Raw genomic sequence first — 137,833 nt, forward strand, 5'->3', positions numbered from 1 at the left:
ATTTCTTGATCATAGCCAGATGCCTTTTTCCATTTTTATGGCTTTGCATGATAATTTCTGAGGCAGTTTGAACTTTACAAAATGCACAGTAAAATTTAAACTTCTTCCTTTTTGTCAATGCATTTGTTTCACCTGTTTCTTTGCTAGTAGCTATTTCATTTTCATTATCCAGACCACCTAAACCTTGACTGTTTTGCACAACTTGATCCTCCTTTCTAGGTTCCAGTATGCCTATGTTTGTGGAGGTTATGCCACGTTGAAGTTTTTGACCATCTAGTCTTGCATCCAACCCTGAATTCACGGTAACAATAGCCTCAATAGATTTCACAGTCTACTTTTTTTTTTCTAAGACAATGATGTTTTGGTTCTCTTACCTATCTTTTTAGTTCTCAGTGATGCTTTTGCCTTGTGCTTCTTTCCCTCAAGATGATTATTCAACCCTTTCTCATTTGTGGTAGTAATTTGACATAATCCACAACTCCACTCCCGCTTAGGTTTCTTCTCCACACTAAATCCAGAATGATGATTGTCATCAATTGTAGGAGGTTTCCCTGCTTTGCGTTTTGCACCATAAGGATCAACATCTGGCTTAGCCTGCAATAGTATTAAAAAAAGATATATGCTCATTGGCTAATTAAGAACTTCAATATTCCCAATATATTAACTCCATCTCAATTGACAAATAAGTTATGGTAATGCAAGTATACAACTAAGAAAATGTATTGCTGATAATCTTCAGCCAAACAAATAAGATGAAAAATATATTTTTTATTTTTTTTCTCTTACAGATACTTATTATAAAAAAATTATCCAAACAAACTCATTTAATTATTCTTCAAAATCTAGATGTAGTCTAGTGAGACCTTTGCCCACATGGGTTCTTTACAGGATGTACGTTTCAACCACACATGACAGAACTTTTTCTTTTCTAGCAATCATACACAAAATTTATTTATTTAAACATTCATTTATTTTGAACGTATCATCAACACTTTTAATTTTTATTTTATTTTTCTACCTATTACATCGTAAATTTTACGATACTTATATATTTTAATTTTCTCTAAGTGATTTATAATATAATGGTTATCTATGAAACATTTTTCTTTTTTTTCAGAAAAAAAAAAAATAAATGTATCATTAATAGGAAGAGGTCACGGGTACAAGGGTACCCAGCCCTTACTTTACCAGTCCCAAAAAAGAAAAACCTGTCCTCTGGTAAACAACAGATATTTTCTTTCTTACCTATAAACCAATTGTTCCTAAAACCAAATAAATTCCTAAACTGATAAAAGTATACCCCTAAACCCCCAACAGAAAATCCCCCTCCTATTCCTATCCCAACATATTCACATATATATGTGCATGTCACCTAATCCACCAGTCAACTCGTCATAGACATTAGCAGTTCCGTGACTGCATCAAAAGGCTAGACAAGTTCCAAGGCATGCTGCCCATGGCAGACCTTGTGCTTCTGATTAAATCTGTTTTTGCTGATTAAAAAAAAATAAAAAATATCCTCCAACAGCATGTGTGAGTGTGACTAAGGACCCTCAAATGATACTTTAAATTTCTCTCTATCAAAAATAAATCTGTTTGAGTATTTTCCTTTGAAAAATAGGATACTTTAATTTCTTTTTTCTCATCTCCAAAACTGGTAATTAATACTACATTACATACAAAACATGGTTTTTTCCTCATCCTATCCTGAAAAAAAAACATTTCTTCAATCAAAACACACTAACTACCCTCAGAAGTTTTACAAAATACTTTCAAAATAGAAACTCAAAACACAGTCAAAACAAGTCCTTACACCTCACTTCCTTGAGACATGTTCAAATTACACTATTCTCTCCACTCTCAAAGAGATTATTATGTGTCACATTTTAGTCATTTAGTTCATTGTAATGTGAACTAGCTTCTTCTGTTGTAAACAAGGAGACAGTTGTTTGAATCAGAAACGAAAAGAGAAAACATAAAGCCCACTAAAGAAAAGGGAATAAATAAAATTAAAAACAAAGACAAAAACAGAATGAGTTAAGCAAAGCATTGTACACCGGCCAGTATGATCACTTTATCTTTGTTACTCTGTTTGATATCAATTTGAGGGGGAAGTCGAGGTTGTGAACCACCAAATATGTTGTTATTGATCGGCTTGTTCATTCTATGATTCTGATTCAAAGACATCGAAACTTGTTCTCGAAATGAGATTCCAAGTACTCTCTCGACTGTTATTTCCCTCATGACTTCCTCCTCCAGTTCTCGCCGTTGTGCCATCTCGCGGGCAAGTATCTCTCTCCTAATTTCTTCCTTCTCCAGCTCCCGCAGTATTTGCTTTTTCTCCAATTCTCGCCGGAACGCTTCTCCAACATTGACTGGCACCGGAGTTAGGAAAACTCTAGGCGCCGAAACATTGCTGGGATAACCACCTGATGAAAACTCATACCCTGGACAGTGTATGGTTAGTAAAACGAACTCATTGGGACAGAACAACAAATGGGTCTCTTGGTGAAAGGAACGCGAAGATTAGAAAAAGAAAAAAAAAAAAAGTGTTACCTCGTAATGGGCTGTCGAAGACGTAGGTGCCGGTGGAAAGAGGGTGCGGCGGCGGCGGCGGCGGCGGTGTCCTTCGATCTTGGACGGCACGATATTTGAATTCCATGGAAAAATGTTGAAGCGTGAAACTAACGTAAAAGATGGGAGAAAGAAAAAAGAGAGGCAAGGAAATGAAAGACAGTGAGCGTTTTTGTGTTGGATTTGAAAGAGTGCGTTAAATAGGTGTGAGTGTCTGTCGTCTGAAGGGGGTGTTGGCTCAAAGTGTTCTGTGGGGTGCCATGGATTCTGCTCAAATATTCAGAATTCACCGACTCTATCTTTCTGAAAAAGGAAGAAAAGGGAGAAAGATAAAAATAAATAAAAAGATTTGTTCTAATTTTGAATGGGACCACTGGGATTTGATGGGAATTTTCTTACTTTTTCTCAACAGATTTCATCAAATAGTTTGTTAGAATCGGATTTTAAAAAATCGATTAAATATGTTAAAGATTGAGGTTGCTTACCACTTACCAGTAATTAAAGCACTAATTAAGAAAATTAATAAATAAGAAAATCAAACTATTTATAATAAATAATTAAAATACTGCTTGTGGATAATCAAATGCTTTTCACCTGAATCTCTGAAGATTAATTAAATAATTGATAACAAAATATTTTATTAGAAATAAATTAATTAATTAATAATTTTTAATGTTTTGCATTTATTTTTTATTTTTCTACTCAATCAACTTATTAGCATATTTTTATTATTTTTAATTAACTAAACATATTTAATATATAATATTGAATATAAATCTGGACAAATTCTTAATATTAAATATTGAATATGACTTTGAATACGTCAATTTTCTCTGTGTTTATTTTCTTTAAATTGAAGGTAAATCTATTAAATATGATTTCAAAAATAGTGATAAGAAATTTATAATAACTCATGCATTATTATCTAAGGTCCAAAGTATTATAAGTATTTTTCCTATATTTTTATATTTTAGTGTAGATATTTTGTATATAATATAATTTATAAAATTATCTTAAATGATAGCCTCTCTAGGAGTTTTTTTTTCCAATAATTATTTTAAGAACTTTTTCTAATCTCTTATCTATTTTAATATGTTTTTATTTCTAAATTCCATTTTAATATTTTTTCCCAAAAAAGAAATTACCAATCATGAAAACTAACCTTCTTATCACAATAAATTGTTATCATTAATCTAAAATATAATTTTATATATTAAAAATGTTATTTATTAAAATATTAATTATATCTTTGTTTACTTCCCTAAAATATATTAGTTTAATTACAAAGGTTTTCATGTCCAATAGGGTTATTCAAAACAAACACAATGTTTAATGTACCGGCAAGGTTTGGAAATTCAAGTTGTGCATAACAACATAAACGATTTGAGATCTCCCCCATAAATGAACTGGGTACAATGTGTTTTTTAGAAGTGGCGATCGAATCTTATGTGAAAAAAGAGAGTTTACCATATAGTTTTTTAAATTAGGAGATTATTACATTTTCTTTAGGATATGTTTGATTTTACAAATAAATAAATAAATGCACAGTGGGTGTTTGATGTTGCTAATGAAGTAAGCTTACTATTTCTCCACATACATACGCAACATCAAATGATTGTCTTTTACGTAAAATAAAATGAAACTAAGATTGGTGGAATTAAGAGAAAGAAATAGATTTTAATTTACCAATCTAATTTGCAATGTTTTTCTTCATTTGGAGTCATTTTAGACAGCAAAAATTATAAAGGCATATATCCTTTATTTCAATTAATTCACAATTCATCCAAATGATTAGTAGTAAAGAAATTGATTTTTTTTAAAATATAATAAAATGAATTTCATAATATATTTTAATAAAATATAAAAATATATTTATTTTTTAATCCATTAATTTCAATTCAATTCACAATCCATTCATTCTTTCCCATGAAAAACTAATACAAAACCTTTTTATGGTATTGAAGAAGACAAAAAAAGGGTCACATCACCACTCTCCGTCTTTCAATGGTAATTAACTCTCTGTGTGGGCAGTCAAATTCGTCTCTCTCGTCTGCTGCTACATTCAGGAGCAAAACCAGGAAATTTTATTACGAGGTCCAAAATTTAATACATGGTAAAACAAATCAACAATGACCATTTTTTACTATTAATAACTATATAAAATTAAATTAACAAAAAATTATGATATATGACATTTTATGAATGTAAATATAATAATAAATCATAATCATTATTCTCTTTTTTTTAAAAGGTCATTCATCGAGTTTATAAGATTGTGGTGAAAATTTTTAAAGTTTGTGACATAAGAATATGATGATGAGATAGATTAAAATCATTGACTTCTTTCTTTTTGAAGAATGGAGAAAGACTTCTTTGAATTGTCATATTTCAACTACATTATAAGTTAGTTTACTATAGCTTGCTTAACAAATATATATAATGAGAAAAAGAAACTAAAATAAAATATATATATATATATATATATATATATATAATTAACTAAAAGCAATATTAAATATTAAAAATAAAATATATATTATGCAATTTATTCGAGAATAAATTGCATAATGTATATTTTATTTCTTATTAACAACTATTGTTATAAAAAAATTATAAAATAATATAAAAGCAAAACTAAATTTTAATATAAGAAGAATAATATAATATTATTTTGAAAGAAAAAAAAAACTCCCTTGCAAAGTGCAAACACCAACTAGAAAACACGTTTACATAACTAATATTGTTTTCGGCTTCTTAAAATGTTTAAAGTGGGCCGCTGTAGAAAAGTGACGGAGAATAAAAGAAAAGAGGTCTGCAGAACACGAGCTGGAGAAGGCGAGATGAAGTTTTAGGAGGAAAATATAGTTTAAGTGCGTGTTTGCTTTAATTTTTTTAATGTGATTAATCACTTAAAAATAGAAGCAACAAATACTTATTTATTTATGCATAATGAGAACAATGGACGTGGAGAGAAAATCTCCAATTCAAAGTTACATATAAGTTGTTCCAAACATTCTGTATAAATGTACTGTTCTAAATATTTAGAATATTTTATTTTAGCATTCCTTGTTTAAATAGTGTCGACATATATAGTAGAATATACTATCGAAAGCAAAGTGTGATGTAACAATTCCATTGTTTGGGTCTTTTATTTGGACTCTTATTTTGTTTTTTTGTTAGCTTTTGCTTTGTCATTGACATGCGCGTATATTTGCACGGTATAAAGAAGCATAATTTTTTTTCTTCTGTTTTTTTGACTGAGAAAAGTTCATGCGCGTGATATGTTCTCATGACATCGATCGATCTCCTATATTCTACTTACATTATTTCAATTATTAGTTTTTGACTATTTTTATTATTTTTCGTTTTGTTTTTGTTCTTTTTATTTCATTTTTTGTTTTCATTGAAATTAATTAGGTTATTTTTTCACCTTATCCACTTCCTGTGCTTTCACATGCAATTTCACGGGTTCACTATTGTCGTAATAACGTGGCAAAGGATGTGTGAAGACTGAAGACAGTGTCAGACTGCGTAAAGGTGCATGCGGGTTAATGGGCGCGTGAAATCCACTCCAGAAAGTACTGTTTGGTAGATGACCATGTTTGATAAGATAACATGATTTTTGTTTGGATAACAAATATGAAAAAATTGATTTTTTTTATGGGATGGTATTTGAATACTTCGAATTAAAATTGATTTTGAGTATGTAATTAGTAAAATAAGTTTTAAATATTTGTATGTATCTTATGTATTCTTATTTATTATATTATATGTCGATTAGTAATTTAAAATAAGTATGTAGGTTTATAATAAGTTTTTTATATAAAATAATAATAATTAAAATATTAACTTGTGAAATAAAATGCATCTCCTAAAGATTATTATTGATATTGATATATAGATTATTATTGTTTTTAAAAAACTAGGTTTTTAAAAATTACAACAAAATTAATAATGTTGGATTATGAAAACTAGTTTTTGCAAGATTAGATTATGAAAAATAATTTATGGTATATTAAAACATACTAAAACTAATTTCTATAAAAGTATTTTTACTACAAATTTTTGTTTTAAAAAAAAAGTGAGATAGTATAGACCAAAACACCAACTTAGGTGGACATTTATTCTTACGGGTTTTCCCCCACACAACTTTTGGAGTTTTGATTATGAAATCTGAAGTTTTTTGCAATGCTTCCCATGTCTTCCGCAGTTTATTGTTCGTACTATTTTCTATTAGATGTGTGAGTGTGTTTATGCTGTACTCCTCATTTCCACTAAAAAATGATTTTATCGGATCCATAAGCTACACAGAGTAGTGTTAAAGGGGACATAAGTATCTTAAGTAAAATCACAAACTAAATTACTCAAACATCTCCTTCAACAACATAATTGTGTTTGACTGAGATGAACACCCGCTCAATGGATAGTAACGTGAAACCAAACATACATCTCAAGTGAATGGATTGAATTCTATAGAGTGTAGGCTCAGGTAAAGAAAGAAATGGAAGAAAGAGGGTAATTAAACAAATTAAAGATGTTAAAAAGGTATTAAAGATATTATTCATTGAATGAGACAACTTGTTTTGAGCGTGTGTTTAGATGAAATTTAGTAAAATTGATTTTAAATGATATTGATTTTATAAAATTGATTTTGCTTAAAATTAAATTTCAAGTAATGTAGTTTATATATGGACCTTTTATTATAAAATTAAATTAGAAGAAAAATTAGTGTGTAAAGTTTTAGATCCAATGTAAAAGCTATTTAAAGTTGTTTAACTCAATAATTAATTCTTAATTTTTCTCCAACACGAAACCAAATATATAAAAATGCATCCAAGATCGATTCTAAATTCAGAACCAATTCCCAACCCCAAATTAAGATATGCTTGATTTGTCTGTCTCGGGTTTTATTTGGATTAAAAGTAAAACAAAAAAATAAAGAAAGAAAGAAATATGATAGAAGTAAAAAAAATACATATTATTTAAAAAGATAAAATAAGAAAAAAAATCCGAATATTTTTCTCCATTATTTGAATGAGTGGAAAAAATTATAAAAAAAGTATAATAACTAAAAATATTTGTACTTATTAAAAATAATATTTTTTTTCTTGATTATTTTTAACATGTAGTAATTATTATTATTATTATTATTAAAATTTCTATTTAATTTTAAAGAAATTAAAAAATAAAGAAGAAAAATCATTCTCCCCCACCTCCCATTTTATGTATATTTCGCGCAATTTTATTTTTTTTGGTAAATCTCCCCAGAAAACCTCGTATCTTTCCTATTTTTCTTTTCAAACAAAACAATGAAAAAAAATATTTTTAACCCATTCCCCTCCTTTCCATTTCCTTCAATTTCATTTTCATATAAACAATGCTTTATTTTTGGGAGGGGGGGGGGGGGTTATTACTTATGGTTTTACTCATTGCCATGAAAAATGATGGTTATGTATCACTTTTGATATATTATATTTGTAGTTGTTTCACTTTAATAAATTAAATTTTAAAAGTTTTATTTTAATTCTAAATGTATCATTTTGGTTATTTTTTCAATTTTCTGTTAAAATGTTAATGTTATATTAAATTTTAAAATAGGATAATGTCATTTTTTGTCCATTATATTTTATAGTTGTTTTGCTTTGATATATTATGTTTTATAAGTTTTATTTTGGTCATTTATGTTTCTGAAATGTATTGTTTTAATCATTTTTTCAATTTTTTGTTAGAAACATTAATGTCCGTTTTGATCCAATGAAACGCACCTTTCGACCCTTCTTTGTACAACTCGCCTTTGCTCATCTCAAGGAAAATTCTTTACTTATCCGCCCCAACCATGTATGACAATGAATGTATTATTTGCAGACCTCACAAAGAGTTATATTGTGACTTTCTGGTTCATATATGGGTTATTTAGTGAGTTAGAATTATGTTTTTGTCTTTCATGAAAGATAACTCTTGTTTCAATCTTCCTTGTCTTGGTTTCCAAAATAGCATTGTTGCGTAAATGGTTTTGGTTTTCCATGAAGACTATAAGAATTTTTTGTGATTCTAATAAAATCAGGTGTTGAGGTCATTTGATCTATGTGGTATTTCATTTATTACGTTTTCAGATTTGGAAGAGTTGGAGGAGATAAGGAGATGATGATTTTTTTAATTGTTTACTTCTTAAAAAATAAAACAAAAATAGTGATAGTTTTTAGCCACTATTATGTAAAACTAATTATTTAAAAGGTTTAATGTTATTTTTTATATATTATGTTTCCTGATTATTTTGTTTTAGTATAATAAGTTTTATTATGATCATTTATATTTTTGAAATATATTGTTTTAATATTTTTTAAAATTTAAAAGTTAATAAAACATTAATATTTTTAATAAAAAAATTAAAATAATACATTTAAAAAAAAATTAAAATCAAACTTTTAAAACTTAATATATTAAAACAAATCAACTACGAAATACAATAAACCAAAAGTTATATTTAAGTATATATTACGAAAACCTTTTTGCATAGTAGGTATTAGCATGTACACTGTACAGGATGATATGGTTTTGTGTCCCGTGAAAACATTATTTTCAATATAACCCAGAAGCGTAGATTAACACGTTAAAAACTCACTTAAATAGCAATGCCTTTTTTATACTGGGTTCCAAAGCTTCTGCATTCGTAATTCCCAAAGAATTCTCTTGTTGGGAAATACTAGTTTAATAAACAACCTAAGAGCTTGAACTAGAGTCTAGAATGCTCTTGTGCGTTTATCAAATATGAATATTGACGTTTAATCACATCCTGTTATAATGTGTTTGGATGAAGTAATTTAATAGGAGAATTCATTTTTTTAAGTAATTTAAAATGATTTGTGATAAAATAACTTACTTGAATAGAGTATTTAAAATGAAATTTAATTTTTGATATTTTTATGAATCATTTTGATTGACTAAAACAATGAGATTTCAAATTCTCTAAAAAATATGAAATTTGAAATTCTTTTTTCGGAGATGTTCACTCTAACTCACGTTCTTGCTCGCGACTCTTTCTCGCTTAACACTCACAACTACGGGTGACCAAAGTTTTTACGGTCGATATCGACATAAGTTATTTTTCACTGATGTTGATCGAGGTTTTTTCGGTCAAAATTTTTTTGTATAATGTCAACCAAAGCTATTTTTTGTCGATATCGGTTAAGAATTTTTTTAGATGATGTTAGGGTTATTTGCTCATTGACATCAGTCATGAGAAATTTTTGCTACCGTCGGTCAATGATTTTTTGACCGTTGTCATCTAGATTTTTTCAGTTGATGTTGACCAATGATTTTTTTTGCCGACATTGGCTAGATTTTTTCTACTAACATCGGTCATGACTAACTTTTGAGTAGAAACATGTTAGGGTTTTTCAACTGACGTTAGCTACATTTTTCCAGCAAACATCAATCAAAGCTATTTTTTAGCCAATATCGGCTAGGGTTATTTTTTAGTCGATGTTAGCTAGGGTGTTTTGGCTGATATCAACTAGATTTTCTTAGCCGACATCGGTTAAGATTTTTTTGTTTACATCAACTAGGGTTTTCTGACTGACATCAGCCAGAGTTATTTCTTAATCACATTAGCTATGCTAACACCATTTAGGTATTTTTGACCAACATCGAGCATGAATATTTTTAGTCGACATCGACTAGGTTCTTATAAGTAACATCCACTAGAGTTTTTTCGGTCATAACTATTTTTTAGCCAACATCAGCCAATACTATTTTATAGCTGATGTTGGGTAGGGTTTTTTGCCCGACATTGTTAGGGCTATTTTTTAGCCAACTTCGACTAAGGATTTTTCGGCCAACGTTGACCAATGATGTTTTTCAGCCGACATCGGGTAGATTTTATTGGTCGGTATTGACCAAGCTATTTTTTAGTCGATATTGGGTAGATTTTTTTGTCAATGCCTCCTATGATTTTTTAGGTCGATATTGGCTAAAAATGTCGTTTAAAAAGACCCTAGTCGGTGTCGGCCAAACAAACTCTAGCCGACGTTGATAAAAAAATTTAGCTAACATCGACTGAAAAATAGACTCAACTAACGTTAGCCAAAAAATAGCTCCAACTGACGTCAGTTGACAAATATTTATGGCATACATTGACAAAAAAAATCATATTTGATGTCGACCGAAAAATAGCCTTAGTTAATGTCGGTTTAAAAACATCATTGATTATGATCAGACAAAACAATCCTTGTTAAAATTATCAATATTTTGTATTTATAAATTATTAAAAATTGAAAATGTTTTTTAATTAATATTTTAAAATTAGATTGTGTTTATTTCCTATAAAGTTTTAATAATAAAATTTCATCTATTTAAAATATAAAATTAAAATTTTGCATATGAAAAAGATTGAATTGCCCTATTCAAATAAAAAATTTAAAATGAAAAAAATTTAAATTGATTTATCCAAATAAAGTATTTAAAAAATGAAAAAAAATAAAATTAAATCAATTCAAATTTGTTGAAATTTTAAAATTTCTGATTCAAACACGAAGGTAAGGCTTCAATATCTTCCCTACAATTACGTTTCTACAACCATAATACTACCAATACACTACACGATGATAGTTTTGCTGTATCTCTACATTTTCTTTTAAATCCGTGAGTGAGACGTAAGTTTCTTTTTTCCTATTTTAAAAAAACCATATAAAGAAATTGGCCAATGCTGAAGGAATTTGTACCGAAACATACATAAAAAAATAATTAAATACTCAAACAAACATGCATATCCCTCTTTTATTTAGACAAGCATATAAATTTACTATTCACACTATAAATTCATGTTTAAAGAACCCGAATTTACACTATGTTTTTCAAATTTTACGTAAGTTTCTTTTTTCCTATTTTAAAAAAACCATATAAAGAAATTGGCCAATGCTGGAGAAATTTGTATCGAAATATACATTAAAAACGACCTCTTTTATTTAGACAAGCATACAAGTTTACTATTTACACTATAAATTCAAGTTAAAAGGAACCGAATTTACACTATGTTTTTCAAAAAAATTTGCCAAATAAAGTTGAGAATTGAGGTTTCCAAACCCGAATTCTCAACTTCTTCTTTTACAATTTTTTTAAAGATTAAAAAATAAAACATGATAAATTCTCAACTTCGTTTTTACAAATAAATTTGTGGATGAAATCTATTACCGACAATCATCCATTAATGCAAGTCAATAGTATTTTTTTCAATCTCTATGATTAAAAAAAGATGATGATTGTTCTTTCGACAATCCAACCATGCAAAATATTCAAAAAATATAATCAAATATGAAATAACAAAGTTGAAAAATGATAAAGATGTGTTAAAGACAGTAACAGAATCCAACTACAAGAAACATTTTTGTTCAATAGAAATTTTAATTATTTTTAACAAACCAGTAATACAAATGGAATACATCTTTTAAAGATTAGTTTCATTATTTTCGTGTTTTAATTGTTATTATTATTATTACGTTTCGTTATTTTTGTTTATTATGTATGTCTCTCGGTCTCTCATCATAGTTATCGTGATGTTTTAATTTCTTAGTATAGTATAACTAAGATTTAGTAACTATCTTTTTATGCACTGTGTTGTTAATCTATTTAATTTGTTAAAATCATTTCCCCTTTCATTTATTTATTTTAAGACTACTAATTAATTTTTATCATTTTTAATTAATGTACATAATAAAAAAAACCATCAATAAAATAAAAATTGAATTTTACCAAAATTTATAACATGTTCAAGTGTCTTAAGTTTGTAATTTATACAAGTGCCTACATGATTATTAAAAAATTATATCATAATTTAATCTGATTATATTTATGGCAAGGAATCCAACGAAACAAGAATCATAGCTTAAAAAATTCCACAACATCTTTATAATTATAGTAGGAAAAAAATGATTTTAACCACTAAAATAAAAGTTCAATTGCGTTAATTTTACAAATTATTTAAGTACCATTGTGAGAATAAAAAAATTGTATGATATCTTAAACAAATATAAATATTAATTTATACTATATTATAATTTTTTACGTTATAAATTTAATAAAAATCTTCAAAAATGGTATAAAAGAAAAATAAAACATTTTTTTATTATTGTGCAATTACACATGTTAAAATATTACTTAGAATTAATTTATCCTTATTTATATTATTTAATTTTATTATTTTGAATTAATTTCCTTTATTTATATTATTTTTGATATTTTAAAAAAATTATTTTTTTCATAAAAATAAAACACATTGAGAATTGGAATTGAACGTTATTTGGTAAAATTTTCAGAAAATTACGGCGTAAATTTGGATCTTCTAACCTGAATTTATATCGTGAATAATAAACTTGCATGTATGTTGATGTAAATAAAAGAAGAATGAGAATGTTTGTGTATTTAATTGCTTTTTATGTGTGTTTCTGAAAAAATTTCCAATGCTGGCTGATGAGAATAATGTTAAAAAAAAACACATAAAAGCATACACAAGACCCTAGAACCTTTTCTTGCAGAATGCAGCAAAAAATGTCAACGTGTTACACAGGACTCGAAGCCATATGCAAAGTGAATTAATTGTTACACATTGCTCATTTTTTTTCTTTTAATTTTTAAATATTATAATGACAATTAAAATACTATAATAACTAACAAATATAAAATAATTTTATATTATTATTTACATACTATCACATATTATTTATTAATTTTTATCATAATTATCTAAAAAAATCATACTAACAAATTGTTAGTGACTGAATCATGACCGTTAAAACTCAGCATTTATTACGTGAATATAAAAAAGAAACTCAAACAAGATATATTATTTTAGTAACTGAAGGAAACAGGGAGCTCCACGTTGGTTGTTTGATATCGATTATTGAACAAGCGGAAGAAAGAAACGCAGTGTGGAAGATGCCGACACGTTGTGAAATATGCTGCGAGATAATGATCGCGATCTTGATCCCTCCTCTCGGAGTTTGCTTTCGCCACGGTTGTTGCAGCGTATGCTTCCTTTCTCCCTTTCACACACACACTCTCTCTCTTCGCGAGATCTGAGACTGTGATTTCATTTATGCAGGTCGAATTCATCATCTGCTTGCTCCTCACAATTCTAGGTTATATTCCTGGTATAATCTATGCTCTCTATGCTATTATCTTCGTCGATCGTGACCAGTACTTTGATGAATACAGGCGTCCTCTCTATGCACAATACTGATGATAATTTTAGTTTGTATGCCTATGAGTGATGCTCATGTTGATCGTGTGCTTAATTACTGACAATTTAAGCTCGTGTGCTTGTTGAAATTGATGGTTTGTAGAATTTATTGTTTACGCTCTCGAAGCTTCAATGACTTTTATGCCATAAGGATTCTTCTATGTGTGCCTTTTGATTTTGCATAGATCTATGTCTCCAGTAATATATTAATATCGAGATTCTTCAGTTTTGAGGGGTTTGAACTTATTAAATCAAAACCGTGCGTGGCAGCTGAAAGTGAATCCAGCGGGTAAAAAGAATGTACGTTTTTTAGCTGTTTACAAACTGTCAAAGTGATAACTAATACTGTAGTCGGTTAATTAATTAGTTAATTTCTTTTTAAGTCTCTCAGTCTCTGTACTGCTGTTAATTCGGGTAGTCAGTTAATTACTGTTTCTATTTCTATTGAGTAATGAGAGGAAACCCTTTCTTCTTCCATTCATGCCTTGTGCATTTCTCAGAAAGCAAGTTCCGAAAGAGTTTCTTTCTTAGGGAGCTCTGCTACTGTTGCATAAGATTGTTTGTATCTGATTCTCGGTGTTTTTCTCTGCTGTTTGATTATTGTACTCTTCATAATCAAGTAATCATGGTGAAAAAAAAATCTGATTCTGATCCTTCAAGCCCTTTCTACATGCATCTAAACGAAAATCCCAGAGCATTACTGGTATCTGCTCCACTTGTAGGAGATAAATACCATTCCTCTTGGTCAATATAGCCTTGACTGTGGATTTGAAATCAAAGAACAAGCTGCCTTTTGTTGATGGAACCCTTCCTTCATAGGCGGTTTCAAGGCCCGGCTACCCTGGGCAATTGCCCAGGCTCTGGCCCAAAATGGGTTGGGGTGAAGTGCAACCCTAGATCCAATAGAGTGGTGGAGGTTAACCTTGATGGGTTCTCGCTCTCTGGGAGAATAGGTAGAGGGTTGCAAAGGTTGCAGTTTCTAAGAAAGCTTTCACTGGCGAATAATAACCTCACTGGTGGGATAAACTCCAACATTGCTCGGATTGATAACCTTAGGGTCATTGACTTGAGTGGGAATAGTCTCTCAGGGGAGGTTTCTGATGATGTTTTCCGACAATGTGGGTCTCTCAGGACTGTTTCCTTGGCCAGGAACAGGTTTTCTGGGAGCATTCCCTCTACTTTGGGGGCATGTTCTGCTCTTGCTTCTATCGACTTTTCTAATAACCAGTTTTCTGGTTCTGTTCCCTCCGGGGTTTGGTCCTTGAGTGCTCTCAGGTCTCTGGATTTGTCTGATAACTTGTTGGAGGGTGAGATTCCTAAGGGGGTGGAGGCGATGAAGAATTTGAGGAGTGTTAGTATTTAACCCGCTATTGTAAGATTATGTTTATCTCTTTTATTTTAAACTATATTTTTGTTGACAAAATGACGAGTCTCTTTTATTTTGATTGAATACTATTTACATATTATATACAATGTGAATTTGCTATCTTTAAATTTTTGCCCAGGCTTTATAATTTTTCTAGCTCCGCCACTGCCTTCCTTCCAAGAGGAAGAAATTGGACCTTAGAACTAGAAAATTCATTTTTCTGGTTTTCAAGTCAGGCACCAAAGGGTATGTTTTGTTTCATCTCAAATTAGAGAAAATTTTCTTTCAAGGGATGGGAAGTTCTATGAGAATAAGTTTCCATTCATCTCCACCAATGATACTAATTTTAATTCCCAAACACCAAATTCACCCCAAGGTCAGCCTGCTGATTAGATCTTTAAACCATTCTATTCACACCCGCACCGCAGATGCAACGAATAATGAAAATGTGATAAGTCAACAACAAATAATGCCAACCCTTCAACAATTGGTCCTCCAGATTCAACACCATCTTCATCAAAACATTCAGCAACTTCACCCCTATGTTTAGAGTCACATGTCAGGTATCTAACTCACAGATTATTTTCTTTTCTTTATCCATTTCTTCTTCTCCCAAGCTTACCTCTTGTGCTGAAGCTATGAAGATTAGAATATCGCTATCAAGGCTGAACTATTGGATTTGGATAAGTACTAAACCTGGACACTCACTCCTCTCCCACTTGAGAAGGCAATAGGATGTAAGTAGGCTTTCAAGCTGAAGCACAATGCATATGGCTTAATAGAAAGGTAATAAAGCTTGATTGGTTGCTAAGGGAAATACTTAGACTTGTGTAATTGATTATCTAAAGACTTTTAGTCCCGCTGTCAAGATGATCATTTGGAGTCCTTCTGTCTCTTGCTTTCACATTCGATCGGCATTTCCACCAATTAAATGTCAATACAACTTTCCTTCATGGGGATCCTCACACAGAATTATACATGCCACCTCCTCTAGGCTTTAGAGACATTTGATCCGAGGCTAGTGTCCAAACTGCAGAAATCCCTTTATGGGTTAAAGCAGGCTAGTTGTCAATGGAATGACAAGCTATCCTAGTCTCTCATTGGTTCTAGTTATTCCTAGTTCAAGACAGATTATTTCCCATTCACTAAGTTGAAACTCTAAAGGGTCGAGCTTCGCTGCAATTCTTTACTATGTGGATGATTTGGTGCTAGTAGGAAATAAGTAAATAACCTTGAAATCAGTCATATGAAGGATTTGTTGGATGTAAAATTTAGCCTCAATGGTCTTTTCCAACTCAAGCTTTTCCTTGGCTTTGAAATTGCCCGGTCTCAACAATCTTTATCAAAGAAAATATGCTCTTCATCTTCTACAAGATATAATAAGGCTGCCTGCTGTCAAGTCAATTTTCATTCCAATGAATTGCAGTTAGACAGTATCTCATATGCAGTGAGTCTTTTGAGCCAATTTTTACTGTCTCCTACTATCCTTCATCATCAACCAGCTTTGTTGGTTCTCAGATATGTGAAGGGTGCACATGGAAAAAGGTTTATTATTCCTTGCAAGCTCAACTCCTCAACTTTAAGGATTTAGTGACTCTGATTTAGGCACATGTCTAGACACTTACAGTTCTATTACCGGTTTTTTGCTTTTTCTTGGGGTCATCTCGTCTTGTGGGAAAGCAACAAAGCACTGTATCTTAGGCCGACAATCAATCCCCTTTGCATATAGCTCCCGGTCCTCTGTTTCGTGAGTGCACAAAACAAATTGACATCGATTGCTGCATTGTGCAAGAAAAGGTTCAATCTACGGTCTTGTGTCTGCTTTTTATGTTTTTTTTAATTATTCTCATCAGTCCAGCATTGCTCAATTTCTTTATATGTTTTTTTAAAATAGGAAGGAAAAAAAAAACTCACGTCTCACTCACGGATTTAAAAGAAAATGTAGAGATACAGCAAAACTATCATCGTGTAGTGTTTTGGTTATGGAAGGTAATTGTAGGAAAGCTATTGAAGCCTGACAGGATATTGATTAAACGTCTAAAAAGCTAATCCATTACTTTGAAATATTCAAATTTGATAAACGCACAAGAGCCTTCTAGTTCAAGCTCTTGTGTTGTTTATCAACCAGTATTTCACAACAGAGCTCTTTATGAAGTAAGAAGGCAGAAGCGGAACCCAGTAAAAAAAAAATAAATGTATTGCTATTTAAGTGTGTTTTTAACTTGTTAATCTACGCTTCGGGGTTATATGAAAATAATGTTTTCACGTGTCACAGATTAGAATTGGAAGATAAGTTGTAGGTTTAAAATAATTAAAATGATAAGCAGAAACATTTTAAAGACAAACCATATCATCCTGTACATGTTAATATCCCTATTATGCAAACTAGTTTAGATAAGTTGTAGGTTTAAAATAATTAAAACGATAAGCAGAAACATTTTAAAGACAAACCCTATCATCCTGTACATTTTAATATCCCTATTATGCAAACTAGTTGTCGAAGTATATTAGTGTTTGTTCAGTTATATGTAAAATTTGACTAAGTTATGAAAGTCTTATTTTGATATATTTTTTCGAGATGAGTAGAATGATCTCTTCAAAAGTGATTAGAATATGAGTAAAAGTTTGATAAATTTCATTGTGTAATCGAAGGGAATTATTTGGATTGAGATTGCTAATTTCGATAATTTCATTTATGCATGTGTGATTGAAAATCACTCGAAAGTAAAGTATTTTTCAACAAATTGAAGTATTAGTTGACACAGGAGTTAAAACACAATCACTTAATTCCTCAAAACATCAATACATCTACCATCGAAATTGACTAAAAATTCATCAGATCATCGTGTATGTATTTGATTATAATCTTTTATGAATTCATGTATGTTTATTTTATTGCACATTTTTTAAACCCTTAACTTTTTTAAATCTCCATCTCTTCTCAAAGTTTTACTCTTTCCAATTTTTATTTTTTATTATTATCAAAATTATTCAGAAATTAATTATTAAATCAAAAATACTTTTATCAAAGTTATTCTATTATATTATGAATTACAATATTATTATAACTCAAATGTATAATCATGATTTGGAACAATTTTCTATTAATTTAAAAATTATGAATTTACTTGTTTTAAAAAAAAGAATTCATAATAAAAAATAAATTTTATATCTTATATTTAAATATTTATTTATTAATAAAATCATTTAATAAAAATTTCTTTACTATTTTAAAAATTTTAAAAATAGATACAACTTTCATAATTAATAATTACACATCCTGACAAGGTTTGAACAGGATTTGATATGGACTCGTTAACACCTAGAAAGTAGAAACATAACTTAATGTCGTAAAGATGTCTTCTTTTCCCCTTGATCTTTTTCTAAAATCAATTTTAAAATGCTTTGTTCGTGGGTATCCTCGAATAATAAAAAATATCCTTCATCAACTGCTACCCCATCGTCGTATAAAAATTCCAATGTATCTTCACCATCAAAATCTCCCTCTGGTATAACTAAGTAGTTATCTTGAAAAATAATTTCTTGAAAATTCTGTCTATTTTCTCATCTATCTCCATGTTTGGGTTAACAAAATTTTCTAAGAATATTGATATCCCATTCTTCAACAGAGCTATCTTGTGCCTAAGTATAAAGATAATTGTTGTGGAACACAATGTCACAATAAGAACGTTCAATCTGTTAGATAACAAGCTATTTTAAGCTCTTTTTTTTTATTTTTTATTCAGTTTATAGATAGTTCAATCTTATTACTTATTGTGTTTATATTTTTTTCCTTTCACTATTGTATATTCAAATTTGCAACATTGGAATAGAGCTCTAGCTCTTCATCTCTCTTTGTTTTTCCTCTTTCCTTTTTCTTTATATTTCCATTGTTAACATGGTATCAAGAGTAAGTTTGATTCGAAATGAGAAAAAAGAAATGTAGAGGTGTTGATAAAAAAAATGAAAAGAAAGAAATAAAAGAGAAAGAGGATGAAAAGATGTTGATATGAGACTAAAGCATAAAAATTTGTTCCTATAAGAATAAAACATAAAGCATAAACTAGCTAATGCACATTAACACTGTCAATGCACCGTTAATGACATTAAATTGTTTTTAAAACAAAACAAAAAATCTCTTTAGATACCAAACTCTTGACTATACAATTAACTAAATAAATAATTAAACTTTTTTTTAAAAGAATGATATATGTTATCTTTCTTCCAAAAAAACAAGAATATAATAGAAAATGTATTTTTTATACAAAATTATTATTGTTTTAGTGTTGTAAAAAAATTTAAAAATATAAACTTCTTAAAATTTAGAAAACAAAATAATGTTGGAAAAAATTACCTTGTTTTTTTTAGAATTATGCACTCTTAAAATAATAATCATATTTTTCTTGATTTTTTTTTTCATACAATTATTTATTACATTTTTATTTTTTATTTATGTCTACCATCCACTTGTACACCTAATTTTTTTTTATATTTATCTCTACCATCCACTTGTACACCTAAAAAATAGGGTGTAAATTGGAAACACTGGTGTGAGAAACAGAGAGGACTGAGTTCTGAGTCTAATATCCAATCTGAATCCGAACATAACATTCAGAAGGAAGAAGAAGAAGGTGTGTTGGAGAATGAAAACTGAAACAGAGCCAAATGAAACCGAGTCAGATTGGAGCGAGTTGACTCGCGAGTGCCTCATCAACATCCTCTCTCGACTCAGCGTCGAGGATCGATGGCGCGGCACCATGCTCGTTTGCAAGTCATGGTTCAGCGTCTTCAAGGAACCCTCTCTTCACTTCGTCTTCAACCTCGACCCTCAATTCGACTCGCCCACCGAATCAACTCGCTGGTGGACCCCCGAGTTCGAGGCCAAGATCGATAACATGCTTCGATCTGTCGTCGAATGGGCCCAATCCTCTCTCACCCATATACGCATTCGCCACTGTTCTGATCGTTCTCTCGCCCTCGTCGCCCAAAGGTTCCAACTTTCTCCCAAATTCCAATACCCTTTTGTTTTTCCTTCGCTAATCGATGGTGGCCCCAATTGGGTCTCAAAACTTTGGTCCTTTAAGTGTGTGTTTGTGTTATCATTTGCAAAACTGATTTTGCAAATTTAATTTTGGTTAAAATTGATTTTGAAGTAAAGTGATATATGTTTGAATATTTTTATTCTAAAAGCATGTTAGTATCAAAAAGTTGTTTCAACTCAAAATCAATTTTGGACGAGAATCAATTCTTCAACTTGGAACTAAATGTTACCTATACCTAAAATTACATTAGCTGATATTTTCATGTAATATTGAATCATTTAAGGTGAATCCAAACATGCCATAATTCGTTCTGATTGCTTTTGAGATTTCAAGAGTATGCTATGATTTTTCTTTTATATTAGGACTTTGATTCTGAAATTCCAATATTTTAATTTGTCTGTTAAATGCGGGGTTTGTGCCTTCCATTGTGAATAAAACATAGCATTGGAGCATTTAGCTTCTTTTTGTAAACTTGTCTCTGCATTTCAGTTGCCCAAACCTTGAGGTGTTGTTTATCAGAAGCTGTCCTCGTGTTACCGATGATTCTATCTCTAGGATAGCTTTGAGTTGTCCGAAGCTTAGGGAATTGGATATCAGCTATTGTTATGAGATAACCCATGAATCGTTGGTGCTGATTGGAAGAAATTGTCCCAACCTTAAGGTTCTCAAAAGAAATCTCATGAATTGGCTTGATCCTTCCCAACACCGAGGGATTGTTCCTGACGATTATCTAAATGCTTGTCCGCAAGATGGAGACGATGAGGCTGCTGCAATTGCTAATTCCATGCCTGGTCTAGAGCAGCTTGAGATTAGGTTCTCCAAGTTAACAGCTAAGGGCCTCAATTCCATATGTCAGGGATGTACCAACCTTGAGTTCTTGGATTTGTCTGGGTGTGCTAACTTGACTAGTCGAGACATTGCAAATGCATCTTCTAGTTTGGTGCACTTGAAAGAAATTAAAAAGCCTAATTTCTATATCCCCAGGTCTGTCTTCCACACTGAAAGGTATGGTCATTGGAGTTTGTATGATGAGAGATTTCAAACGGATATTTTCCAAATCTGAGCAGTGATGGGAAGATCGATCTAAGATGTAAACACTGAGTTCATCACTTAATCTTCTTTCCGCTGCTTTTTGGATATCTTTGCAGGGTCTCTATGGTTATTTTCACAGTCAAATATGTATAGTAGAAATTTTAATCTCTGTCTATGTAGTTGTATGTTGTTTTCCTTCCATCAGTTCGATATATTTGCAATGTATTTGTGTTGTCTCAAGTTCTCATAATAGATTTACCTCGTAATATTCTAATTATTTCTTTTTCCTTTTGGATGCTGCATTACTTGTATCTTTCTCCTAGCAACCTTCCATAAAATGTCTCAGGAATCGATGTTCTTAAATGCATTATTTTTCTTACTTGCCTTAAATAAAGTACCCCACCATTGCGATATACATGCTTATATGACTTCTATCTAGAGCTAGAATTTAAATTGGTTGCCAAGTTATAGTAGCTAGGTTCATTGGGGTGAGTTGTGTTTCTGATGTTTGAGATATTCAGTTCACTCTTTTTATTCACATTGCTACCCGCTCTAGACATTGAAAGGATATAAAGTATCGAGTCAACTAAGAAATCCAACCTTAAGTTATTGTTTTTATACACCACGGAAAATTTACCCACATGATCCAAAGTTTACAAACGCAGTTGTATGATAAATCTATAATATATTAAAGCTAAGATCAGCAGTGCTCGTGTCTATAATAATACAAATCAAAATACAGAAGTGCACTGCTAACACAATGCAAAATTCTTGATTTGACTCGTTAAGGAGTAGGATAGATTTCAGACATGTGTAGGCAATCTGGGTGTCATGGTAATGTACCATTGTGTACCTTGTGTTTTGGGTGTACTAATAATAAGTGGTAGTAGCGAGAAAATTATATTATCTTTTGGGTGCCATGGTAATGGTAACAAGATGAAGATTCAGGTCTAAGTAATTCGATAGAAGCAAGGAACTAAAAGCAGTCCAAAAACCAGATGCCCAAGTGCCGCCATGAATAAGGATGGAGGTTTGATTGAATTGGAGTTTGATGCATTCCGAACATTGCGGGGCCTTAAGTTGCTTGGTCCTCTATAAACTGCTTTTCCTAACCGAGAAATCCTTGTATATCTGGCAGCATGCAATTCTGGAAATTTTCTTTGACTGCAAGGTTTGCTTGATCCCATGATCATACCGTGCATTGCTGCATGTAAAGAGAGAAATGGTTTATGATCGAAATGCCCAATTTCAACATTATTTTGATGCAAGAAATAAGATGAAAAACTGTAAGGTGGAGAAAGAAAAATTAGCAGATGGGAAGTTCAAAATTGGTTACGTTTAGGCTCCTTTTGTTCTGGCTTGGAGGTTCTAAAATCTCCAGTATCTTCAGTGCATGTGCTTCCGTAAGCTGAATACGTGAGAATGCTGAACAACAGAAAGAACCATATAGCTAGTGTTTTGCTCATGTCTTGTACTTGATTGAATGTAAATTGTCAAGTGATTGGTGGTGTTAATAATCAAGTTTGTGGCAATGCACTTGTGTTGGATTAATAATCAAGTTCATTATTTATAGAGTTTCGGGTCTGTAAAAACACGGAAAAGCGTACAGCTGAGTTAGGAAGCTTTATTTTTGTGAACAGAATCAATTTCATTGATGTAAGAAGTGATCAAAGAGAAAGTTCATTACCAGATTACTCTTCAAATGATTCTTTTCCGGAAGAGACACGTGCAGTTGAGACGCTTTATTTAATTTATCTAATAATATTGCAAACTTATCTAGTTTATAGCATTCTTTCGGTTAAATAAAACGACTAAGTACTGCGTATTTATTCTCTTTTTTTGTCAAAAAAAATGGATTACACCGAATTTTGAAAAACTGGTAGAGAATTTATTCTTTTAGAACAGTGGTGACGCAAAAATAAAGGAAAAAAGAGATCATTTGGAATTGGGATTGTTTAATTTATTCTTTGAGACAATTAAAATTAAAATTTACTTTAAATTGTTTAATAATAAATATATGTTTATTTGTTCATTTTGTAGACAGGTTCATTTTAGCCTTTTGCTTTTTAAGTTTTGGACACATCTCATGAAAAACATTGCCGTATTTTTTACCTCTGCCTTCCAAGTTCCAAGAGACAGTGGGGGGATTCTTTGCTGACTGCTCTATTGGTGTGGCCATTCCTAGGCCTTATCAAAATCAAAATCTAGTACAAGAGAAAAGATTATAAGGAGACCCTTTCGGCTCAGCGGAGATTCATGTCATCCTGTTAAATTAGGCCAACATTTGGCCGGTTGAAATCAAGATTTGTTTTTTTTGTCGGCAAAATGATGCCCTTTGTCAAAGTGAATTATATTATGCTATGAGTAAATGTAGTTGAATTTGGCTCGTGAGTTAATCGAGTTATACAAATGTTATTCAATTTTTTAGTGTTGATTTTGTTCAGGTCAGTTAACCTACTGATTGACATGGGTTAACTGGAGTGAGTCAGACTAATATGTCAACTCGAAAAAGGGATATATATATATTTGTGTGTAAATTATTACATTGTTCGAACGAATAAAAAATACATTTAAGAAAATGAATATTTAATGAAAGATAACTTTTTTTGACAGTGAAAAGATAACTTTATAAAAAAAGTAAATTGAGGATTACTTTGACTTATAATTTTTTTCTTCAGTTTGGAAAACATTTATTAGATAAAAAGCTTGAGATTTGCTGTCGTCTCTTGGCTTCCTAATAATTTTGTCACCAAATAAGTGAGTCTCAATTATTTTTTTCCCTATTTTTCTCCTCTAAATTAACAAGTTAAAGCTTGTGATGATGTTTGAAATACTCAATTTCTTTCAACAAAAAAAAAATCAACCCAAACAAATAAGATTAAGGATACATTTGGATTATAATTTCCAAATATGATTTAGTCTAATTAAAAAGTAACATTTTTTTTACTCAAACCATAAATTGGAACTAAAATATTATGTTCAAATAATTTTGTGAAATATGTTATTCAGGCACGATGTTGTGTTAGGTGAAGGGGTTATGTTATAGCTCCGCAAATTTTTAATTCTCTTGATTTTATAAGTAACTTTGTTTAAGAAAGAAGTATTATATTTTTACCTTAATTATCTAATCGATAGTATTTTTCTGGGTAGTCACTCCAATTAAAAAATTATTTGACCTCTCAAATTTGTTGATTTTCTTCATTTGATAGTATTTGTTGATTTTTTATAGACGAAATTAAATTTACACTCAACCATTGTTTGAGATGCACAAATTATAATCCAAACTCCAAGAGCAAATGCTACTCACCAAGCAGACGTGAATGACCATGAGCAGGTTCTAGCTTACAGAAGTTCCATTACCAGCACCACATTCGTTTTTTCATTTTTCTCAGTAACAGTTTTTCCTATATGGACCAATCATGTTTAGCGAAAGAGACAATTAATAATATCCGGTTTAAGCTTCAGAAACGATGAGACACCGCCAAGTTGTTTTGCCAATTCACCTGTGACTCGGTCCATATAGAGAGCATAAAGTCCATTTCTGCTTTCCAGAAGTTTTAATGCTTTTCTTAACTGGACAATTGATGTCACCCAATCTTCAAGGAGCACTGTAATTGTAACCACTCAGTTCAAATTTTTAAACTCGGTTCATTTCTATTACATAACTACAGTCAGTTAGCAAGAATAATTGATTGGTATGACAGAAATTGAACAAAAATATACAGTAAAAACGTAATATCCGGTTTGTTAAGAACAATAGTTGAGAAAAATACTAAATGTGGCACACTTAAATTTGTTTTGGCTAATAGAAATCAAAACTCAAGATGTCAACAAATTACTTTAGTTCGGAAAGAAAATTGTAGAGTAAACATCAGTAGAAAGTATGAAGCATACAGTTGTCAAAATCTTCAGCTTTTGACCACTCTGATAAGTAATCCGTCACCAAGAACTCGATAAGCTGGATCCTGACATCCCCACAAATAAAAATTAGATCCATGTTATGTCTTCAAAACCATTATTCCTTTCCACAAAACCTGTATTGAGGTACTCGTTATGATTTATGAATCTGGAGATTATACTGATGTGTTTTTGCAAAGAACTTACATTATGAACATACTTTCATGCATGTTAGGAAAGCCATCATCAAAAGGATCAGAGAAAAGCAAACGTTCAGCTAGTACCAAAATTCTTTGACAAACTGAAAGTATTGCCCGCTGACCAATATAAGGCTCACTTCCAAGTTTACGGATCAAATGTTGAATACAAAATTGAGCATTGGTTCCCGTGTGTTGAGACCCTTCAAGATTAGAATTTGAAAAGGGAACGGCAAAGAAAAAAGACAGTAAGCCAATGATTAAGAAATAAACGATTATAAAGTGGTGAAGGCGCGAAGCTACATAAAAGTCACAAATGCGACAATTTTACACTCGTTTACGGTCTCACGTTCACATACAAAAAGTCATAAATGCGACAATTTTACACTCGTTTACGGTCTCACACATTAACATACAAAGTAATATACATTTTGTCATAATCAATCTCAAACTAAGCATACCAGTTTCTGACAAGGACGAGCACATCTGCCTAATCAAACGTGTAACTAGGCTGTTGATAATTCCTTCAACAAGTTCCAGGTTCCTTCCCATAGATAAAAAATTCTTCAATGTAACTTCAGAAAAGGCATACAAATTAATCTTCAGTGTGGATAACAAAGAAATATGATGGTGGTTTACTGTGTAATTCATATAATGGTGATCCATAACGAAACCATAAAAATCAAACATAGTATAGCTCAAGAAGTAAAATTTTATGTAAATCACACGCAACTCAAATTACTGTAATAAGTTACCGTACAGGATGCGGCTCATTAAAAGCTTTAAGATGAGAGTGGGAGATTGCCCATGAGCTTGCATGTTATTGTTTACAACATAAATTACTATGAAGTACAGTTAGAATGATCATATCTGGCGTATAAGCCCATAGCCATAATTCATTTAGCAGCTGACCTATGTTAAGCACTAAGAAGCTAGTTTCACAGAATTCTGAGGATGAAAAGTTAACAGATATACGATTTCAATTATTTAATTAGGAGGAAAAAAAAATAAAGGTAGGAAAAGCTCTTCACTTGGTGAAAAGAACAGAATACCCAATATAAAGTCTACAGCTTGATGTGCCAGATTTGCAAACTTGGAATCATCCACCTGCAAAATACATCGAGTACACCACACGATGAAAAAATACATTAACACAGCATAGCAAAAAGAATTAATTGTTCACATCTTATTCAATAACACCAGTATTTGTAGGACCTCTACTACGAACTGCATCATTTAAATGTTAAACGGATAGTGAAGCATCCTGACCGGTGATACAGAGTCACAGATTTCCAAGATAAAATCAACGGAGGCCCTAAGCTGCTCTGTGTCATCCTCCTCAATTAAGCCTGCAGTTTTAGTTTTAAATTAGAAAACAGATTCGGTACAATTCCATTCACTTCACATCAAAATTCCCAAAAGTAGCCACTTCATCTTGACCTAATTTAAAAAAACCACAGTTCTTATCACAAAGTATGGAATACAGTACACTAATACTCATTCGTTTATAACTAAAATGCTATTAATTATATGTACCTAAAGAAAGCCGACTTGAAGAGGAAGAAGAAGAACCTACTCTTTTCCTCCTTTCCTTAAATCGCACTACAGAAGGCAAATTTTCAACGTCAGTTCAAAAGCATAGTGTCGTAACAAAGAAGAAGATAATGATGATGATGATGATGACGACGACGATGATTAAAACCTTGTCTTAGAAATCTGCGTCGAAGGACGTCGCTGAATCTGCTGTCAAAACCAGTTCCATGATGCATAGGGCTTAATTCTCCGAAATTGTCGAAGAAATAACACTTGCAAGCAGCACTCTCAGGGAAGAGATCGCAGTGCGAAGCATCTACATCCAGAAAATAAGAATCAATTCGTCATTGCACGTGAACACGAGTTAATAGGAGAGAGGAATGAGGTCGAAACCTTGAGCGTCTTTGAGATCTTCTCGAAGCCTCAGGATCTCTTGCTTTCTTTCCTTGGCCTGAGAATCCGAAGGTGAAACGATAGCGAAGAGTAGAAAGCATTAGATTGAGAAGAAAACGAAGGAAGCGTTTCGAACCTTTCGCTTCCAACGGAGAAGAGCGTCAGATTGTGAAGGAGATAGCGCATTGGACTCCTTTACACTTTTCAAAACCTTTGATCTCAGAAGCGATATCGCCACCGCAAGCTTCATCGATTCATCGCTCCTTCTTGCATCTTCGTTCTCTGCCATTTACTTCTTCAGTTCAGATGAAAAAGGCGCGAAACCTATGAGGGCTTTTATATTAAAAAGAATCGGAAAAAAAAAGTTACCAAAGGACTCCAACAAAATTAAGGACCGATTAATATGGCATTTTTACCCTTTTTGGAGTAATTTTTTTTCGAAATTAACATATTGGAGCATTTTTTAAATTAATTCTCCTTTAACCTTAAATCATAATAGTAGTTATCACTTGTAAACAGAACGGATAAATCTTTATATAACTTCATTCGTATAATGATTTATGACTTCTTTATAAAGTATTAGTTACTTTTACAACTTATTCCTAAATGTGAATTAATTTAAAAATACTCTCACTTGATAATTTTGAAAAAAAAAATAACCGATCAAATTAGCATCACTTATTATTTTTCTTTTTTTAACACATCCTATTACCTATCATACAATGCATTTATTGTTTTTATATTTTTTTTTCCTTCTCTAAGTCTTGAATAGAGTTTGATATCCATCAAACTTTTCTAAACCAGAGGGCTTCTCAAAGAGGTGCCACTCTTTTCATTAGATTAACTTTTTTCGCAAATATCTAATTTGATTATAAAGATAAACCGTGGTCTGATTTTAATCTAATTGTATTCAATCTTTTACTATTTGAATTGAATAATTATATAGTTTTTCGAAATTACACTCAAAATTGGATCACTTTATGAACTATTTCAATTTTCATGTGCTTCAGCTTTTTCAGAAGTACATGCAAGCATCACGAGTTCACCTAACTTATGAACATGTCATGTTTGGAGTTTGGTCTTAAAAATAAGTATCCCTTTTGAATAACAATTGGAATATCGACAGGGGCATGTAAATTGCCTTTTTACATTACATTTTTTTTTACAGCGCAAAAACATTACATTTGTTGTTTGAGTAAAGTATCAAATTAGTCCCTCATTTTTTAAGGCGCTATCAGTTTGGTCCTTCAGATTTAAAAAATATCAAAATGATCTTTGACTTTACATTTCGTTTACCATGTTAGTTCTTGTCGTTAATAGTCTTCTAACACCGTTAGTAAATGTGTAATGTTAAGTGCCACCTAGACACACACGTAGCGAGCGTAATTGAAAAATAAGCAATGTCACGTCATTGGGACTAATATGACATAATTTTAAATGTTATATTGGAAAATGAAGAGTCAATTTTTGTATATAGTGTCAAATTGATTTCTAATAATTTTCAGTCTAATTGAAAACGTGATGAATTCTCTCTCACCATTTTCTCCCTCTTATGGTTGAAGGATAGCGTTCCTGTGCTAGGTCCACGTCGATCATCGCTCTCCCAATGGTGGTGGTTGTCATTCTTAGTTACCCTTCACTATTCATTGACACAATCAATGTTTTTGTGTGTTCCACGTCGATCATCATCACCCTCCAGTGTTGATTGACGCAATCCGTGTTTTCCAGTTGAGGTAAGGGTTTTGTTTTTCACTGCATTTGGTCTTCTCATGTTGAACCAGCGTAATTGAATCGGCACTATATCATTCAAACGTGTTGTTGTTTGTGTTTAAACTGTTGGAGTAATTTTTGAGAGTGAAGGGTTTGGGATTTTGCTTTAAGAGATTATTCAGAACAGCGTAGTGATGTAGTGTGATGTGAAGCTTTTGAGAGAAGGAAGTGTTTTCTGTTTGAGATGCATGTGTTCCAATAATGAATGAGAGGGATTTTTAGGGTGAATGAGTTGATTTGTTGAGGCGTTATTCTTCCTTGACAAACTTGCATTCATGATTTGTAACTTTATTTTTCCTATGTTTGTTTCCTATGTTAAAGTAGCCGTTAGAGTTTTAATATTTTTGAAAAAAAGATGATCATCTAAATTATGTCATTTTAGCTCCTTTAATGTCAATTTAATCCCTCATTTGTGAAAGTTTCACATGTGCGTCCAGGTGACACTTAACGTGACACATAACACATTTACTAACAGTGTTAAGAGACTACTAACGACAATGACTAACGTGACAAACAGAATGTAAAGTCGATGATCATTTTGACATTTTTTAAATCTCAAGGACCAAATTGACAACGCTTCCAAAAGTGAGGGACTAATTTGATATTTTACTCTTTGTTGTTTTCATAAGTTTTTTTAAAAAATTAAATTTAAAGTGAATATAATTGATTTTGGGAGAAGTAAAAAAAATTATTTATTGTTTTCCATTGTCAATGTCATTTGCAAAATGAAAGATGGCACTACACCTGTGAACATTGCAACTCATACAAATCTCAAAAGTGTGCCATGATATTATATCTCATGGATAAAAAATTTAACATTTCAGTTAAAAAATGATTGAATGTGAGATCCCTAAATTTATATTTACATTTCAAAAATAATTCTAATTTAATATTCAATCAAAACCAATTCATTTTAACTTTCAAAATATCATTGTCAAACATGAATAAAAAACTTTTTATCTTTTTAAATCACTTTCAATTTTTTATTTTCAAAACTAATTTTGACAAATAAAACAATCAAGTTTAGCATCTCTAATATTAATTCTTTCAAATTTAATTTCAACAAATCTAAAACAAACCACTTTTAAATAGATTAAAGAAAATATAATTTTTGCATTAAATCAAAAGTCCTATACTAAATCTTACCATGAACTTAGCTTTCGAAAAGAAAAAAAAAACCATAAACCACTTCATTCCAAATTCAATTTTTAATTAAAATCAATTTTACAATAAGGTAATTCAAAATTAAATATAAAAACACTACCAAACACAATATTATGATAATATGGTATTTGACACTTCAAAATTAAGTTTAATAATCCCCTCAGATATTGTTGGGACTTGAGACGTTCCTACTATCTAGAGGAATGAAATAATAGATGACAGTATACATGCACCCACACAAAGCAAAAATCTAAACCTTGAAAAAAACACATGTAAAAGTAACGACAACAATATTTATGAACTGACCAGTTTAACAATTACTGTCAAGAAAATAAAGGGAAAAAAATGAAAGAAATGAAGTACAAAAAACATTTGGACCCCCGGGTGGATGGGCCACTCTCTTGGCACATGGATTAGCCAACTGGAAAACAAAATCCGTAGCTTTATGGTTTTGACTTTTCCCTCATTAAACAAACTCTACGACATCAAAACAAAACAAAAAAATTATACAACTCGAGAAAATACCTGATACTGGAAGCTCCCACTTTTATAACATACTGTAATACAAAATGCTCTAAAAAGTGGGAGCGTAAAGGGAAGGGAACTTGAAAGTAGAGAAACAAGGCAGAGATGTTCTTTTACAGAGATCAGTATTCTCATGCAAACTCATCTGATTCAGTTGAACAGGCTCTGGCAGGCCTCAATATCAGATGCTTGTGAATCCAACACAGCTTGCCCAGATACAGAGCTAATTACCTGCAACGCAGAAGAAAATATTGCTTTCTGGAATCGGTCATCCTCCACCTTCTTAAGGATTTCTACCACCACCTTAAAATCCAAACCCCCAGCCAAAACTAGTTTACCTATTATCTCACCAAAATTATTTGGTGCTTTAGGTAAATCTATGCCGATATCATCCAGCAGAGAAGCAAATAACATGCACCCGGTCCCTATGTCTCTGGCTGAAAGAATCTTCTTAATTAGCAGGTACTCAAAAAGATTTGCAACAGGTTCAACGCATGGTGGACTCTTATCTAGTGCAAGGGAAATGGCTTCCTTGACAAACTCAGGGTAATAAGCTGGAGCTTTTAGTTCCTCCACACACTGTAATGCCTCGTCCAAAAGCCTGACACTGAAATATTCTTCCAGTAGAGAAACAGTTTTACGCTGAAGTTCATCAATATTCAATTTTGCAGCTGGAGGTTGTGGCTTCTCAGAGGGTATGGCAGAAACAGCTTTAACAGGTGAAGGGATTTGAGGTGTGGGCTCAGCACTAAAACCAAGGTTTGGCGAACGAACAGGAGCACCAGCTCCATGCACCAGGGCACTGCTTCTACCACTTATAATACCACCACTACCTTGAGGTAGTAACTTTGAGTTCACAGTGGATGTCTTGGAAAGGAAAGGAGACTGGCCACGTCCTCCAGTTGGCATGCCTGATATGTCTCCTCTCGGCATTGATCTTGTCCTAGGCATCTCCCAGTTGTCATTATCAATTCCAGGCATCCCAGGCATCCTCCTGGTCCCCGGCATCCCAGGCATCAAACCACCTGTACCAGGTCGGGCAATTGGGAATCCTCCTGGACCGGTATTTCCTTGAGCGCCAGAAACTACACGGTTACTTCTCATACTTGCAGTGGCACCTGGACGCAATCCAAGATTTTTTTCTGCCTCTGAATGAATTTCAGTGATGGTTTTGGCTTTCACCTACATGAGTAAACATTAGTACTTAACTAAGAAAAACAAGTACCTTCCAAAATTTGAGGCATAGCTTATTCACAAAATAAATTGTGTGAATTTACCTCTTCACGTCTTGGAATCCAGTTATTAGAACGCAAATCTAGAACATCACGAACCATAAACCGCAGCCGTGGTGCAAGTTGGGGGTTGGTGCTCAATTCTTTCAACCGGATAAAGTACATATCATTTATACGCCGTGATTTTGGGCTTTCATCAAGCTGCTTACCAATTGTGTTGAAAAACTGACATATGGCTTCAACATTTTCCTCAGCTGGACAGACCTTGATATCTGGAGGTCCTAAAAGCTCCTGTACCAAGAATCAGTCAACCATGCAGATAAGTGCATACTCCCAAACCAACAGGAAATTATATAACAGTCAAGTCTCAAGTCCTGATAGAACCTGAACAATGTGATGAACAATCTTTTCAGGAACCATTTTTTGCTTCAACAGCTCACCAATTAAACGGATATTTCCAAGGGTTCGAATCTTGAGAAGTCTTTCCTTGTCCCGTCGCTCCATCTCCTGGTCAGGGGCATTCATCTGTCTCAGTTCTCCTCTCAGTTTATCTGCACCTTCAAAAGCCTCCTGGCAGATATTCAAGAGTACTCGCTTAAAAGTGATTTCTTTCCCACCAGGCTCATCAGATGGGAATGGAGGCAGCTTTTCATTAAGATCAGAACACAGCTGAGCATACATGGGGCAAAATGTTGGTTCTAGCACTGCCTTATCAAATATCAGCGAAATAACTCCCTGCATTTCCAACCAAGTCAATAAAGATTTAAGGACAAGGAAGTGAACAGAAAAATATTTTAAAAAGAAAATAAAATGAACCTTCAATATGTCGGCTGATGTAATGCCAGAATCGATCAACTGACCCTTCAGGAGATCAAATTTCTCCGGAGTCAACTTATTTAGTATTCTGCGTATAAATGTTTAACAATGCCTGGTGTATCAGTATTAGGAACCATGTAATTTTGAAGAATCTTGACAGAGTTACATGAGTGAAGAAGGAAATACAAAATGTTCAAAAAATACTTTAATCTCAGTTTATAAAGGAAAAAGAATAAATACATCAATCTTGTCACAACTCACAAGTATTGGATTATGGTTATTTTTCACAGATTTAACTCCTCTAAAATGAGTAAATATGTGAAGTGAGAAATTTTAAGGATGTATCTACTCTTGATTTAAGAGGTTTAGGTTTATGAAGTGCTTTAATTCAAATCTAATTCAGACCAACAGTAGACACACCTTATATACTTATTTAGAGGAGCCAAATCCATTTTTCACATATATAAATACATCAATCTTGTCACAACTCACAAATACTGAATTATGGTTATTTTTCACAGATTTAACTCCTTTAAAATGAGTAAATATGTGGAGTGAGAAATTTTAAGGATGTATCTACTCTTGATTTAAGAGGTTTAGGTTTATGAAGTGTTTTAATTCAAATCTAATTCATACCAACAGTAGACACACCTTACTTTCTCACCTTATATACTTTATCAATTTAGAGGAGCCAAATCCATTCACATATTATATAGCACACTCTATGTTATATTTACTTGTCAACATACTCTTTTTAATGCACTCTTTATTATTGGGTGAAATTCATGAGACCTGCCTAAATCAAATGGGCATCACTCCCTATTTAGCAGGACCCATATGAAATTCACCAAATAAAAAAGGGCATGTTGAAATATGTTGCTTGCATTTCTCATTTAGCCATTAAGAATACAGCAATGAATGTTAAGACCTAGGAATGCATGACCATCCAGGAATCTACAAGAGATTAAAGTCAAGAGAATATCCCCATTAAACTATTAACAACTAACAAGTACTCGAACATAAATATATATTACCCTTTAACTGTCTTTAAGACGCGATCCTTGTCAGAGAGAGTTCCCCTTCTAGCTGACCATGGCACCTCAGCCTTGACTAGTGTCGGAGTAGGTCCTCCCTGAATTAATAGAGATAGAAGAATTATAAATTAAAAATAAGATAAAACATTTATCCATTGTACACTATGAGAGAACCATTCAGTGACACCAATTAAAAGCTCATAAAACTTTTACTTCAAGGAAATCCTTAGTTATTATAATGGTGTATCACTTTCTTGTTTAATCACTTTAATGATAATGCAAAGAGTTTTACACTAACACTGGACCAAATTTAAAGATATAAAACATTAACTACAAAATGGATATCATGCATTTCTGCCAATTATTAGTACCCCTTGGTTAGAAGAGATTTGTGCCCTTGCAAACTGAGAGTTCAGTTGGTCTTGACGGTTATTAGTATTGCCAAACTCCCTGTTCTCCTTGAGATTATCCCAAGATCTCTCATCTGCATTACCGGAAAGTTGACCAGATCGTCCACGCCAGTCACGATTATCTGGCTCAGAATACCGAAATTGCTGTGAGGGCTGCAGAATATTGTATACACATCATTACACAAAATTTGAATAGTTGAACTTATTATTTTGATAATGATCACAAATAAATTCATGAAAATTAACTAATCAAAATAATAAAAATAGCAGCAACTCGTACAAACATTAGACTATTTCCATCCACTAATCAGTGATGAATTCCTGTAAGATACCAGTATGTTCACCGCCAAAAATAAATCAACTCTAATAAACTTCATCAATCACTTTACCAACAGGATGGAGAAGGAATAGGGTCTTAGTTAACAACATAAACAGAAGACTTAGTTAAAAACATAAACAGAAGACAGAAAATGCACTCACGTTGTTTTCTGAGCGGGCCCAGCTTTGATCTTCACCAAAAAGTTCAGCTTCAATATCTTGTTTGATCTTTAAAACATCATCAAGGATCTCAACACCCTAAGAGTAAAAAGGTTCAACAGTCAGACAAATGATGATGAAGCATAAATATCAGCTTAGATGTCAAAGGAAGTATTCATCACAAAAACTGGAACACATGGTTTTTCAAAAGATGTTGCCTAGAGAGAAAAGAGAAAAGATATTTAAAAAAAAATGTAATCAAGAGGCAAAGGGAATAACATAGGTAGTCTTAAATAAAGGAGAGAGTTCAATAGAAAATTTGACACCCTCTATTTAAGTAATGTAAGTAAATAAAATAATACACACACAGGCAAAATGTTGATTAGTCACAATTCCCAAATTAACAGGAAAAGAATCACATGTAAGCAGCAGATGGAATTAAAAAAATCTCCTTCAGAATAAGTATAATTAATTAACAATAACATTTAAGCAACAATAACAAAAAAAAAATACCTCTCTAAGCAGTAAAAGCTGTTCCCTTGTATATCGCACACGCTCACGACCCTCAAACCGAGCATCTCCAGCCTATAAAGCCATAAGTTTTTAGATACAAATACTTTGACATATATAGAGTTAAACCATCACCATTCAAGCAGATAACTTCAAAAGTACAAGATGAGTCATAGGTAGATGCATAAGATCATAAGTAGTGCTACAAGAAAGGTAGAATTCAATGAAACTAAGTTCTACACACAAACATCACAGTTAAAATAGTTATACATAATTGTTTTTCAGCCATGTACTTCATTAACTACAATGATAATACAACATTATACATGCACTTTGCTCTATAGGCAACCAGTGGATCCAACAAACTCATTTATAAATATATTGTTATGTCAACAAATTTACAACACAACCCAAAAAACAGAACTGAACAGATTTGTTGTCTTTGAAACATTGCCTTTAGTATAAGAAAAGCATAAGACTTATCACAACCACTCAAGCACCGGATCCAGGAGGTGGAAACACAGTGCCAAACAATACTAGTCAAACACAGTGCCAAACAATACTAGTCACTGTAAAATGTGGATGAATGGCCCATTAAGAAAAACGCATAGAGACCAGTGTACTAAGGAAATGATATCAGACCCTGTGCCACAAAGAAGTTGCCAGATCCACCAGAATAGTGAAATAAAGTTCAATGTATGTGGGACCTTTATGGGTAACTTGAAATTTAGTCAATCCCACCTAAAGCCCACATATTGCTTTTTGTCCATATTTACAGCAGGTACACATACTTAGTGCCCAACCAAGAATTAGGACATTCGAATTCAGTTTGGCCTTAACTTGAATCCTTATAGACAGTGAAATAAAAAGACAGTAACAGCGAGAAATGCATCTTCCTTTGTTTAAGTTTCTGTTGGTTGATTCTCCTGAAGGTTTCTCTTTATGTTTTAGCTCCCCAAAATGGTGCCAAACAAATCCGTTAAGTACTTAAATTCCAAAATACACCACCACCAAATCCAGACACATTCAAATCTACGTATTGGACAAACAGACACACGGAAAAAAGAAACCCCCGAGTGCCAATGAACTCCAAAAACGGATTATTTCCGAATCCAAACTTCAGCACAATACCTCACACCTCAAATTTTAAACTTTTAAAAGGAAAAACAAAAAAAAACAAAAAAACGTCGTATAGAGCCTCGGTGATATTCATCAAGTCGATTAAGAGATCCAAAAATATACACAAGAAAAGATTTTGCAAACACACTTAACAAGCTATTAACAAATCCATATAAAAAAATAAGAACAAACAAATCGCATATTCGTGAAACAGAATCCTTCCGCGGCCTCAATATGAAATTAAAAATATAAAGCAAACAATAAACATAAAAAAAGGTGAATTAAAGAGGTTAAAAGGCAGATCCAGAGAAAAGAGATTGATACCTTGATAGAGAAGGGTGAGGGAGCTCCACCGTGGGGACGCAGGAGAGGAAGATCAGCGGGAAAGGAGCCAAAAGCAGGGGAAGCGGATGAAGAGGAGGAGTCGAATCGAGGAGCGAGGAGCCTGCTGCCTCTTCCACCACCGGGCCTCAAGCTCAACACCGTTTGATCACTCTGCTGCATAATACCTCGCGATGCAATCTTCGCCGTCCGATTCGACACAAACAACAACGTGACGGATTCAGCGACGCCGAACCACAACGATGAAGAGAAAAAGCGGAGGGAGAGGGAATAGAAGAAGAAGAAGAAAAGAAGGGATAGAGAGAGAGAGGGGATTGGGATTGGGAGAGTACGCTAACGCTAACGCTAGGTATTGGATATTTCTCTCTCTTCTGCGGAGTGAGAAGAGAAGAGAGAACTGCGTGCGTGAGGTGAGTGAGAAACAACGGAAGGGTGACAAAAAACCCTTCTTAGACGAGTTGTGTTATGTCGTAGCCTACCGTATCTATACGTATTTCCAATATTTATACTATTTTAATTTATTTATTTTTGATAAATTAGGTATACGAGATCACAACCCCCAACAGAAACAAGAAATTGGCATTTGCCCTTGGTCGGTGTGAGTGAGTGAGGTACTACTCGGTTGTTATTACCTTATATCTTCGACAGTACTTGGGATTATTGAGGGCATAATTTCCTTCTACTTTCTACTGTAATGAAATCTAATCACCGAATCATATAATAGAAAAATATATTTTTGCCTGTCTTTGCCTCTTTGTATACTAAATAGTATAGTATATAGTACTATATAGTGTTTTTGTTAAAAATATAGAGGGATATGCACGCTTAAATGCGTGTGGGATGGAATATTTATGTGTATGGCTCATTTGTGGATACCTAAATTGATCCAATCAAATTATTTAGATTGGATCATTTATGTATTTAAGTCAAAACTAAATCGAATGGATCAAAATCATTCATATACGAGTTGGGTTATGAGTTTAAATTTATAGATCTGAGCAAAATTAAACTGAACCCATCAAAATTGATCCAAATTTGTAGTGTTGTTTAATTTAGCTTTAAACACTACTAATATTGAAACTTCAAGTGTTAGAAACTTTTAAGATATTACTTTCAAATATATTATTATTTGTTTCATTTTTTTCATATTTATTTTTTTCTGTCATGTTTATAATATTAATTTATCATATTTGTTCATTTATTTCAGCAAATTTGACTGCAACAAATCTGGTTATAGCAAATCTAATTGCAACAAAACTTATTACAAGAAATTAGTTTGTAAGAAAATTATAATTCAGACCATTATAGTAAATCTCTTTAAAGAATTTTTTGTTTAAACTTGTATTAGTCTATCTTAGAATATTGTGTTGAAACATTTGATAATATTATGTTAATTGTATCAGATATTTGGATGAATCATGATATAAAATAATAGTTCTAAGAACAAAAGATTAAATTTAAATGAATAACCCGTTAGTTCGAATTGAACCAAACTATTAATGAATGAATGAGTTGGACTGGGTTGGATTAAAAAAAATTATGAAAATTCAACCGAAGTAAATCGATTAAATTTGATTAAATTAGGTCCTAGATTTAACTAAAATTTATCCTAACTGAGTTGCAAACACCTATAAAAAGATTATTCTTTTTGGGTTACAAGAAGATTGCTCTTTTTGCTTAACATGTATATTTTGTATTTTTAAAATTTAATAAAAAAAACGTAACTCAATTAGATTTTTTTAAGGAATAAATAAATCATTTCATGATTTAAAAAAAAATCATTCCATCCTTTAATTACACAACACAATCAAGCATTTCATCCTTAAATAGATAGATATGGACAGAGAAAAGTAATATCTATTTTGTTGTCTTCTAACACAATTTTTTTTCTTTCAAATAAAATATACAATAGATCAATAGAATAAGATGAGGTTATTATATCTTATTTGTGCAACAAATAGCTCATACTATCAGGATAAAATAGTTATCTTATTATCATATCATGATTACCAATTACACCTTTAATTTTATCTTTAAATTATTATTATTCCATCTCCTAAATAATCTCTAAATTAAAAAAAAAATCATATAACTATTCAGTCAAATATCTTTAAATTATTATTATTCCATCTCCTAAATAATCTCTAAATTAAAAAAAATCATATAACTATTCAGTCAAATATTTTAAATATGCTAAGTAATTCCTTTGAAATAGTGTGCAAGTATGAGTAGGATATATTAATTAAATTGATAGATATTCAATATTTTAGTAATTATTTATAGAATTTTATTACTTTAAATACCACGTGGGAGAAAGATAAATACTTGAATGACCAAATTGATAATTTATTATCTAGTTTAATATCTGTCCTTTTACCTATATGAACTTTGTGTTCTACTCCTTACACAAAATTGTATGGATTAAAATGAATTAAAAGTGTATGTATTATGAATGAAACAAATAGGTTATGGATTAAAATGAATTAAAAGTGTATGTATAATGAATGAAACAAATAGGTTATGGATTAAAATGAATTAAAAGTGTATGTATAATGAATGAAACAAATAGGTTTTAGATGTAAAGAATAAAATGTAAAAATTGTATAACTTCACATAAGTAAATCTTATTTTTTTTTTTAAAGTGAGAAAAGTGTACTTAATACAGATAAAGAATAAGGTATCATGACTAACCTGAAATTTGAATGAATTTTTTAATATTAATATTTACTAGTCAATTTACCCGTGCGATTGCACAGGTTTTTTTTTATATAATTTATATTTAATATCAATTAAATTGAAAACATCAGTTTATAATCAATTCAAAATTCAATATGCTAAAAAATAATTTAATCAATATGTTGATAAATTTAAGAATTATAAAAGTTTGATGAGAGAGAACTTAGAAAATGAGAAGACAATGCTATACTATTAATTAAATTGCATAAAAATTGAAAAAACATTTACTCATCATTCAACACCTGCATCCTAATTAAACAAACATCGTGCAAATCAAATGTCATTAAATAAGGCTTATTAGTTTGACAATAAATGACCAATAAAAAATGTTTAATTAAGTTTTTTAAACATTTAATTAAATTATGACTAAAGAATGTTAATAAATCATGGCTAATTATGACTAATTTAATTAAAATAATTTAATTTCATCAACATGGTTGGCATAAATATTTAATTAATTTTTCTAAATGTTTAATTAAATTATGGCTAAAAAGTTAGTAAATAATGACTAATTTAATTAAAGAATTAAATTTCATGTAAAAACAATTTTGTTGATGTAGTATATTAACAATATCGAGAATTTTAAGGGAAAGATGTAGATTGTAGACTTATATATATATATATATATATATATATATATATATATATATATATATATATATATTTATTTATTATAGATAAACTATATATAACAGATTATTATGGATCCAGGTTACAAAAAGAGAAACAACAATAGAAGTGTAAAATCTAAAACTTTTAATATATTTTTTGTGCTAGATATTTAAAATCTCCAATTGTATATATTAAAACCAATTATAAATTCAAGAATCCACTAGAGATAAATAATTAACACATTAATTTTGGATGACTAACTAAATATATATATTTTTCTACAAAATAAACATTATATTTTTTCAACTCAAGACAAATGTTGTATATACATTGACACAAATAGAGAATAGATAAATATAAAAGGAAAAATTACAAAGAAAATTAAATAATTATTTCTTTGCTTTATTCAATATATTACTTTTTTCTCTTTTTATTTTGGAGTAATTTTTAACTTACCAAATCCTTCACAATTTAATGCATTAAATTTGTAACATTTTATTGGAGAAAACACTCAACAAATATTTAATCTCACCTCCCTTGACGTGATAGCATCCCTCAGAGATAAAACGCAATGACATACGTCATCAATTTCAAATGTACATGTGTGTCTTAACAATGATAACAACTTTATCAGACTAGTAAATCATATAGTAAAATATAAAGTTATACCTTATATTATATTTCGTCCACCATGACAACAAATATGGTTGTTTGATGCTTATTTTATAAGTTGTTATGTTATCATTTTTCCATTTATCAAGATACAAACTACATGTCTTAGGACACATGATTATTACCACAAAATAATAAACTTGAAGATTACTTCGTGATAGAAAAAAATGATAAACAATGTAATATTAAAGGAGGAAAGCATCCTCTTCCTCTATCTTTTGATAAAAAAATGTCTCTTGATATTTCCATGTCCAATTTACAATTAATGCAAAATGAGAATGAGGAGTTGCACATTTACAGAAAACTAGAAAGAGATTAAGATTCTAATAATCCATTATCAATAAAAAATAAATAAAAAAGCAAGAATTGCATATTTGCCAAGGATTGTGGTAATTAATTGTTTCAATGGCAGTTTAAAGTGTCAATATGAAAAGGTATTGTTCTCATTTGTTAAGGAGTTCAATGTTATCATTAGCTTTTATTTATTTATTTCATTTTTAGGTTCAATTAATTATCAAACCTGATAGGTAATTTATAATTATACCCTCAATTTGGTGAAAAAACAAAGATTGTAGAAGTAAGAACTTCTATATATATATATATATATATATATATATATATATATATATACATATATATATATATATATAATAGATTTTTTCTTATTTACGATAATTTAATCATTCACAAAAGTACTCTCTAAGTGTTTGATTGAGTTTTATGGCCAAGTTTGAGATTAAGCTTCAAATTATGCTTGCTTGGGTCAATTTGTTGGATAAAGTTATGAGACTGACTTAATTGAGACCTCGACCAAATAAAGTTGGACCTTTTAGCTTAACCTGTGATTGATCAAACTAACCGTTATTGTATGCCTTGAAAGATAAGTGCCAAGCTAAAGGCCACAAACATAAAGATATATAGTCTCTTACCATTTGGATAACCACCAACTAACTTAAGTCTAAATTATTTTAGCATTTAAAAAGAAAGACATAACTCACTTGAATGAGTCATAAAATGTCTTTGGACAATCGCTAAGAATTTTCTCTTAGTATAATAATATGGCGCTCAACACGAGACATGATAAAATTCTTTGAGGCATATTTGTTTCTTATGTATATAGTTGAGCTTACATCATGATGCATAGTTAAAATTATTCTATGGGTTTTGGATGATTAGTTTGGTGAAAATCCTTTGTTACAATGCTAAAATTGAAAGAACAAACTTGAAGATTGTGAGAACCAAATACATAAAAGATATTTAGCCCATCAAAAGTCTCATGACTATGAAGATAAAAAAAGATATTAAAATTTGAGAAAATAATGATTTTTGAATGAGTCGTCATGCAATAAAAACATACATCCGATGCGGTTTTAAACCTTCTAATCTGAAATGCCAAATTTATTATAATTGAACTTTGTCCAATACTTTATAAATTACATAATATCCAACGCGCTAGCTAAAAGAATTGTGGCCAAAGCTTCATATTTTCCAATTTAGTACCTATAATTTAAAACATGCTAATTTGGTCCTGATAGTTGTCTTTTTTTTTTTTTTTAATCTAACCTGGTCCTTGCCATGAAATCATTTTAATGTTGTTTGTTTATTTAACCATGACATATTATTGTTCTTTATATTGGAGTTCTCTCTTCTGCCCCCCGGCGACATATTATTATTCACTCTATTGTTTGTTGACCACAACCTTCTGCCACTGCAATCCACTACCACCCAAAATAGATGTCGTCACAAACTAAATAGAAGAACCACAACTCCACCAATATCATTCATGGTTTGCAGATGAAGATTCACACTTCTCTAAATAACTCCTTTCTCAATGTCATTGACACAAAACTCGTGCTATAAAAAGTCACGTTTACAAAAATCCATAGTTAAAAGTCACGTTCGAACGAACGATATTAATTGTAATTCTACAACAAAAATGAATTTAAAAAAAAAATGTAATTATAAGAACTAAATTGACATATTTTAAACTATAAATACCAATTCCTCTCAAAAGAAAAATTACAAGTACCAAATAAAAAATAAGTGTAACTGTATGGTTAAATGCATTTAAACCAGCATAATTTTTTTGATGTAAGAGGATCAATTTCACATATAGCTCATAAGTAAATCCTTGTTCTACTCTTGCTATTGTCCTTCATTTTGCAATCCTCATCCTTTCAACAAGTGTTTTAAAACCGTCATCGACAGCCCACGCACCGCCCCTCTTCACTCTCTATTCTCTCCACGTGGACTGCTCAATCCAGCTTCCCTCCAAAACTCTTCAATTGCTTACATCAGCTCCAGTATCAATTTTTTACCCCAAACATCAAACAAGTTAAAAATTGAAAAACATACCATATAATGGGAAAGGATCTATGCCTAATCTTGATATGCATCTTTTATTTATTTATAGAAATCTACTTAGTTAATGTCTACCAAACATATAGATTCATGATTTGTATAAAGAAAACTTATTTATTATCTTTTATCTGATAAATTTCACCAGAATTGTTAATTAAAAGTTTTAGCGCGCACTTTTACACTATAAAATTCATTCAAACTTTACTAAAATTATATATTAAGAATGAGTTTTCTTAATATACACGTCTTTGTTTTTTATTTTATTTTTAGTGTATTAATAAATTATAACAACAAAATATCTTAAAATATATAAATATAACTTGTTAACATACTCATTAAATAAAATAAAGATATATATGTTAATAAATATTGTGAAATTTGCTGCACACTCTTTCTTAGCATGTTTTACTTCTGGAACATAATCAAACACTCCAGAAGTCTCTAGCCAGCTCTGATACTTTCTTTCGTAAATTCTCGAACTCACTCTGAAATTTCTAACGGTGACAATAAATTGCGTTCCCGGTTCTCTCTCTCCTCGCTCATAGTTACTGCACATACGAAACTACTCTACAAACACAACAAAACTCTCCAATTCTGAAGATTTTCTTATCTCTTGTCTTTGAAACTAGAAGCTCCGTGATTGATCAATGGCGACAAAAGAAGGCAAAGCCATAGGCATAGACCTCGGCACGACCTACAGCTGCGTGGGCGTGTGGCAAAACGACCGCGTTGAGATCATCCCCAACGACCAAGGCAACAGAACCACCCCCTCCTATGTCGCCTTCACCGACACCGAGAGGCTCATCGGAGACGCCGCGAAGAACCAAGTCGCGATGAACCCGCAGAACACCGTCTTCGACGCCAAGCGTTTAATCGGTCGCAGATTCTCAGACTCTCCTGTTCAAAACGACATGAAGCTGTGGCCGTTTAAGGTCGTGGCGGGACCGGGCGACAAGCCCATGATCGTGGTCAATTACAAAGGCGAGGAGAAGAAATTCTCTGCGGAGGAGATATCTTCAATGGTGTTGGTGAAGATGAGAGAAGTAGCAGAGGCGTTTCTCGGACACGCGGTGAATAACGCGGTTATCACTGTCCCTGCTTACTTCAACGACTCTCAGAGGCAGGCGACGAAGGACGCAGGGGCAATTTCGGGTTTGAATGTGTTGAGGATTATCAATGAACCTACCGCTGCTGCCATCGCGTATGGATTGGATAAGAAGGCTTCGAGAAAAGGTGAACAGAACGTGCTTATTTTCGACCTTGGTGGTGGCACTTTTGATGTTTCGATATTGACCATCGAGGAGGGGATTTTCGAAGTGAAGGCCACTGCTGGTGATACTCATCTTGGAGGTGAAGATTTTGATAACAGAATGGTGAATCACTTTGTTTCTGAATTCAGAAGGAAGAACAAGAAGGACATTAGTGGGAATGCTAGAGCGTTGAGAAGGTTGAGGACAGCGTGTGAGAGAGCAAAGAGAACACTCTCTTCTACCGCGCAGACAACTATTGAAATCGATTCTTTATACGAAGGGATTGATTTCTATGCTACAATCACGAGGGCGAGGTTTGAGGAAATGAACATGGATTTGTTCAGGAAGTGCATGGAGCCGGTGGAGAAGTGTTTGCGTGATGCCAAGATAGACAAGAGTCATGTTCATGAGGTTGTGCTTGTTGGAGGGTCCACTAGGATCCCCAAGGTTCAGCAACTCTTGCAGGATTTCTTCAATGGGAAAGAGCTTTGCAAGAGCATTAACCCCGATGAAGCTGTTGCATACGGTGCTTCAGTTCAAGCTGCCATCTTGAGCGGTGAAGGAGACGAGAAGGTTCAGGATTTGTTGCTGCTGGATGTTACACCTCTCAGTCTCGGGCTCGAAACTGCGGGTGGTGTTATGACTGTACTAATTCCGCGGAACACTACAATTCCCACCAAGAAGGAGCAGATTTTCTCAACCTATTCCGATAACCAACCCGGGGTGTTGATCCAAGTGTTCGAAGGAGAACGAGCTAGAACAAAGGACAACAATCTTCTTGGGAAGTTTGAGCTTACTGGGATCCCTCCAGCACCAAGAGGAGTGCCTCAGATCAATGTCTGCTTCGACATCGACGCTAACGGGATTCTGAATGTCTCTGCAGAGGACAAGACTGCTGGTGTGAAGAACAAGATCACGATCACCAACGACAAGGGTAGGCTGAGCAAGGAGGAGATTGAGAAGATGTTGAAGGATGCAGAGAGGTACAAGGCGGAGGATGAAGAGTTGAAGAAGAAGGTGGAGGCGAAAAACTCGCTTGAGAACTACGCGTATAATATGAGAAACACAATAAAGGATGAGAAGATTGGAGAGAAGTTGAGCCCGGATGAGAAGGAGAAGATTGAGAAGGCTGTGGAGGATGCGATACAGTGGTTGGAGGGGAACCAGTTGGCGGAAGTGGATGAGTTTGAGGACAAGCAGAAGGAGTTGGAAGGGATCTGCAACCCCATCATTGCGAAAATGTACCAGGGTGCTGCTGCTAGACCTGGTGGAGATGTTCCTACGGGTGATGATGACATGCCTGGTGCTGGTGGTGCTGGTTCTGGCGCGGGACCTAAGATTGAAGAAGTTGACTAAGCTTGTGCATGTGACTAACTCAAAAACTTTGGTTAGGTTCTTGTTATTTGGTCTAATAATGTAAGTTTTAGTGATGATGTAAGGTTTCAGGAATCGTGAATAAGGTCTTTTTTGCTTCATGTGATGAGTGTAATATCAGAGATGGAGTTGAGATTAATGTAATTTTTTATACAGTTTGGGCTTTTAATGTATGTTTTGATTCATAAAAACTTTGTTCCTTTCTACTTGATCGATTCCCCGGAGAAAATTATGTCCCTTTCTTTTCATTGCATCCAACACATGCTTATGTTGCCTATGTTTTTCGAAAACATTTGAATTAGCAAAATCACGATAGAGTATTTGTCATTCAAAACATAAATTAGGTTGGCATTGTCGCATTGCTCATAAGGACTCGATGAAAAACAAAAAGGAAAAAGTTTAATGGACTCAGTGAATGGGAAGGAGATTTGATCTTGAAAGTCGATAAAGTTAGATTAAAAAATTGATCTGTTGTTTTTTCTCTCATTGAATTCAAGGACTTAAGTGATAACACTTGCTCTATTTTCTCTATTTAGGAACTAAGTTAAGTTGAGAGTGACTCTAAATGATTTTACATCTATAATGTTAGTTTTCTCTTAAACTCTTATTACTAGCAAAAAAAAAATCATTTTTCTTTCTGTTCAAGATCCAACACTTATGTGTATTTTTATTGTGTTTATATTTAGCAATTTATATTATTATCCTCATATTAATTCTATATTGATAGAAATGTTATATTCTTTTATAATATTTTTATTATCTAATAGTAATTTATAAACAATTTTTTTAATGTCATTATGAAATGTGTTTCTATTTAATATTTATAGAAACAAAGATACTAGCAACATATCTTTTATTATTGACTAAAATTAGTAAAAAAATTATAATTGTAAATATCATTTTTGTATTTAATTTAGATTTTATAGTTTTTAATATATGTTAAAAGAAGTGTATTAAATTATAATAGTCAAGTTTGTTGTTTTTTAAGAATATTTAAGAAGATACACTTATACTTAAAAGATGTTCTAACTTAATCAATAGTTTTAAATTTGAGTAATGAGTATTCAGTTACATTAAATATATAAAAAAACATTTTTTATAGTTTAGTTGTATTTAATTTAAACATGATTATTTTTGGCAAAAGATACCTATTGGCTAAAAAAGATTTATATATTGTTAAAAAAAAATTTACCAAAAGAAACATACTTATACATTAGACTTCTATGTTTGACTTATATTATTTTAAACACTGAGAGGTTATCAACTTGTTAGTTTGAATCTCAAATAAGGTTTAGAATTTAAGGCTTTTTGGAGTGGTTTTAGGTTTTAAGTTTTAAAATGATCAAAAACTAAATTCAATTTCAGTTTTGAGTTTTGATATTTTTTTAAAACTAAATTCAAATTTGGGTTTTAGTTTAATTTTTCCATTTTTAAAATTTTAAAATTTTCTAATACAATTGCATTTCACTTCTCTTTCATAAACCTCATTGGAGCAGGAGAAACCCGTCGCCGTCGCCTCTCCAGCGTGCTCGACGTCGTTGTTGGCAAGAGAGGTCGTCATCTCCGAATCGCAGAGTCATCGTGGACGCGAAGGGAGCGCTCCACCTCCACCCTCACGAGATCCCTTTTGAATCGCACAACCAAATTGCACACAAAATCCCCCTTGAGAAACCAGCACTCTATCGACATTGTGATATTACGAGCGCCGCGGCTGTGGTCCTCTCCGGCTCTTCTTCACCTGCGTTTGTTGGGGAGTGATCCCCTGCTCCGACAGAGCACCAACCTTTGACGAGAAATTCAACCATGTTGGCAAGGTGCCCGATTCGGCCACCAGAAAGAATTGGATGGTGCGAACAAAGGATTCTCTGGTGGTGGCGAGCGGAAGTCCATCGGAGATGACGGCATCGTTGATGGCAGCGCTGGTGTGGGAGTTGACGATGACGAAGTTGTGTGCGACAACGTAGGGATGAGAAGCATCCACATAGATAGAAAACTTAAACAGAAGCATAAAACCTTTTTGTTTTTGTTTTGGAAATTAGTTCAAAAAGTGTTTTAAAAATAACAAAAAAATAAACTCAATCCCAATTTTATCAAACATATTTCTGTTTCAAAAATGCATTTTGTAACTGAAAACTGAAAACTGTAAACTTACAATCACTACTAACAGAGCCTAAGTTTTTTTGGATAAAAACTACATGATTGAGAGGATAGTGTACATCAAAAGAGGTGAGTGAAGTTACATATTAGTCAGGAGTAAAACTTATTTGTTATGGTGAAAAAAAAAAAGAAACATAAAAATATTTATTTATTTAAAGATAAAGTGGGCATCTCTTTGAATTTGAAAGGACTCCTGACACTAAACTAATAATAGGTGTGTCTCACAGTGAGAGTTTAGGATAAGAGAAAAGATATGCGGCATAGTTGATAGTTGGTTGAAGCGTGAAGGAAGGGTCCGCGCGCCATGGCTGGCATCACAACCTTCCCCTTCAAACTCTCTCACTGTCCTCTCTTCTCTACTTTCGATTCCAAACTCTTCGGCCTTCCCCTCTCCAATCCCTATTCCATCAAATTCGACCCTTCTTCTCTCTCCAGTACCTCTCTCCCCTACGTCACCGCCCGCTACTACGGCGGCGGCGGCGGCGCCTCTCCCCGCTCCCCCAACGACCCCCGCTCCCGCAAGTCCTCCGATTCTGACGACGACGATAAAGCTCTCGACCTCTCCACTCTCAGGTACTCTACTCCTTCCTCCTCCTCCTCCTCCTCCTCCTCTCTCTCTCTTATGCTTCCGTTCGAATTTCGTCATTAAGATTGCTTTGGATTTGAAATAGGTCAGATACCGTGAGGCTTATTGATCAGAGCCAGAATATGGTTTGTTCTTTTTTCCTTTCTCGTGCAATTTATTCGCCATAGAAGCACGTATGAACAGAGCTACTACTTTTACAAGTTCTAATTCAGTCTGCAGCTGGCGGAGGGTGCTGAAGTTGTTATGTTTTTGTAGGTTGGAGTAGTGTCAATCGATGACGCCATTCAAATGGCTGAAGATGTCGAACTTGACTTGGTATGATGTCTTTTCCTTGTCATTGCTGCATCAATATTTTAATATTCCTTCTATTTGTTGGCTACAATGCCATGGTTTTCTCATTTTCCCCTCCTTTTGTGTGCGCGTGCGTGTCTGAGTTCCGAAGTACAATATTTTGTTGTCTATGTTCTGCTGTTGAATTTCAGCTCAATTGGTATAAGTTATCTACAATCATGATGTGTCATTTTGACTTCTTAGGGTAGCTATTTATTATCTTATGGTCACACTTATTTAGTTACACACTAACACTATGTTTCATAGTTTATGCATGATAAAAAGGATAATAAATAAATAAAAAGAGGAAGTGCTTCCTATAATTTCACTTAGACAGATATCGCAACTAAAAGTGATTGAAAGTCATTTTACTATGGTGTTGAAATACTAAGGGAGTAAGGGGGCGCTTACTTGTGCTTTTATTTTCTGTTTTCACTATTTAATTATAAAAATGTCATATTGTTTTCAATTTGTTTTCTGTTTCAAAGATTTGTACAGGAAACATTGAAAACAACTTTTTTTTTTGTTCTCTGTTTCCTTTACAGATCTTTGGAAACAGGCAACAGATTGAAAATAAGGTGTCAATTTTGTAATTAAAAAAAGAAAACCGGAAATAAATACACAAGTAAATGCCCCCTAACTGTCAGTTCACAGTAGATTCAGTGGCTAGTTTCTTTTGCACCTAAATTGGAACATACTTGTGACAGGAATGTACAAACTTATTTTCTCTACTTTGTTTGGTCAGGTAATATTATCCCCAGATGCAGATCCTCCTGTTGTTAGAATAATGGATTACAGGTTTGAACTTTGTACATCGTCAAAAAAAAACTGTGCTTTTTTAGTTTCCTCTCTTACATTGAATTATTTGGTTATTTATTTATGCTCATTAAATCCAGTATTAATATACTGATGGCTTATGGCTGGCTGTAAAAAGTGGTCAAACAAGGGCGTGATTATATCTGTGTCAAACAGTCATTTTTGGGCATCCATTGATAATTAGTTGACCTGCCTACGTACATGTTCAACAATAATTGACATTAAGTAATTTGAATTGGGTTGATAGACAAATAAAAAAAAAATTGGTATCCAGTAATTTCTTGCTTCTGGCCTTGTGCAACTACTTTTGGTCCAATTTTTATGAGGTAGGGGATAGTGGTGGCAAAGGTGGGAGTATTGTTTGCATTCAGTGGTCTATAAATGGATGCTTTGTTTCTATATTTATTTGGGATGGGGTGTTGTGAAGACATGATTGAGCAATAAGTAATGTAATGGGGGAATCAACTGGGAGATTAATTCACATACATGTAGTTGTTCATGATAGACATTTGCACTTGACTTTTGCTTGACAATATTAAATGAATCTTTGTCAAAGGCCATACCTAGTTCTACTTCCATTTGACATGATTGGGCACTTGCATACTTATGCTTTGAGCATGGTTGGACCTTGTAAATAAGTGATAAATAAGTGATTCTTATATTTCCTTCTTTACAGCAAATATAGATATGAACAGCAAAAGAAGAAAAGAGAACAGCAGAAGAAAAGTGCTGGTTAGCATTGATATTTTCTTCTAAATCATTTACAGAACTCAGAACAAACAATAAATTACTGACCAAGTTGTCTTTTAAATGCAGCTAATCGAATGGATTTGAAGGAGCTCAAAATGGGGTAATGTCTTAAGCTAGTTCTGGACTCTTGTTTTTTTGGATTTCTTAATTATGGATCAAAATATTACTTTTATCAATATTTTAATATTTTTAATTGGTAAAGGGTTAGAAATCTGAAAAAGTATATTATGTTATTGCCATGCAATCTAGTTTGGTTGAGTGAAGGGACTGTCGAACCTGAGACCAATAATGGTATTGCAATAAGCAAACCATTAGACCAGGTTGTTGACAGACCCATGCTATCTAGTTTGCCTTAGGTTAACTATAGGTTTTCCTGAAAGGCATTATATGCATTTGTACAAGTTAACTATTTTTGTTACTTTCAAGAAACTAGAAGAACAATAACAACAACCAAGCCTTTTTCTACTAGGCGAGGTTGATTACATGGATCAAATGATGTCGTAATGTTTTGTTTTATGTCTATGGACAAACTATTGATTTCTAAATCATTTTTAATGGTTTTACATAAATTTTTTCACTCTTCCTCTGTCTCTATTGAGAGGACTACCTTTCTACATGTCTTTTCTACACACGTCCAAAGTACCTAAGGCAAGTTTCTACCGTTTCTTCTACAATAGAAGCTTGCTTAACTTTTTCTCTAATGGATTCTTTCCTAATCTTATCTTGTCTACTTGTCTGTCAACTTTTTCATTTCTATTACATTGAGTTTATTCTCTTAGCTTTTTACCTCTCAACATTCAGTTACATACAGCATTGCAGATCTTATAGTTGTGTAATAAAATCTTTCTTCAAGTCTGATTGGTACCTTTTTGTCACAAAATGATACTCAAAGCTCTCCATTTTCTGCATCCCACTTAAATCCCGTGGTTTACATCTCCCTCTATTCTGTTGTTCTATATGATGGACCCTAGATACTAAAACATGCGATTTGTGGTGAAGTTACTCTCCAAGTTTTACTGCTATGCTAGGGTTGTTGCATCTCTTGCTAACTTTCATTCCATACACTCTGTCTTCTACTAAAGCAAAAACCATGAGCTTTCAAAGTTCATCTTTGCATCTCTAACTTTATTGATAAGGGTTCAAACTTGACCTTTAGTGCAGTCCTAAAGTGATAGGAAAATTTGATGCGACCCCTGCTTTGTGTTCTTACACTAGTTGTGATCCTTGATTGCTCAAATATATATATATATATATATATATATTAACACAAACTGCTTTATTCCCTATGGCCTTCCACAATACCTCTCTTAGTCTCTTGGCACTCTTTGCCAAGGCCATATCTAGATATATTTTTTTTATTTCTTTAATCTCTCTCCATTAAATGTTGTAGCAAGTATATTACTTTCATGTTTGATCAACCAGGCATAAAACCAAATTGATTTTTAGTCCTGCGAGTCTCTTGTCTTAGTCTCCATTCTCCACTTAATTACCCTTTTCATAACTTCATAGTATGACTCATGAGCTTATCCCCTTATAATTTGGGCAATTTTGTATATATCTTTCTTGTTCTTATAAACAAGGAATAGAGACTCCTCCTCCACCAAAATTTTCTTAGTTGTCACTGACCAACTTTGTGAGTCAACTAATACCTTCCTTAGAGTATTGCCATTTTTTTATGCTTATTTTATCTTGGGTTTTCAAATTCTGTGGTGAATTTATAATTTTAGTTCTCCCTTGTGTTTAGCCTATTTGGAAGCAAACATATGCTTTTCTATAAATAGCTTGTTAAAGTAATTTTTTCTTTCTTTCATTTACATCTTGTTTTGTAACCAAGATTTTACCCTGTTCATCTTTTAAGCATTTTGCTTGACCAAAGTCTCTTGACTTTCTTTTCCTTCTTTTGACAATCTTGTTAGTCCCTCTTACTATCTTTAGCGTCAGGATTGCTATAACCCTTCAAGAGCTCTAACTTTCACTTCACTCATCACTTTTTTGGTTTCTTTCCCAGCAAACACTCAGTTTCCCAATTTTTAGCATTCTTACACAAGGACTATGGTTTGTAACATACCATTTTAACCTTAAGGCCCTTAACTTTATTTTGCATACTTTCATTGCACCACCAAGATTTTTTATTGTTAGATCCCCAACCTCTTAACTCTCTAAGAGTCTTTTTTGCTATTTTCCTAATCCCCCCAGCCATCTTGTTCTACATATCATTTACACTTCAATGTTCCTCCTTACTCCCTTCTTTGATTAACTACTTATTTGTTTAGCAAGGTTACATGGCCATCCCAGGTGACACCTAATAATGCGTATGTGGTGTCATTCATGTCAACATGTGACTCCCAAGATTTCTTCTATCCCTAAAATGCATGCTACTTATTTGTCCTAAAATGAATGTTGGTGGACTAAAAACAATGATTTCAAAATTTGAAGGGATTAAAACCAATGGAAAAAAATAGAAACCACAACCAAAATTCACTTATTTTATAAAGACCAAAAACAATGATATCAAATTTTAGAAGGATGAAAATCAAAGGAGAAAAAATAGGGATTAAAACCAAAATTCACTCATTTAATAGGTACCGAAAGTATATTTAACCCTTGCAAATTTTAGAGCTATGTTCCTATCTCCTAACCTTTGTACATCCACAACAGAATCTCTCAATATTTATACACTGCCCATTTCTTGATTTAATTTTGCCAGCATACCACAACTTAAAACTTTGGTATCTCTAATTCACGTTTTCTTCAACTCACTTTTTTTCTTGTATACACTACTGATTCTGCTCCTTATCATGATGTCTACTATTTTAGGAAACCTGATGAAAGTAATATAGAAAAGAAATTGCATATGCTGGGCATTTTATCATTAATATCTTGTGCTTTGGTTGTGATCTTGGGGATCAATTAGGCCAGGATGCATTAAGAGGAGTTTGTTTAGTCATGCTTTCTCAAAAATAAACAGAGGAAGTTTTATGTGATGCTTCACACTATAAAGATATATAAAACTACCGTTGTAGTATCATTTAAATGCATAAAAAATTATGCTGTAATTTACTTTTTTTCCTCCATTGATAACATATACATAAATACTTAATTAAAGCAGTTGCAGCTATTGTTTTTTCATGAGCTGTGTTTTAGTTATGCTCGGTTATTTTACTAGAACAATCATGTGATTATGCCTTCTTTTACTAATTTTTGGTACCTTATTTTAACAGATACAACATAGATGAACATGATTATTCAGTGCGTTTGAAAGCTGCACAGAAATTTTTGAAAGACGGCGACAAGGTTTCATGAATTATATTGTTATGTAATATTAAGCACATGCACGTGCACCTCCACCTGCACATATGCTAATGTATTGAAATCATTGGGATCAATTCCTGCAGGTTAAGGTCATAGTAAACCTTAAGGGTCGTGAAAATGAATTCAGGAATATGGCTATTGGACTTATTACACGTTTTCAGAATGATGTTGGGGAGGTATGCCATGTCACTTTGCTGTGTTATGATTATCATATTTCTTAGGCATTAAAAACCTGACTATTTTCCAACAAAAAAAAAGAATTTGACTATAAGTAGCCAAGTAGGTCCTGGGATGTTATGTTGGTAATACTCCTTTGCTTGTTACACTTCAATAATTCTCAGTCACCATTTTATTTGTTATTTCCATTTTGATTTCATTTGTGCGTTGGATTTACTTTGTATGGTCATTGGAGACATTTCTTATTACCTGCTTGAATTTTATAACCAAACCACACTTGGTTGATGTGCAGCTTGGAATAGAGGAGACAAAAAACTTCCGTGACAGAAACATCTTCATAATTTTGGTTCCAAATAAAGTTGCTGTGCAGAAAACTCAAGAACCACCAAAGAAAAGAGACAAATCAGCTGCAGATGAAGTCACCATTAGTGCCCAAGCATAACCGAAAACTTCCACGCTAGTTTCTAATTGTAGAATGGATTGAGTAACTTGGATTGGTCCGAGTTGGAAAATTTTCCGAGCATTGTATAATCGTATAATTCATGTGCAATGATAGCATATAAGTTCACGAGAATTTTAATTATAGAGGCAGCCTTGGCTTTTCCAACACAAGTTACTCAAGGTATACATCATACATACCACTAACAACTCTTCAGAAGAGACTAATCATAAAAGAACAATCGCACGTGGATAATTTTATGCTCATTTAATTTTTGAAGTTGACAGAAATATTTGCATACTTCTATTTCAATCCAATGCATGTCAAGTTGGTGACTGGTCGAAGGGTCCATTATCCATACCTTGATCAAGACAGGAAGCACATGTTCCTAACAAATGTTTTGGAAGGAAACCCGTCAATTTTCTTGATTATGGCTTGCCTAATAATATGGTTAGGGGAACAAGTAGTACCTCTTTCTGGGTGCTGCTTATGTGTAGCTTGAGCTCAAACGCTAGTTATTGTAACCTAAAGATGTAGAGGCTACAACTTACGGACCTAACGATTTGAAGGTAGCTTAGTTTTGAAGTGCTTACGTTCCAAGAAAACTAACGTGTTTTTACTCAGCATGAGTGAACAGAACGTAGTCCTGAAAGCAACACGTTATGTGTACCTTATTTTATTTTATAATTTAAATATGTTTTTAGTTTAGGTAACTACAGTTTTAGTGTTTCGAAATTTCTTTGGTTGTTTTTCATCTTTACAATTTTTATTTTTTGAAACGGAAATAGTTTTTGTTATAGCTTAATGGTGATGTGATATGTATTTAGTTATATTATGCTAATAATTTTCGAGGAAGCATTTGAGAAATATAATTAGATGTATGCCATCTTATTACCAAGTGATGATAAAGATTATTTTTAAAAAATTAAAATTTATTAGAACTAAAGCTAATGAATATTTCTTAAATGATTGAAATTAAATTTAACTGTATTTATAAGAACTAAAAACATTTTTTCTTTATTTTGGGTGAACATATGTTTTTCTGGTTTAATACAGGACTAACGTTTTCAACAACAACAACAATAAAAAAAATTCTGCCGAATCTAGAAAATGTCAATAGATAAGTAGATAAATATCCTCTGATAAGCATATAATTGCATTTTCCTGCAGAAGATGTAAACATTTTCTAGGTATGATGTTAGCTGCACCTTTTTCGGTCTAATGCATGCCTAATCTTCAGGAGATATTCATATATTTTCTTATAGAGAATGTCAATAATAAGTAGATAATTCGCAGGCATTATTATCTAACTAGCAAAACCTGATGAGTTAGACGAGGATGTATGTAAAAAAGGGCTAATGTTTACTTGAAAGATAAAAAAGGGCCAATGTTATAACGTACACATAAAAGGAGGGGTTTACTTTATAAATAATGATTAAAAATTAATAAATAAGAAGTTTTTCATTAGAAATCACAATAAAATATAATACTAAAATATGGTGAAAATATATTAATAGTAACTTTAGATTTAATGTCTCTGTATGTGTATATATGGGATTACTAATGTACTCATATTTTCTTTTAATACATGTATTAGCAACCAACACAAAAAAGTGTAGACAAAAAAAATCACTAATTTCATATTTTAATTAATTTATTTTAAGGATGTTACTGTAATTTAACATTTAATCTAATTTTAAAAAATAAAAAATGTCTGATTTCTCTCTCGTTTCAATGCATTTTATCTTTCTTGTTATGTTTTGCATCTAGTACATGCCACAGCCCACAGTTGTAACAGCAGGCCAACAACGGCTCCAACTCATTGAATTACATCGTCGCTAGCTATGTGTTCCGTGCAGGAGCCAAACACCAATGAGACAGAGGTGGTCGATCCATTTAGAAGCGTGTTTGTTGACGGAGGTGGCTCTAGTGAAGACATATTTTGCATTACAACTTAAGGTTTTATTTTTGGAATTTGGATTCAATGTGGCATATCACGGTGGTCATTGATGACGTGAGATACCACATAAGGGAGGGAAACGAAGATTTTTATTTTTTTTTAAACAAATATTAAATGTTTAATTACGGTAACATTCTTAAAATAAATAAATCAAAATATAAAATTAGTGATTTTTTTATCCTACATTCGTGGCTAATGCAAACACTAGAAGAAAGGTGTCAGTGCATCAGCAAATCCTCCCATATATATATATATAATCCTTTAGAAATAAGTAGGAACTAGTATATGTTAATAAACCCATATGCATTTACATTAAAATAAAATTATAAATTCATAATAAAAGTATAGAACAACGGATGCAATGATATCAAGCATCTTGGAAAATAAGAAGGAAAAAACGCAAGATACACACCTCACCAACGTGTTGTCATTGTTGATGATGATTGCATGAAGGAGACGGTGGTTGAAAAAAACAAAAGGAAGAAGCTTAACTTCAAGGCAATGAAGACCTTGCAACCAACAGCATGCAGCAGTCCTTATATGGACACATTAATTAGGTGAACACACCAAAACCTACAAGCCTCAGTGTTCCTTCATAAAACATAAACTTGGTCTCAAGTCTCAACCTCACCACTCCACTATTGTTGTGCCACATTGTCCCATTCACCAGTCACCACCAAGATGGAAGCCAGCGCTGGACTGGTCGCTGGTTCTCACAATCGCAACGAGCTCGTTGTTATTCATGGCCATGAAGAGGTAATATTATTTGTAATAACCATGCATGAAAGCTACTAGAAAAAAAAATCAGAAAAAGGATATTTAGTTGTACTTGTTTTCATCGATGAATATATCAAGAGAGTCTAGTTCAATTGACTGAGTAGAGTGTGTGATAAGTTATTGTAGATCTACTATACGGATAAAAAATAAATAAAAGTTGATTAATATATATTGGGTTGTTTTGGTGCAGCACAAGCCTTTGAAGAACTTGGATGGGCAGGTGTGTGAGATATGTGGCGATGATGTGGGACTCACCGTGGATGGAGACTTGTTTGTGGCCTGCAATGAGTGTGGTTTTCCGGCATGCCGACCATGCTATGAGTATGAAAGAAGAGAAGGGAGACAAGTTTGTCCACAGTGCAAGACCAGATACAAGCGTCTCAAAGGTACAAATCTTTTAAGCAACTTTCAAAAGCCTTAACGTGTTTGGAAGAATATATATTCACTTAGTCAGACTTATAGCATAAATATTTGTGTAACTATTTTGGAGAATTTACGAAAATAGCTTTTGGAACTTATATGAATACAATTTAACTATATTTCCTCGTCGATTATAGAAGCAACTTATACATAATTAGTGCTTACATAATGAACGTTTATTCAATAAGCATTTAATTAAGTTGTTTATTAAAATGCGCCCTTCTCATGCATTAATTTCAATGGATTTAGTTGTTACAACATGTAGTTAGGTAATAGTGAGAAGGGTTTAGTTGGTTTGAGGGACTTGTTAATTCATTGTGTTCTGATTTTGATAAGGGAGCCCGCGGGTTGAGGGAGATGATGACGAGGAGGATGTGGATGATATTGAACATGAATTTAACATCGAGGAGCAGAACAAGCATAACCATTCTGCTGAAGCCATGCTGCATGGGAAGATGAGTTACGGAAGAGGTCCTGAAGATGATGAGAATGCTCAATTCCCAGCTGTTATTGCTGGTGGTCGCTCTCGGCCTGTAAGATTTGCAAAACATTACCACTCTATAAAACTTCCTATATTCAATAGACACTTATAACAAGTTTTCATGGATGCAGGTTAGTGGGGAGTTACCAATAGCATCTCATTATGGGGATCAAATGTTAGCTTCTTCACTGCAAAATCGATCGCACCCATATCTGGTGTCAGATCCTCGTAAGAAGTAGTTTATAGCCTTAACTCTTAAACATTGATGTACAATTGCAAAACGGATTATGCTGATGTTTAGTTTCAGGCTGCTAGCTATAGACATTTTCACTTCTGGCACTAATTTAAGTACAACTTGAAATGTTTAATTTTCTTGTCTACTTCAATATGGCGAAATTTAGTTACAATATGTGGCATGCTGTGATCAAAGCAGGAAATGGAAAATTGGATGAAGCCAAAGAGGATAGAATGGATGACTGGAAGTTGCAACAAGGCAATTTGGGGCATGAACCTGATGAAGATCCAGATGCAGCCATGTATGTTTACAGTACTACAATTAGGAAACTGTGATGCAGTGTCTGCAAATTAAATTTAATTGATAGCAATGATGGGAAAAAATTAACTGCTCTATATGATGTAAATTGGCGCAGGTTAGATGAAGCAAGGCAACCGCTGTCAAGGAAGGTACCAATAGCATCCAGCAAAGTGAATCCATATAGGATGGTGATCGTGGCACGACTTGTTATCCTTGCATTCTTCCTCAGATATAGACTTATGAATCCTGTACATGATGCACTGGGGCTGTGGCTAACTTCTATTATATGCGAAATCTGGTTTGCTTTTTCATGGATCCTTGATCAGTTTCCCAAGTGGTTTCCCATTGACCGAGAGACATACCTTGATCGTCTTTCAATCAGGTAAAAGGAACCTGAACTCTTGCTATAGTAACATTGTTCTGTTAACTTGAAATCCTACAGTTTGAAATTTCATTGCTGACCAAAAAGTTGTTTATTAGGTATGAGCGTGAAGGTGAACCCAACATGCTTGCTCCTGTGGATGTCTTTGTTAGTACTGTGGATCCCATGAAGGAACCTCCTTTGGTTACAGCAAACACTGTTCTTTCAATCTTGGCCATGGATTACCCAGTTGATAAGATATCCTGTTACATTTCTGATGATGGAGCTTCAATGTGTACATTTGAAGCCCTGTCAGAAACTGCAGAGTTTGCTAGGAAGTGGGTGCCATTCTGCAAGAAATTTTCTATAGAACCTAGAGCACCAGAGATGTACTTCAGTGAGAAAGTTGATTACCTCAAGGACAAGGTGCAGCCCACCTTTGTTAAGGATCGTCGAGCTATGAAGGTCTGTATCATATCTATCAGACTAGTACTTGAACACATGGGAGTTTAAAAGTTAGTTTAAAGCTTATTCAGTGTTAATTGGGTGTTTGACAGAGAGAATATGAAGAGTTTAAGGTTAGGATCAATGCACTTGTGGCAAAAGCTCAGAAGGTTCCTCAAGGAGGATGGATTATGCAGGATGGGACACCATGGCCTGGAAATAATACTAAGGATCATCCTGGTATGATTCAAGTCTTTCTTGGTCACAGTGGAGGTCATGATACTGAAGGAAACGAGCTTCCTCGTCTTGTTTATGTTTCCCGAGAGAAAAGGCCTGGATTCCAACACCACAAGAAAGCTGGTGCTATGAATGCTTTGGTAGATTTTTTTGAGCAGTTTTTGTTGTTCCTATGATGTCCATTCACCTTTATATGAGACACAATTCCTTGACACTTCCAATTATTGCTGTGATTTGCAGATTCGGGTTTCCGCTGTGCTCACAAATGCTCCTTTCATGCTGAACTTGGATTGTGATCATTATGTCAATAACAGCAAGGCTGCTCGAGAGGCCATGTGCTTTTTAATGGACCCCCAAACTGGGAAGAAGGTCTGCTATGTCCAATTTCCTCAAAGATTTGATGGCATTGATAGGCATGATCGTTATGCTAATAGAAACACGGTTTTCTTTGATGTAAGTCACTGCAAGAAACACAGCATCAGCATAGCATGGCCTTTTCTTTGAAGCATTTGACTATTTTTTTTTGGTAGTGTAAGCTAATACTAACTATTTCTTCTTCTTTGTCTCTGCAGATTAACATGAAGGGCCTAGATGGTATTCAGGGTCCTGCATATGTTGGCACAGGGTGCGTATTTAGGAGGCAAGCTTTATATGGCTACAATCCTCCCAAGGGTCCCAAGCGTCCAAAAATGGTAAGCTGTGACTGCTGCCCATGTTTTGGAAAGCGCAAGAAGGTTAAGTATGAAGGGAATGATGCAAATGGAGAGGCAGCAAGCCTCAGAGGTTCTCATATTCCTAATCACTAATGTTGACAGCAACTTGAATACAAATATATTTCAATTTAACCTTTTCTAACCCATGTGACATGTCTAAATAGGAATGGATGATGACAAAGAAGTGCTGATGTCCCAGATGAATTTTGAAAAGAAATTTGGACAGTCATCTATTTTTGTGACTTCAACCTTGATGGAAGAGGGTGGTGTGCCTCCTTCCGCAAGTCCAGCAAGCCAACTTAAAGAAGCCATTCATGTAATCAGCTGTGGATATGAAGATAAAACTGAATGGGGAATAGAGGTAACACCAGCAACGACAGCCTAGAGACTCCTTGATATCTTACCATATTTTATTCACACTATGAAAATCAGCTCATCCATGCTATTTTGCTTTCCAAATATGCAGCTAGGTTGGATTTACGGGTCTATTACAGAGGATATTCTAACAGGTTTTAAGATGCATTGCCGTGGTTGGAGGTCCATTTATTGCATGCCAAAGAGAGCAGCATTCAAGGGTACTGCTCCCATCAATTTGTCAGATAGGCTTAACCAGGTGCTTCGTTGGGCACTAGGCTCCATAGAGATCTTCTTCAGTCGTCATTGCCCTTTATGGTATGGTTATAAGGAAGGGAAGTTGAAGTGGCTTGAGAGATTTGCCTACGCAAACACAACTGTCTACCCCTTCACCTCCATACCTCTAGTTGCCTACTGTGTTCTTCCTGCTGTTTGTTTACTCACTGATAAATTCATCATGCCGCCGGTAACAACATTGTTCTATTCCCTTCATGTTACTAAATGGGTTAGACATGACATACTTTTGAAATTATAACATGCCAGATTTTCATAATATTACCTTCAAAAGCACAAGATTATGAATGTTCATGATTTACTTATGTTATGTAGTAGAACACTAGGACTTAAATCCATAATTATTTATAGAATGGATGCCTTGTTTGTTTTTTTTTTTTTGCTTATAAAAATAATTGTTGATTGATGATGATCCAGATAAGCACTTTTGCTGGTTTGTACTTCGTTGCTCTATTCTCTTCAATCATTGCAACTGGTCTTCTTGAGTTGAAATGGAGTGGAGTGAGCATTGAGGAATGGTGGAGAAATGAGCAATTCTGGGTCATTGGTGGTGTGTCAGCACATCTCTTTGCTGTCATACAAGGTCTTCTGAAGGTTTTGGCTGGAATTGACACCAACTTCACTGTTACATCCAAGGCAGCAGATGATGAAGAATTTGGAGAATTATACACCTTTAAGTGGACTACTCTCCTGATTCCTCCAACCACCATCTTAATAATCAACATTGTTGGGGTTGTTGCTGGAATCTCAGATGCCATAAACAACGGGTACCAATCTTGGGGACCTCTATTTGGAAAACTATTCTTTTCATTTTGGGTGATTGTCCATCTATATCCATTCCTTAAAGGTTTGATGGGTCGCCAAAACCGCACACCCACCATAGTTGTTATATGGTCAGTTCTATTGGCTTCCATTTTCTCCTTGCTTTGGGTAAGAATTGACCCGTTTGTATTAAAAACTAAGGGACCTGATACCAAGCTATGTGGAATCAACTGTTGAAAGACTGGTTTTCCAATAGTATCCATTTGTGAGCATCTTTTAAAGATGCAAGTAAATGTAAATTCTTGATTGTGCTGTATGATGCGCGAGCTACAAAGTTTAGATGTACAAGGATGAAAAAAAAAAGAGTGAAAACTGGGAAGTGCAAATGCAGTTTTCTCATCTTTGTAAATGTGCTGGATGATGTATTGGTTAGCAATTGTTTTGGCTCAAACTGCCCAAGGATTGGAAAGTAAATCAAAGTTATAAATTGTTGCAAGTTAGTATATATTGTTAATGTTCTCTCATAGGCGTCTAGCTTATTACGTTTAATCCAAAAACATGGATAAAAATTGTATAATTGCTGTCGAACGATGATATGCAAGCTAATATCAATCACTGATAGTCTTTCAGTTTCAGGTTAAAAGAATTTGGACTTTTACAAGTTACCTTCTTTTGCTTTTTTTTTTTTCTTTTAATTTGGAATTCGAAGTAATGAATCTTTGAATCAGGAAGCAACACCATTCTCTTCTTGCTACAAGAAGTAAATAACAAGAAAAAAAGAGAGAGAAATATAAGAGCACTTGCTTATTATGTGTAGCATATCTTCCATGAAATAGGCATTGTAAAATTGGAAAAAAAGGACTGGAATTGCACCGAGGCACTCTGCTGCATGAAACTGATCCCTCAGTTGATCCTGATTAGGCCATGTTTCTAATGGAAGAACCATGTAATGCTATTCTAATAACCTTGTGTCTTGAACTCGAGGCAAATCATAAACTAATTAATGCTGGACACTACAAACTGATGCAGAAGTGAAGTAGCTAGACAGCCACTCTTCAGGAAAATACAAATACTGTCAGGCAGATTCAGTCCTTAAAAAAAATTCTGGTAGTCCAGCTTTCATTCTTACACTATTCCTTCAGTACAGAATCTTGCATCCAGTGACTGATGCTACTGCACTCTGGCTAACAGTAATCTGTGAAATCGGGCTTACATTATCCAGTGATAAGGTAAAGAATATGAAACAAAAAGGATGGATGATGCATCTGTCTCATATAACTTGTGAACAATTATTTGTTCAGCTTCACCAATAATCACCACAAGAACAGATCCCATCTTTGAAATGGTGGAATCTGTTAGCATCCCTCACTACAATTACTGATACGATATCAGGAGAAGAAGAAGACCAAAATGCAAACTCAGAGGTGGAAATCGCAAAACAGGAGGTGCAGCAAGAAGTCAAGCCCAAACGCAAGATAAAGAGGCCCACTTACCTGGATGAATTCGTTTGAAGAATCCTGCCAAAACAGAAGCTTCTGCAGATCTTTTCCCGGATCGCCTTGCTTGGAATTGTGATCCTGCTGAGCAATTCTTATCAATAAAACGGTTATTGTAATATTCCTAGGATTATTCCATATTAGGAATTCTATAAAAACCATGTAATAACAAGCAAAGGCAATAAGAATGATTACAGCTTCTTCCTCCTTCTGTGTGCTCTGCTTCGTCCTTAAATTCTGGAGGTGCTAGACCTCTTCTTCTAGCTTGATATTGGTTCCCTAACAATTTTGGTGCTCTCGTTGTCTTTTTTCGTTATGGCCGATTCTCATTCCCACAACGCATCCCCGCGTTCCCTGGAGGACATTCTCCTTCGCCTGGGCGACACCATGAACACCGTGACCCTTAAACTTGACGAAATCCTTCATCATCTATCTCCACCCTCTCCTTCCCCAAATCCGCAACCAAACCCCATTCCGCCTCCACCTAACCCTGTACCTGCAACAATCCACAAAATGAAATTGGAAGTTCTGCGATTCGATGGCACGGAACCCCTTGGGTGGATATTCAAAATCAATCAATATTTTGAATATCATGGCACCCCGGAACGCGATCGTCTCACAATCGCTTCGTTTTACATGGAGGGACGAGCACTTGCATGGTTCCAATGGATGACCAGCAATGCTCAGTTCACCTCTTGGCCGGGCTTTCTGCAGGCTTTGCAAACCCGCTTTGCCCCCTCACAATACGAAGATCCTACAGGTGCGCTTTTCAAGTTAACTCAGAAGGGTTCAGTAGGGCAATACCTGACCGAGTTCGAGGATTTGGCCAATCGTATTATCGGCCTTCCCCCTCCCTTCATTCTGAGCTGCTTCATCTCCGGCCTCTCCCTGGAAATACGACGTGAGGTCCAAGCCTTACAACCGCTCACACTGGTGCAAGCCGCAGGGCTAGCACGGTTGCAGGAAGAGAAATTGGCTGATATCCGTCCTTCCCCTCGACCAAGACCCCCACCTCCACCACAAATTCTCCCTCACACGAACCCTAATTCCCAACCCTCTCGCGCCGCCTCCCTCCCACCCTTATTACCAGCGCCACCACGTCAGCCTCCCCCTGTGATGAAACGCTTGTCACCGGAGGAGATAACCTCACGCCGTGAGCGTGGGTTATGCTTCAACTGTGACGAGCGTTACCACCGGGGCCATCGCTGCGCTTCTCGTGTCTTCTTACTCATCACTGAGGAAGAGGACCCTCCCTCAGCTAATATAGACCCTAATAACCCACAACCCGAACCCATAACCGACCCATCTGACTTACCCGACCCGTACCCGGCCCATATAAGTCTCCACTCCTTATCAGGCCATCTTGCTCCAGAAACGCTGCGTTTTGAAGGTACCATACGAGCTCATCCTCTGGTGCTCCTCGTTGATGGAGGGAGCACCCATAACTTCGTGCAGCAGCAACTGGTCTCTCAATTGGGACTTCCTTGCCGGCCCACACCACCACTGTGAGTCTTGGTAGGCAACGGTCATCACCTGGAATGCACTACAATCTGTGAAGCTGTTCCTATTTCCATTCAGAACATTGAATTCTTAGTGGATCTCTATGTTCTTCCCATCGCCGGTGCCAACATCGTGTTGGGTGTCCAATGGCTCAAAACATTGGGCCCCATTCTCACGGACTATAATTCCTTAAGCATGCAATTTTTCTATCAGCACCGCTTGGTCCAATTAAAAGGGGAAAGTGCAGCTCAATTGGGCCTTTTGAACCATCATCAGCTTCGTCGTCTTCATCAGACACACGAACCAGTCACTTACTTTCATATAGCCGTCCTCCCTGAAACCTCTTCCACCACGAGCTCCACCCCACTACCCCCCACCCATACAACACTTATTAGCCCAGTTCTCCACCTTGTTCCAAGACCCTCAGGGACTTCCCCCAGCTCGAGAGACCGATCATCACATCCACTTACTACCCCAATCAGAACCGGTGAATGTGCGCCCGTACCGATATCCCCATTTTCAGAAAAATGAAATAGAACACCAGGTCCACCTTATGCTCCAAAAGGGCTTGATCCAACCCAGTACCAGCCCTTTCTCATCACCCGTCCTCCTCGTAAAGAAACATGATGGAAGCTGGAGGTTCTGTGTAGACTACAGAGCCCTCAATGCTGTCACGGTCCGAGACCGATTCCCGATTCCCACAATAGATGAGCTCTTAGATGAACTCGGAGGCGCCCAATATTTCTCCAAACTCGACCTATTGCAAGGTTATCACCAAATACGGATGCATGGTCCAGATATTCCAAAAACAGCGTTCAGAACCCACCACGGCCATTACGAATTCAAAGTAATGCCGTTTGGTCTTTGTAACGACCCATCGTCGTTCCAAGCAACAATGAATAGCATTTTCCGGCAACATCTCCGTCACTTCATCATAGTGTTCTTCGATGACATATTAATTTACAGCAATTCGTTTGAGGCCCATATCCAACACCTAACCACAGCGTTCCAGGTCCTCCTTGATAACCACTTTGTTTTGAAATTATCAAAATGCTTCTTTGCGCAGCTGCAGGTTGAATATTTGGGCCATATGGTTTCGAAGAGGGGGGTAGAACCAGTAGCTTCGAAGGTGGAGGCCGTTCTGCATTGGCCCACACCTCACTCTTCCAGGGCCGTTCGTGGCTTTTTGGGCCTTGCCGGATTCTATCGGCGTTTCATAAGGGGCTACGCTACCATTGCTGCTCCCTTAGTAAAGCTCACCACTAAAGACCCCTTCCAGTGGACTCCTCAGGCCCAATCAGCTTTTGAAGCCCTCAAAGCAGCTTTATCCTCAGCTCCGGTACTCACTCTTCCAAATTTTCAGATACCATTCACGGTGGAGACAGACGCCTCCGGTGTCGGAATGGGAGCAGTGCTTTCTCAGGGCAGCCACCCGATTGCATATTTCAGCAAGCCCTTCAGCCCCAAGCTTCTCAGGGCCTCCGCTTACATTCGTGAGCTGTTTGCTATCACCGCCGCAATTAAAAAATGGCGGCAATATCTCCTCGGTCAACGTTTCACGATTTTGACTGATCACCGCAGCCTCAAGGAACTCCTCACGCAGGTGATACAAACACCGGAACAGCACATGTATTTAGCTCGCCTTATGGGCTACGATTACACAATTCAATATCGGGCCGGTAATCACAACCAAGCTGCAGATGCATTGTCACGACTACCAGAACAGGGGCCTTCCCTTCTGATGATTCTTTCCGTGCCTTCATTAACATTTCTCGAGGAGCTTCGTCGACAACTCCATAACCACCCAGAATACATACAGCGCCGACAAGAACTCCAGCAGAATCCATCTAATTTTCCCACCTTCACGATTTCACAAGACTTAATTTTGCAGAAGGGCCGCATATGGCTGCCTCGGGAATTACCCATCACCTCCACACTCCTTTTGGAATATCACAACACACCAACAGGGGGACACGCCGGCATCGCGAAAACACTAGCAAGGATATCGGAGAACTTCACCTGGTCCGGCCTTCGTGAGGATGTCAGAAGGGTTGTCACTAATTGCTTGGATTGCTAGATGACCAAGTACGAAACCTGGAAGGCAGCTGGGTTGCTGTGTCCTCTTCCGATTCCTTGCCGGCCATGGGAGGACCTCTCCCTTGATTTTATTATCGGATTACCACCATGCCAGGGCCACACCACCATTCTCGTCGTGGTGGATCGTTTCTCGAAGGGCATACACTTGGGTACGCTTCCGACAGCTCACACCGCTTACATGGTAGCCACACTTTTCATCAATATGGTGGTTAAAATTCACGGCGTTCCAAGGAGCCTCGTTTCTGACCGAGATCCTCTCTTCCTCAGCCACTTTTGGCAAGAATTATTCCGGGCCAGCGGGACTCACCTGAAGATGAGCTCTGCTTACCATCCCCAAAGTGATGGACAAACAGAGGTCATCAATAGAATCGTAGAGCAATACCTGCGTGCCTTCGTGCACCGACGCCCGCAGCGATGGGGTAAGCTTCTTCCCTGGGTAGAGTGGTCCCACAATACCTCGTGGACTGCAGGAACCGGGTCAACCCCTTACGAAGTGACGTTTGGCCGGAAACCATTCAATTTTCCGGAATACCTCTCAGGCACGACAAACATTGAAGCTGTTGAGGATTTGTTAACCGACCGAGACGCTACTTTTCAGGTCATTCGTAAGAAACTATTGAAGGCCCAGGACCAGATGAAGCAACAAGCTGACCAGAAAAGAAGAGAGGTCAATTACCAGGTGGGCGATTGGGTTCTTCTCCGGTTACGCCCTTACCGGCAATCTTCGACCAAGGGGAACTCTTCAGTTTCCGCCAAGCTAGCAAAACGCTTCTACGGTCCGTTCCAAGTCATTGAACGCATTGGCCCTGTTGCTTATAAGCTCAAACTACCTGATGAGGCAAAAATACACCCGGTATTCCATTGTTCGAAGCTTAAACCCTTTCGAGGAACACCGACATCACCATTCCCTGAGTCATTTCCACAAACTTTCATCAATGACCAGCCCCTGATTTCACCCTTGGCTATATTAAATCACCGACGAACCTCTCCGGAAGCTCCTTGGGAAGTCTTAGTTCAATGGCGCGGACTATCTCCGGACGAGACCTCATGGGAAAATTGGAACGAACTGCAAGAAGAATATCACCTTGAGGGCAAGGTGATTTTACAAGGGCCCAGGGATGATACGATATCAGGAGAAGAAGAAGACCAAAATGCAAACTCAGAGGTGGAAATCGCAAAACAGGAGGTGCAGCAAGAAGTCAAGCCCAAATGCAAGATAAAGAGGCCCACTTACCTGGATGAATTCGTTTGAAGAATCCTGCCAAAACAGAAGCTTCTGCAGATCTTTTCCCGGATCGCCTTGCTTGGAATTGTGATCCTGCTGAGCAATTCTTATCAATAAAACGGTTATTGTAATATTCCTAGGATTATTCCATATTAGGAATTCTATAAAAACCATGTAATAACAAGCAAAGGCAATAAGAATGATTACAGCTTCTTCCTCCTTCTGTGTGCTCTGCTTCGTCCTTAAATTCTGGAGGTGCTAGACCTCTTCTTCTAGCTTGATATTGGTTCCCTAACAATTACCCTTTCTGTGATCTTTGAAATAAACTTAGTTGCAGCGTGACAATCTAAACAAACTCAAAGATTCTTGATGATCCTGATCTCTGTACCAGGTTCAGTTGTAATAAGGCCAAAAGCAATAGCTAACTTCTCACTATGAACATTAAACATGAGTTCCTTTTCTTCTTCTTCCACATCATGCAAGGCAGTGACTGTCTCTGACTGATACCCCATCTCCCTCATCTTGCCCGTTAACTCCTCCAGCTTTGCATAGATAGCTGTTGTTTGAGAATGAGAACGATCACCACATACAAAGATGTTTGGGGTCCCATTAACCTCAATTACAGTGCACCCCGGAGTCTTTGACAAATTTATTTTCTTAACTACTTCTCGTACTGAGGCAGCCTTTCGGAAGTTTCTCTCCACAGAGTATATATTAGAAAGTAAGACATAGTATCCTACATTCCCTGGATCCAGTTCAAATAGCCTTTCTGAAGCCACCCGGGCCAAGTTTGTGTCTTTGTGAATCATGCAAGCGCCAAGCAATGTACCCCACACTGCAGGACCTGGCTCAACAGGCATTCTCCTTATAAATTCCAATGCCTTTTCTAATTGCCCAGCTCGTCCCAGAATATCCACCATGCACGCATAATGCTCAGCTAAGGGCTCAATCTTGTATTTATTAACCATAGCATGGAAAATTTCATCTCTTTCTCTTACTAAGCCAGCATGATTGCAAGCATATAAAACTGAAAGAAAAGTAACACTAGATGGTTGAAACCCCAAATGCAACATCTCATTGAAAAGCTTAAGTGCTTCATGCCCATATCCATGGAGCCCATAACCAAAAATCCTAGTATTCCAAGTGACAGTATTCTTTTCACTCGTCAAGTCAAATAACTGCCAAGCCTCCGAAATATTCCCACACTTGGCATACATGTCAATCAGAGCAGTCAAGACATAAATGTTTTGCTCAAGATTTTTGCTTTTAATCAACTGATGAACCGTTTTACCAAAACTCAGCGCTCCTAGTTGAGCAGAAGCTGAAAGAATACTCGTGATCATAACTGGATTCAGAGTAAATTCAGTCGCCATCATTTCCTGAAAAAGAGAGATAGCCATCTCCGTTAAACCATTCTGCGTGTAACCTGAAATCAGAGCATTCCAAGCAGCTACAGGTTTCTCCAACGATTCATCAAATAACTGCCTTGCCAAATCAATTTCATTGAGCCTGCTGTAAATAGTCGTGAGTGCAGTTGAAACAGAGGGATGCAAAACAGTACCAGACTTCACACAAAACCCCTGAATACAGCAAGCCAAATGCAAATGCCCAAATGGAGAAGACACTGGAATCAACCCAACCATTGTGCTAGAACTCACTCTCTGCCCAGAAACAAGTAATTCTCTAAAAAAATTCACCGCGCACTCAGTCTCACCATTACAACTAAGCCCAGAAATCATGGCATTGTAAGAAACCAAATCCAGCTTCCTAATCATCCCAAACAACAACCTCGCCGTGTCAACATCCCCACATTTCAAAAAAACTGAAATCAAACCCGTCAAAACATAGTCATCAAAATGAAATCCCAATTTCAAAGCCAAACACTGAATCCCCATCCCAACTTTCACCTCTTGCATCTCCGCAACCGCGGGAAGCACCGTCGCCAACGTGATGGATTCCAACCGCACCCCTCGCGCAACCATGTCCTTAAACCCTTGAACAGAATCATCATAACTACAGTTCCTCACCAACCCGGTAATCAAGGTGTTCCACAAAACGGTATCTCTCTCGGGTATTTTATCAAAAACCTTCCTAGCATACCCCACGGCGAAAACTTACAGTACAAGTCAACGAGTGCGGACGCGACAAAGAGGTTGGAGTCAAACCCGTCGACGACAGCGTGCGCATGCAGACACATGCCGAGGTTGTCGTCGGGGGAAGCGTTGATGGCGAATGCATAGGTGAAGTTGTCGGGGGAGAGGGTGGTGTTTTTGCGGAGATGGGTGTAGAGGGAAATGGAGGAGGCGTCGGGGGAGAAGGAGAAGCCTTTGATGAGGACGTTGAAGAGGAAGATGTCGGGTTTGGGAACGGAGAAGAAGAGGGCACGTGCGTGGCGCGTGGCGCCGACGTCGAAGAGCTTCTGGGCGAGCTTAGTGACGGTGGCGAGGCCGTGCTGGTAACCGTTGCGGATGAGCTGCGCGTGGGTTTCGGCAAGGTGAGGGAAGGTGCACGCTTTGCTGATGCGGCTAATGTCCCCTCGAATCATTGCATGCACCTCAACACCTTAGTTAGGTATTCACTTCAGAGACTTATTGTTTGTTACCTTTGGACTTTGGTGTTGAAAATGATATGATATGTCAGGGTTGGTAACCTTACAATTCAATGTAATTATCTGCTTATTGGTAACCTTATTTTATAATGGTACCCCAGTAAAGGTGGATCTGTAAGTATCATACTTATATTTTACCAGAATGTAGGTTTAGATTAATCTGCCAGACTTTTGTTTGAGGATGATATATAAGTACATGTTTAGTTTCCATGTGAAATTGTTTTAACATGTGTTTTAATACATATCCAACAAATAATTTTGATGTGTATTTCAATACAAATCCAACAAATAAAAACAAAATAAAGCTAAAATGAAGGGTTTTAATCATTTTACAAAAATACTTTTGTCTCAAAAGAAAAACACCTCACAAAAGTTAGGAAAACTTAAATCTATGGTCAATGCCTTGATTTCCGGATAAATATAATTTTCCTTTTTATTTAATTGTTAACCAATGAAAAATAAGACAAGAGTATTTTATATACTTTTCATGTACAATAACATCCTATCATATAATATTACTTTTTTTAAACATGTTCTACGTATATCCGTAAGCAAACATTCTTCAAATCTTAAGACATGTTTTAACTCCAGTAAACTCCTAAATCTCATTAATTAGTTGTCTTGAATTTGAACCTTAACTTTATAATTTAAATATATAATTATGTTAAATATTAAAAAATATAATTTTATCCATCTTAGAACAAGATTGTCTTCTTGAAAGAAAAAAAAAATACATGTTGTCTTTAAAAAAATAATTAAAAATCACCTTTTGCTTGTACAGCCTATCATGGTACTTGTGAGATGAATGCAAATCGTAAATGTGGAAGTAATACTTTGCTCCTTTCGTTTGCATTTTCTTTTCATTTGCCTGATTCAAAAATTACAAGTGGAAAACTTGGGCCACCGGCATTGACTAGAAAGAAAAAAGTGGGATAATAATTGCAACATATTTGAGGAGGGGGGGGGGAAGAAGCCTATTACCGAAAATTTACAATGGGTAAAGAATCTTGGGTGTTGATTCTTTGAAGTTTCAGCCGTACATTCCCAAGAATCTTTTAAATATATTAGTAAATCATTTGTAACGTCTTAGAAATTGCAGTTTCCACTTTCCAGGAATTTGGCTGCAGCAAGCTGCAAAAGACTTCTTGTTAGCGTAGAAGCAGGTCAGGGTCATGCGTGTTTGAATTTCCGAGATTGGTTACTTATTTGCTTGATCTGCATGAGATGCGTCCGAAGGCTATATTCCTCAACCTGTTTACGCCAAAATAACATTGAAAATTAGAAACTGACACAAGGATCATGATGAAGCGCATTCCATGCAACTACTTCAACTTACACAACCTAAATTTGTCACAGATTAGCATTTTTTTCCACTACTCTATTCTGATGGAAAAAACAAGCATAACACATGTCATACTTGTGGCAATATTCAACTGAAGATCATGACCTGGTTCTCTAATAAAAACATCTACTGATAATGTAACCCCAGCATTTATACTACTGGCAAACTAGGATTGTTTAAGCCACATATGTTGGTTGATTAGTAGTACACGTATTTTCGTTGATAAGACATTCATTAACTGGTCGCAAATTTTGCGCTTACACCTCCAGACATTCATCACCAACAACTTTTATGAGATAGTTTAATTAACTTCAATGATTGTCAGATATTAAACGGCAGTACAGCAATGAGCTATAAAATTTCACTTTACATGTCAGAAGAAAAATGTTCCTCAGGAATTTTACGAAAATAGAAAAGAGGTGTAAACTTTTGACCCTCAGAAGTCAGAAGCATTTTGACATAATGACATGCCCAACTTTCTTCAACGACTTATTCATTACTTCAGTGAATAATAGGGACTGCAGCTCAAAACAGGAGAACTCTATGGCCGCAAGACAAGATAGACCAAAGAGGAAGGACCCGGCATATTAAAAGCAGTGACAAAGTAGGAAAATTGCACTCATTTACGATCAACCCAGGTTCTTGTAGATCTAGAGTACTAGTAAGGTTCTCTAATCACTTATGGCTCTTAATGTTGAATAGCCAGAAGTGATAAAATCAAATCAAATAACCCCCTAGGGTCGGCCTAGTGACGGGGTTTTTGGTAGCATGCACAAAGTCTTAGATTGTAATCTTGTTGAGTCATTGTACACCAAATAAATAAATAAATAAAATTAAAATTAATGTAAAATGTGATAAATGCAAGTGGAATTTATTTCCAACTAATTTATGCTCGTTCTCAACATAAAAAATCAAGAGATTTGTTGTGCATAACTCTTTCTTAAGCCATATATCATGACTCTTACCTGCTTAGCTGTCGCAAAATTCAGTAGCGCTTCACATTCATCAAGCATGGCTTTTTCCCTAGCTGATACAACAGCAACTTCAGACATTAAACTATTCATGCCCTCCACCTATTCCAGACACACACACACAAAAAAAAAAATGGTGTCAGCCTTAAGGCTTTAGGGATTTACCATTGAATCAAAAAGGAAAATCATTAGGAAGAAAAAACATACAGTTAGTAGAAGAAAAAAAGTTTGATACTAAATGTGTAGGCCTAGAAAATAGCAAATGCTAGTGTGATATTGTGAGTCAAACCAGTAGAACTCCTAAAACAGTAACACACCCGTGACAGCAAAGGGCAGATAGCAGATCCCATTGCTTGCATGGCATCAACAGCTGAATAGATAGCATGCTTCAAATGTTCAATATCTGCCTGAAAAAGTGTAAACACAGTAATGATGTTAGTGTCTCTTTGCACGCATCGAACCAAAAGAACAGAAACCACCATACATACCTTTGCCCCTCCAGTTAGAGGAAGACGAAGAGTACTTGCCTCCAAGTCTTCTACAGCCCCGGATAAGGCATCAATATGATCACTTTCAAGTACAGCCCAGTCATCAAGGTAGGCCATCTGTGTCATTAATTGTAAAAGGACTACAATTTAAAAAAGTATCAAAAAAAAGTTGAATCATTTAAATAAGAAAATGGTTTCATATATGACTTGTAATCATATCCACCATTAATAATATGAGTTATGAATACCATGTTATGACAGACTAGCATAAACAATTAAACATAACTTTTCAATGTGCAGGGCCAACATCTTGCTGAGTATATTTTCCTCATTTATAAACTTCACAATAAATATCTCTAGTTAAATTACCAAAAATGAAAATCGGGAAAAAAAAAAAGAAAGAAAGAAAAAGTAATTGTAATGTATCATCAACAATAATATCGCACATAGAATGATAAATATTTCAGGCAAGAGAGAAGTATTACTTGATCATTCAAAATAGAATTCAGCTTCAGCTCAAGCTGCAGTTGCTGGAGATTGATCCTCTTCCTAATAATTGATTCCCATATAGACAAAGTAGTGTGCCATACATTGTACAGTGATTTCTGAACCGTTGAACAAGTTTTTGTAAAATGATTAGCTATACACAATCTTCTGTAAAGCAGAACTACACTAAAAAGAGTAAGCCAGCTATTCAAAGATAGCAAGTCATACCTCCGCAGTTACATTTTGGATGTAAAATACATCCTCTGCTTGCGCATTGACAAATCTCCATTGCAAGTACCTGTTGTAGAGAAGTCGTAGTTGGTGAACATCTTCTACGAGGGCTGCACCCTTTTTCCCTTTTTTAAAATCAGCAATAAAGCTGAGCACTGAAGTTGTATTTTGGTTGGATGAATTGGCTGGCCTTATTCGAGATGGACTAACCCCTCTAGGAGGAGTTGAAGGCCTTGACCGAGATGGACTAACACCTCTTGAACTACAAGAGGGTATAACCGAGGTCTTACTAGGTGAAGGGAGTCGTGATCCGGGACTTGAAAAGGACTGAGATCTGACTCCAGCAACTGCTAATCCCGTTTTATCCAATGTAGTTGCAGGAACAAATTTGTGAGGTCTTAGTACTTGAAAACTGTCATCAACCGGTTTCACCTCGCTTACTATTCTACCACTTTCAACAAGCAACATTAGCCTTGCACCATCACTAGAAGCTTTCTGCAAGGGCCTACTTGCTTCACCCGGTAAAGACAATCTTCTCAGCGAAGACACACCAGTTCCCGGAACAGAAGAGTTTGACATTCTGGTTGTCTTATCAGCATGATCAATACCTCTATTTGATGCACTAGAACATACCTTCCCACCTATTCTGCTTGGCCATCTATGCTGATCTATCAGTCGAGAATGTAAACCATCAACAGGTTTCGAATTCTCAGTCTGATGATCAGAGGCATTCTTCCCTTTGAGAGGACTCCTTTTTCTCTCTGGCGTACCCTTTCTTACATTTGGTGTTTCAACCTGCTTGTGAGCCACGTTTGAATTGGACCGCAGTGTACGATCAGAAGCACTAGTCACTGGCTTCTCCTTCTTGATAACAGGTATGGAAATAGTATCCGACTGAAAAGAAACACTCAAACTTCGCATCCTGGAAGGCCAAAGGGCCTCTGGCATTCTGCTACCAGACAGCCTTCTGGATGATAAATGCACATCTACTGATGAGTCTTGGACAGGTGTAGAAGGACTAGGTGGGGAAGGTGGAGTTGCGGGCCTCTTCCTCTCTGCTGATTGAGCTCTTTTGGGTAACAATTTGGATGATGCAGGTGTTGTTGCCCTTGTGAGGCTTGGAGAGGGACATCGACGAGGAGGACCAGCTGGGGTTGCCGGAGTAGGCGAAGGCGACCTATACCGTGAAGTAATTTCCCTTGTCCCAGAGCGTCTGGCCGTGAATGCATTGTTTTTCTCAGCAGGAACCAAGGGTTGTCTTGTTCTAGTTTTGTGTTTCCTTAATGCTTGCTCTGACTCACATACATCCATCCAGTACTATATCCCAATTAGACCACATTGATGGAAGTTCTCATAAAGCTAAACAAAACTTAGCAACTTTGGCTGTTTGGCAATCATGAGTGCACTCAGTGGAATAAATGAACAGCACAGATTATCCAGAAAGAAGATCCTTTTCCCTGCAATAAATCTGCCACAAATGAAGATAAAGTAAGACACCACAGACTGGGAAATTAAAGAAAAGCAAAGAATAAACCCCCCATCAAAAAAGGAAAAGGAAGAATAAGAAAAGCGCACATCTTTACAGAGACTCAGATCTGTTGAAGAAGGAATTTGAGAATCACAGGCAATAAACGCAAGTGGGTATGTTTTATTCATAGAAAAAGGCCCGAATCCAACAAGATCAGGACACAGCAAGAAGAATATGGAGAGGGGAAACAACATTTGGTGTAACGGGTGAGAGAAACTCGCGGAAACTGTCTCAACGTACATTTAACGTTTTATCATGAAAACGTCGTTGTTGGCTATGGTTTAACTGAAGAAAAAAAAAAAGAAGGTTGAATTGCCGGGGCAGGGGGTCCCCTCGGAAATTGGGGATACTACTACTGGGAAGTGGAATCAATGGGGAATAAAAGAGTGCGCAGGATAAGAGAGGGGAAGTGCGTAGGCTAAGAGAAGAGAGGGCTTTAATTTTTTCCCCTTTTGTCTCTCTCACGAGAATGCCATGGTCTCATGGGCTGGCAATGGATTCACTTCACATAAACCCACTCTCTGTCCTATAACTTGTTCTCTCTCAACTCCTTTTCATGAAAGGGAATTCAATGAAAGTGATGCCATAACTTGCATACCCCAAAAATAAAAATAAAAATAAAAGTATATGATCTCTCTTACATTACAATACTCTCCCCCTCTTCCCAAACACACCAAGTTAAACTTAATTGAAACTTTAATTACCATACCATAAATCCATAATGATAATAATGTTTCACAGTTTCATGAGTTTCCTCTTAAAATTTGCAGACAGAATTTTCAATGTAGACTCTTTTGTTTTGTATGCTACATTGCCTACACAGAATATTATTATTATTATTATTATTTGGTGACTTTAATTGAAGTTTGAAGTCGATGGTGGTATTGTTGTTTGGGTTATGGGTAAAGACAAGGAGGTCCACGTGCAGGGACGATCATTGTCCATCCCCATAAAACTATTGTGAAAACCAAACATGATTCGGAGGCATTGTTTCCTGCAATTTTTTTATAAAAAAAAGATATTTAATGGAGTTAGAGTAGTAATTTGGATTTTGACTGGTGTGAAGTAATATCTCTGAAATCCAAGGAGAGAAAGAAAAAACCCTTTTTTACCTGAAAGAAACAAAGGGTTCAGAACAGAGATCCATGACAGATGTATGCATTGGCAGGTTCTTGTCTCGCTCACTCAAGACACGTTTAAGTGTCTCACTGTTCATGTAACCGCTCTGAAACAACACTAGTACTAGGCTGCATTGAATGAATCTTATTATTCCCGATTTTTTTTTTTTTCCTTCAATCAACAGCAAACGAGTTTCAAGCTTTCGAGAAAATGCAACAGCAGTAAAATCTTTCAAAACTAAAATCACTGATCAGAAAATTGTAACCGCGTAATAACCTAATTGACTCAATTACTACGAGTTTCACACCTTCTACTGAAGGGAGTTAAAACTCCACGCATCAATAGAACAACGAATCGACGCGAGAGAACGCTGAACGAAGAAAAAACGGAAAGATGATTCAGATTCCGGCGATGGTAGTTTGGTGATTTTGAAGCAGAGAGGGAAAGCGAGGGAGAAGTAGGGACAGTTGTTTTGGCGCCACCTACTTTTAATTGTTCTTGCCTCTTGCTCCTTGTGTTGTAATTATTGTTAGCATTTTTTTATTTTAATCTTTTTTTAACTAACCTTGTATTATTTTAAAGGTCTTGTTAACCACAATTGTTTATTGTGAAAATTACAAAAGACCTTAAAAAAAGATTCAGACAGTATAATTTTGTGCATCTAAATAATTTTTTTTTAAATTCCTTAATTAATACACTAAGAACATTGATTACTAACTAGTTAACATTTGCATTGTTTTAATATTAATAGCAGTTCTATCTAATGGCTTACAATGTTAACGGAACAAGGTCAATTATTCGTTCATCTATATTTCTATCCAAAAAAATTGACTATTATTTTTTGGTATTGACTCCATTAAAATTAGAACGTAGAAAACTTTTTTCTTTCTTTCAAATGTTTAATTGCCATATTGTTTGTTTTAAAAGCTTAAACATCAAGTACTTGTACCTTATTTGTATGATTTAATTAATTACTTGGTTCACCTAAGACCTTTTCTTTTTTCATTTTTTTTAAAAAGGTTTGATTTAATTTTAATTGGCCACTTAGCTTTCATGGGATATATACAGTGATCTTTAAATATTACTCCGTGACAATAATTCTGTCTAATGACATGATGTATACAGACAAGTTTCGGCGCATTATGCCGTCTTGGTATTTTCATGTATACATCATCTCTTTGAATTTGTCTAAAACGGATGTAATATATAATTTGTCATATTGTATTAACTTAACATGTAAATTTCTCCACGTATTGATGCTATTTTCATTGAGTGTAACATTTTCTTTCGTGCATAAAAAAAATAAATTCTTTTGTTTCTTTATATGGAATACAATTGTGGCTTATCACCAAATAAAACGGTCACCTGTGTTGATAAACGCAACTGAAGTATTATTAATTGTTATTATAAAACTCCCACTTTGGCTTTTAAAGTTTCCTTTAATGAACCCATAAATATGAAATTAAAATAAACATACAAGTTATGCATATAAACTTTAAAAAGGTGTTATAATGTATAAAATTTGTACATTCTCTTACTGCTAGTTAAGTAATAGAAAGTGATAATCTTAAAAAATTATGTAAAATTAAGTAATAGAAAGTGATAATCTCAAAATTAGTTATAAAAATTATGTAATTCTCTTTTTAATATAACCATATTTTATTGCTTAATATTAATAATCAAAATACTAATATCTAATGCCTGTTATTCCGTGTTCCATTTTTCTTATATTTTATCCATCAATATAAGAGGGGGGAGGGGGGGTATGCAATCTTATTGATTCCGGCGTGTTTGCTTAATATAGTAGACTTCTGTTGCAAACAAAATAAGTCATGAGTCCTTACCAAAAAAAAGACATGTGATGAATAAAGTGTTGTTTGGATAAATATCTTAATAATAAATATTTACTCGAGAAGAAAATTAAAAAGTTTAATTCAATCCAAACATATTTCCACAAGTTTTTTAAAATTGTTTGAGTATGCAAAATGTTAAAACTCTGCAAAGAAACTCTCACAATTTGTGTTTACAATATACTTCATAAGCATCAATCTAGTGTCTGCACTTTGTACCTTTAATTATATGTAGATTTTCACAATGAAAATTAGACGTATAACCCAATTAAAAAAAACTTAAGAATAATTAAAAAATTATTTAAAAAATATAAAGACTCCCGGATCAATTTAATATTATTAAACTAATTTTAATAAAATAGTAAATTTTTTAAATGAATTTATTTTAAAACTAACAGTTAAAAAAAACTAAGACTAAAATTTAAAAACTAAAATCTAATTATTATTTTATATATTTTGAAACTCACGACTTGAATTTTGTCTTTTGGATTATCTATTGTAAGTCAGGGGTGTATTGTGTAGAAATATTAAATATTTGAATGAGTTTGATTTATATATATTATTAGTATAAAGTGTTTTAATATAAACATCTAGTAGAAATTTATGATAAAATGCTGTGTGAATTATGTCGAAAGATTCATTTTTAGCACAAATCTAAATACTTAATAAGGTTAAGAAAAGATGTTTTTCCATGTGCCTTCCATAGTAACACAATTACTGAATTACATTACATTATTGATTAGCATATGTTAGGCAAATTTACTTTATAGGGTTTCTTTTAAAAACTATTTACGAAAGTGGGTCTCATTTGTAACAAATTGTAGAGGGGGTTCATTTCTTACGTGGGTGTCGCCATTGACAGTGGCGGGAAGGGTGAGCCGCCAGTGCCAATGGCGGTATAATGGGTACCGCTAGTAGCAACAGCGGGACAAGCTGGCTGAGTAGGAGTGAGAAATGGGTACCGCCATTTCTCCTGGCGGGACATGCCTACGTGGGCAGTCCCGCCTTTGGAGTTGGCGGGATAGGGGCAAAGAAGGTGGATACCGCCAGCTGAGGTTGCGGGATAGGGGGAGAGGAGAGAGGGATGGGATGCCGCAACTGCCAGTTGCGGGACAGGCTTTTTGTTGAAGGAATAATATAACCTTTTGTAAATTGAATTCAAGCAATCAGCATCTTCGTGATTGATTACTTTTAACTTCGTAAGAATTGTAGGTGATAGTTTGTACTTTATTGTAAAACTGTTGAAGAAACATGGACATCCATTATTATTTATTAGGCAAGATTCCTAAACGTGTGTGTTAAAAGATAGGGAATCTTAATAATAATATATTAAATTATCGTATTAGTAAGTGAAGTTTACAATACACATTAGATTTTAACACACAAATTTATTTAAATTATATTTTTTTAACATATTTCACTTCTGAAAAGGCTAAGCTGCACCTTTGTTTCACTTCTGAAAAGGCTAAGCTGCACCTAGTGTTTACGTTCAAGGCTTTCACGGTCTGCACCTTGCAATTTAGTTTTCAGTTCTGAAAAGGCTATACTATATAGCATGTGAACGTTAAAAAAATTTGAACGTTGGGGTTTAATTTTTCAACTATAAAAAACAAATGTGTTGAACTCATTCTTACACAGCTTACTTTGCTTTCTCTTTCCTTCTTCTTGAGTTTGAGAGATTATTGTGTTGTGTTGTTCTGTGCTTTCATCCTTCAAGTGCCCTTCAAGTACCCTTAAATTCTTGGTATGTATTTTCAAAGTAAATATGTTAATATATATTATAAGTTTAAGTTAGTTAGTATTAGTATTAACAAATATTCTAAGTTAGTTAGTATGTAAATAGTAGGTTAGTTATTATTAACAAAAGTTCTAAGTTTAAATGAGTTCGTATGAGTAGCTATTGTGTTATTATTTTGTACTTATTAATAAATATTCCAATGTTAGGTTAGTTAGTATGAAAATATTATTTAGTTAGGTTAGTTAGTATGAAAATATTATTTGGTTAGTTAGAATTAAAATTTTATTTAGTTATTGTTATTGTATATATTGTTAGATGTAATTTGGTTATTGTATATAATATTTTAGTATTAGTAGTAATTATAGCATAACATAGAATATTATTATTAATTTTTTTTATCAAAGAATGAGAATTTTATTATGAATTCTAGAAATATCTGTAAAATAAAATATATTCTAACTCAATAAATATAAAGTTTTCTAAAATAATTATTCTTTCTTATCAACTTGTTTCAATTATTTTTCTAAATTTATTTTATTTGTATACTACATATGTTGTATAGAATCTAAATTAATTGTATTCTTAATTATTGGTAGAATTAAAATATATGATGTACTTTTGCATGGGGTTGACAAACTAATTATTTTTATGAGTTTTAAATAAGAAATTATTTTATAACTTAATCTCTCGTAAAAAAATTGTATGAGTAAGTATAATTGAAAAGAATATTATATATTTGTTTAGTTAGTATAAAAATATTACGTGTATATATATTTAGTTGTTGTGTATATTCTTAAATTTTATACATGTCATATTAGCTTTTTTAGTATTAGGTATATATTTAGGATGATAGTTTAGTCTAATAAATATATATACATGCATGATACACATACGTAATATTAGATTTTTTAGTATTAGGCACAAGTTAATATTAGGTTTAGGTATATATTTATAAATTTTAGACACACGTAAATTTTTAGTTTTTGTAATATTAAATATTTGACACTTAAATAAATAATTGTAATATTAGACACTTGACACACGTAAATTTATCTTTTTAGTATTATAATTTTGTATTTTAAATAAATGAGTTGATAATTTAATATTATTTGAGTTAATTATTTTTTAGTTAGAATGGTATATATATTATTTGTTAGTTTTAATTTGTACGTTAATATTATTTGTTTTAGAAAATTTAAGTGATTAAATATATGATACATTGTATATTATTATTATTTTTGTATATATATTATTGAAATGATTTTTTGCATTTCAATATTTGTTTGTATTATAAATAATTTGTTAGTCCATATTTTATTCAATTATTTATTTGTTAATTGTAGAAAAAAAATTACTAATAAATTAAAGTTTTCTTCACATGTATTTTAATTTATGTATAGAATATATTAAAAATTGACCAGTTTGATTTTTTACAAATTTATTGTTATATATTTAAAGTTTACTAATAAATTAAACTTTTCTTCACATGTATTATATTTTATTTTGCAGTAGCAATGGCATCTTCATCACATATTAACATTAAATCTGGCCACATCGATACTGATGTATTATGGATGCAACCTAAGCATGTTTCAGAACATGTTTGGAATGGGGAAGAAGAAAGGAAATTACATATCAGACGAGCTGTCCCCACGTATCAAGGAGAAGAACAAATTCCAGAACAAATTTTTCCTTTTCTTCAACAATCTGGTTTCGGGTGGATTATCAAGATGGGTTTCTTAAAAATAAATGCCTCACTAATTAGTGCTCTGATAGAAAGATGGAGGCCGGAAACACATACGTTTCACATGAGATGCGGAGAGTGTACTATCACTCTACAAGACGTCTCTGTGTTGTTAGGTATAAGTGTGGATGGTTTACCATTAATCGGTCCAACAAATCTTGATTGGGCTGATTTATGTGAGAAATTATTGGGAGTCAGACCACAAGAAGGTGAAATTAAAGGTAGTGTAGTTAAATTAAGTTGGCTGACTCACCATTTTGATCAAATTAATAATGACGACGACGAAGAACAAGTACGAAGGTTTGCCCGTGCATGGATACTGAGATTTATTGGAGGTGTCTTGTTCGTTGACAAAACCAGTAACAGAGTTTCGGTAAGGTACCTTCAATTTTTACGTGACTTTGAAGAATGTGGTAGATATGCATAGGGAGCTGCCGTACTTAGTTTTCTATACAGAGAGATGTGCAGTGCCACCGATTATAAAACTAAATCAATCGGAGGTATGTGCATCTTACTACAATTGTGGGCATGGGAACGATGTCCCACCTTGGCTCCAAAGAGAACTCCTTCCCACATAGAAAATACACCACTAGGGCACAGGTCAGTCATTTTTAACAGTGTCTTTCATTTTAATAGAATAAATGGTTTTAGGGTATATTAAATTTTATTCTTTGTAGGTGGCTGCGACGTGGAAACCAACATATCGGCAATGATGATGTGAAAGTTTTTCGTCGCAAGTTCGATATTATGAAACGTCATGAGGTAAGAACCATGCTATTGTATTTGTAAAATAAAAAATTATGTCTTATTTTACTACAATGTTCACAACTATATTGTTATATGCAGTTTGTGTGGGAGCCTTACCCATCAACCGTTATGTCATTGTTGCCTCCCGTTTGTTTAGTCGGAAGTCTCGCGTGGTACGCGGTAGTGCCACTAATTTGTTTCCAAGTTATTGAGTGGCACCAACCGGACAGAGTCTTGAGACAATTTGGGATGCAACAACCAGTTCCAGAGTCTCCTTCACAACCCCTAAACATTCATGGCATAACATTAAACATGACGAAAATTGGGGGCAATTGTTCGCCCCAATGATTCAGCAGTGGAATAATCGCCATGCATTTAGGGTCGACGCTTATCCCCGACAAGAAGGCCTATTGAGTTTTAACTCGGACTACATGGTCTGGTATAGGCGAAAGACAAAAGAAGTTTGTTGACCCAGAAAATGCAAAGACGGCTATTTGGTATTTTTTAATTTTTTTTCAAATTTTAACTTGAACTTTTATTTAATGATGGCCATTAATTTTGTTACCGTTACAAATGCAGGGTGAAGTTGCGGAGGCATTACAATACATGGTGTCTCCTCAAGGGAGGAAAACATGCACATTTGATGATCTCGTGCCTTATGCGGAAAAAATTACAATTTTATCCGAAGAGCAAGAGAGAGTCACTGAGCCAGTGTCACATGGTCCCGCATCAGAGCGTCAATTTCCCGCACAACAGTTTCACATGCTTCAGTCAAGTATTGAAACTCAAGGGATAGACAGAAGAAGGGACACTATTGAAGCGGAAGAATATTCCCAACAAATGGCGGAGCGTGGCCATGGAATGTATTACACGCCACAAACATTTGCTGAGTATCCGACACAAATGTATCAGTATCCTTTTCAGGGTCATGACACTGATACTTCTGCAACCCAACAATCGTTCGGTGGTTTTGCGGAAACACAAGCTCATTTTTCATGGCCCACAATGACCCCTTCACAGCAATATCATGGGCCAATTCCATCACCTAATGCCCCGTTAGGAACACAATGGAATGTACCGGGACAAATACCTAATACGGGTGACTTATTCGGTGTTGATTTGCGTCACGCATTTTCTGCGGAGGTCGACGAAGAAGAAGCGGGGAGGCATCGGGGCAGAAGAAATCCTGATCGCCAAGCACGAAGATGGGATCGACCATGTGGCACATCCTCACGGCATCGCGGACACCAAAATGAATGATTTGCATGTCTCTGTTGATTAAGGCTTTGTTGTATATTTGTAATTTGACATTCATGGCATAATGTATGATATTCAGTTTATTAAGGCTTACTTATGGATAGAATTTATGTCGCGTATCAAACTATAATAATCAATGAACCCTAAACCAAATAACAAAGGTAGCCAAAAGGAAAAAACTAATGTTTCTAAGTAACGATGAACTTCAATGTGAACTAAACCCTAACCCATAAAACATAAAAAAGTATCCCATAACCCTTAAATATGAAACACTAACCCTAACCTATCAAATATAAGCACTTAGCCCTAAACTGTTCCGAACTAAAATAAAAACCTAACCCTAACCCCTAACCCTAAAATAAAAACCTAACCCTAACCCCTAAAAATTAGCCCTAACCCAAAAATGTTCAGCACTAAACCCTAACCCAAAAATAAAAATAACCTAAACCTCACCCATAAAAATTAGTCCTAAACCCTGAAATTTTCATAACTAAACCCTAACCCTAAAATAAAATAACTAAGCCTAACCCTATAAAATAAAAACTAAACCCTAACACTAAAATTAAAAACATAACCCTAACCCCCTAAACATTAGTCATAACCCTAAAATGTTCAGAACTAAACCCTAACCCTAAAATAAAAAACCTAACCCTAACCCACTAAACATTAGTCATAACCCTAAAATGTTCAGAACTAACCCCTAACCCTAAATTAAAAACCTAACCCTAACCCCCTAAACATTAGTCATAACCCTAAAATGTTCAGAACTAAACCCTAACCCTAAAATAAAAAACCTAACCCTAACCCCCTAAACATTAGTCATAACCCTAAAATGTTCAGAACTAACCCATAACCCTAAAATAAAAAACCTAACCCTAACCCCCTAAACATTAGTCATAACCCTAAAATGTTCAGAACTAACCCATAACCCTAAAATAAAAAACCTAACCCTAACCCCCTAAACATTAGTCATAACCCTAAAATGTTCAGAACTAACCCCTAACCCTAAAATAAAAAACCTAACCCTAACCCCTAAAAATTAGTCCTAGCTCTAAAATTTTCATAACTAAACCCTAACACTAAAATAAAAAACCTAAGTCTAACCCTAAAAAATAAGAACTAAACCCTTACCCTTAAAAAAAAGTAATTTTATTTCAACTTCTAAATATAATTTTATTTCATTAGAAGTACACATTCAGAAAAAAAAATTTATTTCAACTTCTAAATGTAATTTTATTTCCCTAAAAAATAAGAACTAAACCCTTAGACCGTAAACACTAAACCAAAATACTTAGACACTAAACCATAATGACTAAGTCCATAGTTTGTCATTGTAGATAGTTTAAAAAACTAAGGTAGACAAAATACTTAGACACTAACATTTCTAACTAACGATCAACACCAATGTCACTCAACCTCGATTGATCCACTCCATTTATTTCAACTTCTAAATGTAATTTTATTTCATCAGAAGCACACATTCAACAAAAAGTAACTGACGATTTCATTGAAGACCAACAAGTAAATACATTGAACAAAACCTAAAGCAATACAAGTCAGTCATGTAACATACATAAATCAATTAAATGAATTACTCCCACGGTCAGATTGCATTGGACATCGGCGCCTATTGTGCCCTTCAACTCCACATCTACTACATTTTTGTCGGTGGTCAGATGGTTCGACCCAATCCATCTCATTCCTTATCCTTGTTGATTTTGGCCGACCTTTCGCACGAATTGTAGTTGGGTCAGGGATTAGTGTCCATGCCTCATCAGAAGGAGGAATTGCCGCTTCATTCCCAAGAGGCCACCACTGTGCGGAGTATGCTTTTAAGATGTGTTCGTTGGTGTAAACAACATCTATATATTGGTAGTAGTTCATGCTCACGTAACCACAAGCTGCAATAATGTGTGAACATGGATAGTGAAGCGCAAAATACCTTCCGCATTGACAATAATGGTCATTCAAGTTAACTGCCCATTTTTGTCCGCCACGTTGCGTTATAGGATTGAAGGTCTCCTCTACTTCAAACCTTGTCGAGTGGATATCATACACGCGAACGATGTGCGAACAAGCTTGTTCTTGATTTTTCCTAAGTTCTGTAACAAGCTTAGAACAATAAACTTGGCCTTCTCTTAATTGTCTTTGGGCTTGGCGACCACGATCAACAAAGTACTTTCGGCACCTACTATATGTTGACTTGACCAACGCTGTTATTGGAATGTTGCGACAATCTTTCAACACCTTATTCACACATTCTGATAGGTTGGTTGTCATGTGACCATATCGTCGTCCAGATGTATCGTAAGCCATGCTCCATTTTTCCTTTGAAATGCGATCAATCCATCTTGCTATGGCTGGACTCAGTTGACGAAATTTTTCTAAGTTTTGATCAAACACATGCTTGCAAGGAGTGTACGCTGCATCAAATTTGTTATCATCAAAAGTTGTACGTAGACATCAAACTCAAATTAAATTAATGTATAAAATAAACCTTACCCAATTTCTTGAACATCTCTTTTTGTTTCGCGTTGTTGAATTTGCGATTGAAATTGCTGGCTATGTGTCGCACGCAGTACACATGATAACCGTGGGGAGGTTGCCAACCAAGATGTTCGTTAGCGACAACAGACTTTATACTCGCGTGACGATCAAATATTAGAAAAATTCCATTCTTATTTGTGACATGTTCACGCAAGTGGGCCAAAAACCATGACCATGCTGTTAGCGTCTCGCCTTCGACCACAGCGAATGCTAGAGGAAGAACACCACCATTTCCATCTTGCGATGTGGCCATTAACAGGGTCTCACAGTATTTGCCGTATAAATGTGTGCCGTCAACTTGTATGATTGGCTTACAGTACTTAAAAGCCTATTTGCATTGACCAAATGTCCAAAATACTCGATGAAACTGACGATTTTCGCGACTTACCCTATTACCAACAATAAAATCGTCATGTAGTATTTGAAAGTAAGAGCCAGGAGAATGATTTTGCATGTGTGTTAGCCATGACGAGAGTTTCGCATACGACTCTTCCCAATCGCCATATTCAATTGCAATCGCCTTTTGTTTGGTCATCCATGCTTTTCTGTATGAAACCTTATAGGAAAATTCATTATTTATCCTTTCTTGAATCAAATAAATTTTTATTGATGGATCTTCTCTGATCATGCCTGTAATTCAAATAATAAAATCAAATTACAAATTAAAATAACAAATAACACAAAAGTAGGATAATATGAACATAAAAAACGCACCTACTACGCAAGTCGCAATTAAATTTGAATCAAGCTTCTCATGGTCTTGTGTCATAGTCATATTTAGACATGTGTGCGGTCCACCCCATTGTGTCACTTTCCATGCATCAGTTTTTTTGGATAAAATTGCCCTCATATAAAAAGGGCAAGGAGACTCTTCGGTGTTATTGGGGCAACAAACGATATATTTGTGTGATTTCGTTTCAACAACCTTAAAAGTTTGATGCACCTTCATCACATATTGTTTCAGTGCATTTTTGACCGCATCTTTACTGTCAAAATCCATGCCAACATATAATTCTTGTCCAACATTAAAAGTCGTTGGCATGTCCAGACCACAAATGTCTTCCTCGTCCGGATGACTCCAATTGATATTATTATAATGCATAGCATCATTCCAAAATGGATTTTGAATTTGTGGTACACCTAATAATTAAAAATAAATAAATCATGTCAACAAACTATTCCTATTTAGCTACCATTAAATACAATTCTCATAAAAAGATAGATGTATAAACCCTAATTTTGTATTTCACAAACATTTACCTTCGCTTGGGTGAACAATTGAAACTGGTTCAACAATGTCAGTGACTTCATCGTCTGTATCAGATATTCCATCATCACTATCATCTTCATCGAAAGACTCTTCAACGTATGAGTTAGATGCAAGGTAATCATCATCATCATCATCTTCATCATCATGTAAATTGCTTATATTTCTTGGTAGTTCTGACTCATGATGAGATTCATTACGTCCACATGACGTAACAGAATTTGCAGCATGAAACATCGAACCACCTGCAACATCCTTTTCTACGTACAATTCCAGAACTGACATTTGTTGTTGTTGTTGAAAACTTTCGATCATAGTTTCAACATCTTCGTCATCACAAATTTGCAACGCAACATATTTTCCTGAAACTAAAAATCTACAACTTATAGTAGAAATAATTTCATTATTTTCTAACTTTACCTTATCTCCAATTTTTTTTTCAAAGCATTGAAACTAATTCCGCGTTTAATCTGAATGACCTTTTTACTGCCTTCAAATATTACACCATCATTATCTTCATATACTCTTCCGTTGAAATACAACACTGTAATAATTGAATTCATGATATACCTACATCATCAAAATTAAAAATAATTAATCATAACAATAGTAGTTTTAAAATAAATAATTACTCATACTAATTTTATAATAAAAATTCTAATTAAAAAAATTAATTCACTTAAACTTTAGCTTCAAATATTAGTCTAACAAATAAAATCATTACTTCAATTAAATATAAGATATTTATTTGCTTCCTCTATTAAACTTAAACTACACATTCATACTTTATTCTTAAAAAAAGTACTCTAATTAAATAATTTATGGAAAATTCCTCAACTTCAAAAAAATTCCAGACAGACACAAAATGGAAGGGTTATAAATGAAAGGATTACACTTAAAACAATTTCAGACGGCACATGGCCAACACGCCTAGGCGCCCCAATATTTGTATCTTCGAAGTCGTTTTTCAGTACTAATTAACGAGAACAACTTACTTTACTTAACTCAAATGACATATATTCGGTAATGAAGGATATATCATATATATACATATGAGAAAATTAGTAGGAAAGTATATTGTCTATATATAGCAGTGGAGGAGACAGACAAATAAGGGCGTAATTTTTTTTCCTCCATCTCCACTTAATAGTCTCAATGATTAATTAATTAAATTACATGCACGTATATGTAAGGCAAAAAATACTCGGTGAACAACTAATTTGAAACTTAGTGAGACAAGGAGATAAAAGAAATATATACAATTCAAGTATAATAACTAATATGATATATGTGATAAAAACAAAGAGATACAAAATTAGTGACTGTTAAAGAATTAATTCAACTATATTTTTTAATTTTCTGCACTAGTGATTGCTTGGAGAGATAAAATATTCATCTATTATTTTTCGAAAACTTGACAAGTATTAGAACTGATCTAGTATAAGATAATCTAAAATTCCAAGTAAACTTCTTTTAAGATTATTAAAAATCAATAAATTACTAATAAATATAGTAACGAAAAATTGTTATTCTCATGTTAGTAAATTTAAATGACGGGACTTTTAAAATTGGTAATATTTTTGTTATTGTTTTTATAATTAAAATTACAATTTCTTTTTGTTAACTTATACTAAATTTTATTACAAGTAAAATAAAACTTCGTACTCAGAACACACCACAAAATACTTAAGAAATAGCATGTAATTATTTTTTGTCTTAAATTAAATTATATGTCAAATAATACTTTAGACGCAAAAACCATTAACGAAAAGGCTTACAAATAATTACTACTAATATTTTTTAAATTTAAAATGTAATTTACAAAATTAATACACTTAAATTTGAGCTTCAAATTTCATTCTAACCATAATATTTGTTACTTCAAAATAAAAAATTTGTACATCATAAATAAACAAAATGAAAGAAAACTTTAATTAAATAAATATAAAACATCCTTACTATAGAATCAAACTTCAAAACTCTTTCTTCCTCTTTCAGAATACTCTCTTCAGTCTCAAATATTTATGTAAGTGCAAAAAATGATTGAAGTTTGCTCTATTTAAAGAAATTTTTTAGCAAAAAAGCTGCGTAGCAAATTTATACACCATTATTAAAGTAACTCTGTATGATCACCTCCTAGATGCCTAGCTCTTTAATCTGCCATGCATGCATGTGATTTCTGATTTCCCTATGCAAATAGTGCGCTATTCTCCTCCCTAGCCCTGCATAAAAAAAAAATTTCAGGTGCATGTGAACCCTAGCTGCATCATCAGGCTTGAGTCCCATCATTCAGCATCACTCTCTAAGCTTCAGTCCCATCTGTCCACGTAGAATGGTTTAAAATTATTATTATTATATAGAAAACTGTATGTTTGATTTATGGAAAAAAAAGTGTAAGAAAAGAAAAATAAGGAAGGAAAAGAAATAGAAAATATATAAATGATTTTTTTTTCAAATTGTATGATAAGAAAGAAATAAAAGATAAGAAAATTAGTATTGTTCTCTTCTTGTATAGTTGTATAGAAAGAAGAATAAAAAATGTGTTTAAAATTATAAAACAATTTAAAACAAAAAGATAAAAAAATTGTTTAATTTGTGCATGAAAGAGTTTTTTCTATTTTCCATCTTCTATGTTTGAACAGAATAATTTAATTTTTTTAGTTTGATTCCCACAAAAATGTTTTCAGTCTTTTAAATAAAAAGCTAAACCATGAAAAAATAATGAGCCTCACCTTTTTCGTTTGCCTTTTCCTGCTTCCACATTTTGGGAAAAGAAAGACTAGAACTAATAAAGCTTCCAATTTGCAAATAATAACGTAACAAATTATCTGTTGGAGAAACTTTATTTTAATTCACTAGGTGCAACTTAGCCTTTTCAGAAGTGAAACAAAGGTGCAGCTTAGCCTTTTCAGAAGTGAAATATGTTAAAAAAATATAATTTAAATAAATTTGTGTGTTAAAATCTAATGTGTATTGTAAACTTCACTTACTAATACGATAATTTAATATATTATTATTAAGATTCCCTATCTTTTAACACACACGTTTAGGAATCTTGCCTAATAAATAATAATGGATGTCCATGTTTCTCCAACAGTTTTACAATAAAGTACAAACTATCACCTACAATTCTTACGAAGTTAAAAGTAATCAATCACGAATATGCTGATTGCTTGAATTCAATTTACAAAAGGTTATATTATTCCTTCAACAAAAAGCCTGTCCCGCAACTGGCAGTTGCGGCATCCCATCCCTCTCTCCTCTCCCCCTATCCCGCAACCTTAGCTGGCGATACCCACCTTCTTTGCCCCTATCCCGCCAACTCCAAAGGCGGGACTGCCCACGTAGGCATGTCCCGTCAGGAGAAATGGCGGTACCCATTTTTCATTCCTACTCAGCCAGCTTGTCCCGCTATTGCTACTAGCGGTACCCATTATACCGCCATTGGCACTGGCGGCTCACCCTTTCCGCCACTGTCAATGGCGGCACCCACTTAAAAGACGAACCCCCTCTGCAATTTGTTACAAATGAGACCCACTTTCGTAAATAGTTTCTAAAAGAAACCCTATAAAGTAAATTTGCCCATATGTTAATATGTTACATGTCTTTTTTATTTTCTGGCAGTTATATATATGTTACATATATGATACGAGAGTTGTTGCTGCTTGATTTTTTTTTTTTTACAAAAAGAAGATGATTGCTTACATCAAAATGGGTCACTATCATGAGCAATATAATAGTGAAAATTCTCTTCCTCTCAGCTAAGTTATCTACCTTTGTCTTTTCCTCTGTGTCCAAAAACATCAATCAAAGTTTCCGGAATAGCTTCGGTAGTTTCTTTGTCTGGTATCTCTGTTTAACTTTTCTGAATGGAAGCCAATGGTTGCTGGGTCGTTTACTTAATAGCATCTACCACGTACGTCCATCTCGCACAGGGCCTCAACCACTTTTATCATATTATATTGTGTTCATAATTTCCTTCACATCTTTCTTTACGTCCATTAAATCATCATTCTCCGTATACAGTTGTAACACTAGTTGAGTGCAGAAACGATTATTTTAACCATTTGACATCAACCAAAACTACCCAATGCCGCATCATACATCATTCATTGCTTGTTGATGTGTCAAACTTACAATGGCTAACGTAGTGGAGTCTATATAATGGTACACTCTTGGAACTTGGAAGAGAATGTTCCATGAAGCTAGTCAGATCAGTTGGACAGTTGGTAATCCTTTTTTGTCAGTTTGAAGAGTTTTTGTGTCGTTTTCAGAAACAATATCATGCTGACTTTTTCATCAATCCGGGGCAATTTTTTGAAAATTTTAACAAGATGAACATTTTTAAAATTTTTTTACTAACAATGTGCTAAAATACAATTTCATAAATATTGTGTTTCAAAACAGGATTTCATTGCATGTTATTTTTTTTAATCTAGAAGTAGTGTTTAATGGACAATTTCTTCTTGTATTTTTATTGTTTAAGCAAAAATGTATTTTTGTTCTCATAAAACTAAAAATGTTCGAATTTCATTGTCCCTGCAAAATGTCAATGAGACTTATCAAATTAGTTCTAATAACTTTTTCCAGAACCAAATTAGATTATTTCTTGTAAAGAAAAAAGGATTCTAAAAATTATTTTTTATGGTAAAAATTATAGAATATTATTTAAGCTGATTGAACTATTGTGAAAAAATTTTATTAAGTAGAAATAGAACTATAATAATTAAGAGATTGACAGATTTCGCAAAAATAATAGAGACTATTTAATAATTTTATATTTTTATTATTTTACTGAGGAAAATAAAGTTGAAGTCAAGTAATAACGACTCTACTTCTAGCAGAATGGCAAACTGTTCCACGTTTTTTTATTTTGGGTCCAATCAGTTTCACCCATAACTATATTACCACTGAGTAAAACCATGGGCTGAACCTTAAGGCCAGGCCCGAAAGTTTAATTTTAATGTGCTAGTCTTTTTTTATTTTTTTTCCCGGGAAATTCATTGTTTATAAATACTTCTAAGTTCTAAGTAAATATTTCTATCATTAAACGTATTGTTTTAAAATTCTTAAATTTTTTATTTAGAAAATTAATTATAAAAAAACTACGCATATGAGTTTTAATATAATAAGTCATGGTATATAATTAAGGCAAAAAATTTAATAATAAAACGAATTATTAAGTATATAACTGTATTAAATATTAAAAAATGAACTTTATCATTGAATTTTATCCCACTCGAATAGACACAAGATACATGTGACAATTAAAAAAAACTAATTATTATTTATCCTGACTAATTACTTAAGATACATGTAACAATTAAAAAAAACTAATTTTATCCCACTCATAATCTACTTAGTACTTACGAGAATTAAAAAAATTACTATTCAGCCATGCATTAATTACACATAATAAACATTAGTCCAAGTAATTATTTGTTCTTATGTAATGTCAATATTTTTATAAGACCTCCTGTCCTCCTCCCTCCACCTCCACCCCCTAAAAAAAACCACTGGAAAGCGACCGTTTGTCTCACTTTAAGGTCATATAACATAATGAATATTTTATTATATGGGTGGAGCCTGCAAAGTGGACACTTGTTCACTCCAATGTAATGCTCCACAGTACTTGTTTTCCAAATTTTAGCACCAAAAAATTAGTAGTATTTGCATTAGAACGTTAAAGGCACATGCAACTTGTGGGGTTTTCTCTTCTTTGTGATGGTCACCACATGCAGTAACGCCGACAAGTCATGACACGTATCTCTCATATCAGCTCATGCTTTTGTTTCTATGCTTATCTGTTCCATTTCCATATCATGGGGCTCACAGCCTCTAAACTTTTAATATTATTTACAATTACATATCTCTTAGAGTGATGATCGATATCTCATATTTCAACCTACGTTGTTCATCATTCATAATTGAATATATAGCATTAACAATTCACAAGCTATTTGATATATCTGATATCCCTATTTTCCCACTTTACTTGCTTATAACAATTATCTACTCTTTAGGAAGTAATGGAACTGGGGGAAAATCAAGACCAAGTAAAAATTTGTGGGAGATAAAGCAAAAAAAATTTTGCAAAAGAAGATTTTTTCAATAAATTAATTAAATATTTAATAAAACTACGGGACAAAAAGTCATTAAACCTCAAACCATTTCTTTACCAAAGTCAAATTCTCTCATATTTTAAAGAAATACGCCCCATCAAAGATGTATTGGCGCCCCAAATAGTTTGAGACTTTAATTTGTTCCTTAGCTGGTAAACTTAAACTTGAGATAATACCAACTATGTCTCCCATATATAATATATCCTTATGATCCCCCCCTAAAAGAATTCTTGAATTAATGTCTTATTATCTTTATTGTTGAACTTAATTAACAAGAAAACTTGTTTTAGTTATAAATTGAAGTCCATTGATATTTGATCAGAGTAATAACACGTGAAGGAGCTGGAAACAGAATCACAATGCTCAAAGAGTCAAAGCCCATACATATGCCATGCTCATTCCGTCATTCGATGTTCTATTGTTAGTCCAACATGTCAGGTTTCTTTAGGTCCCCGATTTCTTTTCCTTGTTTTCCAAATTTAGATTTGTTGGTATTTAGTAAAAATTCAAAGACTTTTGTGTATTTACTTTGAGACACTATCATTATGTGCCACGTGTCAAATCCATGTGATTTTTTATTGATTAATTATATACTGTACATAATTCAGAATGATGGCTTTTTGTCCTTGCCACAATAGAAAATTGTATGATTCTAAATTCTCTACATAGGAGGAGGATTACATTTGCATTGGATACCCCTGTCGGTTCCAATTAACAAAGAGAAATAAATTGGTATTGAGGCCTGCTACGAAATTATAGAACTATTTATACCCTTCATTATCAACTCTCCTCTAGTACCTTTTATGTATACAAGTAGTACTATTACTAAATTTATTTGATTTGCAAGATTCGATATGAGTTATCATATTCATTGAATCGTTTATGTCACCAAATTTTGGTGAATATTTTGAGTCTTTCAAAAGTTTTAGAAGAAACAAATCTAATGCATGTTCACAAGATGAAGAGTAATAAAATAGTTTTATCTTTAAATCGTAAACTATATCTTATTATTTTGTGACAAGTTTGTGCAGACTGCAAGCATGTTTCAAGTTTTATTTGTAAATTTCATTTGACAGTCTTGATTGAAGACATTCTAGCATATCAAAATTAACTTCTGAGTTAGATTATCCAAATCAACAACTTGTATTGGTCAAATGAAATTATACAAGTGAGATAAATGTTTACCAGAAAAATACAAGGGAAAGGAATCAAACTTTCAAGTTTCAACCACACACACCCTGATTTTAGAAGAGAGTATTGCACACCAAGCTATAAGCTACATACATAAAATCTCGGTCTTGTTTGTTGCATTTTGGATGTTTCTTTTCAGAAGCTTGTCTTTCTTTGCTAGCTGGTTGATCAGGGCAGGGCCATACTATTTCTAAAAGTGGCTATTTTTTTCCCCTTGTTCTTTGTATTCCAAAAGATAAACTTGTAAAGTAAAAATTTTAGATTTCCTAACAAATACATTTTCAGATTTTGAACATTAAACCATACAAGCAGTTAATAATGTTCAAAGAGCAATTAATCAATCAATTATATATTAAAGGGCAGATTAAATTTAAGAGGATATAAACGACATATAAATGTTTTATAGTAGTTAACTATGCTTCAATAATATGGTATTGACTATTATACATGGTTAATTACATGTATAAATACTATTGATTTTGACTCATACATATTTAATAATGTCATAACTAATAAAGTTATTGACTATCGCACGTAGTTAACTATATGTAAATACAGTTAACTTTATCTCACAAGTTGTTAAGAATAAACATTGTTGTATCAATCATCCATATGCGATTAATAGTATCACGTGGAATACATAATTTTCGAATGTACAAATAACCAGTACTAAAAATATTGTTAAAATTAAATTTACTAAGAAAAAGGTGTGGTTAGGAGAAAAAAATAGTGAAAAAAGTAAGTCCCTAGGAAAATAATAGGAGTATATATGGGGTGGGCTGATGGTCGGGTTTCAAATTTAACAATTACTTAATGCACCTCATTTTTGCTCGATTCATCCCATAATTTGTAAAGTTCCTATCTTACCCTTCTTCTTCCAAGCTTTGTCTCTCCCTCGCCCCCTTCTCCGACTGCTACGACGTCGGCTTCCACGGCCAGATTCCTCTCTCCCTCGTTCGACGCGTGCACCTATATTCAGTCCTTCGACGTCTTCAGCAACCTCTTCTGTGGCGCATTGTCGATGGACGTTCTCACGCAAATGACCATCCTCAAGGAACTCGAGGTGGCCTTCAACGGCTTCCTCGGCTCTCTCCACTTTGGAGTCGCTGGATCTAAGCTTCAACAACTTCATCGGCTCAAATCCCTGCAACGTTGTGTACTGGTGATGCTGGGAATAATATGAAGGCTTGGAAGGTTCGAGAAGCTTCAAGAGGAAGGGTTGGTGGAGGGAGGGGGATAAAGTTCGGGAAGGTTGTTGAATTCGGGGTGTTTGCGAGGAAGAAGGTTCGGTTCGGGTAGGGGAATGTGCACCGCGCTAGAGAGAAATGGAATGGGAGGTTGTGCTGCGATAGGCGTGGAGGTGTTTATGGCTTGCAGTGGTTCCAACGTGAATGCTGGTGGTCGCCGCGGCTGATGGAAGTGGTGGGAGAGAGAAAGAAGATAATATTATGGGATGCACCAAACAAATACTTTCTCTCCATTCCCGAATTCGCCGTCAACCCTCTCTCTCTCTACATATATATAAATTCTTTCACGATTCAATTCAATTCAATTGAGGTGTTAACATTAATAATATTGCAGAGCTTGTTGAGGATGCTGGATGGGTTGAACTTCAAGGAATTTGTTGCCTTCTTGTCCGCCTTCAGTCCCCTGCCACTTTCCACCACAAAATTGAGTCTAAGCAAGTAATAATATCAATATCAATTTCAAAATTATCAAATGCTTCTTTTTTCTTTTTTTTTTATCTCTACATTCATTAAAACACAGCCAAATCGAATCATCATTTCACTCTTTTTTCTTTTTTTTTTCTAGTCATTTTCAAGGTCTATGATTCCGATTGCAATGGAAAAGTAACCTTCCATGACATGCTGAGGGCTTTAAGGGATTTGAGTGGACCCTTCATGTCTGATCAACAGAGAGAGGTCATATCATATAATTATTACTACTACTTTCTTTTGCTCCTGCTATTTTATTTTGCTTCTCTTCTCTCCATATATTACAATTTCATGCTTGTTTTGTTTGCTTTGACTAAAAGATAGCTTTACAAATTGTTTTCCTTTTGTTTTGAATTTAATTTCTATGCAATGTGAGTATAAAAAGTATCAGTGGACTTTGAAGGTAGTTTGTGATTCAATGACAAGTATATATATACTATTTATTCTTTTATTTTAAAGTCTTAAAGATTGTATAGAAAATGAAAGCAAAACAACATGATATTTTTGTAATTATTTGTACTAATGTGACATTTCTCAAATCTAAGAGGCAGGCCTTTCACTGTCACTTTCCTAGTTATATACCAAACACAATTGCTTGTGTTCACTTATTATTCTTCCCCACGTCATAATCAGGGGAAACACTTGACCTGCTACTGCTCACCTTTATTCCTTTGAAACTAAGTTTTGGAATTGGATGTTTCAACCGATTAGCAGTGCCAATAACAAGACTCGATGTTAATAAGAGTATGGTCCACGTAAGCTGGAAAATTAAGCAAAAGACAATATGTAACCTCAAGAGATGAGATAAACCTTTCTTTGAAAGCTTGATCACCTTTACAATGTTCTCAACTTCTAGCTCTAATTGCACTTTTCATCCTTTTGAAATGTAAGGAGAAGAGTGTTTCCAAGCTTCTAAGTTTTATGCTTGTATATATTACCAGGATAAATACATCTTTATAATTTCTTTTATGAAAATATAAATGCACAGAATTGTATCCATGTATGCTTTGTAACTGAAAATATGTAAATGATGCTGATGAGAAGTGAGAACGGTAATTTTATTGGAGGATATCGTTTAGTTAATATTGTTATTTCACATTTCAGTTGCCAAAGATAATGAAGGATGATGTGATCTGCTTATAACAGCATCTGATGTTTTCTGTTTCCTTTGTACATACAGGAAGTTCTGACACAGGTCCTTGAGGAAGCTGGCTATGCAAAGGATTGTTCATTAGTCTTGTCTGACTTCATGAAGGTACTGAAATTAGCATGACTTGCTTCACTAGAAATCTTACATTTAATTTATATAATCGTTTTAATACGCAATTAACAACTAAGGGATAGTGCATTGAGTCTTTTACTATTTTTGTTGTTTCTCCTTCATATCTATTATGATCTTACCATTACTTCAAAGATATGGAAAACCTTTACCAGAATATGATTTTAATGCTAGTTAGGGCTTGAACAGAGATTTTAGGAAGGAAATTAAGTAACAATGCAACGATGAATTGATAATGTCAAATGGGAGCCCTATTTTGTTGATTTATCCTGTTAATTAGTAGGCAGAGTTGTCTATATGACTGCATATATATTAGCTTGCAGTGGCAGGGTCTCCTTCTTACCTTTAACTGCAAATGCGTTGAACCAACAGTAATATCTTCATTTGGATCATGGGTCATAATTAGCACAAAACTCATGCTTGTCTTTGTCAATGGATATTGCATTTTCACACATGACTGTCTGAGGGTCATACAACAGAATTCTAGCTCATGATTGTTTGAGGGTCATACATCTTCATACCCATGCTGGTTTTACACCATGCATACTGAACACTACTAGCTGTTAGCTTGATATATGTTAGTGTGCCATCTTTCATATAAACAATGCTTGACCATCCCCTTTTGCTGACAGATTCTTGGCAATTCGGGTTTGAAGATGGAAGTAGAGGTTCCGGTGGATTAGAGTGAGGATAATACAATTCCCTTTTTGAGTTTTCTTTTTTTCTTTTTTCGAGGAGAACTTTCCCTTTCAGTTCGATAACGGAGATTCTTGGTTCTGGTATTTAATTCTTCCTCTTAATGGGTAAAATATTATTTGTTCAATGTTTAATTGCTGAAACAAAGTTATGGATGATATGATTTTTAACAAATGCTTTCAAAATTTGAGTTTCTCTATGAAGTTTTTTAATGTTTGGTAATTTTTATTTGTTATGAACTAGATTTGGGAGATTTTATTTCCTGTGGCCGACTTAGGTTTTTGAAGTAAAACTGTGTCTTTATTTATTTAGTGGTCAAATTATAACTTTATTTCCTATAATTTAAATGCGTGATTTTCGTCCCTTATTTTTAAATTAAGATATTTAATTTTCATATTTTTAAAAAGAATAATTTTGATCATTTTTTCATAGAAGTTCAACTCATCATCTTTTAATTAAAGACAAAATAATAAATTATTATGACATTTTTATTTACTAAATTTTATAAATACTATTATTAACTTTTTTAATAAAAGTTTATAAATTAAAATAAAATATTTAATTATATTTAATATTTATTTTTATATGTATTTTTTATTATAAATTTTATTTTAATATAAATTAATAAATTATTATATATAAAAGTTTGTCCTTATTTTATTATAATTTTAAAATCAATTACATATCCTAATATATATTTTATTTCAAAAAAATATTTTATGTAATTTATACAAAATTTAAAAATAATATTTAAAAAATCTAAAAAATTAAAAATTTATTACTTTTTATAATTAAAATAATTGTTTTATTTTATATATAAAAATAAGTTTACATAATTTTTTTTATAAATTACATACAATAATTTATATAAATAATTTACATACATAATTTTATTTATTTATATAATTGGTATTAAAAAAATTATTTAGCAAATAAATTTTTATAGTTAAAACAAGAATATTAAAACAATTTACATATAATTAGAATAAAAAAAATATACATATTAAAATAAATTAATTTATGTAATTTGTATAATTTACATATTAGTATTATTTGATTAATTATATTGATTTATATAATTAGAGTAGAAATATCTATATATTAAAATAAATTTAAAAAATGATTTATATATTAATTTATAATATTTAATTATAAATTGGTAAAATAAAATAAAAATATGTAAATTATTCAAAATAAAAATATATAAAATTATATAAAATAAAATTAAAAAAATCATATATTAAATATTTTTAATTTATATTTTTTTATATTTTGAGAAAAACTAATAACTTTTGACTAGTGAGACATACAAAATAGTGTTTATGAGTTATGATTTTAATTCTTGCTAGATGATCAACGGATAAAATAATTAAAATTATTTATTTAAAAAAATTAAAAAATTAAATATCTTAATTTAAAAAATATGGAAACTACTTGATTTATACACCAATACATCCACAAATAGCTGAGCACTTATCCGGTAAAATTTACCATGTAAGATTTTATGATAAACAATGTCATAGTTACTGCATAATCTACTCACTCAGAGAATTCGATAAAATAAGAACAATATTGTTTGAGCTACATAATTTTCAATAGCATCCCAATGTTAACTGGCCAGTTATGTTTATTGTTTGTTAAATGAATTCCAAACATTGACTAAGTATTATCAAGTAGGCATAATATTGGATAAATTAAATAAAAAGGTGCATGTATTGAATTTATAACTTTTGATTTACGACTATGTAACACCTTCCGAGCATGTTCCTGACCAATTTTTTAATCAACGCTAAAATATGTTTGTCTTTCTTATATTTGAGTTTTGCATTTGTTTTTTTTTATCAAAATTTTCTTTATTTTTGTTTTTTGATATTTGAAAATTTTTATTATAGATTCTTGATGTGTTAGCTTTTATCAATTTGGTGTAAATGTGTCCATTAAATTGACACATTAACATGTCATGTATGATGTTACCTCGAATGATTACTCCCTATAATTTTTTGCATTTGTACCTTATAAATTCATCTTCGGATGATATATAACATGTAATCTGATAACATGTCAACAACTTAATAGATATGTCAACATCAAATTGACAAAAGATAATGGTAAAGATCTATAACAAAAAAATTTCAAAGATCAAAAGGTAAAAACAAAAGAAAAATTTATCAAAAACAAATACAAAACTCATATATTTCAAAAAATACGAACATATTTCACCCTTTAATCAATATATTATCTATTTTCATTATTCAATCGCAGAAGCTTCCGACCAGAAGCTCTTTTTTATTTTATCACATCAGTTATTTGGGTTTGTTGGGTCTGCAAGACTGTGGCCCAAAAGTAAATAAAACTTCTCTCAATATAATGGACTGAAAAAATTGATAAACAATATATAGTATAAGTAAAATATAATGGACCAAAAAAAAATGGTAAATTATATGTCCTGGAGAGAAAAAACTTGTAAATATACATTGATAATTTGATACATCATAACTAAGAATATTGATATTTATAAAAGAAATTAATAATACAGAAAAATGTCTGTTTTATTATTTATTTCAATTACTATTGTAATTTCATTAATATAAATAATGCAACAAATTTAGAAATTTTAACTTAAATTAATATAAATAATTTCACGTATTAAAAGGAATTTATCCATCTTTAGAGGGAAAAAAACGAGAACAAATTTATCACAATTATAATGCATGGAATTTTTAAAAATACAGAATTAACAAATATTTTTCAATAAATTTCATAATAGCCTTTTAAAAAATAGTGGGTTAGTTTGAAAAGTCTGGTACTTAAAACTAGACTTAGTCATATTATTTATTATATAAGTTATTAATTATTTAAAAGATTAGTTATCTAAATTTGATTTGCTTTTGAACTAATTATTTATATTATTATTTTTTGTCTTCTTGAATGTAGTATAGTTACAGTATACTACTAGATTTTATTAATCATACAAAGTTAATGATTTGTAAAGTTTTACCTATTCTTATTGAAATGGACACGTACTTGTTATATACTAACATTTCACGTAACTAACATCATTTAATTAATCATGTTATATTAATACAAATGCAATTATTTTGATGTCGTGGGTTATAACTAGTTTCTTTACAGTATTGGACCAATGGTAAATGAAAATATCAGTAACATGGTATTTAAGATGTGAAATTATTTAATTAGAAGTTCAGTATCAAGCTGCCGATAATACTGAGAGTAGAGTTGACGGAAAAATTGATTAATTATGCGTTATAGTTACCAAGAATGTGATCTTTATCTTAATTTCTACATAACTATAAACAGATATAGATATTTATTTAGGATAAAGATGACAAAATAAAATAAAATTGAAGAACTTTAACCAAGTATTTTTATTTATATATCCACATGATTTTGTTTGAGGCATGAGAAGGCCAGCACCATGCGTGTGTTGGAGTTGACATGATAAAATAGTATTTGATATATAGAATTTTATCATCATCACATTGTAGCCGTTGGAAAGTATGAAGAAACGACTTTTTGAAACCCCAAAAACAAACGAAAAGAAGGGGCTACCTTATCTATGACGGGAAAAGAAAGGAAAGGAGAAGGGACCTACATGGAAACAAACAATCAGCGCCTGAGCCAGAGAGAATTCAATGCAATGCAACATAATAATGCCAGGACACAAACGTTAACCAACCATGATTTTGTCCGTAACTGTACCACATAACGAAACTCACTCTCTGTTTTTTTTTCCATCGTAATTCGGGCTCTTCCTGTTACTTCCTGCACAAAACTGAAACCCCAACAACACACAGAGGTTTGAGATCCATTTCTTTTCCTTGCTTGTGTTGTGAAACCATTCACCTTTTCTTTTCTAATCTGGAAACAGAGAAACAGAGAATTCTGGTTTGGAAAAAAAAATTAAATAAAATTGCTTGGTAGATTCGGTTTTCAATGTATTTCCTTGTTAGAAATGCGTGGCGGTGTTCTTTGCCAATATATCCTCGTGTAAACCGCGATTTTCTTACGATTTTTTCTGTATTTTCTTGAAGCCTTTGCTTTTTTTTACCAAAGAAAAAAGGTTTATTGCTGAGATTTTCTTTCTACTTTGCCTCAATTTATTTGCTGTCACCAGATACATTACCTTGTTCTGCTTTCTGATCAACGTTGTGAATGATGAAGGTAAATATCAAGGAATTGTTTCTGAGCCACAGACAACACGTGGAATAGACTCTTAAAAACTTGATTTTCTCCTCCCCAAACATCTATGGTCATTTTCGTAGGTTATATGTATATCAGCTATTTGCTACGCTAACATACCTTAGAGTTAGAGCCATCAGGTTCATTTAACGATGAAATTGATCACTTGGAAAATATTAAAAAATATATATATGTATTCAAAAGTTGTTTCTCTGATACTATGGTAGTCACAAAATTGCAATTGTTATCTTGTGTGTTCAGGAATAAGTGATTGCTTGGACATTTAGAAAGCGGCATGGCTGAAAGTGATATAAGAGCCATGAAGGAGACACTCCGCGCCCAACAGCAACTTCTGCAGAAGCTATATGCGGAGTTGGATGAGGAAAGGGAAGCCTCAGCAACTGCAGCCAGTGAAGCCATGGACATGATAGTGCGGTTGCAAGGAGAGAAGGCCGCGGTGAAGATGGAGGCGAGTCACTACAAGAGAATGGCAGAGGAGAAGATAGGTCATGCTGAGGCCACTCTTGAAGTTTTTGAAGAGCTTATGTATCAGAAGGAAATGGAAATTACTTCTCTTGAGTATCAAGTCCTGGCTTATAAAAACAAACTTCTCACGTTGGGGTCTGATTTCAATGCAAGTGATTTTGAATTCGATGAGGACCTGTTGTTGAGTAGAAATGATCAACAACAAAATGGAGAAAATGTTCAAGCTTGTAGCACGGTAAGAAGGCTAAGTTCACTTCCCCCTATTCCGTTAAAGAACAACTTGAGATCTGCTAGGAAGAGAGATAGATCACCTAGTCCTGTTCCGGTTCCAGATATGGTTCATAACATAATGGAGAGTGATACTGATCAAGAAGTTACTTCTCCAAGCTTGGATTTACCGAGAAAATCGGTAGACTATGGACATGGAACTCTTGATGCATACTGGAACCAGATCCAGACGTTAGATGAAAAAGTGAAAGTGATTTCAGATTGTAAAGAATCAGGAGGAGAAAAACGCACCACATTGAGGAGTAGAAGAGGGAGATCATGTTCAGTGTTTTCACAAGCAAGCACCAAGATAACCTGTGACCTAACTGATAGAGTAGGCCCTACTTGTTCAGATAAAGTAAATCACAGTGAAGGTACATACGATGGAGAAGCAGTTGCTATTCCCTCATGCTCCGGTAATGTCCATGATGTGTTTGAAGTCCCACAAACGAGTGAAAAGCATAAAGCAAGTGGAAATGGGAAAAGAAGACTTGAGAGATGGAGTTCAGATGCAGATAACAGATTGACAAAACCAGACTCGGTGTCTGAGGAAGTCATTGAATCGCATGTTAAACATGACATGGACAAGCTAAAGAGCATGATGATTAGTGGAAACCATGAAATCAAAATACCTAGTCCCAAAGATATGAAGACCATTGTTTGGCAGAGAAAAGAAGGGATGGATGGGGATTGCAATGCTCATGCTGAGTTTCAAAAGTTGCATCAGAGAATTGATCAGCTTGAGAGGGAGACAATCAATGCAAGGAAAGAGATTATGCATGAAGTGAATGGGAAAGAGCATGTGAGGTTGTTGAAGGACATATGCAGCCAACTCAAGTTAATGGAGTCAGAGATGAGAAGTTGGAAAACCCAAAAAGCACCACCTAAGAGTAGTAAGAGGGATAATTGTTTGGATCCTCTTCAAGAGGTAATGCATACTCTAGTGCTTTTGCCTTCTTTTGAGAAGAATTGTCTGTTGCATGCAAATATCTCCTTTATTTGATTCTCCCATTCCAAGGCTAGTAGTTTTTTGTTTGATAATATTACATTTGATGATGGAATTATTTGTATCCTTCTTCACCTCTGAAATAATTGGTTTCCAAATTTCTGTGAACAGGCAATGGTGTACTTCTGGATTTGATCTAGTGAATACGGAAAGACCATCTCAGACAGCCAATTAACTCGGTGCATCATTAGGTGTCCGCAAAGAGGATTATGTGTGGTATTAGTATAAGCAGGTAGAATAGATCTTCTAAACCGAATTTTAGTCACTGAGGAATGTATACCTTTTTCATAATTCCATATTTTATAATGGGCACAAGTATGAGGGTGACTTCAAATTCTTGTGTGGCTAAGTATAGTGTCTTGTGTTTTTTCCCCAAAGAATATACACGACTTAGCAAAATTATCTGTTTGTGTCCTGACTCCTGAGCTAGCTAGTTCTTGCTTTTAATTTTAAAATGGAACCTTAATGTTTATTATCTTAACTTGATAAAGATGAAGATATACTAATAAGAGAAAATTTATGAGATGTCTCACTAAAGATTTGCCGCTCTTGCTAATTCTTTCCATGAGAATAGCCATAACGCTGACTTTTGAATTTGATTGTGCCTTCAGTTGAAATAGCTATAGTGAGATATTCTTCAAGACTGAGATATGCATGTATAAGGATTGCAAAATGGGTTAAATTTAGTGGACAGGTTATCCCATTTAGCCTGCTAGCGGTTTGATTAAGTTACATATATAATTCAACTTATTAATTTGCATAACCTAACCCGCCAACCTGACAAGTCAAGGGTGGGTTCAGCAGGGTTAACCTGTCAGGTTAATTTTTCTTTTTTGTGTGCATGGATATTTTGTGGATTATTAAAATTCTATTGTCATAAGTTAAATATACAGATGTGTTGATGGATTGTTTGAATAAAAAAAAAAACTACAATTCTTGTATTATCTGATTACAATATATTAATTATTTTGTGTTTTTAACGATACAATTGTAGTTTTAGAAAGAAAAGTATTATTGTAAAAATCTTCATCACCTTGTGCATGAGATTTTAGTAGGCATGGTAATGGGAGGGTCGGAGCCGGGTTTTGCTTATCCCACCCCTGTTTTTAACTTTCCATTTTTTCCCACCCCGAAACCTAACCGGGGTGTAGATTTATCCCATCCCCACCCCCGACGGGTCGGATTTTTCCCGTCTCGCCCTGCCCCCGACATGCTTATAATATTCTATAAAAAATATAATTTTAAATAACAATCATAACATATATTTTTAGATTGTACATGACAACTTAAAATTCAATCCACACACTAGCATAAAATCCAAACCAATAGTTTCATGTTTTAGTGTGTTATATATATGTAATGATATTTTTGTAAATTAATTATTAGCGGGGCGGGTTTAGGGGCGGATTCGGGTTGAGTATTAATAATCTTGTCCCCGACCTTGAACCTAACTTTGACTATTGGGGAAAACCCGAACTTGATCCCGATCAATTTGGGTTTTTCCCATCAAAATCAAGGCGGGTCTGGGGCAAGCCCTGTGGGTTCAGGTCCTATTGTCATGCCTAGATTTTAGCATATCATTATCAATTTCATATATTGAATTGTATATAGGTACATTTCTTAGATTATATGGTTTAAATTAGATTTGATGGTAATACATGTTTATATATATATATATATATATATATATATATATATATTGTGTCAATAAGTTCTTTTTTACATTATATTTATTTAACTTATAATGATTGTGACATCAAATTTATGTTTGAATAATTTTATTTATTTATTTAGTGAATTAACTTATGAGTCACCTGTTTTTTCTATAAATTTTTCTTTCTTTTTACATTTTGGGAGGCTAAGCCCTGATTGGTTGAGGACAGACTAAGTTGGATTAGTCCATTTTACTATCCCTTGATAAGGGCTGATGTGCTAGGCTGTTTTTTTAGGATGGCTGGATAATTCCAAGAAGGCAAATAAATTCGTTTGATAGAAGGAAAAATATTAAAATCAATTTAATTTTTATTTTATTTTATATTTGGGATAAAATTCAAATATGTATTTGAATTCATTCATAGTTATTCGAGTAAAGGCTGGCCCTAGGGGTGTTCATGGATCTAAATCTATCCGTAACTCAATCTGATCTAATTATATTGGAACATTTATGATCGGATTGGGTTGGTTTGAATTTGCAAAAAAAAAAAAAAATTACATAAACCCAACCCAACCCATGGATTTTTTTATTGGGTTAGGTAACATGTTTAGTTAAACTGGACTCACGAATACCCCTAGTTGGACTATTTTTTTTAGAAATTATATTAATATAATAAATATATAGAACAATTTATATAAATAAGAAATGGGAAGAGGAAGAATGTGAAGATAAGTGATTTGATGTATAAGTTATTGGGATAAGATGAATGATATGTGCAATAATGGAGGGGAAAATGATAGAGAAAAAAAAGTGTTGTATAAGTTATTATATGAAATTAATATTTCTTTTATTTAAGTATAGAAAAATACTTTTTTTTTTATTAAAGGCAGGCTTATTTGGATGGGGAATGACTATTCTCACTACCTAAATTATTATTGGCACTACCACCCGTAACAATTTTATCATTTTACCATCCTCCGTTCCTATCTCACTTTTTCCTTCCTCTTTCATAATACACCCAATCCTTCTTCCTTCCTCTCTCACTTCTCATTTCTTCATCACTTTTCCAACTCTTTTCTTCTCTCTCGTCTCCCTCAGACCACCCACCGTGATAGCTTTTTTAACACAACATAATCATATTTCCATCGTGTGTCAAAATTGATACACAATGGAAACATGATTCTGTTGTGCAGATATACAATGGAAATAACATGTTTTCATTTTGTAAAGTGCATAAAAAAAATCTAACAATGAAAACATGTTTCCATTGTACATTGATAGTTACACAACGACGCATGTTTTTGTTGCACAATTGCGGGTGGCAAAAAAATCACAATGAAAACATGCTTTCATTGTATAACTATCAATGTATAATGGAAACGTATTTCCATTGTGCATTTGGGGGCGAAAAAAATTTAACAATGGAATCATAATTCAATTGTTAAATTATTTTTTCCGTTTTGGTTTATGTGAGAGGGCAATTTCAAGATACCACAAAAAGACACCCACATGAGTAGTGTCAATAGCAAAAATAGGTAGTTGTAGCCCACGCCACTTATGTTTTGATAAGGGCCTCAACATGTCAAGTCCAATTATGTTTGACCTTGTCATTGGCACCCATTAATATACTCTTTTCACCCTTAACTTTTTGTTTTTTAAAAAATAAAAATAGTTCCAATAAAACATGATTTTGTTGACTAGAGTACACAACAAAAATATGTTTGTTGTGTATATATATGAGTGAAATACACAAAGAAAATGAATTTCTTGCAGCCACTTGTTGGTGTCTTGTAGCCTAGCCGATAATGACACTAACGAAGACCTTGAGAAGGCACTTCACATGCATCCCAGCCTCCAACGATCCTTCGACACCAATAGCTACGACCCGCAGAAGAAGAAAGAGTGAAAGACAATCACCGAAAAAAGGGAAAGATAAAAATAAATAAATAAGACTTAATAATTATGTTAAAAACTCTTATTTTAAAAATGTGCGTTTAATGACCGTTAAAACCACAAAGTGTTAGCGCTATTTGGAATTTAACATAGATATGCAAAAATATATTGCAAGATTTTTAAAAGTGAGTATAAAATGTCACAAAATAGTTTATTAGGAACAAAACTTGACAAATAATAAAAAGTAGGAATAAAAAGTACAATTAAATCTGTTAAATAAGTGTGTAAATTTTGTACACAAAACATTGATTTCCATTTGGTCTAAAATATAAATCAAATCATGCTAATTTAGGGTGTGTTTGGTTTGCATTTTTATTTTCTGTTTTTATTTTTTGAAAACTGTTTTCATTTTTAAAATATTAGAATTCTGAAAGCATGTTTGATTTGATTTCTTATTTTTTGTTTTCAAGAAATAAAAACGAGTGAATAGACAATTTAGTCCCTGAAATTGTACCTATTTTGCATATTAGTCCCTAACTTAATATTAAATTTAAAATAGTCCTTATCTTTGCATAAGTGTTACAAAATAGTCATTCCGTTAAATTTTAAAGTAACGCCGTTAGTGAGGTCAATTTTAGTGCCACGTGGACTATTCACGTGGCACTAAAGGATGATGTGGCATGACACGTGGACGTGTCTGATGCCACGTCATTTGATGATAACAAAACGAGTAAATAGACAATTTAGTCCCTGACTTTATATCCCTGTTGCATATTAGTCTCTAACTTAATGAAAAATTCAAAATAGTCCCTATCTTTTACATAAGTATTGCAAAATGTATTTTTAGATTTGCTCAAAATTACATTTTTGACACCACGTTTTCATTTTACTCAAAATGAGATTCTTGGTTTCAACTGAAAACAAAATTTTATTGTTTTCAGATTTTGGTTCGTTTGAGAAAATATTTTCACTGAAAATGAAAACAGAAATCCAACCAAACATATTTTCATCATTATTTTCTATTTTTAGTGAAAATAAAAACAGAAAACAACAAAACCAAACACCTTTTTAATGATTCAAAGTTATAAATATAATTACAACTTGAACTAGTTTCAAGACTATTTGAATTCTAAAGTGAAAGAAAAATGAAACTTAATTTTGATGAAATGTAAAGAAAAACATTCAAATTGCAAACATGAACTTCAAAAATAAATGTGTAAATGAAAAGAAAGTATTCAAATTGAAAACTATAAAAATGTAAAGTAGAATTAAAAGCAACTTGAAATTTAAAATAACTAGAAACCTTAATATTGCAGAAATTTAAAGTGCTTGTAATGTAAATTAATTTGCAACAAAGATATACTTGAAAAGCAAGTAAATGTTCTAAAAAGTAGGAATGAGTAGGAATGATGTTAAAACTGCTTGAAATTTAAAGTAGGAATGAGTAGAAGAAGATGCAATTGAAAATATAGCCGAATGTAATTCAAAAAAGTAAAATAAAGTTGCAGGGAATTGAAATTAATATGAAACTTGAGGGAAGAAAAGGGGTAGATCGAAGAAGTGCAAATAAGAATAAAAAACTTGAAATGCAAAAACTGGAAAGTAAATCAAAGAAATTAATTTAATGACTTGAACTTCAGTTTGGTTAGAAATATGCACATGACTCTTTGTATCAGTAGTTATCGATGTGTGAAGCATATATATATATATATATATATATATATATATATATATATATATATATATATATTTGATGGTACAGATGTGTCTGTATAATGTATTTTCAACGACGGAAAGTGATTTATAGGATCCTATTTATAAATTTCTCTCTAATTGTCAATTTGTCAAGAATGGCTTGAATTCTCGTACCCTTGTTTAGAACTATTCTTCGTAGTGACACATCGTTTTTCTTCTTTATATATATTTGACTTCCTAGTTTCGATCTCCATCTCTAATTGATTTCTTCTCGTAATCTTCGTTATTCTTCTCAATATCATGATTTGAATCAATTCAAGATTTTATAAATCAAGGCCTTTCAATGAATCAAAACTTAATTGGCCAATCTTAAAGTGATGTTTTCAGCACTTAAAAAATTTTAAGTTGACACTAGTATATCAATTAACTTTTTTTGCCCTTGGCAGTTGTGGTCTTGTTATATGATACGAGATAGTTGTTTTACATAAATTAATCATGTGCATAGATACCTAACTCAGTTTCTATTGATAAGATTTTCCAGTGGCATAAAGAACAGGAGCAGCTAGGGCCTATGCACTGGTGCATGCACCTACTCCTGATTATTTATTTAATCCAACTTGAGACTGAAAGGACTCTGCACTATTTTAGTATAAACTACTGTTTTAAAGCACACAATGAAAGAAATTATTGCATCACATACCTCCGTCCATAATGAATCAACCTATGAACGCGAAGATTTAAAATGATAGGGCATTGTGAAAATAATTAAAGTAAAAGGAAACACAAGGCAAGGAAGGAAATGCTGAGAGACAAAAGGATGAAAATCATTTCCCGTTTCCACTAATGAATAAGGAATGGAGAATGTATATATGTACAGCCTATGAAAGAAAAGTTAAAAGAAAATAACAAAATAACAGAAAAGATACACCTCAGCAAATTCTAGATCCTAGTAACAGAATATAATTATGAACAGAAACAAAATAGAGAAGAAAAAAAAAACAATGGACTCTATAGCTGGATAAAGATGAGGCTGTACAATAGGTTTTGGAATTGATGGTAATTTTCTGTTTAATTGTGATTTTCTTCTTCTTTTACAAAGCTTCATGAATTGAATAAGGGAAAATTCCAATGACAATTTTCTTTTTTGTAGGTCACCAATGACTACTATTTCAAACCTCTGAAATGGCCAAGCTAAAAGATGCGTGACACATGGGTTTGGCTGCAATGGTGGATTAAATAAAGTTGTTAAACAATCTATTATAAATTGTGATAGTGGTTTTCTCTAAAGCTAATATGACTTTTTTTCATACAGAAAGTAAGTTAATATACTTTACTTGGAGGATCGTATTATTGGTATTTTACCCGATAGAATTGTGTACAAACATCTCAAGTATCTATCTCCGAGTACAAAATACAAATGTAATACGGATCAGCCCTGCTGGCAGCTACCGTTTATCTTACCAACCTTGGACATTGATAAGCAATACCCATCTTTGGAACAGATACTCGCGAGTATGAGAAATTTTCGAGAAATGTATTAATGATTAACACACCTTTTTTATTATTAGTTAAAATTTATTGAAAATTATTTTAAAATTATACCGGTTTTCACCTTTATTTAACCATTCTATTTATAATTGTATAATTTTAAATAAATTTTAATTAACTAATAAAAGAATCACTCTCATGGACAAACGTGAAAAAAGAAGTAAGAATTAGAAACCCCACGTATAGGAGTTAGTTATGCTTCTGTTATAGTGATGGAATAGGAACATAACATTGTGCTTAATATTGCAGAATAAGTACGCCTCTGATCTAATACTACAATATTTCTCCAAGTACATCCTTAGTACAGTTTTCTACTTTTCATTTTAATTATTGGTTTCTGAGAGAGAATGCTAGAAGAAATTTATTAAATGTCGGATGAAATGATGTTTGAGTTCTTTGGATTAGTAATTTATTCTTCTAAAAAAGAATTGAGATGGGTGCCACTTTAGGCATTTGTTGTTCAAATTAAGTTATTCTTTTCTGTAGCTTTTATAGATAAAAAATAAAAAAAAAAACCCTCAGCACCTTCATCGACTGCTCTTAAAAGATTGGCATGGGCATGACGTAATTGAACCGTTGAAAAAATTAATAGCACAACCTTTTCAAAGACCCCACATTCTGGCTCTACAAGTGGAGGAGTGACCGGCCAAACAATATTGGAAACTTTTTGTATACCTCCGAATGGCCGGAAAGATTGTTAGATAATCTGAGCTACCAAGTATTTATGGTCCAACTTATCTCTACATAATATGTACTTGGTTTTTTATTTTACAAGAAAAAATTAATCGCTTAATTACATATCATGTAATGATCATTAGAAATCATATGATCTGAATCACCTAATAATATTTCCTACTCCCCCATATAATCACTTAGTTTCCACTCAATACAAATACTGAGAATTCACCAACCCTAGTTTTTCCCATATATATAATCTCTAGGTAAAAGCCAAGGCAATCCAGAGTATTTTTGCGTTTTGTGACTAAATCTATTTCCGCTCCATTTTCACCCATCTCAATGTTCAATAGATACGTGCTTCATTAAGATAGCATTTAACTCAATTTTATTTTATTTTAATGTTGAAACTTGTTTTAAAGTTAGAAGCTAAAAATAAGGGCTGCATATATGATATAAAACAAATGAATTTAACTTTTGTATATATTCTCCACAAATAAATTCATACTATACTTAAAATATTTATAGCATAAAATAAGTTTAAATAAACTATAAATTAGTTGTTTCGAATGCAACTTGGTCACTCGCCTCGCGTGTAACTTCTTCACTCCTTCTTCCATATACATAATATACATATACCGACACAGCTCATCGGAATAGGTTGAATGTGGTATTGGAAAGTCAAAACCCTAATAATATCAAGATGTTGGATTTCATTGTTATAATTAAGACCATTTCGTTGATTTCACGGGCTCTCTTTATAATTGATAGGCCAGGGTTTAGGAAGCAGTGCAATATATGGGTTGGATAATGTTATGTTGTTGATTAACAACGTGGGAATCTTGTACGTACCCTTAAGTGGGGTTCTTGCATGTAGATTCAAAGCTCTTGAGGAATCAAATTAAGGTGAATATCGACGGAACTGTTGCAACTTAATTTTGTACCCTTAATATTGCTTTGAACTCAAGGTTAGCAATGGAATGAAGAACTTTCCTGGTAAAACTACTTTGTATTCTTGCTTTGAGTCTGGTTTCACAATAATTATTAGACCTTTTTTGAGCAATGAAGAAAGACTATACACACAGCTGTAGACGAGCGTACAGTGTGAGAAATTGTTGTGCCAATTGGCTTCAAGTCTTTCTTGAGACACGGTGACATTTGAGTGAATATAGTTTAAGATATGTTAATAGGAATTTACCATATCCTTATCGTGATATCTCATATTAATTAATGAATAACATGATGATGCATGTGATAAAATAGGTCAAGTTGCATATTTGTTTAAAATTGTTTTCCAGGGATATTCTCTCGCTTCATGTTAATTAATTTAAGGTTGATGCAGACGACAAAGTGACGGCATTGAATATGTAATCTTGCTTCGGATCTCTGTCAATGACAACTTGACCTACCGACGCAAACAATCATGTCACAATGGTTTTCTAGTGCTAAAGTGCATGCATGATCTGTGCAATCTGAATAGGATTCATGGATGTGGCTTCTTTTCTTTTCTTTTCATCAATGTCCACTCCATAACTAGTTTAACTACATAAAAAGGTATCCAAAAAGTGAAATATATATATATATATATATATATAATCAATTATCAACTTGATCGTCTAAATAAAAGAAGTGATTGACCAATAGGAACATATATACTGACCCGCATGTTTCACTCGGTCAACATTAAAACACCAACATTTCAACGCAACTCAATCAAATTTAAATAAAAAAAATATTTAAAAAATTGACTATGATACTTGAGAATTGAGGTACTAATTAAACTTACAGAAATTAATTGACAGTAGAATGTGTAACAGAGTTTTACAGTTACAATGAATGAAAAAAACTGAACTATTAATGAGGGGGCAAGTTTGACTTAGTGAGGTAGTCCTTCAATCTCTCCATCTCTTGAGCTATATCGTGCATGCTTGGTCTTGTTGAAGGATTGTACTGTGTGCATACTAGCCCCAGCTCAATGAGTTCTAGTATAACATCTTTCCAAATTTTGTTACGATGGTTTGGCACGCCACAAGGAGAGAACCTTTGCAGTGCTTGTTCAACAAAGTTTTCAAGTTGGTGTTGGTGTGTGTATTGCTTTTTAATCCACTCACACAAGCTTGAGCCTTCATGGCTGAGTACATCTGTGGGGCGTCTACCTGAGACCATCTCCAACACAAGTACTCCAAAACTGTAAACATCACCCTCAGTTGAAGCATGTTTTCCCATTCCGTATTCTGTGTCCAAGAAAGTGTAATACAGAATATATAGTGAGTTCTACAGCACATACAAAAAATTACAAAGTTCAATTATGGAAAATATTTTCTGTGTTTCTCATTTTTACTTTTAATTATAAAATAACACTTTATTTTTATTTTATTTTTTATCTTCAAATATTCGCATATGAAATAGAAAAAATGATTTTTTTTTATTGTTTTCACTCTTCTATAAATCTTTTAAAAGTGAAAATAATGTAAAATTTTAAAAATTAAAAGTGAAAACTTAATAAAAATATATTAAAGTATGTTTTTGCAACCGAAGAGACCTTGAAAATTTTCTTATCATCCTTTTTCAGACCAATAATTATTCAGATTGGAGTTTACCAGTTAAAAGTTACTCATAGAAAGTAGTTCATAGGCCAAAATTCCTGAAAAATATCATATTGCATAACAGTCATGACCATAGTATAGAAAAATGTTGGATCAAAGTTCATAAAGTACATACCAGGAGCTATATAACCAACTGAGCCACATAACAAACCATGTGTTGAACTGAAAGATGCTGATTCATTGATGGATGTATTCTCATCACTTTGTACAAGCCTTGAAATTCCAAAATCAGTAACCAAAGCTGTCATATCTTCATCAAGGAGTATATTGCTTGGCTTAAGATCACAATGCACTACTTTCACTGGAGAGTAATGGTGCAGATAGGACATTCCCTCGGCTACATCACTGCAGATTCTTACCAATTGAACCACATCCAACCTTTGGCTTGGATATAGGTACTTCTCAAGGCTACCATTTGGCATCAAGGGAAAAACAAGGGCATTAAATTCTGGCCTACAGCAAATTGTGATGATTCTTATTAAATTTCTGTGCCTTATCTTTTTCAGAATTTGATATTCCCTTCTAAAGCTCCTTGAAATCTCACCATGCGTTGTATCCAACACCTTCACAGCTACTCTTGTATTATCTTGTAGCATTCCTTCGTAGACTTGTCCAAACCGGCCTGAACCAATTAAGCTTGAAGCACTGAAGCCTCCAGTGGCCTCTCTAAGTTGTTTATATGAAATTCTTGGGTACTTGTGGTCTTCTGTTCCCTCTTCTACATCCTCCAAATCACCTCTTCTAACGACAGCAATTCGATTTCTCACTTTTGACTTGATCGTTACCATGGAGTACCTAAAAAGCATGCATAGGAGAGGGGTGCCAAATAGTAACACAGGAATCAACAAGAACACCAAATGATAACCACGTTTCTTGTGACAATGTTGCATGCCTTTAAACCGGCCACAGAGACCATCATTTCCTAGGAAAGAGTCAATGGTAAGATTTGAAAATGCTCCCTTGTGTGAGACTCTCCCTGAGAATTTGTTGAAAGAGAAGTTAAGTTCCTTGAGAGAGGAAGACAACTGCATGGACTCTGGTATTTTCCCAGTCAATTGATTTGAAGACACGTCAAGTGCTCGAATATAGAGCAATTTTCCTAATGAATAAGGGAGAGGGCCTTCAAAGGAATTACCAGAGAGGTTGAGATACTCCAGTGCTGTGCAACTTTCTAGTTGTGGAGGGACGCTGCCAGAGAGGTTATTCATGGATACATCAATAGCTAGCACCATGTCCATTTTGCTGAGCTCCAATGGTAAAGACCCATGTAAGTTATTGTTTGACAAATTTAGGTATAATTTCAAGCTATCCAAGGCAGCTACTTCTGCAGGAATCAAACCTGTTATCTTGTTGTGAGATAAGTCTAAAATCTCCAAATTAACACATTTTCCCAGACTTAGTGGAATTGTTCCAGAAAGCTGGTTGTCATAAAGTAAAAGCCTTCTTAACTGGGAGAGATTTGCAAAACTATCTGGTATTGGACCAGAAAGCTTGTTTCTTGACAAGTCTAGAAGTCCCAGATGCTTTATATCACCAAGGATTGATGGAATATCACCAGATAGTGAATTATTTGACAAATAAATTCTCTCTAGCCTATTCATGTGACCGAGGCTGGGAGGGATAGATCCATTTAATAGGTTACTGGACAACTTCAAGAAAGTCAGGTTGACAAGGTTGCCAATTTGTGGAGGTATAGAGCCATATATTAGATTTTTTTCTAGGTGAAGTTGTTGCAGGCTGGTGGGAAGATCACCAATGTTATGAGGCAGCTTCCCACCAAGATTGTTTCCTGCCAATTCGAGTTCTTGAAAGTGTGATAAATTCACCAAGGAGGCAAAGAAAGGTTCAAGGTTGGTATTACCATCATGGCTGGTAAAATTGTTGTATGACAAGTAGAGGAACTGTAGTTGTGGCCAATTACTTACAATCTTAAAAGGAAGCTCTCCACTCAACATATTCAACTCCAAATCAAGCCATTTAAGCTTGGTAGAGTATGCAAGAGCTAAAGGAACTTGGCCTACAAGCTTGTTAGACCAAAGTAATAGGAACCTGAGGTCTTTAAGGATACACTCTTTGTTCAAGGGGATTTCTCCCCCTAAGGAATTGTTAGAGAGGTCTACATAACTCAGTGAAGTTCCATTACAGAAAAGTGATGGGGGAATCTCTCCCTCAAGATGATTGCTTCCCAAGTTAAGGTAGTACAAGTTGTGAAGTGAACCAAACTCGGATGGAATGTGCCCTTGAAGAAAATTCCCAGACAAACTGAGTTGTCCAAGCTGAACCAAATAGCCTAGTTCCTTTGGAATGTGACCCACAAAATAGTTGCCAGAAAGGTCAAGAATTTGCAAGGAAGATATGTTAGCAAGAGCAGGGGAAATGGTGCCTCCTAGTGACCCTCCACTGAGATCAAGCTCAATTATCATGTCACTTGCATTGTTGCATCTTACACCTGACCAATCACAAACATGAACACCCGGTGACTTCCAACTCTTTAGAGCGTTTTGAGGGTCAGAAACAATGCCTGACATGAATGAAATAAGTGAATTTTTTCCATTGACGATGCCAGCATTTTCTTTCCCATGAAGTACTCTAGACTGAACAGTGCCCAGAAAGAAAAATAGAAGCACTATTGATCTAAAGATTCTAAACAAACACATCATGGATCAATATATTTTGTCTTCTAGTTCTATCTAAAAGAAGGAAAATAATGAAGAAAACGTTGAAAACAAAAGAAAGATGTACAGTACAGGATTAGGCTCAATGTGTCTCAATAAAAGGGAAGCACTTAGGATTTAAAGGAATCATTAGTGATGGAAAAAACTGAAACTTAAACCGTGCGCCTAATTGTCGTTGAAGAAGCAAACGAATGTTTGGTGCCTGCCTACGATGTTTGACTTTGAAATTGACGTATAAAGAATTGACACGCGGGCAACGTTACGGGGTGTTTAGCAATAGTGATGTACATGTCAGCATAGCAAGTTTAAGTGCCTAACATTAAAAAATTTTATTATTAATGAAGATCATATCATATGCCAATTTTGTGTTATGCACCACCATTGCTTCCTAGATTCAGTTCAAGTAGTGGATGATGTGCTGTTAACTAGGATAACCTAGGTTAATAGGCACGCCTTGTGGGGACTTTGCTGACAATGTTGATTTTGTTTTGGTGTTTGTCGGCTGCAGTGATCTTGATTCATGGTTCGATTTGAGCATCATTTATTTATTATTTGTTTGTTCATGTATTCAATTGAAGAGTTCCCATTGCAACTAGTTAAGGTGGCGGGACGCGGCGACTTGATTCTCTCCACTCGTGTCAATAGATTAGGCAAATTTAGGATTTGAGCTTAATAGATTAAGCTTTCGCAGAGAAGTAAAATTAAGAGGAGGAAGAAGAAATACAAGGAATGTTTGAAATTTCGGGTACTTTTTTGGTGGGGTGGTTGTAGGTGAAAAATAAAATAAAAAATTAATATAAAATTTAATGTGATTCAAGTTAAATATTTATTTTAATAATTTTAATATTAAAATAATTTTTGTATAAAAATTTTAAATGTACAAAGTATTATAAAACTCATAAATTTAAGATAAATAACTGATTGACAATTAAGATTCAAACGAAATGATTAATCCAAAAACTATCAATTGTGTTGAGCAAACCCATTATACTAGTTCACAACCATTCAGCGGATTGTTTTTCTATATAAAAAATTTATAACACTTATGTATTTTGTTCAACAAATGAGCTAGACTTCATTTATGTATATTTCTTTCTTTTTGTGCACCTTTTTAAATGTCAGGTGTTTATTTTGGAATTGTTTATCAAATAAAATTAAGGAACCTCAATATATTTTCTTTAATGATCCGAGTTTGAAGACCAATGAATTCTATAGACAATTAAAAATTGGAGAAGTATGAACTGTTGGAAAATATTGTTTCAAAATTCAAATAATGTGGTCGATTAATTGCCTTGGAAGATAATCTAAATTTATGTAGATTTTTGTTTCAGGTAACAGGTGAGATAACAAAATAAATAATGCATGCTTAATTAGTAGCGTACCTTTTTGGTTTCGCGCACTCTTTGTTTTATATTTTAATAATAAAATTTATTTCGAAAAAATGGTGTTAAAAGAATGATTTCTATAAGAATTATATTAAAAGTTGATATATATATATATATATATATATATATATATTTAAGAATTATATTTAAAATAAGTAATATTTTACTTTTTTAAGAGAATTTTTATTCTAATACATAGCCTGATAGAAATATTTCAAAAAGAAATGAAAGAGAAATATCGTCGTTGCTATCGTCAAAAGGAGCATAAAAGTAACGGCCGAAATAGCGATGAACCGTTGAGAGGAGACGGCTCATATATATTTATTATTAACTGTTATTAAGATATTGATTAATAATATATATATATATATATATATATATATATATATATATATAATAAACGTGATAGAAGAATGCAAAAATAGTTATAAATAATATAATTTTTTATCTCCTTATAAAAATATTTTTACTTTCTTAATTGGTATCCTTATAATATCTTAACAAACACTAGTTAACATTTTCCTTATTATTATTATAATTTATATTAGTAAAATCGCCCAGTTATACCACGTGTTGGTTTTCATACATGTTTTACTGTATATAATTAAAAGAGGATCTGTACCAAACTAATATGCATACTTTAGGAGCATATGTTTTTCAACTAGACCAATGACCATGCCATAATCTGTTTTCAAATAAATAAAATATAATATTGTTTGGAATGTTAACATTTGCAAATAAATTATAGGATTCATAGGCTGAGAGTATATTGCGGATAGTTCTTTAATTCATTGTTTTTGTTATCACAATGCTTGAGCAATGTATGAACTAATTAACTAGCTTTCTTTTCATTTGCCTCTGGAAAATAAAAAAATTTGCGTCCTTGATTAAGTACTACTTTTTTTTTTAAAGGAAGTACTACTTTATTTAAAACTTTTATCACATTAGATGCGAGTAATGTTAAGAGTTTTTCTTTACATTGTCACTGTAAGAAAAAATTATATTGTCAAATAATTAAAAAAAATTAAATAAGATTTTTATTATTAAATTAATAATCTTATCATATATAATAATTTATTATTGAATAACTATATAAATTCCTTACCTTGATTTCTAACATTTTTTTATCTAAATTCCTGGTGCATTTTGCGTGGTGCCTTACATTGAAGTTTGTTTTATGCAGGACTCTTCATCTGACAGTGCATTTTCTGACTTTTTATTACTGTTTTCACTTGAAAGTTCAGACATTGGTAATGAAAGTGAAATGAGAGGGTGCTCAACACTTTAGTAATTAGTACTAATACTGATTGAGGTTCAATCCTTCAATTACTCCTTTTTACTTGTAACTAGCACGAAGGAGCTCTTTGTCAATGAATTCTTACCGTTGGGGGAGGAAAGATACTGGCGGGAAGTTCTGTTTCACTGAAATTTCCTTCTATGTTCTTGGTTGTTCTTGCTGTAATATAGCATCAATAGCGATGTCAGATAAGAAGTGCACCCTTTCTACTGGTTCCTATTCTTTTATAAATTTGATATTTGTTGTGATTATCTTATTGTACTTCAGGTTAGGATTCATAAGTTCCTGGAAAAGACTAGAAGTCACCAGAGTAAGAAAACAGAGGTTGGTGGTGACGACAGTATGGACAATGATAAATAAAAAATAAGGAAACATGTAAATGGCTTGATTAAAAGAAGACTGAAACAGGTTCAGAAGCTACTGAAAGAGGAAGAATCTGGCCCTTGGGGTCGTGATATCCAGGCTAAGGTTGGTTTTAATGTCTGAGTGTAATTATCGTTAACTTAATTTTTTAAACTGGAATCTAATGAGTGAACTCTATGAATCTATGCAGCTGGGAAGTCGATTAATAGAATTATTAATTGAAACAGCATTTGTACACTCTCCAGTTAATCAGTCTGCTGATACTCCACCTGATATTCGACCAGCATTCAGTCATAGATTTAAAGCCATATCAAAGAATCCAGAGTGAGGCTTCACCTTTTTAAAAAAAAATTTAAATCAATATTATGATTGGTTCAATAGTTTAGGCCTTGATCCTTAGCAACTAAATGACACTATCAGATTAGAGAAAGTAGCTATTGGCTGTTTATCTGAATATTATGATACTAGGAATCAATAATTATTATTTTAGGGACTGCCTCGATGTGATGTTTTGTTAACTTTGGAATACCAAAGGAGAGAAATTATGAAATGGAATATATTCATTGTCAAAAGAACATCTTACAATGCATAAGAGTAATTAATATATATAGTAAACTAGCTAACTAACAAACTCTTAACTTGGCTAAACTAATTCAGTTACAACTATGATTAACTAAGACTAACTAGAGTTACTATTTACATCATGTAATAGCCCCCAACAAGCTGGACTATGAATGTCTAATAGGCCAAGCTTGGAAATTAATGAATTGAAGGAGGGAGTAGGCAATGGCTTGGTAAGTACATCTGCCAATTGTGCAGCAGAAGAAACCGGCAGGAGATGAATGAGGCCAGTTTGTATTTTCTCACGAATGACATGACAGTCAATTTCAATATGTTTTGTCCTCTCATGGAAGATGGGGTTGTGAGCAAGATAGATAGCACTCTTATTATCACAGTAGACTGAGATAGGTTGATCAAGAGAGATGTGAAGATCCTTGAACAAATACTGCAGCCATTGTAATTCACAAGTTAAGCTAGCCAAAGCTCTATATTCTGCTTCTGAACTTGACCTGGATACTGTGGAATGCTTTTTAGATTTCCAAGACAGCATAGATGTGCCAAGAAAGACACAGTAACCAGTCACTGATCTGCGAGTAGCAGGGCAACTTGCCCAATCTGAGTCTGCAAAACCAGAGAGTTTGAGTGTGGAGGAGGAAGAATAGAACAATCCCTTGGCAGGAGCACTTTTGAGATATTTGAGGACTCTAATTGTTGCTGAGTGATGAACTTGTAATGGCTAAGAGATGAATTGACTAATTTGCTTAACAATGAAAGCAATGTCAGGCCTGGTTGTAGTTAAATATAAAAGTCTGCCAACAAGTCTCCTATAGGTTGTTTCTTCTTCATAAGGGGGTGAGTCACTGTCATGAAGCTTCAAGGAGCAATCAAAGGGAGTTGTACTAGGCTTAGTAGCCAATAAACCACTGTCCTCAAGCAATTCCAATGCATACTTCCTTTTATTGAGAAAGATGCCTTGCATAGATCTTGCAATTTCCAATCCAAGAAAGTATTTAAGCTTGCCAAGGTCCTTGATTTTGAATGTGGAGTCAAGGAATTGTTTGACAGATTGTATTTCCTGCAAATCATCACATGTCAAGACAATATCGTCAACATAGACTAGAAGAGCAGTGAAATGAGAATTATGTAGTTTTGTGAACAAAGAATGGTCAGCAGATGAAGGTGAGTATCCAAGGGAGATAAGAGCAGTGGATAACTTGGAGAACCATTGTCTGCTAGCCTGTTTCAGTCCATATAAGGACTTATGTAATTTGCAGACTTTATTAGAAGAAGAACCAGGCAGCAAGAACCTAGGAGGCAGATCCATATATACTTCCTCATGCAGATCACCATGAAGGAAAGCATTGTTGACGTCAAGTTGTTCTAAGTGCCAGTCCTTAATAGCAGCCACAGATAGAAGGGTGCGAATTGTGGTAAGCTTAGCAACTGGTGAAAAAGTGTCAAAATAATCCACACCCTCTAGTTGAGTGTATCCCTTTGCCACCAAACGGGCCTTGTATCGTTCAATGGATCCATCAGCATGATGCTTGATCTTGTAAACCCATTTGCAACCAATTGGTTGCTTACCTTCAGGCAGATCAACAACAGACCAAGTGTTTGTGGATGCAAGAGCATCTAACTCAGATTTCATAGCAAGATTCCAACAATCAAACTTACAAGCTTGTTTATAAGTTTTGGGTTCTGTAAGGGAACTAATGGACAGACAAAAACGTTTGTGACATGGACTACATTTGTCATATGACAGTACAGAAGAAAGAGGGTAAGGAGATTTACCTGGATTAGATGCTGGCAGCATTGAGGATAGCAAATTGCAGTGGTATTCAGAGAGATAAGCAGGAGGTTTTGTTAGTCTATGTGATTTTCTGGTTGGTGCAGGAGGGGAGGTAGGTTCATTTGGTGGAGGTAAGGATAGTGGAAGATCTAGGAGAATGTCAGATGTGTCTAAGGTAGTAATATCAAGGTTGACACTGACAGGATTATTGGCAGGTGGAGGTGAGGCAAAAGGAAAGACAATTTCATGGAAGATTACATTCCTTGAAACATAGAACTCATGGGTGATAGGATCATAAAGAAGGTAGCCTTTGGTGCCTTCCCTATATCCAAGAAATATGGATTTTCTTGCCCTTGGTGCAAATTTGGTTCTATGGTTATGTAAGGTCGAGGAGTATGCAAGACATCCAAAAACTCTTAAATGATGAAGGCTGGGAGGAGTAGAATGAAGCATTTGATAAGGGGTGAGGTTGTTCAAAAGAGGGGTGGGAAGTCTGTTGATAATGTGGATAGCTTGTTGTGTAGAGAGGTGCCAAAGGTTATGAGGGAGATGAGAGTGAAAAGAAAGAGCACGTGCTACATTCAAAATGTGTTGATGCTTTCTTTCCACGATGCCATTTTGTTGAGGTGTTTCAACACATGACCTATGATGGATGATACCTTTAGAAAGGTAAAAACTAGTCATGAGAAACTCAGGCCCATTATCACTACGAATACATTTGAGTTTCTTATTGAATTGAGTTTCTATGAAGGAAATGAAATTAACTAAGTGAGTTCTAGTTTCACTTTTATTTCTCATGAAAATTGTCCAAGTAAACCTGCTGTAATCATCTACAAGTGTTAGAAAATACTTATGGCCAAATATGGAAGGGCTGGAAAGAGGTCCCCATATATCAGCATGAATTAAATCAAAAATGGCAACAAATTTAGTAGTACTATGAGCAAAAGGTAAATTTCTTTGTTTAGCCAAATGGCAAGTATTACAAGGTTTATGATTGTCATTGAAAGTGACAAAGGGAAAGTAAGATGAAATACATTTGTGTATATGAGAACTTAAATGTCCTAGTCTAAAATGCCAAATGGTGGCAGGATCATGAGAGATGGAGGTGTTGACAAAACCAGTTGTGGGAGAGAAAACCAGAGGTGAGGTGGTGTCAAGCACATACAATTTGCCAATCCTCCTAGTTGTAAATCCAGTCATCTTGGGATGAAGTAGCTGCACAATTTTACAACAATTAGGGTAGAGTTTCACATCATATAAGGTGGAATCAAATAGAGTAGTAACAGAGATAATATTGGCATGAAACGAAGGAAAGTAGTAAACATTATGAAGAACAAGGGAGTCATATAACAAAACTGAACCAGCTATTGTGGTAGTGACAGTGTCACCATTAGGCATGGTCATAGTTTTGGTGCAATGTGATATGTGGAAGAAAAACTGTCAAAGATATGAGTAATGTGATCAGTGGCACCGGTGTCAACAATCCACCAGTGACTGGTATTGTTTGAGAGATTCTTACCAGATGAAGGAGAGGGAGAGGTATGAGAGACAGAATTTGTAGCAAAAACAGAATTAACTGAAGAAGGTGAAGTAGATTGCAAGTTGGATTGTTGGAGTAGCTGTAAAATCTGAGTATATTGCTCTTGAATCGTGGACAAAGAAGCACTTGATCCATTTGTTGATGTGGAAGCAGATGATGATGAGGAAATGTGAGCAGAACCAGCATCTTGAACAGAGTTCACCACAGAGGCATTTCCAGAGGAATTGGACTTACGATGTTGAAAACCAGGAGGATACCCGTGCTTGATGAAGCAAGTCTCAACAGTGTGATTGGTGCGATTACAGTGAGTGCATAGCCGGTTGCCACGGCCACCGGAGGAATATCCACGACCACGACCACAACCGGAATTATTAGAAGGACGAGAAGGCGTTTGAGAGAAGTGATTCACCGACGATTGATTCTCAATTGAAGAATCAGTGGTTGAAGGAAGATTGAACTGGCGTTCTTGTTGAAGAATCAAATTGAACGCATTGTCTAGGGTTGGAAGTGGAGACATCAGCATAATCTGCGAGCGAACATGAGAATATTGATAACCAAGACCTTTCAAGAACTTGATTACCTTATCTTGCTCCTTGAATTTGCGTAAATCTGTAGCAGCACCACAAGAACACGGTATAGCACAAGTACAATCACGAATTGGACGAAAATTCTCAATTTCTTCCCAAAGCGTCATCAATTTGGTGAAATACGAAGAGATGTCAAGAGTTCCTTGTTGAAGACAAGCTACTTCCTCTTGAATATCAGCAACGCGAAAAATATCACCCTGAGAGAACCGATTCTCCAAACTTTTCCATACAAAAGAAGCGCGATCACACCAGAGGAGAGATTTCGCGATTTCTTCAGAGGTTGAACGTTGAAGCCATGAGAGAACGAGGTTATTACAACGAAGCCAGGGTTCATAGAGAGGATCAGAGATAGGGGGAGGAGAAAGAGTGCCATCAACAAATTTGACCTTGTTCTTGGAGATAAGAGCCACCTTCATCGATCTGCACCAGATCTGGTAGTTTTTGTTATCAAGCACAGGTTGAACGAGAACAAGAGAAGGATTCTCATTCGGATGCATGTAGTATGGATTAGAGGGATTGGTAGCAAAATCAGAGTAAGAAATCACCATTGTTGAGATGATTCAGCAAGAAAGAATTGTAGAACGCGAAGAAGATGAAGGCGCGAAAAAATTGCGGAAACAGTTTCAAACTGATATCATGTTAACTTTGGAATACCAAAGGAGAGAAATTATGAAATGGAATATATTCATTGTCAAAAGAACATCTTACAATGCATAAGAGTAATTAATATATATAGTAAACTAGCTAACTAACAAACTCTTAACTTGGCTAAACTAATTCAGTTACAACTATGATTAACTAAGACTAACTAGAGTTACTATTTACATCATGTAATATGCTTATTTATAATTCTGCCCCCCGACCCACCCACACACATGCATTCTGATAGACAAACAGATGCCACATGCCTTCAAAGTTCAAATGAGAAAGGTAGGGTAATTAATCCAATTAATTATTCTATAATATTTTCTGTTGCTGGAAAATTCCTGTATATACTATTCTTAATTTACTGGAATAAATGTGATTTGTCAGTTGGAGGCTGCTACAGTTAACTTGGCCACTAGTGAGAAACCCACTGATGTTTACTCGGAGGCTGCTGCAGTTAAATCCTTTATCAACAGCTTATACACTTTACGTTCAAACCTCTGTTTCATGCTACGTTATTTCAAGCTCAAAGCCTTTCACATCATTACCTTACTGCCTTGCTGAAGTTTGAATGCAAAATGCATTGCTTTCACAACTGCATTGAAATAGTAATATCACTCAAATAGTTACTTTTTGGTTAAAATCTGTTACCTCATGACCTACTTTGCTTGAGTATATTTACTACATTATCTTGCATTTACAGATTTTCATGATCTACACCCCATAGTACTAGGTGTACAATACAAATGATTTCGTCAACTTTACTATGCATAATCAATATTTAATTTTCACTTGAATGGTATGTTTGAGCAGGGTTCATGAAATTATGAGAAAGGACTGTAACAAAGACCCAGCTGCCTATCCAAATGCTTTGTTAGCAAAAGCTTTAATTGATCAGGTCAATACTGATTAAAATGTATGCTCCTGCAGCTAGCTATAATCTCTTCTTTTCACTCACCCAACTCTTGGAAGCTTTTAGATTGACAGGAAACTGGTCAAACAGACAGTGATGACTTCAGTTTATGGTGTTACTTATGTTGAGGCACGAGAGCAAATAAAGAGAAAATTAGAGGTGAAAGGCCTTATTACTGATGAAAAACCTTTATTTGCTGCAGCTTGCTATGCTGCTAAAGTAAGTTTCAGCCATGTTGTACGAACCTATATTAGCGGTTAGAAACTGCAATGTCTGACTTGATGTGCATTTCTTATCATTGCATCAGCAGGAGATTATTACCTGCTGGAATACTTATATTAAAGAAAATATTCCTTTTTAGACCCGATCAAACCTAGATCAGGTTTTTAGATCAAGTTGGTTATTTGACGGTGTTGTATATTTAGTACAATCTTAATGGATTTGGTTTGATTAAATCTATCCCCGTAATATGAGTGGAAATACATGTGAATCAACATGCAAAGGCATGCTTATACAATAAATCTGCTTTCTTGTCTTATATTTTATACTCTTATCATTCTATAGGTAACATTAACTGCCCTTGGAGAAATTTTTGGTGCTGCACGTGTCATTATGGGTTGGCTTGGTGATTGTGCAAAGGTTTGGTCTGATAGCATGTTGGACTTCAAATGATACTAAAATCCTATTGGTTTTAACACTGTTGTATATGTGTGTGCCTGCATGTTTGCAAGCTTTCTTTCTATTCCTGAATGGTGGCATCTTAAAAATTTTATAGGTAATTGTTTCTGAAAACATGCCTGTTTGTTGGACCACTCCTCTTGGTCTTCCAGCTGTACAACCATACTGTAAAACTGAACGGCATCTGGTAAGATTTTATATACAAATGATTTTCCCCCTTTTCTTTTATTTTATAGATATTAATTTACTCAATAATGCCAAGTTAAAACCGACATACTAAATGTACACTGTATGATATCCACCTAAATGCTTAAAAGAATGACTTCTATAGCAATCCCATTAAAATAGGTAAATTATGTGACGTGATGCAATGGATTGATGTATTAACATATAAGTGTGGAGCTGTGGATCCTTCTTTAACGTGTTTCACCATTTTCTTGAGCAGTTGTGATACTAAGATTCGTAACCATTATTCTCTATAAACAACATGTCTTGTATTACTTCCTTTTTGGTGGCTCATCACTGGAGTGTGAAAGCTTTTATGATGTTTGGTAATTTGTTTAATCTAAATATCCAATAGTCTTTTAATTGTGAGACACCTGAACAATGTCCTGCTATTAGGCAATGCAATGGACATACACCAGTCAATTACCTGCAGAATATGTAATAATAAATTAATGACGGTGGCTGTAGGACTCCATTGCATTTAGAACTATTTTGGTATGAACACCTGATATTTCCTCATAATGTCTAGACCATGTGCTCGTCTGCTTCTCAGAGCACAGGCCAAATATTTCAAAGCACTAGTTTTAAGCAACATAGATTTGTAGGTGTTATGTATTTCAATTGTAGAATTAGCAGTAAAAACCCGTGACAGGTGCCAATAATTATACATTTTAATCAAAACATATAGTTTCAGAACTTTTTTACCATCTAAAAGCACAATGCTTATGAATCTCACCATTGACCTGCAGATCGGAACATCTCTTCAATTTTTGGCTTCGAGATGAGAGGGTAATGCAGTAAGTGTACATAGTCCTCTTTTTTGCAGCTTTCCTTTCTTTCTGAACTATATTCATTATTAAAACTACTCTTATTCCAGGTAGATGCCAAGAAACAGAGATCTGCGTTTCCTCCAAACTTCGTACATTCACTGGATGGTTCACACATGATGATGACTGTTCTTGCCTGTAGGGATGCTGGCTTATGTTTTGCAGGTTTTAAGACCTCCTTTTACTATCAAAATCCTAAAGCATATTCAAAATTTCCATCTAAAGTCATAAAAGTATACAATGTTAGTTTAATTGCTTTTTTCTGGTTCCAAGGGAGGCTGTGTAGACCTAGGAATTCAGGACATAAAAGTCTGATGCCGTTGCCACTTGAGCTCTTTTGTCATTGGGCACTTTAAGACTTCTAAAAGCATAGAGGATTTGTCTATTTTTGAAAGCCAGCAATTTTCTCCTTGGCATCTTTTCTTAATTGTTTCTGAAACTGGAAGATGTAGGGATTCAAATAGAATCACTTTAAAATTATGAAAGTTTATCACAAGTTTAAGGGAAAGTGAAGTTCATTTTGAGGCCTGCCTTCTTTCAGATGTGTTATTTAGTTTCATTGAATTCGTATGTTGAATATTGCAATTTGCACCCTAAAAATTTTAGGACCTATTTTGCAAAGTTCAGAAGGCAAAAAACACATCCTTAAACTATTGCTTTGGATCAATTTACATTTGAATGTTTTACAATATCATGTTGGAGGCTTTGATAGTAATGCTCAAGGTGCATCTATGATAGCAATCACTCTGCAGTTAAATCTGTATTCTAATTATCTGGCTCTGTTAATATATTTACACTCAACTTTCACGTCCTTACTTAGTGCAAATCTTTTTGCCTTTTAGACCAATGGAGGGAGAAAAATAAAAGTCATTATTTGATCATTTTGATATGTTAACAGTTGCTGGAAGGCTTTGAGACATCATACCCAGGATTAGCTTTCCCTCCACTGCCAGAGAGAAGAGGTGATTTTGACTTGCAGAAGGTTCTTGAGTCTCCATACTTCTTTAACTGAACATTGCAGAAGGTTCTTGAATCTCCAGGCTTCTTTATATGGAATCTCCATGCTTCTTTATATGGAAGCATTATTACCTTCACTTCCAATGCAAAATCATTAAGAAACTTCTGAAATACTTCGTCTTGTCGCAGAAGTTGTGATTCAAAGAAAGACCCCAGCTTGCATTCGGGGAAAGGCCTGGAAGGAAGTCTCCTGTTACTAGAATGCTCAGAACACTACTTGGCTGGTTTAAGGGGAGATAAGCTTTGATCATCCTTTACATTTATAATCAACTTGCTGGGATGGAAATTCCCCATGAAATATTTAATGTTGGCGATTTCCTTCTCTCAAATTGAGCTTGCAGAAAGTCTTTCTATTTAATGCAGAGCTACAGACCGTAGCTGATTTTGATGATGTAAACCATCTTTTTTCTGTTTAGATCTATTACAATGTATGAATTGATGTATTATATCTACGATTGAAAGATAGATAGCTAGGCATAGAATTATTCATTTTGTAATTTGTACATAGAATTATTCATTTTCATTGACTTCAGTTATAAATTTTAATTGTATCGAGAAAATTTTGATATGAATGGCAGAGTTAATTCATGTTATGTCAGCTTTGCATTAGACATATCCAGTAGATACTATGAATCAGATGTAATTTCATTTATAAGGCTGCAAACAGAATTATTATGGTCACATCATCTTATTTTGTTACTATCTTGCAATAACTTTTTGCTTTTAAACTTTGACACATAATAGAGTTGAATACCAATCTATCCTTAAAAGTGGTCAAAACTCAGAAAAAAAAAAAACATGGTGTGGAAATGGGGGCAAAATGACAGTACTAGTTTTTATCCTGCAATTCTGCAACTACTCTTTTGTACTAACAATTATTGGTTCAGTCCAAGCTACTAAAAAATGCATTAATTTGCAGTGGACCAGCCTAAATTGATAATCTTTGTCTTGGTTTTAGGTGACTAAAAATGAGATCCTTATAATAATAAAATGGGTGTGAAAAGAACTACCCTCTTACTATTGCTAGTACTGGACTGTTTACATACTATTGGGCCGTTGGAGTTGGAGTCGATTACTCGGTGAAAGACTTGAGTTAGGACTGCTTATAAGTTTTTTATCAAAATGTTTTGTTTTCTCTTATTTTCAATTTTAGTTTTTATAAGAAAAACATTTTTTTCATAAACACTGGTGATGGAGACATGTGTATTGGAGTTTTTTTTTCAAACATTTTCATATTAATCAGGCCTGTCAAGGGAGACAGAGAAATCACACCCTTTGGCATTATTTTTAGTGAACGGGAAAAAGAAACAAAAACCACCCATTGTGCTACATAGACCACAAATCACCTAGTTACAAGTAACAGCATTTGGAGACAACACATGTACCATCCTCCTAATAGGGGCAAAATGTATCACTACTGACTAATCTAGTTTCTTTTCTTTGCACCGTACAAAGATCTCAGTGTAAGGGGAGAGAAATTTCTCTAGTGGGTTTTAATTAATTAATTTTTTTTCAGAATTCCGAAAACTATTGTTTTAGACACACCGAAATATTCCTCCTCTTCTCTTTTTCGTTCAGTTATCCTGGGGGATTTGGGTGATCCTCAGCATCACCGTTTCCAACAATAATTTACTCTCATCTGAACAATTAATATTTCACCCCTTTTTTTCTATAACTTTTCTTTCTTAAATTTATCCAGCCAAATACGTGTGCTTAGTTAGTAAACAATTTATAAATATATCATTATTATAACATTTCAATGAAAGGAACCTCAAGTCATTATAAACTTTATAATTAATATTGAATAAGTTTCCTTTTAATAATTACAAACTCATTACTGTTATCTCTGAGATAAAAATATGAGCATAGAAGGTATTAATAATGAAGAACCTCTGGATGAGTGATTAAGAAGAGTTGAATCTCAAAAAATCAACGAAAGGAATCTAATGTGAGCTTGTGTCACTATAATTATCCACCACATGTATGATTTTGATTCCATATCACATAGAGAGAAAGTATGTGGGCTGCAGCAGAATATATCTATGTGCCTCTGCCAGACACATGACCATGCTTACTAGTTGATGATATATGTGGTGGTCCTTCTCTTCTCAATCTCAATCTCAATGTCGCTCCTTTTAAGGTGAGACATCACTGTCTTATATGCCAATGTGTTTGCCCATAGCACCCCTTATATATATTGATGCTACTAACTCCTTGTGAACGACTCTCTTGGCTTTTTAGTTTTGTCATGCCATGGAACAACATCCATAACCTCAATTCTTATATATATTTTTTTTTCTTCAAGCAAAATCAACTATCACCATTGTTTTTGCTGGTAGAAAATTAACAAGAATCAGTAGAGCAATTAGGAACCACATGAAATGTCGCAGCACGTTAGGAGCGGGTGTCTGAATTCGTTGGTTATACTATTTTACTCTAAAGTTTGAAAGGAGTATAAAAGTTAATAAATTTCATGATTACCCCGACAATCAACAAAAAAAGAAGGAGCCACTTATTTGAAGATAAGCATTTAGGATAAGTTTCGAGGGAAATTAACGGAATATGATATGGCGACACGAAATATGCTATTTGAATCAAGGAGGGATTCTTTTTAGATTACATAAATGTAATATGACCATTATATAATTTAGAAACGTAGATTGAAATATTTTTCTAGTCTAACTAAATATTTGATAGGATATGCTGATGTAGCTAGATATGCGTGTGTGTGATCATATCTTTGTCTTTTGCTGTTTCTATTCACTCTCGGATACATGAGATGGCCAAAGCTTCATTAAAGGAATTACTAACTCTAACCATATCATCATTCATTGGAATTATTCCATAATTATTCGGATGAACATGCAAATCAACGTTCAAACGACCATAGCGAGACTTGACATTATATATATCCTCAATCGACCTTACTCTAAGTCACATAGGATGAGCGAATGCACGATCCTTCTGAATGAAACTTGTGCGTTGATGTTATAGGTGTCATTTTTATTTTTTAAGTAAATTAAAATAATATTTTTCAGCAACTAAAAAATTAAGACAAATTTGAAGTTTTAAAGTAAATATAAAGGATACTTATCATATATTCTACTTCTAGAATATATTTTTAAAACTATTAATATATATCAACGGTTTTAATTTTTTATGCCATTTTCAAATTCATGAAGATAAAAGTCAACTTTTATATTATAAATTTGGGTCGTTATTCATGTTAAATGAGAGGATTTTAGTGTCTTTTTTTTTCTCCTTGCGTGTTGTAATACCTAATAATTAATTTCACCAATATTTAGTACTTTTATATTTTTTATGGAAAGTACTTTTATATTTTTAAACCTTATGAATCTATTAATTAATTTTATAAAATTTCTTTATGTTAAGATCTCATCTTTCCCTTTAATTTTTAAAACTTTTTATATTAAATTATCTGTTTGGGTTAACTGCATTTTTAGTTTCTCAAGTAATACACTTGTGTGATTTTAGTTTATCAAGTTTTACCTCCATTTCAATTTCATGCAATATTTAACAAAAAAAATTGACATGTGACAAACTAGACATGACATTACAGTGAGTAAAAATACAATTTATCAGCTAAAAAAATACAGAATATTTGAACTAAATAGACAAAATAGGTACAAAAATAGTATTGACTTAATTGTCAGGTTGACCATCTTGCAGGTAAAATTATTGACTTTATGACAATAATAAACAATAAAAAAATGTTTTTTTCTATTTTAAGTTAATTAATGACTTAAATATCAAATGAAATCATAATAGAAGGACCTTGTTATAAATAGGAGAAAAATTGAGAGACTCAATCAACACAATTGAAACCTGAGAGACCAAATTAAATTGCACAACCATAATATCCAGGGTAGTATTTGTTTTTTATCTTTTAATTTAATTTTTAAATTTTCATTTTGACTTTTTCTCTTTTCTCTTTAAATATTAGCTGTTTATACTTTTTTAAAAATTGTTTGTACATATTTTTATTATAATTTTAAATATTTCCATTTTCAGTTATACTTTTAAATATTATTTAAATGAAAAAATATCCATATAATATACGAGACATTTACTAGTACTATATAAAGTTCACCGTACCGGATGGTAAATATTTTCATTTTCAGTTGTATTTTTAAATATTAGTTAGCCGTTTATTTTCCTATATTTAATAAAAATATCTATCAAGTCAAGTTAGTAAAATGACACTACTCTTGCACAAAATTAAGAATGCATTCTTCATCCGTTATCTAGGATATTGACGTTTCTTCAAAAACAAACTCGTTTTTGAATGCTCTGTTAATTATCAAACATTTCACTTTTAGGTTGTTTCGTTCGCAACTTGGTCGAAAACGATATCGTTGCCAACATTGACCTTCATATGTTCCTCATCGAGACAACGACCATTCAAATCAATTAACTTTGCCCAACTCATTGCAACATGCATGGATTAATTGAAACTATTGGCAATTAAATTTTTGGTTTTATTGTACACGTTACTCCTTATTTGTTAACCAAAGATAAAATAAAAGGGGACCACATTACTCCTTATGCATAGACAAGCGCACCTGTTACATTTGTTTTAGCATCTTGATATAGGTATTCTTATCTTAGGGAGACTTTTGATTTTTTTTAACTACGAATATGTCCCGTTTATTATTGTATCATTTTGGATTTAATATAATTTATATTTTTTTTTAAAAAAAAAAAAAAAAGAGGACCACGTGCCGAATAATGAATATTTGGACAAGAAAAAGAGAAGTGGGAGTGCAACTCTATGGAAAAAACAGCCCCTCTTCCAGCTTCTAGTGATCCTTATGCTCTGATTTCTCATTCTATCCGAATCAGATTCGTTGGCACAAATTAACAAAACTTTGAATATAGAATTTACTTGTTTTGGTCTTAGTGGAGTTTCCAGGAACTTACCCTAAAGTTTCATCGTGAGCCACAAACAAACAACTAGCAGATAAATAGCACAACATCATTGTTTGTCACTAATCAGCCGAAAAAAAGAGAGAAAAGGTCAAAGATTGAAGTGAGGGGCTTGACAAATATGTTAAACGGGGCATTAGAAAAATGAAATCATTATAGAGGAGCCCAAAGCCCCATTTAATTTTTTTTAAATCTGTAAAAGTAAAAAATGAACTTCTAATTAAAAAAAATCAAGGTGTGACACCTCACCCATACCATCAGCTAACGCTGCCCGAGTGGAAACACTATATTTATAAATAAAAAAATTGACAAAATCTATAAAATTTTCTTAAAATGTTATTATACATTAAGAACATGTTTATTTTACCGTTAAAAATACTACCACGTGTGTTCCAACCACCAATGAATGGAGAAATAAGGATGGAGATCATTTTATAAACATGCACTTGAAAGGTGTATTCACATCATAAAAAATGTAATATAATAAATAATATGAAAAGAGATAGAAAAATAAAACAAAAGACATATAGATATGTAAATATTGTTGTTGCAAACAAGTGTGAAAGTGTAGAATAATTTCCTTAATTATACTATATTATAACAACAATTTTTTAAAACGATAAACATATTTTTTTTAAAAAAAAAATATGAATATATTAATTTAATATGTACAATAACTTTAACTCATTGAAATTTAAAAGACAAATATACTTTGATTTATCCAGCTTAAAAAGTAAAACTTACACTGAAAGATTTATTCCGGTCAATTGACAATTTATTTTGATATTAGTCTCTGTAAATTTTAAATGCAAAAGTAATTTTTTAATTCGAATTACTCTCTAAATATATACTACATCAAAGTAGAAAACACTCTAAAGCTTATATTTTACAATTATATAATTAAGAATTTCGGAGGAAAACTAGAAGTAGTGGCTATTAATTAATTTGTTCCTCGATCCTCACGGTACCCTCTGTAATACTAGTATCTTCTACACTAACCAGTAACCAGAAATGAATGAAGTGGCTCTTTATTTTTTTTTTTTGTTATGGCAATGAAGTAGCTCTGATAGGTGGGTGAATGGCACACGTGGTAAATGTAATTATCATTTAATAAAGAAAAAGGGCCCAAGTATCATATTGTTTAAAGGTAATTTTATATATCTACAAATGTATTTATTTCCTTAGAAAAGCAATGTATGAAGACATTATTTATGCTTTCATTCATTATCAACTTTGGAGTGTATACTTTATGTCTACTTACATTTCTGATTATACATTGTTTGATTCATAATATCTCACGATGAAAATTACCTTAAGATTCGACGAATTATAATGAACGATTGCAGAGAGTGTGTTTTTACTTAATTAGTATATTTAGAACTATTCTTTTTACTCATGCGATGTGTCTTTTTATTTTGGGCATAAATTATAATAGCTGATCAAATTTATATTTATATTTAATAAGTACAAATGATGCCGTATAAAAGAAGACAAAAATTTATAAAAACATATTTTGAAAAGGAGGAAATCAAAAAATTAAGGTACCTTTTAGATTTTGAAAAAAAAATAGACACTAATAAATGATATCAACAAGAATCATACAAAAAAAAAAATACTCATTAACATTCACACCATCTCATGGCAAGATAACTTTTAGGTTCCAGCGAAGTTGTGAAGGGATACAATTTTCCTTAAAGAAATTGCCCATGTTCCTAAGAGAATAATTCAGAATCCAGTACAAAGAATGTTGAAAATATATTTTTGAAATTCAAAATAAATGTTTCATTTGCATTTTAAAAAATCATGTCGAACAACATGATGAAAGCTTGACTAATTTACACTAACAAATTATGTTACCTTGTGTTTAGAAGGTTTTAGACTACTAATGAGATTCAAACACCAAATTTAATTGTTCACAAAATATACAAATATAAAAGAAAGAGAAATAGGTGACCCATATTATCATTAAAATATTTTTTTATTAATATAATGAGTTTCATATTTTTTTTCAAAAGTTAAAAATATCAAATATGTATTTTTTGTATTTTTATTTATTTGGACTACAAATGAGATAAAATGGTAATAGGTGACACATATTATCATTCGAATATTTTTTCATTAATTTTATATTTTTAAAATAAATAAGTTTTCATAAAAGGAGTAAAAATGAATGCATATTAGTTTTCATAAATTTCATTTTTAATTTATTATTCTAACTAAATATGTGTGTATATACCTATAGGACAAGATGGATATTAAAATCCTCATACTCAAACTCATCCCTATAAAATTTGGTAGATACGCTAATATTCATCATGTGTATACACACATGTTATCTTACTTTACATAAACAATTTTTATAGGCAATTTCCAGTTTCATTATTATTATTATTATTATTAATTTGATAAAACTCACATCTTAATCAAATCCATTATGTAGTTGAAAAACTAATTATACTTAAAATAATCATGATAAAAAAAAGTCACCCTAAGTGATTTTTTTCACCACAATCATTCCTTTTTTTATATAAAAAAGAAAGTAAAATCCATTATAAAGAAATAACACCGGGTAAAACTAACCTAATGAAATCCTGCCAAAGCAAGTCCATACAAGCCATAAGAGGTTGATTAAACACAATAAACTCTTGTAAAACATGATGAACCTAATTAGTAAGGTAATTAGCCACACTATTCATTTCTCTAAACACATGCATGATCGTCACATTCCAATCATGTTGAATCATGGATTGATAAGTTCTAAAGAGCCAAAAATACGAATGGAAAGGCAAAACTCATTGATTGACAAAATTAGCAGCAACCAACGAATTTGTTTCAATGAGGACAGACTAATCCCTATGATTCCAAGCTATCTCCAAAGCAAATATAACACACACAAAATTTGTTGCCATAATAGAGCAATCTCCCAACATCCTGCAAAAATCCAAGATGCATTAACCCTCATCATTCCTCAAAACACCACCATAGCCTGCCAAAGTTCTTGAGTTCCTGACCAAACCATCCACATTGAACTTAACCAAACCACCTGGAGGAAATTTCCAAGTCACCATAGACTCATGACGAACCAGAAGACAATTAATATTAAGCCTCATAGTCTGATCAACATCAAGAGAAGTAAACGCAATACTCTGCACATTCCAATTCTGGCTATTGAAAATGAAATCATTCTCGGCATACCAAATAGTTGCTAAGGCAAGGCCAAAAGTTATCCTCCCTTTCTGCCTCCTCGACAACATGGACATGAAAATCCATTCTTTCATATAAAAGGAGAAGAAAAGGCTTAACTTGTCATTCCAATTGTTGTTGAAAGCTTCCCATATAGGTCTCACCACCGAAAAATCTCTCAACACATGGAAATTCGTTTCTACATGGGTTAGACAAAGAGGGAAAGTATGATCCTGAGCAATCCCACAATTGACCTTTCTAACATTAGTCTTTAACTCCTTATGAAGCATTAACAACAGAAGGTTCTAACTCTATGTAGACCCTTCCACTGCCACATCCATTGGAAATAGG

The 137,833-nt window shown here is 33.6% G+C and overlaps 14 protein-coding genes, 1 non-coding gene and 2 pseudogenes across 22 annotated transcripts in view; 8 read left to right on the forward strand and 9 right to left on the reverse strand.

Annotated features, from left to right (window-relative positions):
* Positions 1–2,900, reverse strand: part of LOC114394517 — a 2,990-nt gene extending 90 nt beyond the window's left edge. The window contains exons 1-4 of one of the 2 annotated variants that reach the window (XM_028356127.1): positions 2,557–2,900; positions 2,074–2,447; positions 375–594; positions 1–291 (exon numbers count right to left, since the gene is read on the reverse strand). The exon at positions 1–291 is cut by the window's left edge and continues 90 nt beyond it. In XM_028356127.1, coding sequence (XP_028211928.1) covers positions 1–291; positions 375–594; positions 2,074–2,447; positions 2,557–2,662 — 991 coding nt within the window. In that variant the 5' untranslated portion in view covers positions 2,663–2,900. Of the gene's footprint in view, positions 292–374; positions 595–2,055; positions 2,448–2,556 lie in introns of both variants that reach the window. The other variant, XM_028356118.1, reaches the window with a different exon arrangement.
* A 10,518-nt stretch (positions 2,901–13,418) lies between these two features.
* On the forward strand, positions 13,419–13,991 carry LOC114394527 (UPF0057 membrane protein At4g30660-like). The gene is made up of 2 exons (XM_028356138.1): positions 13,419–13,593; positions 13,670–13,991. The coding sequence occupies exons 1-2, from the start codon at positions 13,504–13,506 to the stop codon at positions 13,805–13,807; spliced, it is 228 nt and encodes a 75-aa protein (XP_028211939.1). The 5' UTR covers positions 13,419–13,503; the 3' UTR covers positions 13,808–13,991.
* A 5,719-nt stretch (positions 13,992–19,710) lies between these two features.
* Positions 19,711–21,610, forward strand: LOC114394536 (F-box protein SKIP1). The gene is made up of 2 exons (XM_028356150.1): positions 19,711–20,163; positions 20,705–21,610. Exons 1-2 carry the CDS (start codon positions 19,817–19,819, stop codon positions 21,276–21,278), a joined length of 921 nt encoding a protein of 306 aa, XP_028211951.1. The 5' UTR covers positions 19,711–19,816; the 3' UTR covers positions 21,279–21,610.
* A 524-nt stretch (positions 21,611–22,134) lies between these two features.
* Positions 22,135–22,859, reverse strand: LOC114394546. The gene is made up of 2 exons (XM_028356160.1): positions 22,584–22,859; positions 22,135–22,451 (listed from the first exon to the last, which is right to left on the reverse strand). Exons 1-2 carry the CDS (start codon positions 22,711–22,713, stop codon positions 22,198–22,200), a joined length of 384 nt encoding a protein of 127 aa, XP_028211961.1. The 5' UTR covers positions 22,714–22,859; the 3' UTR covers positions 22,135–22,197.
* Positions 22,860–24,481: 1,622 nt separating this feature from the next.
* LOC114371699 (protein MULTIPOLAR SPINDLE 1-like) lies at positions 24,482–27,544 on the reverse strand. The gene is made up of 10 exons (XM_028329059.1): positions 27,404–27,544; positions 27,268–27,325; positions 27,044–27,190; positions 26,878–26,943; positions 26,611–26,690; positions 26,394–26,448; positions 25,803–25,916; positions 25,352–25,544; positions 25,142–25,212; positions 24,482–24,855 (listed from the first exon to the last, which is right to left on the reverse strand). The coding sequence occupies exons 1-10, from the start codon at positions 27,515–27,517 to the stop codon at positions 24,671–24,673; spliced, it is 1,083 nt and encodes a 360-aa protein (XP_028184860.1). The 5' UTR covers positions 27,518–27,544; the 3' UTR covers positions 24,482–24,670.
* Positions 27,545–30,474: 2,930 nt separating this feature from the next.
* LOC114394556 (eukaryotic translation initiation factor-like) lies at positions 30,475–37,114 on the reverse strand. Its single transcript, XM_028356173.1, has 9 exons — positions 36,649–37,114; positions 35,209–35,280; positions 34,699–34,794; positions 34,180–34,371; positions 33,809–33,906; positions 32,775–32,862; positions 32,343–32,693; positions 32,004–32,249; positions 30,475–31,908 (listed from the first exon to the last, which is right to left on the reverse strand). Exons 1-9 carry the CDS (start codon positions 36,826–36,828, stop codon positions 30,877–30,879), a joined length of 2,355 nt encoding a protein of 784 aa, XP_028211974.1. The 5' UTR covers positions 36,829–37,114; the 3' UTR covers positions 30,475–30,876.
* Positions 35,898–36,001, reverse strand: LOC114404435. Its single transcript, XR_003664970.1, has one exon. It is a non-coding gene; the product is annotated as a small nucleolar RNA snoR103 (small nucleolar RNA).
* A 6,340-nt stretch (positions 37,115–43,454) lies between the features above and the next one.
* On the forward strand, positions 43,455–45,900 carry LOC114394563 (heat shock 70 kDa protein-like). Its single transcript, XM_028356180.1, has one exon. The coding sequence runs from the start codon at positions 43,695–43,697 to the stop codon at positions 45,651–45,653; it is 1,959 nt and encodes a 652-aa protein (XP_028211981.1). The 5' UTR covers positions 43,455–43,694; the 3' UTR covers positions 45,654–45,900.
* A 2,107-nt stretch (positions 45,901–48,007) lies between these two features.
* Positions 48,008–54,415, forward strand: LOC114394586 (translation initiation factor IF3-4, chloroplastic-like). Its single transcript, XM_028356212.1, has 9 exons — positions 48,008–48,401; positions 48,500–48,539; positions 48,670–48,729; positions 49,490–49,542; positions 50,237–50,292; positions 50,377–50,410; positions 53,532–53,604; positions 53,706–53,798; positions 54,092–54,415. The coding sequence occupies exons 1-9, from the start codon at positions 48,133–48,135 to the stop codon at positions 54,239–54,241; spliced, it is 828 nt and encodes a 275-aa protein (XP_028212013.1). The 5' UTR covers positions 48,008–48,132; the 3' UTR covers positions 54,242–54,415.
* A 2,342-nt stretch (positions 54,416–56,757) lies between these two features.
* Positions 56,758–61,813, forward strand: LOC114394572 (cellulose synthase A catalytic subunit 7 [UDP-forming]-like). Its single transcript, XM_028356190.1, has 13 exons — positions 56,758–56,954; positions 57,166–57,361; positions 57,732–57,928; positions 58,008–58,104; positions 58,310–58,412; positions 58,527–58,793; positions 58,892–59,237; positions 59,330–59,593; positions 59,694–59,906; positions 60,026–60,236; positions 60,331–60,527; positions 60,633–60,986; positions 61,232–61,813. The coding sequence occupies exons 1-13, from the start codon at positions 56,880–56,882 to the stop codon at positions 61,811–61,813; spliced, it is 3,102 nt and encodes a 1,033-aa protein (XP_028211991.1). The 5' UTR covers positions 56,758–56,879.
* A 531-nt stretch (positions 61,814–62,344) lies between these two features.
* LOC114394579 lies at positions 62,345–70,587 on the reverse strand (annotated as a pseudogene).
* A 717-nt stretch (positions 70,588–71,304) lies between these two features.
* LOC114394595 (AUGMIN subunit 8-like) lies at positions 71,305–77,137 on the reverse strand. 3 transcript variants are annotated; one of them, XM_028356233.1, is made up of 7 exons: positions 76,661–77,137; positions 74,018–75,488; positions 73,789–73,908; positions 73,304–73,420; positions 73,133–73,222; positions 72,810–72,917; positions 71,305–71,753 (listed from the first exon to the last, which is right to left on the reverse strand). In XM_028356233.1, exons 2-7 carry the CDS (start codon positions 75,329–75,331, stop codon positions 71,673–71,675), a joined length of 1,830 nt encoding a protein of 609 aa, XP_028212034.1. In that variant the 5' UTR covers positions 75,332–75,488; positions 76,661–77,137; the 3' UTR covers positions 71,305–71,672. The 3 variants fall into 3 exon arrangements, with proteins under 3 accessions (XP_028212034.1, XP_028212026.1, XP_028212041.1); XM_028356225.1 differs by lacking the exon at positions 76,661–77,137 and adding an exon at positions 75,596–76,192; XM_028356240.1 differs by lacking the exons at positions 71,305–71,753; positions 72,810–72,917; positions 73,133–73,222; positions 76,661–77,137 and adding an exon at positions 75,596–76,208 and having other exon boundaries at positions 73,364–73,642.
* An 18,619-nt stretch (positions 77,138–95,756) lies between these two features.
* On the forward strand, positions 95,757–105,273 carry LOC114394611 (myosin-binding protein 7-like). 5 transcript variants are annotated; one of them, XM_028356251.1, is made up of 6 exons: positions 95,757–96,815; positions 96,943–97,052; positions 98,026–98,100; positions 98,757–98,903; positions 103,282–104,701; positions 104,891–105,273. In XM_028356251.1, exons 5-6 carry the CDS (start codon positions 103,316–103,318, stop codon positions 104,912–104,914), a joined length of 1,410 nt encoding a protein of 469 aa, XP_028212052.1. In that variant the 5' UTR covers positions 95,757–96,815; positions 96,943–97,052; positions 98,026–98,100; positions 98,757–98,903; positions 103,282–103,315; the 3' UTR covers positions 104,915–105,273. The 5 variants fall into 5 exon arrangements, with proteins under 5 accessions (XP_028212052.1, XP_028212059.1, XP_028212068.1 ...); XM_028356258.1 differs by lacking the exons at positions 95,757–96,815; positions 96,943–97,052 and adding an exon at positions 97,532–97,731; XM_028356267.1 differs by lacking the exons at positions 95,757–96,815; positions 96,943–97,052 and adding an exon at positions 97,738–97,897.
* Positions 96,434–98,807, forward strand: LOC114376292. Its single transcript, XM_028334353.1, has 5 exons — positions 96,434–96,527; positions 96,712–96,815; positions 96,954–97,052; positions 98,026–98,100; positions 98,757–98,807. Exons 1-5 carry the CDS (start codon positions 96,434–96,436, stop codon positions 98,805–98,807), a joined length of 423 nt encoding a protein of 140 aa, XP_028190154.1.
* Positions 105,274–113,979: 8,706 nt separating the features above from the next.
* Positions 113,980–117,651, reverse strand: LOC114394639 (putative leucine-rich repeat receptor-like serine/threonine-protein kinase At2g24130). The gene is made up of 2 exons (XM_028356298.1): positions 114,966–117,651; positions 113,980–114,478 (listed from the first exon to the last, which is right to left on the reverse strand). Exons 1-2 carry the CDS (start codon positions 117,508–117,510, stop codon positions 114,099–114,101), a joined length of 2,925 nt encoding a protein of 974 aa, XP_028212099.1. The 5' UTR covers positions 117,511–117,651; the 3' UTR covers positions 113,980–114,098.
* Positions 117,652–124,320: 6,669 nt separating this feature from the next.
* On the reverse strand, positions 124,321–125,595 carry LOC114376305. Its single transcript, XM_028334375.1, has one exon. The coding sequence runs from the start codon at positions 125,593–125,595 to the stop codon at positions 124,321–124,323; it is 1,275 nt and encodes a 424-aa protein (XP_028190176.1).
* Positions 125,596–125,922: 327 nt separating this feature from the next.
* On the forward strand, positions 125,923–129,870 carry LOC114376310 (annotated as a pseudogene).
* Positions 129,871–137,833: the final 7,963 nt, after the last annotated feature.

This window comes from Glycine soja, chromosome 2 (genome assembly GCF_004193775.1).
Source record: "Glycine soja cultivar W05 chromosome 2, ASM419377v2, whole genome shotgun sequence".
Classification (NCBI taxonomy): domain Eukaryota; kingdom Viridiplantae; phylum Streptophyta; class Magnoliopsida; order Fabales; family Fabaceae; genus Glycine; species Glycine soja.

What these genes read in the sequence shown, in the direction of transcription:
- LOC114394527 (XM_028356138.1), top strand. Translation starts at nt 13,504, where the DNA reads ATGCCGACACGTTGTGAAATATGCTGCGAGATAATGATCGCGATCTTG. An exon ending in TTCGCCACGGTTGTTGCAGC is followed by an intron (nt 13,594 to 13,669) that starts GTATGCTTCCTT and finishes TCATTTATGCAG; the next exon opens with GTCGAATTCATCATCTGCTT.
- LOC114394536 (XM_028356150.1), top strand. Translation starts at nt 19,817, where the DNA reads ATGAAAACTGAAACAGAGCCAAATGAAACCGAGTCAGATTGGAGCGAG. An exon ending in CTCGCCCTCGTCGCCCAAAG is followed by an intron (nt 20,164 to 20,704) that starts GTTCCAACTTTC and finishes TCTGCATTTCAG; the next exon opens with TTGCCCAAACCTTGAGGTGT.
- LOC114394546 (XM_028356160.1), bottom strand. Translation starts at nt 22,713, where the DNA reads ATGAGCAAAACACTAGCTATATGGTTCTTTCTGTTGTTCAGCATTCTC. An exon ending in AGAACAAAAGGAGCCTAAAC is followed by an intron (nt 22,452 to 22,583) that starts GTAACCAATTTT and finishes CTTTACATGCAG; the next exon opens with CAATGCACGGTATGATCATG.
- LOC114371699 (XM_028329059.1), bottom strand. Translation starts at nt 27,517, where the DNA reads ATGAAGCTTGCGGTGGCGATATCGCTTCTGAGATCAAAGGTTTTGAAA. An exon ending in TTCTCCGTTGGAAGCGAAAG is followed by an intron (nt 27,326 to 27,403) that starts GTTCGAAACGCT and finishes TCGGATTCTCAG; the next exon opens with GCCAAGGAAAGAAAGCAAGA. An exon ending in ACGCAGATTTCTAAGACAAG is followed by an intron (nt 26,944 to 27,043) that starts GTTTTAATCATC and finishes TGCCTTCTGTAG; the next exon opens with TGCGATTTAAGGAAAGGAGG.
- LOC114394556 (XM_028356173.1), bottom strand. Translation starts at nt 36,828, where the DNA reads ATGCAGCAGAGTGATCAAACGGTGTTGAGCTTGAGGCCCGGTGGTGGA. An exon ending in CCTCACCCTTCTCTATCAAG is followed by an intron (nt 35,281 to 36,648) that starts GTATCAATCTCT and finishes ATGGCTTTATAG; the next exon opens with GCTGGAGATGCTCGGTTTGA. An exon ending in TTGTTCATCACATTGTTCAG is followed by an intron (nt 32,250 to 32,342) that starts GTTCTATCAGGA and finishes TTCTTGGTACAG; the next exon opens with GAGCTTTTAGGACCTCCAGA.
- LOC114394563 (XM_028356180.1), top strand. Translation starts at nt 43,695, where the DNA reads ATGGCGACAAAAGAAGGCAAAGCCATAGGCATAGACCTCGGCACGACC.
- LOC114394586 (XM_028356212.1), top strand. Translation starts at nt 48,133, where the DNA reads ATGGCTGGCATCACAACCTTCCCCTTCAAACTCTCTCACTGTCCTCTC. An exon ending in GTTAGAATAATGGATTACAG is followed by an intron (nt 49,543 to 50,236) that starts GTTTGAACTTTG and finishes CCTTCTTTACAG; the next exon opens with CAAATATAGATATGAACAGC. An exon ending in TTCAGAATGATGTTGGGGAG is followed by an intron (nt 53,799 to 54,091) that starts GTATGCCATGTC and finishes GTTGATGTGCAG; the next exon opens with CTTGGAATAGAGGAGACAAA.
- LOC114394572 (XM_028356190.1), top strand. Translation starts at nt 56,880, where the DNA reads ATGGAAGCCAGCGCTGGACTGGTCGCTGGTTCTCACAATCGCAACGAG. An exon ending in TTATTCATGGCCATGAAGAG is followed by an intron (nt 56,955 to 57,165) that starts GTAATATTATTT and finishes GTTTTGGTGCAG; the next exon opens with CACAAGCCTTTGAAGAACTT. An exon ending in CTTGATCGTCTTTCAATCAG is followed by an intron (nt 58,794 to 58,891) that starts GTAAAAGGAACC and finishes GTTGTTTATTAG; the next exon opens with GTATGAGCGTGAAGGTGAAC.
- LOC114394595 (XM_028356233.1), bottom strand. Translation starts at nt 75,331, where the DNA reads ATGGATGTATGTGAGTCAGAGCAAGCATTAAGGAAACACAAAACTAGA. An exon ending in TCCAAAATGTAACTGCGGAG is followed by an intron (nt 73,909 to 74,017) that starts GTATGACTTGCT and finishes TCAACGGTTCAG; the next exon opens with AAATCACTGTACAATGTATG. An exon ending in ATTCTATTTTGAATGATCAA is followed by an intron (nt 73,421 to 73,788) that starts GTAATACTTCTC and finishes TTAATGACACAG; the next exon opens with ATGGCCTACCTTGATGACTG.
- LOC114376292 (XM_028334353.1), top strand. Translation starts at nt 96,434, where the DNA reads ATGTGCACCGCGCTAGAGAGAAATGGAATGGGAGGTTGTGCTGCGATA. An exon ending in ACAAAATTGAGTCTAAGCAA is followed by an intron (nt 96,816 to 96,953) that starts GTAATAATATCA and finishes GTCATTTTCAAG; the next exon opens with GTCTATGATTCCGATTGCAA. An exon ending in TGTCTGATCAACAGAGAGAG is followed by an intron (nt 97,053 to 98,025) that starts GTCATATCATAT and finishes TTGTACATACAG; the next exon opens with GAAGTTCTGACACAGGTCCT.
- LOC114394611 (XM_028356251.1), top strand. Translation starts at nt 103,316, where the DNA reads ATGGCTGAAAGTGATATAAGAGCCATGAAGGAGACACTCCGCGCCCAA. An exon ending in GTTTGGATCCTCTTCAAGAG is followed by an intron (nt 104,702 to 104,890) that starts GTAATGCATACT and finishes TTCTGTGAACAG; the next exon opens with GCAATGGTGTACTTCTGGAT.
- LOC114394639 (XM_028356298.1), bottom strand. Translation starts at nt 117,510, where the DNA reads ATGATGTGTTTGTTTAGAATCTTTAGATCAATAGTGCTTCTATTTTTC. An exon ending in AGTTGGTTATATAGCTCCTG is followed by an intron (nt 114,479 to 114,965) that starts GTATGTACTTTA and finishes TCTTGGACACAG; the next exon opens with AATACGGAATGGGAAAACAT.
- LOC114376305 (XM_028334375.1), bottom strand. Translation starts at nt 125,595, where the DNA reads ATGGTGATTTCTTACTCTGATTTTGCTACCAATCCCTCTAATCCATAC.